At 33.9% G+C, this 144,179-nt stretch overlaps 1 protein-coding gene across 1 annotated transcript; it reads right to left on the minus strand.

Annotated features, from left to right (window-relative positions):
- Window positions 1-63,556: 63,556 nt before the first annotated feature.
- LOC139847998 (MADS-box transcription factor 23-like) lies at window positions 63,557-66,180 on the minus strand. Its single transcript, XM_071837736.1, has 7 exons — window positions 65,999-66,180; window positions 65,453-65,534; window positions 64,466-64,527; window positions 64,234-64,333; window positions 63,967-64,008; window positions 63,729-63,770; window positions 63,557-63,628 (listed from the first exon to the last, which is right to left on the minus strand). The coding sequence occupies exons 1-7, from the start codon at window positions 66,178-66,180 to the stop codon at window positions 63,611-63,613; spliced, it is 528 nt and encodes a 175-aa protein (XP_071693837.1). The 3' UTR covers window positions 63,557-63,610.
- Window positions 66,181-144,179: the final 77,999 nt, after the last annotated feature.

Consider the following 144,179-nt stretch of genomic DNA (forward strand, 5'->3'; position numbering starts at 1 on the left):
GTGATTAAGTAGTGCATGTGTGATTTGTTTTGGTGATTAAATAGTGTTTTGTTTTGGTGATCTTTAATAGTGAGTTTTATCTAAGGTGTTGGTTTATAATCCAGCAATTAAAATTGAGTTATAAGGATTACTTTGATCCGAGTAAACATTTTGCTAGGTGAAAAAAAATGTGTAGAAAACAAATTTTATCCAACATTTATATTGACACCTAAATATTAGGTTGATTTGATTAGTTCATTTTTGATTTTGTGAACGGCGACTTCATTATCAGGGAAAATGATATATTCACTATCTAAATTACTCTTTCTACCAAACATATCTATTATTGAATTGTACACTACAACATTTTAATACATAATTTGTGATGAAAAAAGTAATTTAGATGATGGATATATCAATTCCTCATTATTAGTTACATTGAATTTTGTATTTAATTTTAATAGTGTTGCTATATCAATTTTTGTTAGCTAGCAGCACTAACATGATCACAGGCAGAGACAGACCTTCATGGAAGGCGTGACAGGGTGCTAGCTCTTCCAATATTTTGCATTATTAATATAAGTTTGATATTATATAATATTAAAAAATAGAACTTAGCCATTCCAAAATTTATAATTAGCCCATCCAAAAGCTTATAGTTAGTCCAACCCAGCCCTCTCAAGCTTCATGTGAGGTTGAGTTATTAGCGTAGCCCCATCCCTTTTAAAAATTCCGGATTTTGTTGCATCTAGCTTGGTAGTTTACATTGAAAAATATATTGCAAAAATATGTGTGTCATAAGTGACTTTAAAGACCTAAAAGGTCGTCGAGCCGAGTTGTAAATTCTTTTTGCTTTAAAGTCTATGTTACTATGTCTTTGTTTTATTTCATGGTACATGTATGAACTCTTTATATGCATATTTATGTGTTTTAATTTATGTTGGAACATTTTCGCCCTCTCAATAGTAAAGTTTAATATCCGCCATTGATCACAGGCAGCGAAGACACGGAATGTTGGTGATGATTTACCACCCAACTCTTTAAATATTAAATATGCTTATTGTAGTGTATTAAAAATTGTAATTCAAAAGTCAATATCCTTTAATTATAAATTCTATCATCTCTTAAATAAGAATAATATAATATTAATAATCACCTTTTCAAAAAATGTTACCCTCATCCGTAAATTTTAACTTCGCTCTCTGAACATGATATATAAATTTTATTAAACAATTTATACACAAAAACGAACAAACCCATAATCATGATTGTCTTTGCATTTTATGTAGTTCATGACCCATGTATATAAGCCGGTATATACTTAGGCTCAGCTTGGCTCACGGAATCAAATGGGATTTCGGTGAAATTGGAATTGAACTTAGATACGCGTTGTGTCTAAGTTTAATTTCAATTTCACCGGAATCTCATTGGATTCCATGAGCCAAACGGGACATTACACTTCGTTGCAGAATTATGATCTAAGGAGATATAAAAAAGGAAAAGAAATAAAAAAATGTTGATGTTCCTTAGTCTTACTAAGGAGATAATAAAGGAAGAAATAAAAAGTAAAATTATGTGTAAATTTCTCTTTAATAGACTTGTCGAATCAAAAATAGTTGATTCTTCTCTTTATTTGTTCTCTCCTTAAAAAACACTTGTGAGGCGTTAGAAAAACCTTGATGCTCATATTCTGAGCTGGCACAAATTTGACGCCTTTAAAGCCATTTACGGGGCATTAAAAATGACAAAAATTGAGCGTCAGCTTTTTTCGTAATCCATCATTATCTAATTTTAAATTATATTCTACCACGTAATTCAAAACATTACCACTCAAATTTGACACTCAAATTTGACATCGACCATAACACAACTTTATAATTTGAGAGTATCACGTCACAGTCAAAATATTCTTTCTATAATCGGAAAAACTTGAAGGTAACTATTTTTATTGATTAATTTAAAGGGGCATATTTATTAAATGTCATTGTGTCTGGTTTTGTTGTTTTATTGGCTAGGATTGATTGTGGTTAGCGGGAGCTCATTTGTTAGGCTGTTTTATTGTTCCCGATCTTAGTTGTGGCAGTGTATTCTTGTTTGTCTCCTTCATCCTTCAATGACCTTCATCCTTCAATGACCTTCATCCTTCGATGAAGAGACATTAGGTATATATTTTTCGTTTTTTTTAAGTTAAAAGGATATTTCACAGCAAAAGGTATTTCAATTAGAGGAAGCGTACCATTTTATCTATCAGATGAAAATGGCTCTTTATTTATATTTTAAAAATGCTAATGACAACCCTAAAGGTTGTTATGACCACCTTAAAGGTTGTCATCAAGAAATTTTATGCTGGTAGGTACTGAATGTACATTCTAAATAGGGCAAAATGCCCAAATAGGTAATATAAAGACCAAATTTTCCCAATAAGGTTAATATCAATTTTTTCGTTGCCCAAATAGGTGTATGATTTGAATTTTATGCGTAAAAAGGATTACGATTTGAAAATTGTTGAAATTGAGGTATGTCTTGACAGCGTGGTGTTTTTTTAAATTTTTTTTACATTTTTATTTCTGTTATGTATATCCATGTCAACATTTCATTAATGACTAGGATTTATTTAGGCTTTATATATGAGACGTGCATCACAATTAGGGTTTACATCCCCACGCCGATTCAAGAGTTGCCCTAATTATAGGCAATCTAATTACAACTATTTTAGGTGGGTTGATCCTGAATTTCCGAATGAATGGTATAATAGAAAGCTTTTTGATTTAACTTCTGAGAAAAAACAATTACAAGCAGATCCTGTAAAACGCAAGTTCAAAGTTAATGTCTTGATGTGGAGCTTGATGCTGGTTATTCTGATTGCCGTACTTTGGTAAAATAAAACAACTTGGTGTGGACGTGCTGAACTGTTGCTAGTGTTGTTAGTTGAATGTAATCTTGTAATGCAGAAGGTAGGTTTAGTGTTATATGAATTTGGGAAAAACCCATTCATGGTTGTTATGTAGCTGTTAGGTTTGAACTACTTCTTTTGTTATTTGATCAAATGTATTCAGTTAAATTTTATGTTAGTAGATGATGAATGGATTGAACTACTTTTTTTGTTATTTGATCATCTGTATGTGGTTTATGTGATGACCCTGAAATTTCCAACCAAATTTAAACTTAATCTAAATTATTTCCGACATGATAAGAAAAGTCTGTAATGTTGAAGTCTCAAAAAACTTTGAACTGTGTTCATGTATACATTTGACCTTTGAATAATCCTGACGATTCACAAACAATTGTGTGTGTGTGTGTATATATATATATATATATATATATATATATATATATATATATATATATATATATATATATATATATATATATATAAATTGTATACATAAGTAATATTATATATATTGTAATATATATAAAATGTATAAATATTAAAAGTTGAATATATTATTATAAATATATATATATATTATATAATTATTAAATATTACGTAATTAATAACATGTTACAAGTTAAAATATAGTTGTTATAGTAATATTATTACTTTCATTATAACTATTAATATTAATATCAACATTAGTATTACTAAAAGTATTATAATTATTGTATTGTTATTATAATATAACTTATTATTGTCATGATTATTATTATTAGTTATTATTATTATTATTATTATTAATATTAATATTAATAGTATTATTATTATTTATATAATTATTATTATTTATTATTATTAATATTAAATATATAAAATCACAATCAACCTTTTCATTTTTTTTCTTCAAGATTTCCTGTTTGATCTATGATTAAATGTCGACACCCTTTCATTATAAAAATCGATCATATCATCAAAAGATATTCAATTATCCACTAACATCTAAACATATGTATGTATAAAGATATTAATATATGCATATGAATATATATCTCATTATATATGAGAATTGAGTGCAGACAACAAACAACCCATCACCCCACTTTTTACCACTATCTATTATCTATGTATATGTATACAACTCTATGTGTAATCAAGATGCAAATCAAACCCAACATTATTATTAGTATTTTTTTTTGTTCGAACCAAAATTTTCAACGAACAACCAAACCACCTTCACAGCTTCACCTCACTTGCTTCGACCGTCTATCAACCTTCACCACTACAACCTTCATCACCACCAAAACACGACACCACTTGCAACACCCATTCTTCTTCTAGAACGATCACTGTTGCTATGCTATTAACCTTTCAAACAAACCCATACATCTTCTTCATAATCCTGCAGTAAACGGGAACCATCATGAATAACCATCGAAACTGTTGCTATCTTCCTTTCTGTTTTTCTTTTTCTGTTTACTCTTCCTGTATTGAACGATATCACCAAAATCACATCAACTTGTCGTCCTGATTGTTGCAGCAACTTTTGTTGTTAAAATTCTTGTTGCAACCGAGACCCAAACCTCATCAAACGAACCACTGTAATTCGCTGCCGCTGTTGCTTTTTTTTTTTTTGTAACAGTAACGAGAGAGGATGAAGACAAGCATGAAGAGATTGATGATGATGTTATTATGATGATAAAGATAAACATGACAGGATGTAGCCACTTGCTTGTGTTTATTCCTTTTGATAAACCGAATTTCTTTTTAAATTACCATGAGACATTTGATTTTGGATCTGGCTTCTATTGTACCAACCATATATTAAATGGGCTATTTTATTGGGCTTTTGATGGACGTGTATTAATGAAGACCACCTTCTGTTTTTTTTTCTTTTTTTAAAAACGCGTACAATGATGATAGCATGTATGATGTTAGATGATAACATGAATGATGATGGAGATGAGATGAAAATATTGTATGATATATGATAAAAATGAGAGTGATTAATGATGATGTCGTAAGTATGATGATGATGGTGTTACGAATGTTGATGATGTTAAAATGACGATCGTAGTGATGATGAATGGTGATGGTAACAAGGATGAAGGATGATGACAGAAGGATGATTCTGTGATTAAGTTGAATGGCGAGATGATGATAATTATAGTGATGTTGATGAAGTGATTAACGATGATTCATTGATAATAAATTGTTGATGATGTTTCATATTGACGATAAAAATTATTTTTGTGCCAAACATCTTCGGTCTTCTTCTTTGGCTACCTGATTAAACCCAACCCAAAAGCACACGCATACACCTTGTTTACTAGGTTCGAAATACTGCAACCCTAATCTTGTTTTGCTGCTTATTGATTGGATTAAAAAGAAAAGGAAAAGCCGAAGGCTTGTTGATCGAATCCATCATTCTTGTTTCATATGTCGATTAACCCATTTAACAATTAGGCCCATCATCCAAGCCGAATGTCACTAATGGTATAATTTCTTTGTAATATTATTATAGTTATTATTATTATTAATATTATTAAGTATCATTATTATTAATATTAGTATTAGAATTATCATTTAACATTAATATTAGTGTTATTATCAAAATTATTATTTTCATTATCATTATTATTAATTATTAAGAACTACTATTATTATTATTAAAAGTGTCATTTTTATTAAAACTATCATTATCAAAATTAACATTTATTATTATTATTATTATTATTATTATTATTATTATTATTATTATTATTATTATTATTATTATTACTATTATTATTATCATTATTATTATCTTTAAGTTTGTATTATTACAATTATTAATTTTTACAAGCAGAAGATATTTATATATAAAAATATAGTTATGTATACTAATAAAACATAATATTATGATTTAACTAATATAATATTATTTTGATATAACGTTAATTAAATCATATATCAAATAAGCATGTTAATATATTATAAGTATTAATAAAATTTTATATAAATATTAATCTTAATACATAGCTAAATATATAAATTTGTTCGATTACAATTATGTGTGTTAATATATATATAACTTATATAGGTTCGTGAATCCGAGGCCAACCCTGCTTTGTTCAGTTTCATCGTATGAATATTTTTACTACAAAATATTGTAGAGTGAGTTCATTTGATTCCCTTTTACTCTTTACATTTTTGGGACTGAGAATACATGCGCTGTTTTTATAAATGTTTTATTAAATGCTTTTGAGATATATTTTGAACTGAGAATACATGAACTGTTTTTATAAATGATTGACAAAATAGACACAAGTATTCAAAACTACATTCTATGATAGAATTATTTGGATTCAGAGGTTCGATTTTTATAAGATTTATTATCGACCATCGGTGAGATGATTTTGCATTGCACTACGCACTAGCTACCGAAATGGTTCGATTTAGTAGTTAGTAACGGTGAGATGATTTTGCATTGCACTACGCACTAGCTACCGTTTTAGCTACCCTCGGTGAGATGATTTTGCATTGCACTACGCACTAGCTACCGTTGTAATATTATTTATGGTTCGATTTAGTAGTTAGTAACGGTGAGATGATTTTGCATTGCACTACGCACTAGCTACCATTTTAGCTACCCTCGGTGAGATGATTTTGCATTGCACTACGCATTAGCTACCGTTGTAAAATTATATTGTATTAGCTACCACAGTGAGATGATTTTGCATTGCACTACGCACTAGCTACCGTTGGTGAGTTGTTTTGAAAGGTTCCGGTGTTCTTCATATGAATGATTTTATAGCAGGAGTAGACCTGCACAGATTGTTTTCTAAATATGAGTATCTTGTGGTCTATTATATAATTGGAAATGATTGTTTATGATAAACTAATGAACTCACCAACCTTTTAGTTGACACTTTAAAGCATGTTTATTCTCAGGTATTAAAGAAATCTTCCGCTGTACATTTGCTCATTTTAAAGATAATACTTAGAGTCATTCATGGCATATTTCAAAAGACGTTGCATTCGAGTCGTTGAGTTCATCAAGATTGATAATAAGTCATTCATTGTTTTGATATATTATGAGATAGTATGCATGTCTGTCAACTTTCGTTGAAATGAAAGTTTATCTTTTAAAAACGAATGCAATGTTTGTAAAATGTATCATTTAGAGGTCCAATACCACGCGATGTAATCAACTATTGTGAATCGTTTATAATGTATATGAACGGGTCCTTTCAGTTGGTATCAGAGCGGTGGTCTTAGAAAACTAGGTCTTGGATTAGTGTGTCTAACTGATAGTTGTTTAGATGCATTAGTGAGTCTGGACTTCGACCGTGTCTGCATGTCAAAAGTTTTGCTTATCATTTCGTGTCGAAAATCATCCGCTTATCATCCTTAAGAAATTACTTGCTTATCATTCTTAGTCTCGACATATGTTACTGCATTAATTGCATGATTAGTGTATAGACAAAATTCATATCTTAGCGTATCTGCTAAATTCATATCTTAGCGTATCTGTTAGTGTAAACTTTGCCTGAAATATTTCGTAAATTCCTACTTAATCTACGAAATCTTTTGTTCTATATATATAGATATTCTATGTAATTAGAATATCATCCAATATCCGAAAATCATTTCATATCGAAAAACCCTTTAAGCAATGAAATGGAACTCGCCACTAGTTCAAGTTCCTCGGATTCCGACAGCTATTCCGATATGGATTTCCACTCGAGCTCCGAAAGCAGTGTAACCAGAATGGATCAACCAATCAGCCATCCGAATTGGAGATGGGTTCGTAGTCGACTTAACCGATGGAGACGAGAAGAAGGCGATCCTTTCCACCCACCAACCTGCACTCTTGACGAATAACCTGAAGCACTTACCGGCAAACCTGTTCGAAACACCATTTTCTCTCTCATTTCCAGAGTATCTCGCCACGACTATATCATAACTCAGATTCTAAACCTTATTCATTCGATCGTTCTGACCGACAATCATCCCGGTGTAATAGAAGAAGTCAACGAGCTTCGCGCACGGGTAGTGTCTTTGGAGAATATGGTGCAAAGATTACAAGTACCAGCGGCAACACCGGTAGCAACAGTACCACCATCAGCAGCACCAGCAGCATAACCAGTACCACCATCCACAACATCCACATCCCATGATTCCACATCACAATCTGTATCTCGAGCATCAACGTCATACGCACCATAGATACCAAGGAGTACCAACAACAACAACCGATGAAGTATTAATCTATAACATCATTGGAGAAACATTCAGTAGCGATTATGTAATCTCTAAAGTCTTAGAGATTATTTATTCTAGTTCCAGCTGAAAATCAAATGAGCTTAATATGATATAAACTTATTAAATCTGTATTAAATCTGAAGAAAATATATATATATATATATATATATATATATATATATATATATATATATATATATATATATATATATATATATGTTTTCATAAAGATTGTAATTAAGAATTCTTTTGTACAAACTATTAATGGTGAAAATATTTTAACGGGTAGGTAATACCCGAGGAATATTTAGATTTCACATTAATAAGTTACACTGTACATTCTTCGAATCTGATTCAACAGTCATTTACTATCCTGCTTACATCCACATAAATACGAATCCGTTCACCACATAATAACCATTTTCATTCAATTTCATATTTGGATTTTGACTTATCAGAATCCAACAAGTGGCATAATGAGGAAAACATTGGACAAAATAAAATTTTTTAGTAACAAACAAATTAACTATGAGAAATTTTGTTAAGAATCCACGCTAACTGTTCCTAGCTAACTGTTCCTAGCTAACTGATTACATTTTATTTATCGCAATTTATTTATCGCAATTTATATTTTCGCAATTTTATTTATCGTCATTTAATTTCTGTAATTTATTTTACGCACTTTATCGGGACACGTATACAATGTTTTGACATATCATATTGACGTCATCTATATATATTATTTGGAATAACCATAGACACTCTATATGCAGTAATGCTCGAGTTAGCTGTACATGGTTGAGGTTGATTCTAAATAATATATATACTTTGAGTTGTGATCGAGTCTGAGACATGTATATAATGGGTCACAACACATATTAATTAATTCGAATATTATATATTAAACTATATATGAATCGTTGAACTATTAATTGTGGACTACTAACCTTGGACAATTAAAATGAATTAAAATATTGATTATAACATATGAAACTAAACAATTCTTCAAGTTTGCCACTTGATTACATCTTAAACCTCATTGGTATCTTGACGATTACAATCTGCGTTCAAACCTTTTATGATTCTTGAAAACACCTCAATCGAGAGGATGAACCAACCGTAATTCATCTATGGAAGAAAAGATTGATGCATATAGTTATGCACCTGAAAACACTCAGAATCTGAGTAAACGTTTAACACGTATCTGTGCTAGCTCCTTTGGCGTTGTTATCAAAAATAACTTTACAATCTCTCTTTAAATTAGCCAATTTTGTCACAGCTCCAGGAAATCAACTTCGACTTTCATTTGGATCAGCCTTATTATAACTTTGATATAAGTTGCCTTTCGCCATTGTTACCGGGAAACCGTTTATGTTCCACCACATTAGCAATAAACTTACCAACAACTTCACTGATCTTTGACTTTCTGAAAAATCATTATAATTATCAAACCCCATCATTTACTCATCCGCATCTTGTAACAAGAATTTTCATGCCAATTACTGGGAATCAGCAATCAGTATTTTGAAAACTCGCAACATGTCTACGCCAACAATTATATGTGTACATATAACGTCTATCTCCTAGACTTACATACTTTGAATGTGAAGTTTCTGAAAAACACCCTAAACTGGGAACTAGTTCTCGAAATTTTGAAAAATGCTGATGAAGCAGTAAAAACTGTAAACGACCTTAACAGTAAAAAGTTTGATGATTAAATAGTGTGTTGGCAAAGCTCAAAAAAAGGGAAGGTTTAGAACTGGAAAACGGATTGAGCAAAGTATGAAGGAGGCTGTGGATAAATCACAAAGACTAAACCTGCCTTCAAAGAATCCAAATGATTCAGTATCTGCTGAAGTCATTAAAGAATACCTTGCTCCTGACTCTTCACCTTTACGGACAAAACTTCCTCAGCATTCTTGAAATTAGAAATTCTAAGATATCATCATATCTTTCATTATAAATATCTTCGATATTTCTGAAGATATCTTCATAACTATTGCTATTCGAAATCATTTATCCCTTAGCGCTATCTGTGTTACATCGTAAAGGAAACTGTTTAGTTTCTTAATTCTGAAATCTTCGAGTTTGAAGTATGAATGATTTAAAGTAGTGTTGGGAACTGAAGTATGAGTTAGTATAATATAATGACACTTGATCAACGTGATTATATTACAGTAAGTCATGCTGAGTTTCTAAGGAAACATGATGATTCACAGACTATAATGTCATCATGTGCCATGTTACATGACTCTTACATTCTATCAAATCTATAAACATATCAAGAACATATTTTCTTGATAGTCCTATCTTTCCCTTGAATTCTGGTAATTTGACAAGACAGATTGTGCTATTACCGTTTCTTTATTAGAACATTAACTATGTTCATTCCGAAATTCATATCTACGAATTCTGGACCATTATTCGCTTGACTTAAAATCGGGAAGAGAAAACAAAATTATGGAACTCCGAAATATAAGGGAAAATATAAAGCCCGATAACAACACATAAATTACAAACCGTGTATATCAATGTTTATCGCAACATAAAGACACGGGAGAATTAAAAACATTATAACCCCAAGGGTGAAGTAGAAGTAATCAGATTCCTCCGGTGGATGTTCTAAAAGGAGAATGATTGTTGCGATAGTCAGGATAAGGACAATGATCAGAACTGGATTAAGCATTTTCACAATCTTTTGAAATTGGGAATTGAGTATAGGAGTGGTAAAAGTAATGGAACGGAAGAAGTTAATTTATAAGTGAAATATCTGATAAAGAAATCAAGGCAGATTTTCGCATTTTATTAGAAAGATCCTAATCTCCTAAACTACAGAAGAATCAAATCTTATATAAATTTCGAAGATCATCTTTAAATCCCTTGAATTCTGGAATTCAAACATGACTAGTGAAAAGTTATGATGAAACTTGTCTATTTCATTTCACTATCTAGTGATAGCTTCATTCGTATGCTTCGAGTAATCAAATCGTTTTATCTATATTATTCAATAGTGATAAAACTCTATTTAACAACTCAGATTCGTCATGAAAACATACATATTGTCAGCCATGATGATCTCTATCAAATTTCTGGGACGAAATTCCTTTAACGGGTAGGTACTGTAACGACTCGGAAATTTCCAACCAAATTTAAACTTAATCTAAATTGTTTCCGACACGATAAGCAAAGTCTATAATGTGGAAGTCTCAAAAAACTTTGAACTATGTTCATGTATACATTTGACCTTTGAGTAATCCCGCCGATTTACGAATAATTGTGTGTAAATTCATATATATATATATATATATATATATATATATATATATATATATATATATATATATATATATATATATATATATATATATAGTTAATGACCCGCGAATTCGCGGGATTTTTGAAAGGTTAAATTACTGTGTTAATTATATTTCATGGTTTTGTGGCTTTTAAGTGTGGTATGACAAAACAACTTTTGAAACAATTCCTAGTGTTATTAATCTAAAAAGAAAGCATCATGCAAAAGATTCCCTTTTTCATATTTTTTTATTTTTGTTAATCTTAATGAATATAACAATGGTTAAACCTTCAAAAGTTATTTGTAAAACTTTTAATAATTACATACCTAATCATCAATTTAATTAGAAAGTAAATTCATAATCATAAACATTTCTGCAGATTATAATGTACTATTTGCAGAATCAAAAGTATTTTCATATGAAAACAAACTTCTACTCCGGGCGAGTTTCATCTAGGATAATGAGGAATCCGCGTTCGTTACGCACGAAATCAATCAAACACCTATCTTCCGGAACATAACCATTTTCAGTCAAGAACTTCACCCTTTAGTAACAATCTTTGTCTTTTGTCTTCCCTCACACCCCATATATGAGTTTTGTTGTTTAGATCCAAACACTCATAATTACAATTGATTTCCTGCTCTTGTAGTTTTTGAAGTTCCTCTGGCAGCCTCTAAATATATACATAAAATATTGTTTAATGATGTGAAGGTAAATAAAGGAAACTTATACATTTAAGATCTAAAATGGTTATAGTATAAGTGAAAGACTGGATAATGATTTTTCAATCTAATTTTGACCCTGATATATACTATAACTATGTTATTATCTCTGCAACTTCTTACTAAAAGAGTTTGTTTTAATTTTGATTTTAATTTTTATTTTGAGCTATCGCAAATGTAATTATTATTCTTAAGCTGTAATATTTTTGTTGTTAGACTATTTTCAACCCTAATGAAAAAAGACCCGCGATTTCGCGGGATTTTTGAAGGGTCAAATAATTTATTAATACGATATTATATTGTTTTTGTTTGTTTGCTATTAATTTGCCTATAAGTTTCATATTCTCCAAACAATCTAACAACATAAGATAAACTATCTGAAGTCTAGCTTGTCATACGACTACTATTTGTAACATATTTATATCGTCAATTTGTTTAGAATTACAGAAGAATATGATTATACAAACATAAGATCATATAGTTTTTTTCAACAAACTGATTTTAAATTCGTGGTCCACAAGTTTGTATTCATCTTTGTCCAGTATCACATCAAAGTTGGTAATTTCAACAAAACTACATTCTTTGAAGGTATGAGTAAAAAAAACCCATTATGTTTTCGTAAACTGTAGCTCTTATTTTATTTCCCTGTAAGATCAAAAAAGTACATTAGGAGATTTATATGTAAACTTAAATACAATTTGTTTAAATATACAGATTTAAAATAACACCATAAATAATTATAGTAAAATTACATCATAATATACATATTACATGTTTAATTAGTAAAATCAATGTACAGATTACACAGATCATATATGATAATATTAGGTAATCCTAATCTAGGCCCTAAACACTATAATCTAAACCATGAAATCTAAACCTTACACCCTAAAATCTAAACCCTACACCTTAAACCCTAAACTCTTCTAAACCCTTTGATTTAAAAACTGAATTTAAACCCTAACCCTAAACCCTAAGCCTTAAGATCGAAACCATAGAATCTAAACCCTAACCAAAATCCTAAAGCCTAAATCTAAACCCTAAACCTAAACTCTAAACCCTAAAATCTAAACCCTAAATCTAAACCCAATACCCTAAACCTAAACTCTAAACCCTAAGCCCTAAATATAAACTGTAAACCCCAAAAACTCTGAACCCTAAATCCTAAATCTAAAACTCAAAATATAAACCCTATAATGTAAACCAAAAACCCTAATCTAAACCCTAAATTATAAATCTAAACACTAACCCTTAACCTAAAATCTAAACCCTAGAATCTAAATCCTAAACCTTAACCTAAACTCTAAACCCTAAATCTAAACTCAAAACCTTAAACCTAAACTCTAAACCCTAAACCCTAAATCTAAACCCTAACCTAAACCCTAATCCCTAAATCTAAACCCAAAACCCTAAACCTAAACTCTAAACCCTAAACCCTTAACCTAAACTCTAAATCCTAAAAACTCTAAACCCTAACCGTAACCCTAAACCCTAAAATATAAACCCTACAATCTAAACCCTAAACCATAATCTAAACCCTAAGCCCTAAATCTAAACCCAAAACCTACACCTAAACTCTAAACCCTATAAACTCTGAATCCTAAACCCTAAATCTAAACCCTAAACTCTAAAATATAAACCCTAGAATCTAAACCCTAAACCCTAAAATATAAACCCGAAATGCAGACAATTATAAAATGCTGAGTATAGGCAGCTAAAGGAGCACCACCACAGAGCATGAAACAGATATCTCCTCCGAGTACAGAACCAATCTTCTTGAAAACAATGGCATCCCACAATAGCTTCTCTAACCCCCATGCACCGAACCAACTTCCATCTACTGCTAGCAAACGCCTTTTGTATGCTATAATGTAGCAAATACAAACAAAGAATAATTAAGAATAATGAGCATAGCATTACCATAATCACTTTTTACTTGCTTTTTGGGAAAACGTGAAAACTGCATAGAGCGTAAAAGGATTTAATCTTGACACAACAATATACAGTTCATGAAACACGTTATATAATCGATTTATAAATTATACCAATATGATCTGGTGGAAAAGTGTAGAGATTTACGTGCATAAAGTATTGAATCTCACTTGCAGATAGCTTTTCATTTCATCATTAGTAAGGCCTGCAACTTGCATAATTTCTCTAATCTGCTTAGGTGTTACAGCTGCAAAAGTGCAAACAAAACATACATGAATAATGATCATATAATTATCAAAACACTCACATATGAAATATAATATTACTTATAGTAATACCCTTCACTAGCATGTAGCTTATCAGTTGAATCACATATGAAATTACCGATTATCATAACGCTCCCATAACACTCACATATGCAATATTAGCAGCTGAATCATTACTTCTTTGTCGCTTTAAACTCTCACATATGAAACTGCCAATGATTTAATACTACCACACGTTCGTTTTGATCAGTTTCTCTCCAACATTTATACACCAACTGTAGTGACCCGAACTTTTCCATGTTTATATATATTAATTGAGATTGATATTTACATGACTAAATGTTTCCAACGTGTTAAGAAATCAAACTTGTTAAGACTTGATTAAATGAAATAAGTTTCATATAGACAATTGATCACCCAAGTTGACCGGCGATTCACGAACGTTACAAAATTGTGAAAACTACATGTTGTGGTATATATAGACATATATATATGGTTGACATGAGATTATGATGAGTAAGTATCTCACTAAGTATATTAACAATGTGTGATATACATAAGAAATGAGATTACTAAGTTAAGAAACTTAAAATGATATATATATATATATATATATATATATATATATATATATATATATATATATATATATATATATAACGATTATCGTTATGATAACGTCTACTAAATACATATGTATCATATTAAGATATTGATACACTATATTTAACATGATAAAATGATATTTAAATATATCATTAAGTGTGTTAACAATGAACTACATATGTAAAAACAAGACTACTAACTCAAGATTTACGAAACGAGACTTATATGTAACGATTATCGTTATAACGATATTTTAGTGTATATATCATATTAAGAGATATTCATACATCATAATATCATGATAATATAATAATTTAACATCTCATTTGATATAATAAACATTGGGTTAAAAACATTAATTGAGATCGTTAACTTAAAGGTTTCAAAACAACACTTACATGTAACGACTAACGAAGACTTAACGACTCCATTAGAATGTATATACATGTTGTGTTTTGATATGTATTCTTACACTTTTGAAAGACTTCAAGACACATATCAAAGTACTTCTACTTAACAAAAATGCTTACAATTACATCCTCGTTCAGTTTCATCAACAATTCTACTCGTATGCACCCGTATTCGTACTCGTACAATACACAACTTTTAGATGTATGTACTATTGGTATATACACTCCAATGATCAGCTCTTAGCAGCCCATGTGAGTCACCTAACACATGTGGGAACCATCATTTGGTAACTAGCATGAAATATCTCATAAAATTACAAAAATATTAGTAATCATTCATGACTTATTTACATGAAAACAAAATTACATATCCTTTATATCTAATCCATATACCAACGACCAAAAACATCTACAAACACTTTCATTCTTCAATTTTCTTCATCTAATTGATCTCTCTCAAGTTCCATCTTCAAGTTCTAAGTGTTCTTCATAAATTCCATAAGTATAGTTTCATAAAAATCAAGAATACTTCCAAGTTTGCAAGTCTACTTCCAAGCTTTCTAATCCATTCCAAGTAATCATCTAAGATCAAGGAACCTTTGTTATTTATAGTAGGTTTTCTTTCTAATTCAAGGTAATATTCATATTCAAACTTTGATTCAATTTCTACAACTATAACAATCTTATTTCGAGTGAAAATCTTACTTGATCTGTTTTCGTGTCATGATTCTGCTTCAAGAACTTTCAAGCCATCCAAGGATCCTTTGAAGCTAGATCCATTTTTCTCATTTCCAGTAGTTTTATCCAGAAAACTTGAGGTAGTAATGATGTTCATAACATCATTCGATTCATACATATAAAGCTATCTTATTCGAAGGTTTAAACTTGTAATCACTAGAATATAGTTTAGTTAATTCTAAACTTGTTCGCAAAAAAAAGTTAATCCTTCTAACTTGACTTTTAAAATCAACTAAACATATTTTCTATATCTATATGATATGCTAACTTAATGATTTAAAACCTGGAAACACGATGAACACCATAAAATCGGATATACGCCGTCGTAGTGAAACCAGAGGCTGTTTTGGTTTGGATAATTAAAAACTATGATAAACTTTGATTTAAAAGTTGTTCTTCTGGGAAAATGATTTTTCATATGAACATGAAACTATATCCAAAAATCTTGGTTAAACTAAAAGTGAAAGTATGTTTTTCAAAATGGTCATCAAGACGTCGTTCTTTCGACGGAAATGACTACCTCTTTAGTAATTGACATGTAACTTAAATTTCTAACTATAAACATATACTTTTTATGTTTGTATTCTTAAATTAGAGTTCAATATGAAACCATATCAATTTGATTCACTCAAAACAGATTTAAAATGAAGAAGTTATGGGTAAAACAAGATTGAATATTTTTGATCTTTTTAGCTACGGGAAATGTTTAACAAATCTATACAAATCATATCCTAGCTAACTTATATTGTATTATACATGTATTCTAATATATTATGTAATCTTGGGATACCATAGACACGTATGCAAATGTTTTGACATATCATATCGACCCATATATATATATATATATATATATATATATATATATATATATATATATATATATATATATATATATATATATATATATATATTATTTGGAACAACCATAGACACTCTATATGCAGTAATGTTGGAGTTAGCTATACAGGGTTGAGGTTGATTCCAAAAAATATATATACTTTGAGTTGTGATCTAGCCTGAGACGTGTATACATTGGGTCGTGGATTGATTCAAGATAATATATATCGATTTATTTCTGTACATCTAACTGTGGACAACTAGTTGTAGGTTATTAACGAGGACAGCTGACTTAATACACTAAAATCTTTAAAACATAATAAAAATGGTTGTAATTATATTTTGATCATACTTTGATATATATGTACATATTTGTATAGGTTCGTGAATCGATCCATGGCCAAGTCTTATTTCCGAGGAAGGAAATATCTGTGAAAGTGAGTTATAGTCCCACTTTTAAAATCTAATATTTTTGGGATGAGAATACATGCAGGTTTTATAAATGATTTACAAAATAGACACAAGTATGTGAAACTACATTCTATGGTTGAATTATCGAAATTGAATATGCCCCTTTTTATTAAGTCTGGTAATCTAAGAATTAGGGAACAGACACCCTAATTGACGCGAATCTTAAAGATAGATCTATTGGGCCTAACAAACCCCATCCAAAGTACCGGATGCTTTAGTACTTCGAAATTTATATCATATTCGAAGGGTGTCCCGGAATGATGGGGATATTCTTATATATGCATCTTGTTAATGTCGGTTACCAGGTGTTCACCATATGAATGATGTTTATCTCTATGTATGAGATGTGTATTGAAATATGAAATCTTGTGGTCTATTGTTACGATTTGATATATATAGGTTAAACCTATAACTCACCAACATTTTTGTTGACGTTTAAAGCATGTTTATTCTCAGGTGAATACTAAGAGCTTCCGCTGTTGCATACTAAAATAAGGACAAAATTTGGAGTCCATGTTTGTATGATATTGTGTAAAAACTGCATTCAAGAAACATATGTCGATGTAATATATTTCTATTGTAAACCATTATGTAATGGTCGTGTGTAAACAGTATATTTTAGATTATCATTATTTGATAATCTACGTAATGTTTTTAAAACCTTTATTGATAAAATAAAGGTTATGGTTGTTTTAAAAATGAATGTAGTCTTTGAAAAATGTCTCATATAGAGGTCAAAACCTCGCAACAAAATTAATTAATATGGAACGTTTGTAATCAATATGAACGGGACATTTCAGTAACAACGTTCATATCCTTCAAAATTTATAAAGCAACAAAATTAATAAACATCCCCAATATATATTGTCAGCAAAAAGATGCATTGAAATCAACATGGCTGCAACTAAATACATGTTTCATATTTCATCATCACGGTGTTTGTTTTATAAATGATATAAAATACATGTTTCATAATTCAACATCACAAATAATAAACAACATAAAAACGTAATAACTTACAGTGGTAACCCATTACCTGAAGTGGAATTTGGTTGGTAGGTGGCATGAAATGATCGATTGAAGTTTTTTGGGTTGAATCGATCTGCCCCTAAGTTTTGTCGAAATCTTCAATCGGTTCAAGTTTTACCACTTTTACGTTAAGCTCTAGATGAACCCAAAAAAATCATGAAAATCGCTGCAAGAGAATTATGAAGAGTTCGATTATAAAGATATATTCAACCAACACATTAGCCACCTTATGTAATTTAAAAGTCACTTGCTGTCAACGCATACATAAGGCTGGTGGCCGAGAACTTGCTAACATACAAAAAAGATAATAAAAAAAAAAACCTACACCACCTATTATTGTACTGGTCTGGTCAAGACCATCATGACTGTTCGGGCATGGCTGGTTATATCTGACGAAGAAGCTGACACATATATGCGTATCAGTGACAAATTCTTCGATGAAAGGCGTGCAATACATTTATACTCACATGTGTTCAAAAATAAGTTCTAGAGCGATATTATATTGAAATAAATATACAGAATTGGAGCAACACATTTAGATTATTAACTTTATGTCGTAAACAGTAACCCTCGAATTAGTATGCCAGGCACATTTAGTAAATATAAATAATTAGACTAATATAAGAAGAAAAAAAAACAAAACTAACTCTGGATTGTTGATGAGAAGATTATGAAATCTCTAACCTGGGATACAAAACCATTATCGGGCTTTGGTGAAGAACATGTATCCAGCTTCTTTAATGATACTTCTTCTCGGCTGCTCATCTTTCCAAATAAAACCCGATCATAGGAACCTTCACCAACCAACGCTTTTTGTCCGAAATTTCTTGTTATCCAATTAGCTCAATTAACGGTACTGCTGGTGTTTCAATTGACTATTTTTTGTACCACTTCTTGAAGTCCCGCACCCCATGGCTCGACTCTATCACTCCCTAAACACAAACTTTTAACATCATATTATTCTGTCCTTTACCCGAATAAAAACATTAAAGAATGTTGCACGCTTGGCTATAAGTCATAGACTTTTATTTGCAATTCCACCTAAAATGAATCCACGAACCATTCATAATTCAAAATTGATAAAAAGAAGTGTTTTTCTATATCCAACAGATGAAACCATATCATTGTTTAATGTAAATCACAGTATACATGATTTTGGAACCCATAGAGGCATTTAAGTAAATACATAACACCCACAACTAAGTAAAAAAAAAAAACACAAGGAAAATCTGATTCAAGTACAGATACCAAAAAATCTGCTTAAGTTGATTTTGATCAAGGATAACAAAAAGGTAATAAACAATAATATAGCTTTAATTGGAATCGGTTGATTAATGCGCCAATGTGGTCTTCCAAAATACATGTCGATAATAATCATAATCACAAGTGAAAGAAGAGAATACTGACTATATACTTTTTTCGCGGGTTTTATGAAATAGTGATATTTTAAGACAATTTTCAATCATGCTAACACAAATAAACAATATAACATTCTAACTGTTCAAATGTGTAAAAATATATATAAAAAATCTTGTTCAAAATAAAGTAAATCAAGAAAAATAGATTTATTGTACTATTTTTAACAAAATAAAATGTGACAAAACAACTATTGGAATAAAGCATAATAATATGTGATGAAAATATATTAGGGGACTAAAGTTAATAATATATTAAGCATAAATCTTTGACTTTTAAATTTTTCAATCAACTTATCTTCAAGCCTTCAACACAGTGCTACTTTTAAAACACATTCCAACTAATTCTTCAACACATTGCTACTCTTAAAACTCATTCCAACTAATTCTTAACTCCACCTGGTCATTAACCAAAGTTATATATAAGTTAAACTATTAATGTTAAGTATAACTACAATTCTAACAACAGTATGTATAATTTAACTGAACTTTCTATTAACCCACAATCAACCCACAAACCGTTGAAATAAGTATAAAAAATAATACAAAACCCCAACCCATAAGCAAATATTCCAACATAGCCAAATGGTGTTGTTCAAAATTATGTCAATTCAAACCAGTGAAAAGCAAGTTGACAAAATGTGAAGCAATTATTTCCGCTAATAAAAAGCAATCTGATAACTACAAAACTCTATATCTAAAAAAGTAAGACTACATACGGGTATTAACATGTACCTTATGTCTACGGGTATTGAAGTAAGTTGTAACCATAATCATCCCTATCTTATTTTCACTTCATTCTGCAGCAGAAAATGATCTCAGTTATGCAGTAGTGCACAATTTCGTAAGATGAGTGGTTGTCCGTTGTGATTGAATAGTTGGAAAAGTTTAGTAAGTAAAGATCCAACATTAAACACGTATACTCTTAAAGTATTTAAATTTTATAAAAGTTGTATAATTGTATAAGTTGTATACTAATGATTTCAAATGACTTGAAAATCGTTTATAAAATTAAAATTTTGCATCAAAACTTAAAATATCATATTGTATTAAAATTCTTTAATTAATATAATAGATTGTGACAAATATAAAGAGAAAGTGCAAATTACACGTAAAAGTGTGATAACTTGATTTAGTCGGGTTCTATTACATTCCTAACTCATTTAAAAATTAACATGCAAATGCCTCTATGAACATTTATAAAATAGCAACTGAGGCCCTTATATAATTATGAATTTATCACCAATAAAGCAATCAAATAATATCAATTTAAGGATGACTACTTAAACATGTTACACTACCCATAAAACCCACCCATTTCACAACACAAGTGGCCTAAAATAGTCGACCGAATAAAGTTGCTACCCTAAGCATATCTATCCGAGAACTGGTAAAGAAAAGGACCTGAATGACATGACCAAAAGTGGTAAATATTGTCACCATCAATTAGAATCTTTATTTCAAGCAAAATCGTCACAACCATACATGAACATCTATTCTATCTATATATCATAGAAAGATAAACATACCATATCCACCAAAAGGAGACATCTTTAAGTGACCAACTTATTTAAAATGATCAATACGTTAACCTAAACTCTAAACCCCAGAATCTAAACCCTAAACCTTAACCTAAACCCTAGATGTAGACCCAAAACCCTAAACCTAAACTCTAAACCCTAAAGGTTAAACCCTAAACCTTAAATCTAAATCTAAAACCCTAAACCTAAACTCTAAACCCTGAATCCTAACCTAACCCCTAAAAACTCTAAACCCTAACCCTAATCCCTAAGCCCTAAAATATAAACCCTAAACCCTAGAATCTAAACCTTAAACTTAGACCATAAACCATAAATCTAAACCCAAAACCCTACACCCTAGAATCTAAATCCTAAACCTTAAACTAAACCCTAAATCTAAACCCAAAACCCTAAACCCTAAACCTAAACTCTAAACCCTAAATCTAAACGCTAAACAAAACCCTAACCTAAACCATAAACGCTAAATCTAAACCCTAAACCTAAACTCTAAATGCTACACCATAAATCAGCCATCCGTTTTCACTAAAAGAGTGAAAACGGTGTTGCGAACAGGTTCGCCGGTAAGCGGATCGAGTACTCCGACGTTAGGCGGTAAATTCGGCTCGTGGTATGGAGTACCTTCTTCATTTCTCCATAGGGTAAGTATTTCACGAACCCATCCCCATTTTCTAAAGAAATCACGGTAGTTAATCGGTCAGTGCGCTCCCGTTACGCTGTCTTCAGAGCTGGAGGAACTTGGTCTATTCGAAGAGGCCATCTTACGTGATCACAGAAAGTTATGAAATGATTCTCGATATGAATTGAGGGTTGAATACTGGATGATATCTCCGTCTTCTCGCATACGTATATATAGTAAAAAGATTCCATAATTTACGAAGGGAAATTCGAAAAGCGCCAAATAAGATCCACTGTAGTAGATATGATAGGATATGATTTGTCTATACACCATGTATGTAATAAATTCAAAAACACGTGTCAAGACTTAAGTTTGATAAACAGGTAATTTCCAACAAGAAATGATAAGCAAAACTTTTGACATGCAGACACAGTCGAAGTCCAGACTTACTAATGCATCCTAACAATTATCAGTTAGACACACTCATGCAAGACCTGGTTCACTAGGACCAACGCTCTGATACCAACTGTGACGATCGCTCCAAATCCATATGGACAATACGTCATTCATCGATTTCATTGCGAGGTATTTGACCTATATATGATACGTTTTGTAAACATTGCATTCTTTTGAAAAGGCACACCATAAATGAATATTTAAATCAAAGGTTTTCGACATCTAATGATTTCTACATATAGACAATCATCGTAATATAATAGTTTACAATGATACTTCCGTTGACAATGCAGTCAAAATAAGATACATGGTGATGATTTTGTGAATGCAACGTTTCCTTGAAAAGTATGTCATGTAAGACTCCATGCACATAGCTTGTCTAACATAAAAGTAAACAGCGAAAGACTTCTAGGAAACCTGAGAATAAACATGCTAACAAGTGTCAACACAAAGGTTGGTGAGTTCATAGTTTTATTGTTTCGTATAATCTGTATATAAAAGTGGATCACAAGATTTCAGTTGTTTCATCCAGAAATGTTTATCAATAGATTATATAAAAGTGGATCACAAGATTTCAGTTGTTTCATCCAGAAACGTTTATCAATAGATTCTACGTAACAGAGCACCCTGGTAACTAAGCTTTAACGTTATAATGATAAATACCCCATTCGTTTTAATACACGCAAACCAACGTGTCCTAAACTCAAATAACACACGTCCGTTAAAAGGCTAGCGCTCTAGCTCAGACGGGGATGTCAAGCCCTATGGATCCATATACTGTTATTCGCGCCCACCAGTCCATATCCTATGTGCTGGCAGCTACTAGTTACCAAAGCTAAGGGATTTTTGGTTCAAACTCAGTGTAGAATTAAGTATGTACTTGTATTCATTGCGTTTAAAATAAATTGCATGTATTCTCAGCCCAAAAATATATATTGCAAAAGCAATTAAAAAGGGAGCAATGAAACTCACCTTAGCAGCACATAAAGTTGTTCATCGTAATGTGACAGAAACTCGGAATATCAAATAATCGTAGATCTCAACCTAGAGAACATATGTTGGTCAATAAATGTCTATCAAGCTAGGTCAGGTCATAGTGTATCACAATCCTAATGCTCGAGATCGACATACAAAAGTTATCCAAAGTCGTTTCAAAAAGTCAATTTTGACAATAGTTCAACAAACGAGACGTACCTTATATAAGGATTCATTTACTCGGTTGGTAATAGTTAAAAGTTCACTTTATCAATCTCATAAACAAGTTGTTTAAATCTTAATTGCATATTCAAAAGCAATTTCAATTAACGTCAATCATAATTCAGTTGATCATATCTTTTAATCCGTTCATCGAAACTATTCGATATCTAAATGAAAAGTTATTGATTTTTCGCCAGGTTTCCAAAAACATGTATATCATATACCTTTTACCAGTAGTATATGTATTTAATTAGTGATTCATTATAAACTGTTTAACGACAAAATTTAGTATACAAGCATGCATAAACATATATACTCGAGCACTAGACATGGATACACTATTAATTTATAAAAGATAAAATATAAATGCTTACATATCTATATTGTGATTCAATATTTCAGAAAAGTACGTAGACGCAATGAAGATGATAAACACTAGTTTGACTTACGAGCAATACCCTCGAACAATACCCATAACCTCCTTAGTAGTAACCCATAGTTTCCTTAGCTCTATCCGGCTTGAAAACCCATTTTGAAAGTGACACGCTCATGACCTCGTCGTAGTATTTTAAGTGATATAATTAATAATAATAATAATACTATTAATAATAATAATAATAATAATAATAATAATAATAATAATAATAATAATAATAATAATAATAATAATAATAATAATTTAAATAAATAAATAACTTATGGAGTAATATATGTGTAAATAAACTCGAGCAGAAACCTGGTATTTATAGGCATAATTCCTGATTCTGATGCCCATGCGAGTGCATGGGATTTTAGTGCAAATCTCATGCACTTGCATGAGCTCATGCACTCACATGGATTTTATGCCTATTTCCCATGCGATCGCATGGCCGTCAGATCCAGCTCACATATTTTTTGTTTTCTTGTTTGTCGACATAACTAAATATAATATATATATAATATATTTAATTTAAATAATTAATTATATATTATATTAAATTCATGTGCATAGTTGACTTGTAATTTTCATTCCGATGACTCGTACGTTGTCACTCGACTTATGTCCCGATTCCGGTTTCTCGAACGCATTTTCGTACGCTTAGATCTCGCAATTTACGTTTTGTGACTCGTACCTTTGTTAAAATATAGTCTTAAATTATCAATAAACTATATCATTCAAAGTGTATCTTAAACTTTCGAGTGTTTTGGTCATTTACTTCTATAAATCATTATCTCGCTATTTGTTGATATATAACAAATCGTTTTATGACCAAGTTAATATATATTTTCAACATTCATAAACACGTTTTAAATATTCGTCGCAAGTTATTCATACAATTAATATTCCGACTTATTATATATATTCAAATAAATATTTAAACCAATAAGTTTAATGTAAGGTATCAAACAATTAATACATTGTTACATTTTCAAATTATAGTATATATATATATATATGTATCTATATACATATAATTGTTCGCGAATCATCAAGAACAACCGAAAGGTATTTGAATATATGAAAGTAGTTCAAAAATTTTGAGATTCAGTTTTACAGACTTTGCTTATCGTGTAGAAAACGTTAAAGATTAAGTTTAAATTTGGTCAGAAATTTTCGGGTCATCACAATATATATATATATATATATATATATATATATATATATATATATATATATATATATATATATATATATATATATAACTGATATAGGTTCTTGAATCCGAGGCCAACCCTGCTTTGTTCAGTTTCGTCGTATGAATATTTTTACTACAAAATTTTGTAGAGTGAGTTCATTTGATTCCCTTTTACTCTTTACATTTTTGGGACTGAGAATACATGCGCTGTTTTAATAAATGTTTTATTAAATGCTTTTGAGATATATTTTGGACTGAGAATACATGAACTGTTTTTATAAATGATTGACGAAATAGACACAAGTATTTAAAACTACATTCTATGATAGAATTATTTGGATTCAGAGGTTCGATTTCTATATTTGTATTATCGACCATCGGTGAGATGATTTTGCATTGCACTACGCACTAGCTACCGAAATGGTTCGATTTAGTAGTTAGTAATGGTGAGATGATTTTGCATTGCACTACGCACTAGCTACCGTTGTAATATTGTTTATGTTTCGATTTAGTAGTTAGTAACGGTGAGATGATTTTGCATTGCACTACGCACTAGCTACCGTTTTTGCTACCCTCGGTGAGATGATTTTGCATTGCACTACGCATTAGCTACTGTTGTAAAATTATATTGTATTAACTACCACGGTGAGATGATTTTGCATTGCGCTCCGCACTAGCTACCATTGGTGAGTTGTTTTGAAAGGTTCCGGTGTTCTTCATATGAATGATTTTATAGCAGGAGTAGACCTGCACAGATTGTTTTCTAAATATGAGTATCTTGTGGTCTATTATATAATTGAAAATGATTGTTTATTATAAACTAATGAACTCACTAACCTTTTGGTTGACACTTTAAAGCATGATTATTCTCAGGTATTAAAGAAATCTTCTGTTGTACATTTGCTCATTTCAAAAGACGTTGCATTCGAGTCGTTGAGTTCATCAAGATTGATAATAAGTCATTCATACTTTGGATATATTATGAGATAGTATGCATGTCTGTCAACTTTCGTTGAAATGAAAGTTTATCTTTTAAAATCGAATGCAATGTTTGTAAAATGTATCATTTAGAGGTCAAATACCACGTGATGTAATCAACTATTGTGAATCGTTTATAATGTATATGAACCGGTCCTTTCAGTTTACAAGCATCAAGTATAACCAACACCAAAAGCAATAAACATAAACAAACAAATTACAAGATACAGTTGTAACAACCCAACCCGTATTAAAACCGGCCCATAAAATTTTTTCCTTTTAATACGCGTTAAATAATACTTTAGGTCCCATTACATAATTTCCAAAACATATTTGTCACCAAAGTAAGTTCAACGAACTTAAAACATACACTAATAGTTTAAACTCCCTAATGCAATGGTTCATTAATTAAGTCGTAAACCGGTTATAATCATTATGACCCGACTAGTTACGTTTACACAAAACCGAGCATGGTGGTTGGGGATACGCTACCCAATCCTAATTAATCCAAAAGCACATCTTTTAAAGCAAACTACGCAAGTCCACTGTTCCCACGCTTACCCGAGCCACCGCCTCCATGCCAATCTATAAAAATGTAAACAACGAGAGGGTAAGCTAACGCTTAGTGAGTGAGAATATGCTACATACATATATATGCATAAAATGGACACGCCACAATAATAATCAAATAGCGCATACCGAAGCATCCAAGTACAAGGCAAGCTAAACCTAGCATACCGTACGTTCACTAAGCACAAGCTAACAACGCCAACAATATAGTAAGCTCGCAAACAATGTTGTGAACAATGTCAATAAGCTACAACCAGAAGGTTAGCTACATCACATCAATACAACATTATACGTATACAATATATAACAACGCGTAAAACACCCAAGGTTAACCATAACGCTATGGTGCTACCGGCTCGTGGTTCACACCATACGCATTTGAGTCATACTCTTTTATAGTGCTACGTGGTTCACACTCGATGCTACCGGCACGTGGTTCACATCAATTATTTTATAGTGCTACCGGCACGTGGTTCACACTCGATGCTACCGGCACGTGGTTCACATCAATTATTTTATAGTGCTACCGGCTCGTGGTTCACACTCGATGCTACCGGCTCGTGGTTCACATCCTATCACACACACACACATTATGGCACTACCGGCTCGATGGTTCATACCATAACATTCACAAATAAATACGCCATATACACATACGTATAATTATTCCACTTACAATATTAACCCTTCGCCATTGGGGTTTATATTCCACATCACACGCCCATGTGATAACGTACACACAAAGTGTGCACCTCGCCAACGTGGTCAAGCAAAATGCACAACCGTGCCAATTGGACCTATACACAAGTCCAACAATTCCACCTATACGAGAAGTGAGCTCTATAACCGAGAACCCCTTCACTCGACCCGCACCCATCCTACACATACATATGCATATAGGATATTAACACTCACCTTGTCGCCTTGAAGAATGCTTCCAAGAATCCGCAACTCGTCAATGGAAAGTACCTATTCCATTATCACAAATTTAACAACACACTTAGATTGGATTTACAAACCAACCCAATTTGGCACTTAGTGCAAATTCGAACCAAATGCACTTCCAAGTACAAACCGCGCCCAAACTAACCAATAATCACTAACACAAGTGATAATGGCCCTAATATGCCAATTAAACCCGAACACAAGTGTTAAACACTTATCGTTCTCAAAATCGCCCATAAACCCTAATTTTGACCCATAAGGTCAAAATCTCACCATTTACAAGTTTTGACACCAAAACATGTTTAACTCGGTTTTATACTTCAACTTAATCCATTTTAAGTTTACAAACCTCATTGAATCGACATTCGGGTTATAATCCCCAACAAACCCTAATTTCGACTTTAGTCAAAATTAGTCAACCACAAGAACCCTAAAAGTCTCCAAAACATCAATAATCACTAATACTAGTGATTATACACCATCCTCAAGTCTTAAACATGGTTAAATCATTATTCAACCCAAAACCCGCCTCTAACACTTACAAACCCGAATCTTGGTGTTAATCTCCAATTAACAACTAAATGGGTTCCATCTATGAATCATACAATCAAAAGCCCCAAATTTGAATGATGAACACGAAAATGAAATTCGGAGTTAGAGCTTACCACTAGTATCACCGTGTAGCTAAGAACAAGGAGAACGAACTTGTCAACTACGCCAAAGATCACAACCCGCTTCTTCCTTTCCAAAATCCCACTTGAATCACTTGGGGTATTTGTGTTTCTTGGGAGAAAATGGAAGAAAAAGGAAAAGAAAATAAGAAATGAAATGAATGGATGAGGTTAAATCCTCAAATCTGGCTCAAACGCAAAAAGACCAAATTGCCCTTGAACTTCATTTGAAATTACAAGAATCTGGTGCCAATTCGTGCAGTATGCCGCGCCGCGGCATTAATGGTCGCGCCGCGACCTTTGCCTGAGTCTGGTGCCTTCTTTACCACACTTTCTGATCTGAATTCTAGTTGATTGCCGCGCCGCGACACACGGCGTGATCTGAGTCATTTTCTTGCATACAAGACCTCAACACCCGAACATGTCCCGAACCCTTCATACGCCTATCGTACATACACAATACACCTATAAGTCATGTACGGGGAAAACGGGGTGTTACAACTCTCCCCCACTTAGATTCGATCACGTCATAGTTATCCTAGTCACGAACCCAAATGGACCCACACTCAATGGTCATTGAACATGCATTTCAAACCGACTTCTACCACAAATTCGCTAACCCGATGGTTATTCCAATGACAAGTCACACACTTGCTCGCATCCCGAGACGTACAATACAAGCAACAACCGAAGTCTACAACGATCCCTTAGACAATTCTTCTCAAAGAGTTACCCTTAACAACTAAATCGTCACCCGCGATTTATCAAATTCCATAATTCCGAGCACTAGCACTAACTCAATCCCTCACATTGGGAAAACTCAACCAATCTCGTATCGAGATATAAATTCCTTAGCATACCCTTACCGAGTACGACGCTATAAACAACCAAGTCTCAACCTAAGGTCAACAACCCGAAACGATGAAGACCGAACCAAACGAATCCTGACGGATAATACCAATCACTAAACATCCCTTGTAGTGCGCAATACGACCAATACGCAACTATCGTAACATCATAAGCAACTGCTAAAACCAAAAGCGCCCAAAACGACTATGCCAACGCTAATCCTAAGGTGTACAAAATCGACTATTGTGACACCCGTAACAACATGTGTGCGAAACACGGCTATCACATCACTAATCATGCAACATGGTCCTCACGACCCCACCATCGGTGTATAAAACAACCGATAGATCACTCAACACCAGATGAAGTCAGCGGACCCCGTCAACGGTCATGTTTCACCGATATATCACTACTTCCATGATGAATTCAGCGGACCCCGAAGGTCATGCTTCACCAATCAACAATACCATGATGAAGTCAGCGGACCCCGAAGGTCATGCTTCACCAATCAACAATACCATGATGAAGTCAACGGACCCCGAAGGTCATGCTTCACCAATCAATGCCCTTTTGGCCTCGAACAACGAGTTGCGTAACATCGCGCTCTGCTACGCCATAGTGAATCCTAACGGATACCACTAACCATTCACACACTCGAGCAAGAACCACCTATATCAAACATAGGCACAAAACAATAATTCTCTAGAAGAGAATCCGACACACACCTCCCTTAACCGAAGGATTTCACCTTGCTCACCAAACACGTCCATTATCTCTCAACGAGATTTACCATATTACCACCTCGGTGATAATTCAAATCCAAACCATAAGTACAATTTATCCGAAATTGTAATCTACCACAAATCGACCAAAACCAGGTCTACAACATTTTCCGGATCTACCAAAAGCATCATCCGAAATCTCACACTAAAACTTCCTCGTGCGGGAGTGTAACTCCCCCACTTGGAACTACGTCCCATATCCACAACTCGTACAACCGTAAAATGCTACCAAAGGTAGACTTTACAAACGATTGGGCTCACACGACCCATCACCCTATCTTGCTCCAGCCTTGAGCACACGAAGGATTTCAATCAATCCTTAAACACTTCGAACAAAAAGTGTACCACGATTACACAAACCACACCCTCGCAATCATCCAATTGCTCTAGTTTGTCAATTTCCACCTAGTCACTCATGTACCTAAGGGTTTCACTCCGGCACCCTAAGTACAATGTAACCACAGCACAATCGGAGTCGAACACCACGCTAGTAGGTATGATAGAGGCACCTAATGTTGCGTCGTGCAGACTCTTTTAGCAACATACATCGAGATCAACACTCGATTTCTCGGGAATCATCCCACCCGTCGAACCTCATGGTTCATCAACTTCAACACAAAAGCGAACATGCACTTAACAACCGAACACCAAAACCCATTTCCATGGTTTGGTAGAAACATTTCCCAAATACTAAGGAATGCTTTGTTGCACCAAGTCTTACGCCCTTCGCCCGACAATCAAACGTCACCATATGGTACTTCCATTCAGAACGTCACCCATATCAATAACATGCACAAACAATGCATCTAATAAACTCAAACTCAACGGCGCATAATAAATAATCAAAGGACATATTTATTAAAATGAAACGTACCTTAACGTCTCCTTGCCGCACCCGTCCCTGCTAACTCGGGACATTCCGACTTACGACGTCCTTCTTCTTGGCAAATGAAGCACACCATGCCATCACCCTTTGGCACCGAACATTCCCAAGACTTGTGACCCCTCATGCCACAGTTGTAACATCTAGACGCGCTAGAATCCGATATACTCGTCCGCGTACCACCCGTGCTCACACTCGGACCCTTAGTCCTCTTACTTGGAGCACCATAAGAAACAACCCTTCTCTCACTTGAAGGTTCACTCATCTTCGATCATGAATACGACTTGAAACCTCTAGCCAAGTTGAATAATTCCGCAAACGATTTCGCTTGACCCCGGCTAATCTTATTCTTCAAGTCATCATTCAAAATTCGATAGAAATCTCGCATCAACAAATTATCATACCCCAAATACTCCGGGCAAAACGAGCCTTCGCCATAAAGGTTGTCTTGAGAGTATTCAAATCCATAGAACCCTGTTTCAAATTTCGCAACTCATTACGCATTTCTGACAAATCGGCTGAAGTCCGGAACTCCTCGAAGAATTCCTTCTTAAACCCGTCCCACGATAACGCCATAAACGGTTCACCACCGACAAGATCAATCCTACCATCCAACCAATCCTTGGCCCTACCCCGCAACAAACTAGTAGCGAGTCTCGTCTTCTTCTCAGGAGGGCATTCAATAGTACGAAAACACCCTTCGACATCCGAGATCCAATTTGTGCTTACCAAAGGATCCGGTTTCCCGTCATACATCGGGGGTTTAGCCCTCATGAAGCTCTTAAGACAACGCTCCATTTCACTACTACCCCGAAATTCGGAATACTTCCTATCCATTTCTTCTCGAAACGCACTCATTTGCTCCGCAACGGCGGCCGCAACTCTAGAGTTAAACTCCTCATCATTCGTCTCGATCTCGTTTCGCGTCGTCATTCTAAAGAATGCAAAACGATTAGTCCACGAACGTATAAGACAACACGCATAACACCGCCCCATCTTGCTCAACACTCGTCGTACATCACTTGTTAGACACGATTTGCACCCGTAATAAGGTTTGAAAGTCCTTATTACTCACACACGTCGTCTCAACTCATTAGTACAACGACCGCCTCGCTCGATGATATAACCAACACAACGACAATTCCACGCGACATAAACACACGCAAGGGAATAGCATCACAACACAAGCCAAAAATCCTAGTTAGTCCACCTACAAACAAGGCACTAACTATAACCCGTTCCGACCCGTTCACCTACAAGTCCCGCAACAAATAAGCACACACAAAAGTCTAAGTCTAGGAACCTATCTCAAGTCGCCTAAATCCTTTAGACCATGCTCTGATACCACTTGTAACAACCCAACCCGTATTAAAATCGGCCCATAAATTTTTTTCCTTTTAATACGCGTTAAATAATACTTTAGGTCCCATTACACAATTTCCAAAACATATTTGTCACCAAAGTAAGTTCAACGAACTTAAAACATACACTAATAGTTTAAACTCCCTAATGCAATGGTTCATTAATTAAGTCGTAAATCGGTTATAATCATTATGACCCGACTAGTTACGTTTACACAAAACCGAGCATGGTGGTTGGGGATATGCTACCCAATCCTAATAAATCCAAAAGCACATCTTTTAAAGCAAACTACGCAAGTCCACTAGTTCCCACGCTTACCCGAGCCACCGCCTCCATGCCAATCTATAAAAATGTAAACAACGAGAGGGTAAGCTAACGCTTAGTGAGTGAGAATATACTACATACATATATATATGCATAAAATGGACACGCCACAATAATAATCAAATAGCGCATACCGAAGCATCCAAGTATAAGGCAAGCTAAACCTAGCATACCGTACGTTCACTAAGCACAAGCTAACAACGCCAACAATATAGTAAGCTCGCAAACAACGTTGTGAACAATGTCAATAAGCTACAACCAGAAGGTTAGCTACATCACATCAATACAACATTATACGTATACAATATATAACAACGCGTAAAACACCCAAGGTTAACCATAACGCTATGGTGCTACCGGCTCGTGGTTCACACCATACGCATTTGAGTCATACTTTTTTATAGTGCTACCGGCTCATGGTTCACACTCGATGCTACCGGCACGTGGTTCACATCAATTATTTTATAGTGCTACCGGCACGTGGTTCACACTCGATGCTACCGGCACGTGGTTCACATCAATTATTTTATAGTGCTACCAGCTCGTGGTTCACACTCGATGCTACCGGCACATGGTTCACATCCTATCACACACAAACACATTATGGCACTACCAGCTCGATGGTTCATACCATAACATTCACAAATAAATACGCCATATACACATACGTATAATTATTCCACTCACAATATTAACCCTTCGCCATTGGGGTTTATATTCCACATCACACGCCCATGTGATAACGTACACACAAAGTGTGTACCTCGCCAACGTGGTCAACCAAAACGCACAACCGTGCCAATTGGACCTATACACAAGTCCAACAATTCCACCTATACGAGAAGTGAGCTCTATAACCGAGAACCCCTTCACCCGACCCGCACCCATCCTACACATTCATATACATATAGAATATTAACACTCACCTTGTCTCCTTGAAGAATGCTTCCACGAATCCGCAACTCGTCAATGGAAAGTACCTATTCCATTATCACAAATTCAACAACACACTTAGATTGGATTTACAAACCAACCCAATTTGACACTTAGTGCAAATTCGACCCAAATGCACTTCCAAGTACAAACCGCGCCCAAACTAACCAATAATCACTAACACAAGTGATAATGGCCCTAATATGCCAATTAAACTCGAACACAAGTGTTAAACACTTATCGTTCTCAAAATCGCCCATAAACCCTAATTTTGACCCATAAGGTCAAAATCTCACCATTTACAAGTTTTGACACCAAAACATACTCGGTTTTATACTTCAACTTAATCCATTTTAAGTTTACAAACCTCATTAAATCGACATTCGGGTTATAATCCTCAACAAACCCTAATTTCGACTCGAGTCAAAATTAGTCAACCACAAGAACCCTAAAAGTCTCCAAAACATCAATAATCACTAATACTAGTGATTATACACCATCCTCAAGTCTTAAACATGGTTAAATCATTAATCAACCCAAAACTCGTCTCTAAAACTTACAAACCCGAATCTTGGTGTTAATCTCCAATTAACAACTAAATGGGTTCCATCTATGAATCATACAATCAAAAGCCCCAAATTTGAATGATGAACACGAAAATGAAATTCGGAGTTAGAGCTTACCACTAGTATCACCGTGTAGCTAAGAACGAGGAGAACGAACTTGTCAACTACGCCAAAGATCACAACCCGCTTCTTCCTTTCCAAAATCCCACTTGAATCACTTGGGGTATTTGAGTTTCTTGGGAGAAAATGAAAGAAAAAGGAAAAGAAAATAAGAAATGAAATGAATGGATGAGGTTAAATCCTCAAATCTAGCTCAAACGTGAAAAGACCAAATTGCCCTTGAACTTCATTTGAAATTACAAGAATCTGGTGCCAGTTCGTGCAGTATGTCGCGCCGCGGCATTAATGATCGCGCCGCGACCTTTGCCTGAGTCTGGTACCTTCTTTACCACATTTTCTGATCTGAATTCTAGTTGATTGCCGCGCCGCGGCCTCATTTGTCGCGCCGCGACACACGGCGTGATCTGAGTCATTTTCTTGCATACAAGACCTCAACATCCGAACATGTCCCGAACCCTTCATACGCCTATCGTACATACACAATACACCTATAAGTCATGTACGGGGAAAATGGGGTGTTACAACAGTCTTACATTAACTTTACTGCATCTGATTCATTACAAAATATCATTATAAAAAAAGCCATCTACAAATGTTGTTTGCATCAGTTTCACAACATACATCTGATTCACAAAATAGCAATACAAACAGCCATACTAGTTGATGCTTATAATATCATTAAAAAGCCTTGGTTTTAGCTCTTGCATACTTATTTACACTCACCTTCAAAGAATATTTCATCATCATGATATCTTGCATTTGTCTAATTTAAATTTTTGGATTATCTCTAATATTATCTGCTAACTTACCAACAATCCAATGATTTATCACTAGTGATCACAAATCGTAATCTCTTGAGAAACTGTTTGAAATGTGTCTTCTTCTCCTTTCTTTGATGCCCATAATCTAAAACCACATTCAAACTGACTTTGTGTAATAGGAGTTTTCCTTTTATGAGGAAACCGTATACCACATTTCACTAAAAGATGGTACTTTTTACTTTCTTCAAAATATAACTTATAACCATTAGCTACTGCAAAGTTAATGATACAGGTTTTTAGTTCAAGACCATTTGCAAACCTCTCTCCTTTACGTGGCTGCATTGCCCTCCAGAAAAATTGGATCATGGATTGGTTGTTTCTTATTCATCTCCTCATCCCCCCTTGCAGCTTCCTCATCCAACTCAACATATTATATGTATCTTTGACATTTTTAAAGGAACGAGGATCGAAATTTATCAGGAAAGCACCAAAGTCGCCGGATACATCTTCATAAACCGACGGCTATATGAGGAAACATGGACTTCAAGTTGCTTGGTGATCAAGAAAAACGCGATTCTGATTATTATAGATTACTATAGCCGCCGACTATGTCTATTATAGCCGCCGGCTATGATGCGGACTCACATCAATTATAAACAGAGGCAAATTCTCCAGTTTTAAGAGGCAGTTTTAACTTACAGGTTTAGTTGGTAGATCACGAATTTAGTTTTCAATTTCATAGTTTGTGACAACCCGGAAATTTTTGACCAAATTTAAACTTAATCTTTGTATGATTAACATTTCTGACACGATAAGCAAAGTCTGTAAAACTGAATCTCAAAATTTTTGAACTACTTTTATATATTTAAATACCCTTCGGTTGTTTTCGACGATTCGCGAACAATTATATGTAAATAGATACATATATACTATAACTTGAAAATGTAACGATGTATTAATTGTTTGATACCGTACATTAAACTTATTGGTTTAAATATCTATTTGAATATATATGATAAGTTGAAATATTTATTATTAAAATTAATTATAAATAACTTCCAATGTGTATTTAAAAACTGATTTATGTATATTAAAAAGATATATACATATATATAATTTCAAGTTATTTAGTAAACGATAGTAACATTCATTTATTGATTCGATTGATATTTAGATAAGTTAACTAAAGCGTTTAAGATGAACCAGTAAAACACTAATTTGCTACAGTATTTTCAAATTGCTACAGTACCCAAAATGCTACATTGTCTTCGAAAATCACTATTTGCTACAGTGAAATTGACTTTGCTACAGTGAATTGCTACAGTAACTATGCTACAGTAAAACACTATTTCAAAATAAATAAATAAATAAATAAATATATATATATATATATATATATATATATATATATATATATATATATATATATATATATATATATATATATATATATATATATATATATATATATATATATATATATATATATATATATATATATGTATATGTATATACTACGAGACGATGATTTATAGAAGCAAATAACCAAAACACTTAATTGATTAAAGCTACACTTAGAGTGACATAGTTATCAATGATTAAGTTTATATTTTGACAAAGGTACGAGTCACGAAACGAAAAGTACTAGTTTTCTCAGCGTACGAAAGGGCGTTCGAAAAACAGAGCCGTGACATAAGTCGAGTGACAACGTACGACTTATCGGAACAAAAATTACAAGTCAACTATGCATGTGAATTTAATATAATATATAATTAATTATATAAATTAAATATATTATATTTATAATTAAAAAATATGTCGACAAACTAGAAGTTAAAAGATCATGATCTGGAAATCCATCCCATGCGATCGCATGGGAAATGGTCTTGGAGGCCATGCGATCACATGGCAGTCCTGGACAGGCCACACCTATAAAAGCTCGAGATATCTGCCTTTGTTTTGATTTAAAATTACTCCGTAAGTAATTATTTATTTATTATTATTATTATAATTATTATTATTGTTATTATTATTATTATTATTATTATTATTATTATTATTATTATTATTATTATTATTAAGATTAATATTATTATTAATCTTAATATTATTAGTAGTAATATTATTAATTAGTATTATACATAAAATACTACGACGAGGTCATGAGCGTATCACTTTCAAAATAGTTTTATGAGCGGGATAAAGCTAAGGAAATTATGGGTTATTGCCAAAGAGGTTATGGGTAATGTTCGGGGGTATATTTATGAATCAAATCTAGTGTTTATCATCTCCGTTACGTCTACGTACCTTCCTACAATATTAAATCACAATATTGATATGTAAGCATTTATATCTTATCTATTATATATTAATAGTGTATCCATGTCTAGTGCTCGAATATATATTTATACATACTTGTATACTAAATTTCGACGTTAAACAGTTTATAATGAATCACGAATTAAATACATATATTACTGGTAAAAGGTATATGATATACATGTTTTCGGAAAGCTGGCGAAAAATCAATAACTTTTCATTTAGATATCGAATAAATTCGATGAACGGATTAAAAGATATGATCAACTGAATTATGATTGACGTTAATTGAAATTGCTTTTGAATATGCAATTAAGATTTAAACAACTTGTTTAAAAGATTGATAAATTGGATTTTTGAATATTACCAACCGAGTAAATGAATCCTTATATAAGGTACATCTCGTTTTGTTAAACAACTGTCAAAATTGAGTTTTTGAAACAACTTTGGATAACTTTTGTATGTCGATCTCGAGCATTAGGATTGTGATACACTATGACCTGACCTAGCTTGATAGACATTTATTGACCAACATATGTTCTCTAGGTTGAGATCTACGATTATTTGGTAATCCGAGTTTCGATCACATTTTAGTGAACGACTTTATATGCTGCTAAGGTGAGTTTTATTGATCCCTTTTTAATTGCTTTTGTAATATATATATTTGGGCTGAGAATACATGCACTTTATTTTAAACACAATGGATACAAGTACATACTAAATTCTACACTGAGTTTGAACCGAAAATCCCTTAGCTTTGGTAACTAGTAACTGCCAGTTATAAGAACTGGTGGGTGCGAGTAGTAGTATATGGATCCATAGGGCTTGATATCCCCGTCCGAGCTAGAGCACTAGCCTTTTAACGAACGTATGCTATTTGAGAAGCGTACACGTTGGTTTGCGTGTATTATTAAGATGATTATACAAAGGGTATAAATTCTATATACGTTAAGTTTAGTTACCAGGGTGCTCAATTTCGTAGAATATTTTGATAAACGTTTCTGGATTGAACAACTGAAATCTTGTGATCCACCTTTATATACAGATTATGCGCAACATTAAAACTATGAACTCACCAATCTTTGTGTTGACACTTTTAAGCATGTTTATTCTCAGGTTTCTAGAAGTCTTCCGCTGTTTGCTTATATGTGATACAAGATATGTGCATGGAGTCATACATGCTTTATTCAAGAAAACTTTGCATTCACAAAATCATCACCGTGTATCTTATTTTGACTTCATTGTCAACGGATGTATTATGGTAAACTATTATTTATGGTGATTGTCTATATGTAGAATGAAGGTATTTCGTATGCCCGAGTAACATATTAAATTAATTCGGCTAATATGTTATGATCCAAGTCGGGTCATACCCAATAACAAGCTTACCGACACCTTATACGTATTTAATCTTAACGATTGGATCATTGAATAAATACGCGACACTTGGACTTTAGAAAATCGGTTTTCTAAAATATTATCACTTGAGATAAATTATCTGGATAATTTATATTTAATTATTTATAGGTTTAAATAATTATGTTGTGTTATACTTTATAAATTGGTTTATAAAGTACAAGTAACTTAAATAAAACTTAGGCTTTTATAAAAGTTTATATAAATTGCAACAAGTTTTATATAAATAACAACATTGTTATTTAAATGGAAGAGATGGGCAGATTTTGGGACTCCAAGAAGTCCCACCCATGCTTGCCTTTTGCTACTTCCTATATACACAACTCCTTATGTGCATGTCTACCCTTGAACCAATGTATTGACTCATTTCTCTCAAGTAAAAACTGCACATTCAAAGCTTGTAAAACTGCACAAAAACCTGGCTGCTGTTGCTGTTTGGGTCGTGGCCATTAAGGACTCAAAAGGGGGTTCTAAAGTTGTTTATGCAAGCTTATTTCAAGTGTCATTCAAAGCGTAACTATAGTGAAAGGTGTTGGGTTAATTGCTTGGGGTATAACACACTTGAGGCTTCAAGTTAGAAGCTCATTTTGCATCATCTTTATCAACATTTCTGCTGTCCAATTCAGCTCATTTCTCACTCTTTGAGGAGGTATAAACTTCTTCTTTTACTTGTTTTATATGTAAGCATGATTTCATGACTTGATATTAACATGGAATTTAACAAAATGGCCTTTCAAACCTACTTGTTCTATTAATGCTTCCGCTCGTATTAACTATCTTAAAAATTGGTTTTATGATTGTGTAATCTTCATGAATATATTGTTTTGAAACTTGTTAAATTCCATCAATGGTATCTAGAGCTGAAGTCTATGGATTATGCTTCTTATATAGTCTTTAAACCCACTATATTTGCATTCCATGTACATGCATGAATATGGAATGTAAAAATGTTCGGGTTTGGGTGGGTTTGTGAGTTTGGCTGAATTTGAAAGAGTTTCCAAGAGGGTTTGGAACTTGCAAATTGGTCATATTTGTTGTATGTAGTGTTCACAATCAATGCCTTGACCTTTCGATTGAATGCATGTGTGTTTGAATGATTTGTATTTATTCATTTGGTATGTAATAATTAATTCATTCATTTGGTTATAATATTCATTAATTTTGGTTGTGTAATTTATTTTATATTTCGTATGTAAAATAGATTAGGTTGTATTTTCATTTTTTAGAAAAATGTATTAGGATATATTTTTTGTAAAAATGAAGATGAAAAGATGGAGTCAAAGGAAGAACACAAGAAGAATCTACTTGGATGCAAGATTAAGTGAGAGTGGTAAAATCTCCTACTTTGTGTTATGACCCATTACCCGGTGGCATTTTGTTTTCGGCTAAACAAAATGCTTACCAAAAGGCTTGATTGTGAACATAATTGTTTTGCATGCTTGGTTGTGTTGTTTGATTATATTTTGTATGTTTGATTACTACAAGTTATCACACATGTTAACAACAAGCTAAACTACATTTAATTGGTTAAATTAAAAATAGTTAACAACATGCAAAACGACAAATTTAATTGGTTAAATTAAAAGTGGCCAAAGACCTTAATAAATGGTTATTAAGAAAATGATCACATATAAAAGGGTTTATATCAAAGTAGTGATATTGGCATTGTTACATGACATGAAAATGGATTTCAAATGAACCATACACTAAATGCATGTTGGTGTATGGTATAAAAGTTTTCTCAAACTAGAAATAATGAAAACTTAAAATCCCTTTAACAAACAAGGTAAACAAGTTAAACGCCATCATTTTGTGTGACACTTAGACATATTAGGAACTCATGATGGGATAAAGGTCACCTAACCATCATGAACAAACTAATATGATTAAGGTGAAATTCGCATGCTTGTGGGATAAAGGTCACCTAACCACTTGCAAGTTAAGTTTACACGTTTACATAAGTAGGACGACTTGATTTGGAAATCATGAACTTAGGGTCACCGAAGCATGATGAACAAATAGGCGTTGATGGGATAAATATGCCATGCAAAAGGATTGCATGATCCCATAACTTAGAAGTTGCAAAAGGATTGCAATTGTCATATAATGACTACCTAGCTAAATCAAATGACGGGATAAAGGTCACCTAATCGAAATTTGGTTTACCGTTGGATTCTAAAATTTAATAAATATCAATTGGATTTAAAAGGGTATTGATTGTTAAATTAAAATTGATACTTAAACAACTTTGTTAAATTTTGTAGATGGCCGCCAATAACAATAACATTCCAAACGCACCAATAAACTTTAACAACCTATCGTTGAGGTCAATCCTCGAAAAGGGAAAACTCAACCATACGAACTTCATGGATTGGTTCCGCAATCTAAGAATTGTCCTCAAATTAGAGGATAGGGCGTATGTGTTGGAAGACCCCATTCTCGATCAACCGGACGAGGATGATACGGAAGGCATGGCTTATTGGGAGAAATATTGCACTGATTCGGTGCAAGTTTCTTGCCTCATGCTTGGGACTATGATACCCGAACTCCAAAAGGATTTTGAGCATCATAGTACATATGACATGATCACACAGTTGAAGGAGATGTTCCTTCAACAAGCTCGTGTCGAGCGCTTCGAAACGGTTCGAGCGCTTCATGCATGTCGGATGGACGACTCCCAATCCGTTTCATCTTATGTCCTTAAGATGAAAACCCTAATTGATCGAGCGAACCGTCTAAACTGCAACGTGTCTAATGAATTAGCCACAGACCTTATCCTTAACTCCTTGTCAAAGAGGTTTGACACATTTGTAATGAATTACAATATGAATGGATGGGATAAGAGCATTGGCGAATTACACGCCATGCTTAAGACAGCCGAAGCGAGTATGGGTAAAAGGGCTTCACCCATGTTTATGATCAATGAAGGCGGGTCCAAAGGCAATAACACTTCTAAGCCAAAGGCGGCTAAGAGGAAGGGACCCGCCTACCAAGGCAAGGGCAAGGGAAAGGGGAAGATGGCTACCCCAACCAACAACAACAAAAAGCAAAAGGTTGCTGGAAAGGCTAACCCCAAGGAAGATCCGTGCTTCAGTTGCGATGAAATGGGTCACTGGAAATGAAACTGCTCGGTCTACCTTAAGGAGTTGAAGGAAAAGAGGGATGCAGGGCAAACCTCAGGTAATGTATATATGGTATACATTGAGCTTAGTATTACTTCTTCTAATACATGGGTATTAGACACATGATGTGGAACTCATATTTGCAATTCATTGCAGGGGTTCAAAAGAAGTGATCAAGAAGCGGGAACAACAAGTCTCTTCATGGGAAATGGAGCAAGGGTGCAAGTGAAAGCTCAAGGAGACTTTGTTTTAAAGCTACCAAGTGGTTTGGAGCTTATTTTGAAAAATGTTTTGTATGCACCCGATTTATCACGAAACATAATTTCTGTATCCCTTTTGAAACAATGTGGTTTTAATCTTAATTTCATTAATGATGATATCCATGTTTCTTTAAATAATGTGTTCTATTTTAAAGCTTCACCTTCGAATGGTATTTATGAATTGGTTCATGATGACACAGCATACAATAGCTCAATATACCATGCAAACACCAAGAAACTCAAAAAGGATTTGAGTGATTCCTACTTATGGCATTGTCGCCTTGGTCACATAAACAAGAACCGAATGCATACGCTTCAAAAGAATGGACTTTTGAAATCAAATGAACTAGACTCGTTTGATGTATGTGAGTCTTGTTTACAAGGCAAAATGACTAAAGCACCTTTCAAAGGGACCTATGAAAGGGCTAAGGACTTATTGGGATTAATACATTCGGATGTATGTGGACCCTTTAAGCCCATAACTAGGAATGGTGAAAGATACTTCGTTACTTTCATTAATGACTTCAGTCATTTCGGATATGTCTACTTGTTAAGACATAAGGACGAAACTTTTGAAGCATTCAAAGAGTATCAAAACGAAGTACAAAATCAACTCAATAGGACAATCAAGGTACTTCGTACCGATAGAGGAGGTGAATACCTAAGCGATGCTTTCCAAGATCATCTTAAAGGCTGTGGAATTATCTCGCAACTCACTCCTCCTGGAACACCCCAACTTAATGGAGTTTCCAAAAGGAGGAACCGAACCCTAATGGATATGGTTTGATCTATGATGGCTAGAAGCTCGTTACCTCTGTCATTTTGGGGTTATTGTCTATACTTCGCGGCTCGTATTCTAAATATGGCCCCAACCAAGAAAGTGGAACGAACACCTCATGAGATGTGGTTTGGAAAACCTCCATCTCTATCATACTTAAAGGTATGGGGATGTGAAGCTTACCCTAAGCGTTACGTCCCTAATAAGTTGAATGCTCGATCCACGAAGTGTATCTTCATAGGATATCCCAAGGATAATATGGGATATTATTTCTATGATCCTTCCGAGCAGAATGTATTTGTTGCTCGGAAGGCTGAATTCCTTGAAACTAAGTTCCTAATGAAGGTGATAGTGAAAGGAAGATAGATCTTGAGGAGGTTCGAGATCAAGTAGATGATACACAATTGGTTGATACTAGCACTCATCATGAAAATGTTGAAAGTGATCAAATGGATGATCAAAATACACAAGACGTTCGCAAATCTGGTAGGATTAGTAATCCTCCTGAGAGATATGGGTTTCTCATGGATGGTTGCTATGTGGTTGATTTGGATGAACCAACAAACTACCAAGATGCTTTATCAAGGATTGATAAAGATAAATGGCAGGAAGCCATGAACGCCGAGATGCAATCCATGTATGACAATCAAGTTTGGGAACTGGTTGTACAACCTACTGGCTCAAGGCTAGTTGATTGTAAGTGGCTTTTCAAAATGAAAACCGACATACATGGAAACTTGGATACATATAAAGCTAGACTTATAGCAAAAGGTTTCACTCAAACTCAAGGGGTTGACTATGATGAAACTTTTTCGCCTGTGGAAATGCTAAAGTCTATTAGGATATTATTTGCCATTGCTGCTCATTATGAAATATGGCAAATGGATGTCAAAACCGCTTTCCTAAATGGATATCTTGTGGAATATGTCTATATGGTTCAGCCTGAAGTTTTTGTTGATCCGAAATATCCTAAAAAGGTATGCAAGTTAAAGAAGTCAATCTACGGATTGAAACAAGCATCTAGAATGTGGAATCATCGTTTTAATGAGGAAGCCGAGAAATTTGGCTTCATTAAAAATGGTGATGAAGCTTGTGTATATAAGAAAGCTAGTGGGAGCACTATCATGTTCCTTGTACTATATGTGGATGATATATTGTTATTTGGAAATGATGTTTCGACAATGCAAGGAGTTAAAACTTGGCTAAGTAAATGCTTCTCCATTAAGGATCTTGGAGAAGCACAATACGTTTTGGGGATTGGGATCTACAGGAATAGATCCAAGAAACTGATAGGTTTGAATCAAAGTGCATACATTGAAAAAGTCTTGGAAAGGTTCAAGATGGAGAACTCTAAGAGTGGTTTGGTACCTATTCAAAGAGGAACGCCTCTCAGTTCATCTCAGTGCCCTACCACGAAAGATGAATAAGAGAGAATGAAGAGAGTCCCTTATGCATCTTCTATTGGGTCAATCATGTATGCAATGATATGCACTAGACCGGATGTGTCATGCGCTCTTATCCTGACAAGTAGATACCAGAATAACCCAGGCAATAGTCATTGGATTGCTGTCAAAAGTATATTGAAATACCTTAGGAGGACTAAGGATATGTTTCTAATATATGGGTCTGGTGAGGAGGAACTCGCTGTAAAAGGTTACGTGGACGCGAGTTTCTAAACTGATCGCGATGATTCTCGATCACAGTCCGGTTATGTTTTCATGTTAAATGGTGGTGCGGTCTCTTGGAAGAGTTCAAAACAGGATGTTGTTGCATTATCCACTACAGAGTCGGAGTACATCGCCGCATCATTGGCAGCTCAGGAAGCTGCATGAATGAAGAAATTCATCGACGACTTAGGAGTAGTCCCTTCCATTTAGGACCCTCTTGAGATCTTTTGTGACAACGAGGGTGCAATTGCTCAAATCAAGGAACCTCGTGCTCACCAAAAGACACGTCACATTGAGCAGAGATTCAACTACATAAGGGATGAAGTTGAAAAGGGAAAGATATGTATTCGCAAAGTTCACACAGATCTTAATATAGCGGATCCTCTCACGAAGCTCTTACATGGAGCAAAACATGCAGGACATGTTTATGCATTAAGGCTTCGATATTCTAGTGATTGGTCATGATCTGTTTTAAGTATTGTAACGGAACGAAATTGTCCAAACTCATTAATATAATTATGGTATTAATTTATTTTGAGTCATGTTCCTATTTTGAATATTTTATCTATGAATAAGTAATTATTCTAAATTCCGTAGTCGATTACATTTGTGGGAACGAGTGTGAGGTTTAGACTATTATGAACTTGGATTGGTATACATTCAGGTTGAATGTGGGGCAAGGTTGCTACCAAGGTTCATAGATATTTGTGGGATATAAATATCGGAAGACCCGCTCTCAAGACTTACTGAATGGAGCCTTTGTGGTTGATCACATGTAATCTTGAGTAAAGGCGAATATCATTGTATCCTCTGACCTGAGATACATATTGGGTTCAGATATTTACCAAGTATTGTGCCTTGATTCTTTCCTTCGCTATTCTGAAATATGGTAGTTCATAAGGAAGAGCTCAGGTACAATGCAAGGTACATATTTAGGACGTATGTAGTCAAGATGGAATTTGTCCCTCTTATTCGTTGAGAGTCAGATGTCTAAGGCCTGATAAAGTTAAATCTAAAAGAGAGTGATCACTCTGTGTCTCTTGGATTTAACATGACATCTAGGACGAAAGGAAATAATGAAAGATTCACCTATTCATATTCGAGATGGGAACTCGATAGGGATGATGTTATTGAATGGCACAAAGTCATAACATATTGGGGGTGATGGACGGTCGTTAGGTGGTATTCGTCACTTGCATTAATTTCTTATGTTCTCGTGCAAGTGGGAGATTGAAGGTATTTCGTATGCCCGAGTAACATATTAAATTAATGCAGCTAATATGTTATGATCCAAGTTGGGTCATACCCAATAACAAGCTTACCGACACCTTATACGTATTTAATCTTAACGATTGGATCATTGAATAAATACGCGACACTTGGACTTTAGAAAATCGGTTTTCTAAAATATTATCACTTGAGATAAATTATTTGGATAATTTATATTTAATTATTTATAGGTTTAAATAATTATGTTGTGTTATACTTTATAAATTGGTTTATAAAGTAGAAGTAACTTAAATAAAACTTAGGCTTTTATAAAAGTTTATATAAATTGCAACAAGTTTTATATAAATAACAACATTGTTATTTAAATGGAAGAGATGGGCAAATTTTGGGACTCCAAGAAGTCCCACCCATGCTTGCCTTTTGCTACTTCCTATATACACAACTCCTTATGTGCATGTCTACCCTTGAACCAATGTATTGACTCATTTCTCTCAAGTAAAAACTGCACATTCAAAGCTTGTAAAACTGCACAAAAACCTGGTTGCTGTTGCTGTTTGGGCCGTGGCCATTAGGGACTCAAAAGGGGATTCTAAAGTTGTTTATGCAAGCTTATTTCAAGTGTCATTCAAAGCCTAACTATAGTGAAAGGTGTTGGGTTAATTGCTTGGGGTATAACACACTTGAGGCTTCAAGTTAGAAGCTCATTTTGCATCATCTTTATCAACATTTATGCTGTCCAATTCAGCTCATTTCTCACTCTTTGAGGAGGTATAAACTTCTTCTTTTACTTGTTTTATATGTAAGCATGATTTCATGACTTGATATTAACATGGAATTTAACAAAATGGCCTTTCAAACCTACTTGTTCTATTAATGCTTCCGCTCGTATTAACTATCTTAAAAATTGGTTTTATGATTGTGTAATCTTCATGAATATGTTGTTTTGAAACTTGTTAAATTCCATCATAGAAATCATCAAACGTTGAAAACCTTAGAAATTGATATTTATTTATTGTGTACCTTTTGAAAAGAATGCAATGTTTACAAAACGTATCATATAGAGGTCAAATACCTCGCAATGAAATCAATGAATGACGTGTTCGTCCATATGGATTTGGAGCGATCGTCACAGTTGGTATCAGAGCGTTGGTCCTAGCGAACCAAGTCTTGCATGAGTGTGTCTAACTGATAGTTGTTAAGATGCATTAGTAAGTCTGGACTTCGACCGTGTCTGCATGTTAAAAGTTTTGCTTATCATTTCTTGTCGGAAATTACATGCTTATCATTCTTAAAGTCTAGACACGTTTTTCTGCATTTATTGCATAAATAGTGTATAGACAAAAATTCATATCTTAGCGTATCTGTTACTGTAAACTTTTCCTGACATCTTCCGAAAATTTCTCCGTAATTTACGGGATTTTGGTATTATATATACATATGTAAATTATGTATTGAAGAGTACTAATCTAAATTCTATAATCTATCTTATATCAAAAATCAATTCCCTGATTATATAAGATGAATCACGTATCTAGTTCAAATTCCTTAAACTCCGACAGCTATTCTGATATGGATATTCACCTGAACTCCGAAGGCAGTGTAACCGGAATGGATCAACCAATTAGCCATCACCTACTCTGGATGAATTGGGGATGGGTTCGTAGCCTACTTAATCATTGGAGAGAAGAAGAAGGCGATCCCTTCCATCCATCACATTGCCCTCTTGGCGAAGAACCTGAAGCACTTATCGGCGAACCTGTTCGTAATACCATTTTCTCTCTCATCTCCAGAATATCTCGTCATGATCATATACTCTCTCAAATTCTGGATCTTATTCATCCGCTCGTCCGAACCGCCAATCATCCCGGTGTAGTAGAAGAAGTCAACGAGCTTCGCGCTCGGGTAGTGGCTTTGGAGAATATGGTGCAAAGGTTACAAACACCAGCAGAATCACCGGCATCAACAGTACCACCGACAACAACACCAACAGTACCATTACCACCACCAACAACATCCGCACCGCAAGCCTCAACATCACAATATGTACCTTGAATATCAACGTCATACGCATCGTACTTACCAAGAAATACCAGCAACAATAACCGATGAAGTATTAACTCATTTCCCCTGAAGAAATTTTATGTATATTTAATATATATAAATTTTGAAATCAAAATAAATCTTTTCGTACTAAGCTATTACGTGTAAATATTAACTGGTAGGTACTACTTGGTTAGTTCATATTACTAATATGCTATGAGGTACATCCTTCGTTAATGACTTAACCATCGTTAACTACAATCTCTGTTTTCAACTCAATGAATTCCATTTCATAATAAACTAAGTATATTATTCAATTATATGGTTGATTTTATACTTTCATCTTTGATGTATTCGAAACTTTCTATAAAACATCATTCGTACCTTGCGAAGTTAGCAAGAGTTCCATGAGCACCAACATGATTCACTGAGAAAATATCAATAAAACTGAGTATTGATTACATTAGTGAAATACTCCGTTAAGATTATTAAATCTTTAATGTTTTAGAGATTATTCATTTCTAATTCAAGTCAAAAATCAAATGAGCTTAATATAATATTAACTCATCAAATCTGTATTACATCTGAAGAAAATATACATACATATATTTTCATAAAGACGGTAATAAAAATTCTTTTGTACAAAATATTACTTGTGAAATCTTTAACGGGCAGGTAATTCCCGAGAAATATATAAGTTCACAATTAATATGTTATACTGTACATTCTTCAACTTTGATTCAAAAATTATTAACTATGCTCACAACGATACACAATCGTTTTCATACAAATTTAATTACATATTCTAATATTGACGGATCAGAATCCAAGTCATAACTCTGAACCGGTGACATCATTCTTAGATCTCTACAACTTTCAAAGCTATACTTTAACTTTAAATCTGTGCAAGATCCTTTAACGTTGTTATTACCGAAAATAATCTTGCAATTCTTTTCAAGATATCAAATTTTCATCACACTTCCAACCAGTCAACTTCGACTTTTCAGATTAACCTTATTATAACCTTGACATATACGTTCTTGTTACTGGAGAACCTTTCATGTTCCACCACATTAGCAGTAAACTTACCAACAACTTCATTGATCTTTGACTTTCCAAAAAATCATTATATTTATCGAAACCCCATCATTTACTCATCTGCATCTTATAACAAGAATTGTTTTGCCAATTACTGGGAATCAGCAATTAGTATTTTGAAATCTCGCAGCATGTCTACTCCAACAGTTATATGTGTACATATAACATCTATCTCCTATACTTACGTACTTTGAATGTGAAGTTTCCGAAAAACACCTTAAACCGCGAACAAGTTATCGAAATTTTGAAAAGTACTGATGAAGCAGCAAAAACTGTAAATGACCTTAACGGTAAAAATTTTGATGATAAAGAATAGTGTGTTGGCAAAGCTCAGAAAAAGAGAAGGTTTGGAACTTGAAAACGGATTGAGTAAAGTATGAAAGAGGCTGTGAATAAATCACAAAGACTGAACTTGCCTTCAAAGAATCCAAATGATTCAGTAACTGCTGAAACCATTAGTAAGAACCTTACTTCTTATTCTAAACCTTCACAGACAGATTTTCCGCATCATCCTCTGATATTAGAAATTCTAAGATATCATCGTATCTCCCATTATAAATATCCTCCATATTTCTGAAGATATTTTTCGAAACCATTCTTATCTGAAATCATTACCTCTTCGCACTATCTGGTTACATCATAAAAGAAACTATTTTAGTTTCTAAAATCTGAAAAATTCAAAAAAATTTGATGTTTTGAAGTAATATTGGGAACTGAAGCATGAGTTAGTATAATATAATGACACTTGATCAACGTGATTATATTACAGTAAATCATGCTGAGTTTCTAACGGAACGTGATAAAGGTTCACAGATCTCACCCTCATCATGAACCATGTTACATAACTCTTTCATTCTATTTAATCTCTAAATATATCAAGAAAATACTTTTCTTGATGATTCGGTCTTTTCCAGGAATTCTGGTAATTTGACAAGTCAGATTGTGCCATTACCGTTTCTTTCTTAGAACATTAATTATGTTCATTTCGAAATTCATACCTACGAATTCTGGACCATTATTCGCTTGACTTGAAGTCGGGAAGGAAAAACAAAAGCATGGAGCTCCTAAATATAAGGGAAAATATAAAGCCTGACAACAACACATATATTACAAACCGTTTATATCAATGCGTATAGCAATATAAAGACACGGGAGAATGAAAAACACTATAACCCCAAGGTAATGGTAGAAGAAAGTAATTTCCTCTGGTGGTAGATGAAAAAAAAAGAATGACAGATATAAAAGTTAGGAGTATATCAAGAATCAGAACTGGATGAAGCATTTCACAATCTTTTGAAAGTATGAAATGAGGAAGAAGATATAGGAGTAGTGAAAATAATGAAACGAAAGAGGTCAATTTATAGCAAGATATCAGACGCAGCAATAGAGGCAGATTACGCATTTAATCAAAAAAAAAAATCCTAATTTCCGCAAATTCCAAAAAATCAAATCTTATTTAAATTATGAAGATTTTCTATTCCTTAAATTCCGGAAATCAATCGTTACTACATCAAGAGATAAGACGAATCTCTATTCTCCATTTCACTCTATTACGATAACTTCTCACATACGATTCGAGTAATCGGATTCTTTTATCCGTATTATTCAATGGTGATAAAATTCTATTTACCAACTCATATTCGTCATGAAAACATTTTTATTGTCAGCCATGACGACCTCACTCAAATTTCAGGACGAAATTTCTTTAACGGGAAGGTACTGTGACAACCCGGAAATTTTTGACCAAATTTAAACTTAATCTTTGTATGATTAACATTTTCGACACGATAAGCAAAGTCTGTAAAATTGAATCTCAAAATTTTTGAACTACTTTTATATATTTAAATACCCTTCGGTTGTTTTCGACGATTCGCGAACAATTATATGTAAATAGATACATATATACTATAACTTGAAAATGTAACGATGTATTAATTGTTTGATACCGTACATTAAACTTATTGGTTTAAATATCTATTTGAATATATATGATAAGTTGAAATATTTATTATTAAAATTAATTATAAATAACTTCCAATGTGTATTTAAAAACTGATTTATGTATATTAAAAAGATATATACATATATATAATTTCAAGTTATTTAGTATATGTATATGTATATACTACGAGACGATGATTTATAGAAGCAAATAACCAAAACACTTAATTGATTAAAGCTACACTTAAGTGACATAGTTATCAATGATTAAGTTTATATTTTGACAAAGGTACGAGTCACGAAACAAAAAGTACTAGTTTTCTCAGCGTACGAAAGGGCGTTCGAAAAACCAGAACCGGGACATAAGTCGAGTGACAATGTACGACTTATCGGAACAAAAATTACAAGTCAACTATGCATGTGAATTTAATATAATATATAATTAATTATATAAATTAAATATATTATATTTATAATTAAAAAATATGTCGACAAACTAGAAGTTAAAAGATCTTGAGCTGGAAATCCATCCCATGCGATCGCATGGGAAATGGTCTTGGAGGCCATGCGATCGCATGGCAGTCCTGGACAGGCCACACCTATAAAAGCTCGAGATATCTGCCTTTGTTTTGATTTAAAATTACTCCGTAAGTAATTATTTATTTATTTAATTATTATTATTATTATTATTATTATTATTATTATTATTATTATTATTATTATTATTATTATTATTATTATTATTATTATTATTAAGATTAATATTATTATTAATCTTAATATTATTAGTAGTAATATTATTAATTAGTATTATACATAAAATACTACGACGAGGTCATGAGCGTATCACTTTCAAAATAGTTTTATGAGTGGGATAAAGCTAAGAAAATTATGGGTTATTGCCAAAGAGGTTATGGGTAATGTTTGGGGGTATATTTATGAATCAAATCTAGTGTTTATCATCTCCGTTACGTCTACGTACCTTCCTACAATATTAAATCACAATATTGATATGTAAGCATTTATATCTTATCTATTATATATTAATAGTGTATCCATGTCTAGTGCTCGAATATATATTTATACATACTTGTATACTAAATTTTGACGTTAAACAGTTTATAATGAATCACGAATTAAATACATATATTACTGGTAAAAGGTATATGATATACATGTTTTCGGAAAGCTGGCGAAAAATCAATAACTTTTCATTTAGATATCGAATAAATTCGATGAACGGATTAAAAGATATGATCAACTGAATTATGATTGACGTTAATTGAAATTGCTTTTGAATCTGCAATTAAGATTTAAACAACTTGTTTAAAAGATTGATAAATTGGATTTTTGAATATTACCAACCGAGTAAATGAATCCTTATATAAGGTACATGTCGTTTTGTTAAACAACTGTCAAAATTGACTTTTTGAAACGACTTTGGATAACTTTTGTATGTCGATCTCGAGCATTAGGATTGTGATACACTATGACCTGACCTAGCTTGATAGACATTTATTGACCAACATATGTTCTCTAGGTTGAGATCTACGGTTATTTGGTAATCCGAGTTTCGATCACATTTTGGTGAACGAATTTATATGCTGCTAAGGTGAGTTTCATTGATCCCCTTTTAATTGCTTTTGCAATATATATTTTTGAGCTGAGAATACATGCACTTTATTTTAAACACAATGGATACAAGTACATACTAAATTCTACACTGAGTTTGAACCGAAAATCCCTTAGCTTTGGTAACTAGTAACTGCCAGTTATAAGAACTGGTGGGCGCGAGTAGTAGTATATGGATCCATAGGGCTTGATATCCCCGTCCGAGCTAGAGCACTAGCCTTTTAACGGACGTATGCTATTTGAGAAGCGTACACGTTGGTTTGCGTGTATTATTAAGATGATTATACAAAGGGTATAAATTATATATACGTTAAGTTTAGTTACCAGGGTGCTCAATTTCGTAGAATATTTTGATAAACGTTTCTGGATTGAACAACTGAAATCTTGTGATCCACCTTTATATACAGATTATGCGCAACATTAAAACTATGAACTCACCAACCTTTGTGTTGACACTTTTAAGCATGTTTATTCTCAGGTTTCTTGAAGTCTTCCGCTGTTTGCTTATATGTGATACAAGTTATGTGCATGGAGTCATACATGCTTTATTCAAGAAAACTTTGCATTCACAAAATCATCACCGTGTATCTTATTTTGACTTCATTGTCAACGGATGTATTATGGTAAACTATTATTTATGGTGATTGTCTATATGTAGAAATCATCAAACGTTGAAAACCTTAGAAATTGATATTCCTTTATTGTGTACCTTTTGAAAAGAATGCAATGTTTACAAAATGTATCATATAGAGGTCAAATACCTCGCAATGAAATCAATGAATGACGTGTTTGTCCATATGGATTTGGAGCGATCGTCACATAGTTAGAGTTAAATTTTCTGGTTTCTTTTGCTCTTGGGATTGACTCATTCATTCTACTTTGTTCTCAAGTTTATTCAATATTCATTGGTACCGTTCTTTACTTTTTGCTATTTAATTCTTAAAGGTATGATACTTTATTGCTTTCATTTATTTTACTTATTTTTAATAGCTTAATTATGGGCTAAAACCCTAAAACACATGCTTAAACAATATAATACCCTGATGATAATTACAAATAACTGTAAATTTAATAAACTGACTTTAATCAGATTAGGATTTGGTATTCATAGTCGTCGCTATGAAGACTAAAGTCGACGAATTTATCTTTAAATTACAATAATTTATTAATTATTAACTGATAATATGAATTTATACTGTAATTGGTGCTTTCTGTTTTTTACAGTTGCCGGTTGTGGTAAAAAGAGCCGTCAGCTGTTAAGAATAAAATCTGGAATTTGACAAAAGTTCTGAATCTGCACACTATTAAGGTCTTAAGCTTAATTATTTACCATTGTTTAATCAATTAGATTTATAATTGAATGTGTAATGAGAGTTTTGAATAGCACATCACTGCGAATACTAGGGATGAGATTGGTACATGAACCGTACCGTACCGATACCGAAAATCCTGATACCGAAAATAAGGAAAATCGAAAACCGAATACCGTACCGAATACCGAAATCTGTACCGGTATCGGTACCGGTATTTTCAATATTATACCCGTTTTTCCCGAATTTACATTTCTTTTTTATTTTTACAACTTTTCTTTTTCAATTCACACAACTAATTTTGTCACACAACTAATATTGATATACGTTTTTTGAATTATATTCACGAATATATCTTTTGATAAGCGTTTCATGGCATTTTGAGAAATTGAAGGTAGTGTGAAAGTTGTATGAAGTGATTTGCATGGGTACGAATACCGTATGGTACCAATACCATATCGGTAAGGATACCGAATGGTACCGTACCAAATGATACCGATACCGAAATCATCTAAAATCAAGAACCAATACAGATACCGAATACCATCGGTACTGTATTTCGGTACCGGTACGGTTTTCGTATTTTGAGATTTGTGCTCATCCCTAGCGAATACTCTTATTATTGAAACTAAATTATTGATTGTTCTTTTCTAAACTAGCCATGTTAAGAAGATTAATTGTGTTGGGGGAGAATGTTGGTTTATGCTTAACGATAATATTAATCTTAACCAACAATAATAAGTGTTTTAATAATGACACATGCACATAACCAAAAGTGGTGGTAGAAATCTAGACATAAATATACAAGTTCACTAATTCACACTTACTCTAGCAAAAGACCAAACCAAATGAAGCTTAGAATGAAAACTGATGCCACACGGTTTGGTCCACGGTCGACCACAGGTTAGACCGTGGGAATCGTGTACCTTGGTTTATAGAACCAGGTACATGATCGACTCCACAGCTGACCGTGGATCAACCGCAGAATGTTCTGTCTAAATCTCTTGATCAAATAAAGTTTGACCACTTCGGGGCATGTATAATTCATGAAACCTGTTTCAATATGCTTAGAATAGTTGCCCTCTTATATCCAAAAGAGTTTTGGTCACTAGAATGTTAATCTTGGTTAATCAAACCTAATGACACCTTAATGACGTTTTAGCCTTAATTAAGGATAACACATAAGTGTTACAGGATAACTTGTGCTCCTAAAATGTATATAGACATACTTAGGATGGTCATCAAGTCCCAACCAAGAGTTGCTCCTTCCTTGTACATATGTTGGAAATTAATGTACGCTTATATATTAATCTTACAAAGTGCCACATTGCAAGTAAACTTACATAGCCTTGGTATATTGCTATGTCATCACTATGTGTTTAATCCTAGATTAATTGCTAAGTGATCTCTTGCTAGTAATTACATAAGTATTACTTGACTACTTGCTATTATTACATGAGTATTATTTGGCTATGTGCTAAATGCCAACTTGCTAGTAGTTACTTAATATATATATGGGAACTTTGTCTTGATATAAGTCATAAGTTAGGGAATTACATATGTATGCTTAGCCTACCCAAATGCATTAAGTGTAACTTGGTTGATAACAATTGATATGTCATAATCAAATAGTCTTAAGTGCTTAAAGAATTTTTAACACACATATTGAGATATCAAAAGAGACATGTTTAAGTTTAGGAACATGTCTAAGAATGGTTTAGTCTTGATTAACATGATGTCTTACAACATGCTTAATTGAACTTATTTATTTCACTAGGTAAGACATCATCAACACACCTAATTAACGTATGTGCAAGCCTAAAAATGAATAAAAACATGCTTAGTGATTAATTGGGGTTTTTACCATCAATTATATGTTGACCAACCAATAGGATTTAAACAAGTGTGTTAGAAAAAAACAAAAGATTATGACAAATCTGAGATTAGTTCAATTGGTTTTCAAGACATGTATCCAAGAATATTAGACTTTCCTCTTTGGTTATAACAAGTCACTATCAAAAGAATACAACCAACGAGAATCTTGCATTTAATGCATATAGTACTTATAAAGGATGTTGGGTATCTTTTATAGGTATTAAATGAAGTAAAGAGGCCAAAAGAACCAGGTTTGAATGGATTCAAATAGCCATACAACGAATAGGTTAAAATGACCTAACAACGTGCGGTCGACCCACGGTCAACCGTGCGCTAAACCGCAGCAACGGCTAGTTTTTTACCTCTCTATATAAATAGCAAAACTTGGAGAGCTTTGAGGATTTGACCCTCTTGCATGCTTCAACTCTAATTTATTAGAGAAGTTATATGATCTCATAGATTTTAGAAGTGTTGTAAACTTACTATCAAATTACTATCTTTGTGAGTTTACTTAATGTTGTATTATCCTTTGAGTTGTCTTAGGATTTTCATCACTAGAAAGGTGACTCTTGTACTTTTTAACTAGAAGCATAAGCTAGCTAAGCTATCATCTTCCTTAACGGGAGCTAGGAAGTTCATCAATTCCATTGGGGATTTATACTTGTTCAAGGTGAAAACAAGTTGATCTAAGTTAGAGATATTCTTTCAAAAGAATAGAAAGATTAAGTTTGTTGTCTACAAGGAGTACAAGACTTGTAAATCGGATCTCCACTGGATTTGGAGAAAAGGCTTAGTGAAGCAAAACTCCCGATTAGTGAATCGGGGAGTGGAATAAGATAGATTAGTTAACATCCACCCGAACTACTATAAATCCTTGTGTTTATGTTCTTTACCCTACTTTCCGCATTACTTTAAACATAAACACTACACACATTGTGTTTGAGTTGATTAAGTTGATCAAGGATTATTCAAATCTTGTTAATCATCGAAAAGTTTTAAAAAAATCGTATTAAGTAACTATTCACCCCATCTAGTTACTTACAAATTGATACTAAAATTCAATTGAATTAACTTTTTAGCATTGATATTGCTCAAGTTATACACGTTTTACCTCGCAATATCTACCTCATTACACTCAGTTTTGAGGATCATTGAGCCCGAAAGTTATATATTTGCGCAAAAGTGTCGGTTCCAGGCTAAAAGATCATATTGGTGTAAAATTGACCAAAATCTAGCCCATTTAGTGAACCAATGTGCAGGGCAAGATCCAAAGTAAAAAGGATTGCAAAATGGGCAATTCCAAGTGAAATATGAAGATTTTGGAAGTGCAGTAGAGTGGTGCGGCGCACCAGATCTAAAAGGCGGCGCACCTTAACACTAAAAAAACAAATTTCAAATTCATAACTTGAAGAACAAAATCTCAGTTATAAGGTGCGACGCACTAGCCTTAGGGTGCGGTGCACCATGGTTCCACGTTATAAGGTGCGGCGCACCTCTTCAAGTTGTGATGCACCTCGCTGTTTTTGGGTGCAGAATTTTGTAAAGTATAAATGGCATGATATAGGGTTTCAAAAGAGAGAGCTGAAGTTTTTATGACATTTTTTCATCCTAGAACCCTAATTTCATCATCCAAGTGGAGATTAAGGCTAATTTTTATGATCAAGCAAAAGCTCAAGCAATCTTATCATTAGATCTATCCATTTTTATCATTTGGGTTGTAATCTCCACCTTATTTGTATTTCAATGCTTTTGATTAGTGTAATCTTAGCCATGCTTGGCTAATTTGATTGTGTTTGCTTATCTATGAATCTCTAGTATAAGGATTTTGCCCCAAATTCATTGAATAAATTTGATTGAATGAAATACATGAGCAAGTGTTATTGTGTTACCTATAGATCCATTGTTATGCATTTGTTTTAGGCTTTACTTTGATTACATAGATTGTGTAGATCTCTAAGTGATTTGAGTAATGAAACAATTTGTGCTTCAACACTTTAAGTGATCTAGAAAACTAAATTGAGAATTTCAAGTGATTGTGTTCTTAGTTTATGTTGGTTTTCAATTGGCCTTTAGTCAACATAGTGGTATTCGATTATCTTAAGTGATATTGATAGTTAAAGGGTTCTAAGTGATTTCAACCCAAGCATAATCTCAATGGCCGCTCATACTTAACTTGATCTTAGAATACAATGATTATGTGAGTTTGCAAAGTGTAATTTAATTAAGGTTTGGTAGTGATGCTAAACATTTAGTAGTTCAACAACTAATGCGATAGCAAATTGGGTAAAACGGGGCAATCCAAACATAGAGAGGATTAGGTAAGTGAACACTACTCAGTTAATTGATTTAGATCTCAGTATTTAGTTACTTGCTACTTGTTGCTAGTTATAATTGTTAGTTTAAGTTTTGCTTACTTGTGCAAGTATTAGTTGTTAGTCAGATCAAGCAAAACCTCCCCAATCAAACAAACCCTAGGATAATTAATAGTTTCAATTATTCGACTTACACCGCTCTCTAGGGACGAACTTGAAACGAATACTTACACAAAAGTGCTATAATAATTGTTAGAACCCCGAGAAGGAGTAAAACGTGTTTCCCTAGCCTTATGGAGGATCCTTTAGATAAGGGCTCTATAAAGGATCCAAGGCTCCCTAGAAACACTAAGTTTAACCACTGTTATGTAGAGATTTCAAGAGAGTCGTGGAAGTCAATCTTGACCGATTGACTTTCTCTCTCAATTTTAATGGTTAATCTTCACATTCATAAATATTCATGTGTCAAGTTTCCTATCAATTGGTATCAAGAGCTTTAGCCTTCATCATATAAAGGAGATCCTTATGAATATGATGAATGTTTTCCCTCCATCTTCAAACCTTCAAATACCAAATACACAAATCTTCTAACCTTCATCCTCAAATCTTCAAACCTTCAAACCTTCAAACCTTCAAACCTTCATTATCTTCATCATAAAGATATGAAGATCACCAAATTTTTTCAAAAAATTTTCAAAATTTTTTCGGACCGAACCTTTTATCACTTACCGAATCTCAAACTCGGACATCCAAATCACTTCTCAAATTACACCGAAACTGATTCTAAATCAAAACACAACCACTAATATTAAAACAACACAATAACACCTACTGATTACATCACCTTATATCTTCATCTAATTCAAAAAGAAATAACAATAAATATCAAGTTCTATATTATGCTACAGTAGCGTGTTCATCATAAGCTTCAATTCTCAAATCATTCAATGATGATTAAACATACAATTTTTTTTTTTGAAAAGCATTAAACATACAAATTAAACTGAGATTCGTGTTCTTCAGGAAAATCCTAACCTTTGTTCATCAATAAATTCAGTTTTATTACAACAAGATAGTCAGATTAATGATGAACACAATCGGTTTTATGCACTTGAAACACATCGATGTCTCTGATGCGATTCACACTTGTTCATATCAAATTGAGAATAGTTTTAGATTCCTTATAGCTCACTTCAGCTTCGTGAATCCTTGAATCAGCTGAAGAAACATCACAGATCTCGAATTTGGAAGTCAAACTTAATTTTAAAAAGTCAAACGAGGTGTTCATGATCGAATTAGAAATTTCTTTTATGATTTAGGTGATGAATCTGATTTGTGAGTGTTTGTAGGAGGATTTGGAAAGTTTTTCATGAAGAAATAAAAACCTAAAACGCTTTGAATCTCGATTTCAAATTTGGAGTTCATGAAGAACTTAAACCTACTTTTCATCGATTTAAGGAATTTGAAGATGTTTTGGACTTGATTCCTTCACAAATCAAATTATTCGCTGCACAGTACTCATGTTTCAATCGATTTCATATGTTCATTTGCTTGAATTTGAGGTTTGATAAAATTTGTTCTTGAATGACAGTCACTGAAGGAACAATATCATTCGGTTGCTGATGATGCTTATGATTCGGTATATGGAAGTTACAGGACTCGGTATGGAAATTGCATTCTTCATTCGGTATATCATTCGGTATATACAAGTGATGATGATAATGGTTTCTGATTCGGTATAGCCTTCGGTTTCAATGATTGAAAAGGATGATACAATGTGGTCTATGGTACCAAATCTGGCTTTCATACTTGGGCTAACCGAATTTGTTAATTGGGCCAACTGAAACTACATGCTAATTGGTAGCCCAACAACCTTAGTTCATGCGTAATTTTCAGTTCACATATGAGACTATGGTAGATATTTCCATTTTTAGTCCCTGACAAGTTTCATGTTTTTGCAAGGTCAGTCCTCAAACCGAATCTGGCTACAAATTTGACACTTTAAGCCCTTTACCGAATGTCAGATTTTCAGGGATGGTCCTTTACCGAATCTGGACCTCTAAAACATATTTTTTCAATAGTTTTGAGGCTCGGATTCACACGGCTTTTCTCATACATGTTCTTTACGATATTTTGGGGGATTGCCGGCTATATCAACCAATTAAAATAATGAAGCTTTTATTTCATGCAAGCATCATTGTGGGGGAGATATGTATATGGTTGATGTACATACGAGTTATTGTTTGATTTGATGAGAAGCAAAGAAGGATTCAAAGGAACACCCGCATGTTATGGGGAGTTAAAGATGAATATTGGTTTATTCTCCCCCTACAATCTATGAGCGTTGATGAACAGTTTCTAAAATTGAAACTTGTGCCCATACTCGTTATCAAGGGGAGTTTCTAGAATTCGATGGCGTTTCGAAATCAAAGTCAAATGGTGATTCGACTATGACTTCCAGACACTTAGTATGGGACTCGGGCTTAATATTATGACTTCCATACACCCAGTATGGGACTCGGGCTTAACATTGTGACTTCAATACGTGTACGGTATTGGACTCAGACTTCAAAGAAAGAATTGTTTGTTTGTGGGGGAACTAGAGACTCGAAGAAGATCCTACATCATATGGGGAGTATTCTTGTGGCCAATATCGAAAGTATTCTTTGGAATGAAGATTAGTTCAAGATACGTCTCAGTTTTGAAACCGATGGTATGGATGGATACCACACATGACATGATTATTGGGACTACCCGCGGGAGACAATATGATCGAACCTTTGATGTGAGCCCATGTACTTTGAGGGGGGAGCTTCCAAGGTTTCAAAATGACTTCTCAATGCAAGCAAATTCTAAAGACATATCACAACTAAGTCAAGGGAGGGATTGACGGTAACATATTTAGTTTGTGATGTGTTCTTCAATGCGCATTCCGCTGTGCACACTCAAAGACCGTTGAAAGAACAAAGATATCACAATGAAGTTGTAAAACGTGTTTCCAAAGCCTTATGGAGGATCCTTTAGATAAGGGCTATATAAAGGATCCAAGGCTCCCTAGAAACACTAAGTTTAGCCACTGTTATGTAGAGATTTCAAGAGAGCCGTGGAAGTCAATCTTGACCGATTGACTTTCTCTCTCAATCTTAATGGTTAATCTTCACATTCATTGATATTCATGTGTCAAGGTCCTATCAATAACCGAGTCTTAAGTGCTCGTTAGTTGTGTGTACTTATTTGTAGTGTTTGAATCTTGTATAAATTTGAGGGTAAGTGATGTATTGTGCAACACGCATCAAGCATCCTTGGTGGTACTGGTGGTGTGCTAGTGTCTACTAGAGAGTTCTTGCTTCCCATAGCTGTTGGTAGCATAATATTTTGTTCTATTGCAGGAGTTGTGCTTACCACTTGCTGCTCTGGCGCAAGTGATTTTGGTTGCTCGCTTACATGTTTCATTGTGTGGCCTTTTATGTGTTTATAGGTGTGGAGTTCTACGAATGGGGGATCTATCTTAAATAGCTAGTTCGTAGCAGATGGCGCCATTTGATCAAGCATCTTTCCATCAATCGTTAATAGTATGATATTCGTTAATAGTCTTGAGTACGATGATGGTATGGGGTGAGATATTTGACGATAAGTTGTTCGTTCTCTGGTCCTGATATCGTGAATAACCTAGTTGAAAATGAAGATCTCGAAAGGGTGGCGAACAAATAATCTGGATGTATTTGACTCAGGTATGGACCGAGTAACTGAGTTGATAAAGTTGTGAGAGAATACTTCTAGAGAGAGAAAATATTAAATCCCATTTATTGTGATGTCACTTATCATCTATGTTGTCTAGCGAATAACAATAATATATTTATAGGAAACCACCAGGGTTTGTGTTATCCATGGGCCTGACCATGCTGACGTGTCATTTCTTATTGGGCTTTGGACAACATTGGGAGTTGGACCCAAACCATTTAATATTGTTTGTGCCGGGCTTACGTGGCACACTAATGACACATGTGCGCACTACCATGTGTGGGGCCTATGTGTACCACTGACCTTTTTACTGGACTCACATGTGGACGCTGCCGGGTAATGGGATCACGTGTATACACTGCTGGGTAACGAGCTCACGTGTATTCAATGCCGGATGTCGGGCTTACGTGTGTATACTGCTGCTTGGCGGACTCACGTATACACACTATCGTGTGACGAATATGGTCTTACAAACGGTTTGGATGATGACGTTATATAAACGTCATCCGGCTCACGTATGAAATTAGCATCATACTTGAGTATATATAGTGATTTACGATTATCGAATAGGAGTATCCGTTATGCGTATCATTAAATAGCAATTATCTAAGCATATAACTATATTTATGTATTTATATATGTATTTTGGCTGTAGATGGATATATATTAAAGGATGAAACTTTTCATTCATGTCCATATCCATATCCATACCTATATCCATATCCATTTCGGTTCATCCATGTTCGTATCCATTTAGATTATCTATATTTATCACGAAGCGGATGGATCAAACAAATATTAACTGGATCTGATTACCATTGCCATCTCTAGTTGGAACTTTTCTATTTCCGACGAGGATAACAAAAATTTATGGTCCTGAAGAAGAAGGCCCATTAATAATGAGCCACATAATTTTTTTAACAAAATCAAAAGAACATAGACATTAATATTAAAATTATAATATATTTTATTTATTTTATACGTTTTTCTAATGATAATTTGTAAAGTGTTATATTAGAGATACAAATATACAAAAATCAATTGTATATTGAGAATTGTTTTTTTTTTTTTTTTTTGAACGGCATTTTTTTGGCATCAGTAGATCATTTCTTTCAACGACCTTCATCATTTACACGTAACACACACGTTCGGGAGGAAACCAGAACCCGATTGACGGTACCCGGGAACACATCCATTCGGGCAGTGGTTCCGGGTAGGGGTCCGTGAACGAATTCGGTAAAACCTCCCTATAGGGTCAATATATACCACAATTGGTTTAAAGAAAAACATGTCATCCCTAAGGATCGAACCCATGACCTCTCTCTATCCCATGACACAAAGTATATGGGGAGAACCGTTGGACTTTGCTTGTTAAGTTATTTTAATTGTAATATAATGGAACAAAATACTTTAAACAAAGAGAAAGTTATCATATGAGAAGGAGAAATTAAAGAGAAACTTGATTACATGGGAAGTTTTGCTAGTAACATGTGTGCCCTTAATTCAGTCTTCATATTTAATTATTAATACATACAAATACAATCACCCAAATATTTAAAACATCTAAAGCCAGAAATTCAGAAACCTCCTTTATAAAACACCATATGGATCCCCAAAACTGATTATTTGCCTGCATTTATTTCACCTGCAACATACTACACGGAGTATTATGTAACGATAAATCATACACGTATCATAAATTAATTTCTTATCTTGAACAATTTATGCTTGTTTCCAAACGCACAAGAGAGTTCATATATAAGTAATCAAATAAATCGATAAATTAATACTTGCCTTGATCATATATGTTGCTTGTAACGGTACATCAAAAGTTTTTTGAAGCTTAGTTGTTATAGTTGCAGCTGGGCCGGGTTACGAGCTTGGATGACACTTGAGTTACATGCACCAAACCCGTTAATTAATTAATATCATTATATATATAGAGAGTAGTTAATCAAAGACTACTATTAATTAGATCATGATTGATTACCTTCTTGTAAAGTTGGATGTTTTCTTGATGTATCAGGCATCCCTATACAACAAGTCGGATTATTGTTTAGTCTATAGCTAAATAAAAAAGCCAAAAAAACAGATAAACTTTCCGAGTTGGACACTAGAATATTTGAATAATTTTTATTTTATTTAGCAAGATTTGATTTATATCTATCATCTGGCTCTTTTTATATATATTGAAAATTTGAGGGGAAAAATGAACAGAAAAAAAAAACCTTCCTGGTGAGCTCTTGTATCTCATTGGTTAAAATCTCTTCCTGCAAATCATACAAAATGACATTTTTTCAGGTCAATTGGTAAAAACATATCTAAAAACAAAAATTCAATATGCATGCCTAATTTTATTTTTTTTTAAGACAAAACGAAGACTAATATTACCAGCGTGCTTGATAATATTAGTCTTCATTTTTTCGCCACGAAAAAAAAAGAAAAAAACAAAAGGTTTAAACCTGAAACCTCTAGTGATTCATTCATCTCATTACCTTTTTGTTGCGAATACCTTGAAGGCTTATTTCCAATTGGTTCTCTAGTGTCTGCAGGTCTTCAACTCCCAAACCATAGAGTTCTTCTCCCATCAATTGCCTAATTTCAAGCAAACAGCCAACCAAACATCAATTTTTTTTATGAGTGTAGAAGATTGTTGTTTTCTTTAGTTTAATCACCCTATTTAATTTATGTAATATAGGGAACAAACAAAATTTAGTTACATCTTACCGATGAGCTTGGTGCAAGTTCTGCAATTGTTGCTTCAATATTGAAACCTCCATTTGCCAGAGCTGGCAATTATCGTGCGTTTGATAAAATGGTGATCGATCATATGTGGAATATAAAAAAGATGAGCATACTTGAATAAATACTCAACATATGAAATGCAGAGAACTTTTTAAGATCAATGATTAGGTAAACATATGTTTTATCATATTTTCTTGTTTAACATACTTTTGGTACATATTATTTAATTTCTTATTTATCATGAAGTGATTAGCGTTCAGATATTTACATGATTGCTAACGAAACAAGACAAACGAACTACCATTCAATGGAACTATATGTCTAGATAATGTGAAATTTTACAGTCAGATCATCTGCAATTTACATGTATCCTTTACAAGTTTATGATCATACTTTATAGAAGATACTTAATACTTATGACTGAAAGAGTGATTAGTGGCTTAAACATATATGCTCTTTAATGTCGTAGATGAACAAGTTGTATATTTGTTATCGTCATATATCACACACCTAATACGATTGAATATTGTTGTTGTTGTTATTGTTGTTGTTATTGTTGTTGTTAAGTGTCGTGTTGTTATTTTTCTAGCTACTTGCTAGTTTGTCTTTATTTTATAAAATTATTGCCTTTCGAAAAAAAAAAATATTATATGTAGTGTTAAGTAGTTAGTCCAAGAAAATTAAAAGAGTTTGTAAATGGTAAATGGTGTTGCAAGATTAGAGACCAAATATACACATAACTTGATGATCATATAATTCCATTGAAAAATAGTTCGTTTCTCTTATATCGAAAGGATATCATGAATATCTCATAATAATTTAGTATGTGCATTTTATATGTTTTAATTACTTATAAATATGTATCACAATTAGATTTATGTTTAAATTTGTTATAGATAAACATCATTTTCCCCTTTGTTGATTCAAAAATATACAGTTCAATAAGTATTCAGAAGTCATTCCACGTACCTTGACATCTGACATTGATGAATTAACCAGCTGACTGTTTTCTGCTTTCGTTCTATTGTAGCGTTGAATTGCTAATTTCATGCTGCATTATGAACAAATGAAAAAACATTTAATCATATACGGAGTATCAATTAGAATGTACTTAAAAACTATGAATTCTACCTGTTGAAATTTCTAGTACTGTAGAATAAACTTTAAAGCGCGTTAATCTAATTTGTTTCTTCGCTCTAGCTTCTCGCTAGTGACTTAATACGCAGTAACAAAGACCCACTAAAAATAATGATCTATAATACTCCATAACATCTTAACCAGAATTAAACATCGAACCGTAGTGGTAATTAGGTTAGTGATTACATGATCCCGATTAAGTTTTTTCAGTTGGATCAAATCAATTTAAAAGAAATTAATTACCAGTTATGAACTACTTTATATATATTTGCAAATTAAATTGGTTTACTTGCAGCTGAGGATAGAAATAAATAAAAGGCTTAAATAAGATAATCATAGCTTCAAGGTAATCATCAAATTAAATTAGTGAATTACTACCTTGTGCTAGAGAATTCATAGAGCTTGTTGGTGCTAGAAAATATTATGACTCCAACTTCAGCATCACATAAAATGGCTAACTCTTTCGCTTTCTTCAATAAGCCATTTCTTCTCTTTGAGAAAGTCACTTGCCTACTGGTTAAGTTGTCTATTCTCTTGATTGCAATCTTACCTCTTCCCATTTGAGTTTCTAACTTTTTCTATATTTTTATTTTCTTGTTAGGGTTTCTTAATTTTAATGTGTTTATGTGAGAGAGAGAGAGAGAAAGAGATTTAGATCTTAATGACTGGTTAAGCAAAGGTCTAAAAGCTACTTAAAGGCAAAAACAAGTAATAAAATGAGATGGGAAGGAAGATTAATTAGTTGGTGGAGTTTTATTCATAATATCAAAGTATTTATTTCAACACTAATATAGATTCTTCTTTTTTGGTTATAACTATTAAGCTATGTTATCTAAATTTATTTATGCAAACTCTAGATGTGACACAACCTTAAAATATATGTGATAAAGTATATCTATTTATTGATGACTAATATTGCATAAAATGGATTTAATAACTTTTAGTTAGCTAGTGATATTAAAATTATACGTAGCCTACTTTAAAGAAATTATTTTCATAATTAGGATGCATTTGATTGTCTACTAAATGAATGGTTTAACATAAATTAATGAACTGATAACGGTGATAAACTATTCATTATTGAAATACTTTATTGAGCATTCAACATCTTCATTTCATTTTATAAACTTTTTTCGTCTCAAAATAATTGTCTTATTTTTATTTTTCAAAGTCTTACTTTTTTAAATTTGGACCTTAAATATCTCTATTTGTGTTATATAATAATTGATGAGAGTTATACCAATAAAATATACATTTAAAACTCAATATATTCATACAATTTTCATCAAATATTATATCACTCAAATAAGATATGTAAAGTTAAAGTTTGATAGAAAAAGACTTTGAAAAGTCAAAACATGACAATTGATTTAGGACGGATAGAGTACTTTTCTGAACACTTATCAAATGATTAAATTCTTCAATTTATTGATTAAATAGTTTAATATATTAATTTTACATTGTTTATATAGTATATTTAAAATAATTATCAATAATGTTATTGTCATTAAGAACTAAGTTGAATTAAAACTTTTAAATAATTCAGATTATAAATTATAAAAGATATAGCACTTAATCATTTTATTTTAACAAACGCCCATTACTTGTTTGATTTTCATATACCAAATATTACTCCCTCCCACTTATATTTATTGTCTCCCGACAAAAATCACACAATTGAAGAAAAATTTACTGCCACATATATTTTTTTGTTAACTTTCTTGTTTCTTCATTACTTTTTACCTACTTTTTATTTTATATGCATAAAAGCAAGGGCATAAAAGAATTGCACCTTATTATTTTCATCTATTTATGAAATTAATAAATTATTTTAAGATATCCCAAAAATAAACAGTGAACATATATACAGGGAGTAAAAGATGGTGATAGTGATATTGATATCTGAGATTAACTTTGATTTTTAAATTTATTTCCGCGATAAAGAACTGTCCGAATTTTTCTTTTGATACATCCTACGTTCATATTGACTGTCATTTAATAGAAATGAATGCAGTTATTGTTAACAAAGCATTATTAAATATGGTTATTGTTGAGAGACATACATATGTCGTTTGACTATGTTAAACCACCCAAAAAATCATAGTTGGTCATGTATGTGTCGATGTGTTGAGAGATGATAACTCCTAAATTATATAGTTTTTAATAATATTTTAAGGAGTTATCTTAGTATTTTAAAGATATTTTAATCCTAAAACACACTAAAATGGGTAAAATGAAAAAAAAATATAATTCTAATCATTTTATCAAAGTTATGTATCAAACAGGATTAAAAACAAGGAAAACTGCAGAAACGGCTATGAAGCCGCCGGCTTTGGTGTGAATATACCAGAATGTTCTAGAATTGCTCGCAGAATTGGATGAACTTGTTGACCAAGCAAAATACAGTTAAAGCCGTCGGCTTCACACTGAAGCTGCCGGCCTTAGTAACACGGTTTCTCGACTTGTCGACCAAGTTCAAGTAAAAATGGAAACAAAATCAAAAAGATTGCTAGATCACTGAAGCCGCCAGCCTGCTATCAAAGCCGCCGGCTTAATTATGACGGTTACGCGTTTTGTGCTTGCGGATCAAGGTTAACTTGCAAAAGGAGTCACCGACCCAAGGAAGCCGCCGGCTTCACCCTGAAGCCGCCGGCTTGGCCACCGTTTCTAAACAGTATAAAAAGAGGCCTCCTGTTACAGTTTTCAATGTACAATTCAATACAACACATTTTAGTTCCGTTTTTCTTTTAGGGTTTTCTCTAAAACCCTTAGATTAGATTTCCTTTCAATTGTAATCAAAGAATATCCAAGTTATTTATTCAAGTTCTTTTCATCTACCTTTTGAGGTATGATTCTATCTTTATCTTATTGTTTAATCTGTTTTATTTACTTTAATCGTTTATGTTCGTCTTCCACTATGAACTAAACGTTCATAGTGGTTACTGAAATGTCCCGTTCTTATTGATTAAAAACGTTCCATATTAATTGATTTCGTTGCGAGGTTTTGACCTCTATATGAGACGTTTTTCAAAGACTGCATTCATTTTTAAAACAAACCATAACCTTTATTTCATAAATAAAGGTTTAAAAAGATTTACGTAGATTATCAAATAATGATAATCTAAAATATCCTGTTTACACACGACCATTATATAATGGTTTACAATACAAATATGTTACATCGAAATCAGTTTCTTGAATGCAGTTTTTACACAATATCATACAAACATGGACTCCAAATCTTGTCCTTATTTTAGTATGCAACAGCGGAAGCTCTTAGTATTCACCTGAGAATAAACATGCTTTAAACGTCAACAAAAATGTTGGTGAGTTATAGGTTTAACCTATATATATCAAATCGTAACAATAGACCACAAGATTTCATATTTCAATACACATCCTATACATAGAGATAAAAATCATTCATATGGTGAACACCTGGTAACCGACATTAACAAGATGCATATATATAAGAATATCCCCATCATTTCGGGACACCCTTCGGATATGATATAAATTTCGAAGTACTAAAGCATCCGGTACTTTGGATGGAGTTTGTTAGGCCCAATAGATCTATCTTTAGGATTCGTGTCAATTAGGGTGTCTGTTCCCTAATTCTTAGATTACCAGACTTAATAAAAAGGGGCATATTCGATTTCGATAATTCAACCATAGAATGTAGTTTCACGTACTTGTGTCTATTTTGTAAATCATTTATAAAACCTGCATGTATTCTCATCCCAAAAATATTAGATTTTAAAAGTGGGACTATAACTCACTTTCACAGATTTTTACTTCGTCGGGAAGTAAGACTTGGCCACTGGTTGATTCACGAACCTATAACAATATATACATATATATCAAAGTATGTTCAAAATATATTTACAACACTTTTAATATATTTTGATGTTTTAAGTTTATTAAGTCAGCTGTCCTCGTTAGTAACGTACAACTAGTTGTCCACAGTTAGATGTACAGAAATAAATCGATAAATATTATCTTGAATCAATTCACGACCCAGTGTATACGTATCTCAGTATTGATCACAACTCAAACTATATATATTTTGGAATCAACCTCAACCCTGTATAGCTAACTCCAACATTCACATATAGAGTGTCTATGGTTGTTCCGAAATATATATAGATGTGTCGAAATGATAGGTCGAAACATTGTATACGTGTCTATGGTATCTCAAGATTACATAATATACAATACAAGTTGATTAAGTTATGGTTGGAATAGATTTGTTACCAATTTTCATGTAGCTAAAATGAGAAAAATTATCCAATCTTGTTTTACCCATAACTTCTTCATTTTAAATCCGTTTTGAGTGAATCAAATTGCTATGGTTTCATATTGAACTCTATTTTATGAATCTAAATAGAAAAAGTATAGGTTTATAGTCAGAAAAATAAGTTACAAGTCGTTTTTGTAAAGGTAGTCATTTCAGTCGAAAGAACGACGTCTAGATGACCATTTTAGAAAACATACTTCCACTTTGAGTTTAACCATAATTTTTGGATATAGTTTCATGTTCATAATAAAAATCATTTTCCCAGAATAACAACTTTTAAATCAAAGTTTATCATAGTTTTTAATTAACTAACCCAAAACAGCCCGCGGTGTTACTACGACGGCGTAAATCCGGTTTTACGGTGTTTTTCGTGTTTCCAGGTTTTAAATCATTAAGTTAGCATATTATATAGATATAGAACATGTGTTTAGTTGATTTTAAAAGTCAAGTTAGAAGGATTAACTTTTATTTGCGAACAAGTTTAGAATTAACTAAACTATGTTCTAGTGATTACAAGTTTAAACCTTCGAATAAGATAGCTTTATATGTATGAATCGAATGATGTTATGAACATCATTACTACCTCAAGTTCCTTGGATAAACCTACTGGAAATGAGAAAAATAGATCTATCTTCAAAGGATCCTTGGATGGCTTGAAAGTTCTTGAAGCAGAATCATGACACGAAAACAATTTCAAGTAAGATTTCCACTCGAAATAAGATTGTTATAGTTATAGAAGTTGAATTAAAGTTTGAATATGATTATTACCTTGTATTAGAAAGATAACCTACTGTAAGTAACAAAGGTTTCTTGATCTTGGATGATTACTTGGAATGGATTTAGAAAACTTGGAAGTAAACTTGCAATCTTGGAAGTATTCTTGATTTTATGAAACTAGAACTTTTGGAATTTATGAAGAACACTTAGAACTTGAAGATAGAACTTAAGAGAGATCAATTAGATGAAGAAAATTGAAGAATGAAAGTGTTTGTAGGTGTTTTTGGTCGTTGGTCTATGGATTAGATATAAAGGATATGTAATTTTGTTTTCATGTAAATAAGTCATGAATGATTACTCATATTTTTGTAATTTTATGAGATATTTCATGCTAGTTGCCAAATGATGGTTCCCACATGTGTTAGGTGACTCACATGGGCTACTAAGAGCTGATCATTGGAGTGTATATACCAATAGTACATACATCTAAAAGCTGTGTATTGTACGAGTACGAATACGGGTGCATACGAGTAGAATTGTTGATGAAACTGAACGAGGATGTAATTGTAAGCAATTTTGTTAAGTAGAAGTATTTTGATAAGTGTCTTGAAGTCTTTCAAAAGTGTATGAATACATATTAAAACACTACATGTATATACATTTTAACTGAGTCGTTAAGTCATCGTTAGTCGTTACATGTAAATGTTGTTTTGAAACCTTTAGGTTAACGATCTTGTTGAATGTTGTTAACTCATTATTTATTATAACAAATGAGATGTTAAATTGTTATATTATCATGATATTATGATATATAATGTATCTTAGTATGATATATATACAGTTAAATGTCGTTACAACGATAATCGTTACATATATGTCTCGTTTCGAAATCATTAAGTTAGTAGTCTTATTTTTACATATGTATTTCATTGTTAATACACTTAATAATATATTTACTTATCATTTAACATAATTAACCAAGTGTATAAATATCTTAATATGATTCATATGTACCTAGTATGACGTTGTTATAACGATAATCGTTATATATATCGTATTCGAGTTTCTTAAATTAATAGTCTCATTTTTATGTATATAACTCATTGTTAAAATACCTAATGAGATACATACTTATAATAAAATCATGTTAACTATATATATAACCATATATATGTCATCGTATAGTTTTTACAAGTTTTAACGTTCGTGAATCACCGATCAACTTGGGTGGTCAATTGTCTATATGAAACCTATTTCAATTAATCAAGTATTAACAAGTTTGATTGCTTAACATGTTGGAAACACTTAATCATGTAAATAAAAATTTCTTTAATATATATATAAACTTAGAAAAGTTCGGGTCACTACAGTACCTACCCGTTAAATAAATTTCGTCCCGAAATTTTAAGCAGTTGGAGGTGTTGACGTATCTTCTGGAAATAAATGCGGGTATTTCTTCTTCATCTGATCTTCACGCTCCCAGGTGAACTCGGGTCCTCTACGAGCATTCCATCGAACCTTAACAATCGGTATCTTGTTTTGTTTAAGTCTCTTAACCTCACGATCCATTATTTCGACGGGTTCTTCAATGAATTGAAGTTTTTCATTGATTTGGATTTCGTCCAACGGAATAGTGAGATCTTCTTTAGCAAAACATTTCTTCAAATTTGAGACGTGGAAAGTGTTATGTACAGCCGCAAGTTGTTGAGGTAGCTCCAGTTGGTAAGCTACTGGTCCGACACGATCTATAATCTTGAATGGTCCAATGTACCTTGGATTTAGTTTCCCCCGTTTACCAAATCGAACAACGCCTTTCCAAGGTGAAACCTTAAGCATGACCATTTCTCCAATTTCAAACTCTATATCTTTCTTTTACTGTCCGCGTAGCTCTTTTGTCGACTCTGGGCGGTTTTCAATCTTTGTTGAATTTGGATGATTTTCTCGGTAGTTTCTTGTATTATCTCCGGACTCGTAATCTGTCTATCCCCCACTTCACTCCAACAAATCGGAGACCTGCACTTTCTACCATAAAGTGCTTCAAACGGCGCCATCTCAATGCTTGAATGGTAGCTGTTGTTGTAGGAAAATTCTGCTAACGGTAGATGTCGATCCCAACTGTTTCCGAAATCAATAACACATGCTCGTAGCATGTCTTCAAGCGTTTGTATAGTCCTTTCACTCTGTCCATCAGTTTGTGGATAATAGGCAGTACTCATGTCTAGACGAGTTCCTAATGCTTGCTGTAATGTCTGCCAGAATCTTGAAATAAATCTGCCATCCCTATCAGAGATAATAGAGATTGGTATTCTATGTATGGAGACGACTTCCTTCAAATACAGTCGTGCTAACTTCTCCATCTTGTCATCTTCTCTTATTGGCAGGAAGTGTGCTGATTTGGTGAGACGATCAACTATTACCCAAATAGTATCAAAACCACTTGCAGTCCTTGGCAATTTAGTGATGAAATCCATGGTAATATTTTTCCATTTCCATTCCGAGATTTCGGGTTGTTGAAGTAGACCTGATGGATTCTGATGCTCAGCTTTGACCTTAGAACACGTCAAACATTCTCCTACGTATTTAGCAACATCGGCTTTCATACCCGGCCACCAAAAATGTTTCTTGAGATCCTTGTACATCTTCCCCGTTCCAGGATGTATTATCTGGTTTTATGAGCTTCTCTAAGTACCATTTCTCTCATATCTCCAAATTTTGGTACCCAAATTCTTTCAGCCCTATACCGGGTTCCGTCTTCCCGAATATTAAGATGCTTCTCCGATCCTTTGGGTATTTCATCCTTTAAATTTCCCTCTTTTAAAACTCCTTGTTGCGCCTCCTTTATTTGAGTAGTAAGGTTAGTGTGAATCATTATATTCATAGATTTTACTCGAATGGGTTCTCTGTCCTTTCTGCTCAAGGCATCGGCTACCACATTTGCCTTCCCCGGGTGGTAACGAATCTCAAAGTCGTAATCATTCAACAATTCAATCCACCTACGCTGCCTCATATTCAGTTGTTTCTGATTAAATATGTGTTGAAGACTTTTGTGGTCGGTATATATAATACTTTTGACCCCATATAAGTAGTGCCTCCAAGTCTTTAATGCAAAAATAACCGTGCCTAATTCCAAATCATGCGTCGTATAATTTTGCTCGTGAATCTTCAATTGTCTAGACGCATAAGCAATCACCTTCATCCATTGCATTAATACTCAACCGAGACCTTGCTTTGATGCGTCACAATAAATCACAAAATCATCATTCCCTTCAGGCAATGACAATATAGGTGCCGTAGTTAGCTTTTTCTTCAATAATTGAAACGCCTTTTCTTGTTCATCCTTCCATTCAAATTTCTTCCCTTTATGCGTTAATGCAGTCAAGGGTTTTGCTATTTTGGAGAAATCTTGGATGAATCTTCTGTAGTAACCAGCCAATCCTAAAAATTGACGTATATGCTTCGGAGTTTTTGGGGTTTCCCACTTTTCAACGGTTTCGATCTTTGTCGGGTCCACCTGGATACCTTCTTTGTTCACTATGTGACCGAGGAATTGAACTTCTTTTATTTGGATTTGTTTAATTAATGATTGCATGAGAACTTAGTAGTAATTGACTTTCAGCTAGTAACTTGAGTTGATTTACTTGGTGTTTAATAGCTTATATAATTTGTCAGTCTATTTGCATGTTGATCCTCATCACAAGATTAATATGTATCATGTAATTGAATTAAATATGAAGAATTGAGATGTTAGTCATGCACATTACGTGTCTAGCATATGCTTTAAGTCCTACCTATTGAATGATATGCAACACTTAGCTTAGCCTATTAAGAGATAATAGTTGGTCTATGACTATTATTATGCTTTGTGTTAATATAAGTTATGAAACTTGCCTAATATAATTCCCGTATGAGTTATTCGTTCATGTAACCGCTTTCATCTATAATTATTTATTTTGAATCTTCAATTCCTTGTTTTGTTTTATTATTTTGTTTATCTTTAAAGCATCTCTTTCCTAAGAGATAAGAATCTATCACATAAAAGATATAAAAATCTATCTTTAATTCTTTAATAAGAATTAAACTATTTTATAAAACAACTCTTATACGCATCTACGCTCTCTTGGGACGATAACATAAAATACTACATCTGATTGGGTTTTGTTGCTCATTAGGGTATTAAAGTGTATTAATAAAGGTTCTATAGATTTTAAAGTTGAAAGATAAGTTAAGCATTAATGCACACACTTTTTGACACATCAAGAGAGCATTATTAAAGATGGCTTGTTCTGGTAATCCTAGTGGTCATGTATGTGTCGATATGGATAATCATGCAACTAAGGGTTCCGAGAATGGTAATGAGGATCATGATACAAGTAATATTAACTATCTGAAGGTGCTTGGTGGGCCTTCAAAAAATCGTAAGGTTAGCTTTAGCTTGTATGACACAAATGATGTTATGGATGATGGTATTGATGTGAAAATCATGATAGCGTATGTTCACGAGGCATCAATTCGATATAGCAATAGTTTTTACGGGTATTTCCTCGGTAAGTAGATTGATTTTTCAGTGGTAAAAGTTAATGTGATGAAATGGTCGGAAAAGTTAAGTAGTGAAAAGGTGATGATGAACAATAAGAGATTTTCTTTTTCAAGTTCGATTCAAAAAGAGGTATGGGAGATGTCTTAGAGAATGGGCCTTGGATGAATAGAACCATCCCGATTATTTTAAGCAAATGGTCTCTGAATAATTCTGTTAATAAATCGAATGTCACGAAAGTGCCAACATGGGTTAAGTTTCATGATATTCCTCTTGCGGATTTACCAAAGTTGAGTTAAGTGCTATACATTGAAAGTGGGATGCCCGATGATGTTGGATTCCTTTACGAAAATGATGTGTTTGGAATCATGATGTCGTCCAAATTTGCGTGTGCCATGATAGAGGTTTCTGCTGATAAAGAATTGAAATAGTCTCTTCATGTTTCTACTCTGAACTTGTTTAGTAAGGAAAAAGTGTTAGATTTGGGTAGAATACGAATGGAAACCTCTTAGATGCTCGGATTGTAATGTGTTGGGACATGTTGACTTACAATGCCCTCGTAGGTTTCCAGTCACGGGGGAGAATGCAAAGTTAGATGATGATGGTTTTACTTTTGTGAACAAGAAGAATGTGAAGGTTAATGGTCTGAAATAGAAGGAAAGCTTTGCGTTCAGGAAAACAATCAAAAGTTCGTTTATCGGCATGTTCAAAAGGCTCTTATCGAGAGCAAGGTGGCTTTTCTTGATGATGAGGCAAAAACAAGCACAAAAACAGAAAGAAGTGAAGGTTCGTGATTCGTTCCAAGCTCTTAAAAACTAGTACTTTTAACCTAGTTGATGAACCGAATGATCTTGAACCTAATGAAGAGAAAACAACTGCGTTTATGGTAGAAAAAATGTTACTAAGGAAACAGGCCTGTTTGGCATGAAATTGACATCGTTGTAGTTGGAAGTCCTTGTTGTTTCATATCATGGTATAGGTGTGTCGTAGGTGTTCTTGGTTTTTGCTAAACCTGTTTTTGGTGTGTAGGTTACAGTTAGGCGTGCGGTTGTTTGAAAGGCTACAAGGTGGGCATGTGGTCGTATTTTTTTATATTTTTATATTTTTTATTAATAATATTTACGGATTAATATATTTAAAAAATTATTAGTATATTACACATATATTTTGTAAAAATTAAGGTTTTAGTTTGTTGATTAAGTTAATGTGATCATATTTGAAGATTTCCAGCCTACAATCTAGAAGTCCACCTTCTAGATATTCAAAGTAGGCAACCTTGACAACTCATATGGAAGTAGCAAAGTTGATGACGATGACGGCCGCCAACCTTCTCCGTTCACACCATTCCACCGCCATAGAATTTTTACTATAAATAGAGGTTAAAACTTCAATTGTAAATCATCCAAAATCACTCAAAGAAGTGTAATCACAACCTAGATAGTGTGTGTGAGTTTTGAGAGTTTTTTTTAAGAGTTTTGTAATACTCTGTAAATCTATTCTTGTGAGTAATAGAGTTATTTTTCTCTCAAATTTGTATCTCCCAACGTCCAGACGATCCCCTCTTCCTAACAAGTGGTATCAGAGCTTGGTTAGAGAAGTTGGTTGAGTTTTTGGGTCTTATGAAGTTTTCTCAAAATTCAATTTTTAGTGTACCATTGGATTCGTCTCGTCGAACCGAGTCCAATGCAAAAAACGGCGACTTAAACGGAGTTATAACAAGCCCAGAAAACGCGGTCAAAGTTTGGTCAACTCGCCGGAGAAGACGACCGGTGCCGGAATTTTCGCCGGAGAAGACGATCACTGTAGCAATTCACTGTAGCAGCTGGCGACACTGTAGCAAGTCACTGTAGCGGTACTGTAGCGCTACTGTAGCAATTCTGAAATTTTACAATTTGGTCCCTGAAATTTTCAGAATTTCATTTTTGGTCCCTGAAGTTTATAAAAATTATAATTTTGCCCCGTAAGTGGAATTTAAGCCGCGAAGTGTCTATTCCACCATTTTCAATCGTTCCGGACGTAACGGTGATCTCTGTTTTCTACAATTCAACCCCGTTTGTGTTGAAAAATTATTTGTAAGGTGATAATGTCCATAGAAGAGTCAACATCATCTTCCGGAGCTATGATTATGCTCACAGCCACAAACTACACGCTGTGGAAACCTCGGATGGAAGATCTCCTCAGCTGTAAGGATTTGTTCGATCCTATTGAATTGAAGGGTATAAACCCTGATTCTGCCAAAGAGAAAGAGTGGAAGAAATCAAACCGAAAAACTATTGGTCAGATCCGTCAATGGATTGATCATAGTGTCTTCCACCATGTTGCACAAGAGACAGATGCATATGTCCTCTGGAAAAAGTTGGAGGACATGTATCAGGCCAAGTCTACTCGGAATAAAGCCCTGCTGATGAGGCGTTTAGTCAACATGAAGCTCAAAAGTGGAACTTCAGTTGCCGAGCATACCAGTGAGTTCCAGAGCTTGGTCAACCAGTTATCTTCTGTAGAGATGCCGCTTGGCGATGAAGTTCAGGCGCTACTGCTACTTAGTTCCCTTCCTGATAGTTGGGAAACGCTGGTAGTAACACTCAGCAACTCAGCCCCGAATGGCAAACTTACCATGTCAATGGTCAAGGATGCCCTATTCAGTGAAGAGGCAAGGAGAAAGGACATGGGCACAAATCACACCCATGCCTTTGTCACAGAGAATCGGGGGAGACAGTGAATGAGTAGCAAAAATAAATGTAGAGGCAGAAGCAAGAGCAGGGGCAGGTCAGCTGATGGCAGAAAACCAACATATAAATGCCATCATTGTGGATTAGAGGGACATATGAAGAAGAACTGCTATAGATTGAAAGAGGAACAAGGTCAAAGCAGTTCACAGCCGAAGAATAAGGGTGGAGAAACATTAGTGACTATCTCTGGTGATGTAGCTTATTGTTCAACCCATGATGAGACATGCCTTCACGTCTCACGAGAAGAAACAGAATGGGTGGTAGATACTGCAGCTTCCTACCACATGACTCCATACAAGGAATACTTCACAACATACAAAGCTGGTGACTTTGGAGTTGTGAAGATGGGAAATTCCAGTTCCACTGAGATTGTCGGAATTGGTGATGTCAAGATAAAGACAAGTTCCGGGAGCACAATCACTCTGAAGGATGTCCGCCATGTGCCAGATCTTCGGCTGAATTTACTTTCCGGAGTAGCTCTCGACAAACAGGGCTATGATAGTCATTTCAGTAAAGGCACATGGAAATTGTCAAGAGGCGCTATGATAGTCGCTCGAGGACACATTTGTGACATACTGTACAAGACTCATGTGAAGATCTGCACAGACAGTATTAATGTTGCAGAAAAGGAGACTTCACAAAATTTATGGCACCAGAGACTCGGTCACATGAGTGAGAAAGGGTTGTCTACCCTAATAAAGAAGGAGCTTATCAATGTAGACAAGGATGTTGCACTAGATCCTTGCAATCATTGTCTGTTTGGTAAGCAGCATAGAGTCTCGTTTAATTCCTCTTCAACGAAAAAATCAGAGTTACTCAGTCTGGTACACTCTGATGTTTGTGGTCCCTTGGAGGTTGAATCAATTGGCGGCAATCGATACTTTCTGACGTTTATCGATGATACTTCTCGAAAGGTGTGGGTATATTTCTTACGGACGAAGGACCAGGTTTTCAATTACTTCAAACAGTTCCATGTCATGGTAGAATGTGAAACGGGAAAGAAGTTAAAGTGTCTTCGATCCGACAACGGCGGTGAATACTCTTCCAGGCAGTTCGATGCCTATTGCAGATCATATGGCATCCGACATGAGAAGACAGTTCCACTTACCCCTCAACACAATGGCATAGCAGAAAGAATGAACCGAACAATCATGGAACGTGTTCGGAGCATGCTCAGTATGGCTAAGCTGCCAAAGCCATTCTGGGGAGAAGCAGTCAGAGCCGCATGTTACTTGATCAACCGATCTCCATCAGTACCACTGAATTTTGAAGTTCCGGAGAAACTTTGGTCTGGAAAGGATCCATCATACTCTCACTTAAGAGTATTTGGATGTTTGGCGTACGCACATGTATCCAAGGAGCTCAGGCAGAAGCTGGATGCAAGGACCACTCCATGCATATTCATAGGCTATGGAGATGAAGAATTTGGATACAGATTATGAGATCCAAAGGAGAAAAAGGTGATCAGAAGTAGGGATGTAGTGTTCCATGAAAGCCAGACAATAGAAGATATTGAAAAGCCCACAATATCTCAGAAGTCAAATGTTGCTGCTCAGGTGCCAGAGGCAACAACGGAATCATTCATGAGAAATGAACTTTCAGTGCAAGATGAAATACCGGAAGTAGAAGATAATGAGGAAAATGACGGTGCTGAGCAGGGGGAGCCACAACCCCATCTGCCAGACGTTCCAGAACCATCACAAGGCGAAGATGATGGTGGATCTCCTCAGTATATTCCAGAAGTTCGTAGATCTGAACGATGTCGGATTCCATCGAGTAGATATCTAGAATCCGAGTACCTTCTACTTACTGAAGATGGAGAACCAGAGAGTTTTCATGAAGCAGTATCTCATAAGGATAAAGAAAAATGGTTGCTAGCAATGCAGGATGAGATGGATTCTCTGCAGAAAAATCAAACTTATGAGATTGTAGAACTTCCACGCGGGAAGAAGGCACTGAAAAACAAATGGGTGTTCGAGTTGAAAAAGGATGGTAGTGGGAAAGTGGTGAAATACAAAGCACGACTTGTAGTCAAAGGATTCCAACAAAAGAAAGGGATTGATTTTGACGAGATATTTTCACCAGTAGTCAAGATGACTTCAATTAGAGTCATACTTGGATTGGTCGCAAGTATGAACTTGGAGCTTGAACAGATGGATGTAAAGACAGCATTTCTTCATGGAGATTTACATGAAGAAATTTACATGGAGCAGCCAGAAGGTTTTGAGGTTTCAGGAGATAACCTCGTATGCAAGCTGAAGAAAAGTTTGTACGGTTTAAAGCAGGCACCTAGGCAGTGGTACAAGAAGTTTGACTCGTGCATGGTGAGTCACGGGTACAAGAAAACTGCAGCAGATGAGTGTGTCTACATTCAGAAGTTTTCTGAAGGAGATTTCGTTGCTCTTCTACTTTATGTAGACGATATTTTGATCGTAGGGAAAGACGCAACGAAGGTCAACCAGCTGAAGAAGGAACTCTCTAAGTCTATTGACATGAAAGACTTAGGACAGGCTCAACAGATTTTGGGAATGCAGATAACCCGAGACAGGAAGAATAAAAGGTTATGGCTATCTCAGGAGAAGTATATTGAAGGAGTGCTTTCACGTTTCAATATGAACAATGCCAAACCTGTTAGCATTCCATTAGCTAACCATTTCAAGTTAAGCAAGAGTTCTTGTCCCTCATCCAAGGAAGAGATCGGGGAGATGTCGTCAGTACCATATTCTTCAGCAGTTGAAAGTTTGATGTATGCGATGGTGTGTACAAGGCCCGATATTGCTCATGCAGTGGGAACGGTGAGTCGTTTTCTCTCGAACCCCGGGAAAGAGCATTGGACTGCGGTAAAATGGATTCTCATATATCTTAAGGGTACAACGAATCTATGTCTTTGTTACGGGGGAGCTGATCCAATCTTGGAAGGCTATACAGATGCGGATATGGCCGGAGATCCTGATAGTAGGAAATCTACTTCAGGATTCATTTACACTTTTGCAGGAGGAGCTGTTTCATGGCAGTCAAGACTACAAAAGTGTGTTGCATTATCCACAACTGAAGCAGAGTATATTGCAGCCACAGAAGCTGGAAAAGAAATGTTGTGGTTAAAGCGTTATCTTCAAGAATTTGTAATCAAGCAAAAGGAGTACAAGGTATATTGTGACAGTCAGAGTGCTCTAGATTTGAGCAAGAACTCCATGTACCATTCCCGTACAAAACATATTGATATTCGCTATCATTGGATACGCGAGGTAATTGATCGACAACTGTTGAGACTAGTGAAGATCCATACAAAGGAGAATCCTGCGGATATGTTAACAAAGGTGGTGACTCGAGAGAAGTTGGAGTTATGCAGAGACATAACTGGAATGTTTGTGGATTCGGCTGGAGGGGAAGAATTGAAGATTTCCAGCCTACAATCTAGAAGCCCACCTTCTAGATATTCAAAGTAGGCAACCTTGACAACTCATATGGAAGTAGCAAAGTTGATGACGATGACGGCCGCCAACCTTCTCCGTTCACACCATTCCACCGCCATAGAATTTTTACTATAAATAGAGGTTAAAACTTCAATTGTAAATCATCCAAAATCACTCAGAGAAGTGTAATCACAACCTAGATAGTGTGTGTGAGTTTTGAGAGTTTTTTTTTAAGAGTTTTGTAATACTCTGTAAATCTATTCTTGTGAGTAATAGAGTTGTTTTTCTCTCAAATTTGTATCTCCCAACGTCCAGACGATCCCCTCTTCCTAACAATATTGTTGGTCGATACGTCGGAATTAGGATGCGAGTCTTGGACCTACTGGTCCTCAAATAAAGGAAAAGTAATAATCCACCGATCAAACCTGAAAAATAGCATGGAGTATTTTATGGTATGAATTGGAGAATACAACCTAGCTTGTATTAAAGCATAAACTCAACCAATATTATAATATGTTAAAAGTTAAGTAGATGTATACAAAATTTTAATTATCATTATCATATATATAACATTATAAGCATATATCGTTTTTGATATTTCCATTATTTCAAAACTCTTGTATGTAACTAATCGACATGCCTTTAAAACGTATAAATGTCACAAATTTTTTAACAAATGAAAGTGTCAAAAATAAAAATAGTTAATAATATTTAAAACTGTCAAAAAGATAATTGTACATAAAAGTGTAAACTTAAAGTAAAAGGGTTTTTACGACGTACTTAATCATTATAGACGTGAAAAAGTAAATGTTTTTTTTACACTAATAATCGTGAGTATATATTACGGAGTAAATGTTTTTGACTTTTTTCACACTCAAAATTAAATGTCATTTAAAAAGTGTTACAAACTATATACTTAGTTTTTGGTCCAATTTCCTTACTATATTGCTCGCTCTTTTCCTCCGTTGTTCAGGGTTAATTTGCTTTTTAATCATCATATCTCAAATCGATTAAGTTTGAGTGTGTTATTGGTTCACGATTGTTCCTTCATAACCGATAAACTTGTCGCTTACCTTACCCGATGTGGTGTTCTCGTTAACGAGGTTTATCGTTGGGGTGTTTTTGGCTTTATTGTGGCTTATTCTGACATGGTTCATATGGATAAGCTTCTAATCGAACACCCTTATTTGGATACTTTGCGTGTTATTGAACCTTTCTTTCCTCGTTCTAACTCTTTTTTCCGACATACATGGTTGACCATATTCGGTATTTCAAACAATTATTTCAACTTGCATATTGTAAAGCAAATTTGAGGGGTGCGGGTTTAGATTCGACGCTTAATGTGAACACCGGTGGTCCTTACGTTAATCACTTTGATTTTGGTAAGGCTAAATTGCAAGTTGTGATGCATTCTATCCCTTCGGTCACTGTCAAAGCAATGATTGCTTCATCTCGTTTGAATGTCAATTCTAACACTGTAGTTTTGGAGTTGATGTTGGCCCTTTGCGAATGTGGCTTGAGTTGTATAGGTGTTTGGGATGGAATTGGTGTTAATGGGTGTTTGCCCGAGCCCGGTCCTTTTGTGACTGTTGGAAGCTTCGACGAGCACAACACACCCACTATAAAGGATCTAGACTATACTAGACTCACTACACCAACACTTTGACGTTGGTTAGCCTTTAATTTTATGAATTCTTAGTGCACAATGTACTTAGGCGACAGTGTCGACCATATATCTTTAGGCGGTATGACCGACCATGTATTACTTAGGCGGCAGAGCCGACCATATAATAAGAACAACAAAAGTGCACTAAGAACTTGAACACAAACTAAGGCTTGATCGGGAAACTTAACAAAAACACTTATATTAAATTACAATTACAATATTACTTACAAGCTTTCTCTTCTCTACTTTCGCTAACTCACACTCTTCTTCTCTTCTTCACAACTCACTTCTTATTTCACTCTCACAACTTACAAATGAACTCCTCACCCCTATTTATACTACTCCATGGAAACTTCTACACACAAGATATTTCCATGGATAAATATCTAGATATTTCTTTCACTTATAAATATCTAAATTATCTAGAATTTTCTTTTATATTATAATATCAAGATATTTTCTTATACATATTAATATCTAGATATTTTACATATATACATCTATTAATTCCATATTATTTTATAATATCAAATTTGCATTGCATTTTAACACTCCCCCTCAATGCAAATTTTCTTCCAACGATGTCTTGCAGACCATTCCAAGTGCTTCTCTGAATTTTGTAAACTTCGGTTTACTTAGGCTCTTGGTGAATATATCTGCAACCTGTTCATCTGTCTTTGTTGGCACCATCTTGATCTCCCCTACTAGAACTTTTTCGCGGACATAGTGATAGTGCACTTCTATATGTTTTGTTCTCACATGAAAGACTGAATTTTCTGCTAGACGTATAGCTGATAGGTTATCGCAGAAAAGCTTTACTTGATAATCTGCTGATTGATGTAGATCTTCCATTAGTTGCTTCAACCAAGTAATTTCTTGCGTTGCTGATGCTGCCGACCGATATTCTGCTTCAGTGCTTGATAAGGATACTGTTGGTTGTCTCTTGCTACACCATGATATTACTCCTGATCCAAAACTAAACATGTATCCTGTTGTTGACCGTCGTGTGTCATAGTCTCCAGCATAATCAGCGTCACAATATCCAGTCACCCGACATTCTTTTGTTCTCTTATATAAAATACCAAAGTTAATAGTGCCTTTAACATTCCTTAAGATGCGTCGTACAACATCAAGGTGAGGCTTCTTCGGATTGCTCATGTATCGACTAACCACTCCAACTGCATAAGATATTTCTGGCCGGCTTAGTGTGAGATAAATAAGACTTCCGACCATCTTTCGATACATGGTAACATCTTGAAGACTTTTTCCTTCATCTGCTCGTAGTTTTGTATTCGGATCCATCGGAGTTGAGATAGGTTTGCAATTAAGCATTCCGTACTTTTGTAAAAGATCTCGCGCATATTTCTGTTGTCTCAGAAATAATCCTTCTCTTTTCTGCTCTATTTCGAGTCCAAGAAAATGTTTGAGTTCTCCAAGCTCCTTCATATGAAATCTGATAGACAGATTCTCTCTTGTCCTTTGGATCTCCTCATAGTGATCTCCCGTGATGATTAAGTCATCCACATATACTAGCACTATGGCTAGTTTTCCTTGATCTTGTTTCACAAATAAACTAGAATCTAAAGGAGCAACTGTGAAACCACTTTGTACCAAGAACTCACCAATTTTTCCGTACCAAGCTCTTGGAGCCTGCTTCAAGCCATATAGTGCCTTCTTTAATTTGCAGACATGCTCGGAATGGATTTTGTTCTCAAAGCCTCTTGGTTGATCCATATAAATGTCTTTGTCAAGTTCTCCATGTAAGAAAGCGTTCTTGACATCCTTCTGCCACAGCTTCCAAGATTTGCTAGCGGCTAAAGCTAGTAGAGCTCGAATTGTTGTGATTTTCGCCACTGGACTAAACGTTTCTTCATAATCCAACCCATATTGTTGAAAAAAACTTCTAGCAACAAGTCGAGCTTTATACCTTTCAATGGATCCATCTGATCGAGTCTTCACCTTGTAAACCCATTTACAAGATATTGGTTTTACATCTTTTGGCTTTGGAACTAAACTCCATGTCTGGTTTTCTTTTAGTGCATTAATTTCTTCTTCCATTGCTTTCTGCCACTCTCGACTTTGTGCTGCTTCTTCATAAGTAGAAGGCTCAATAGGTATTGATTCATCTACATGAGCAGCATTGGCATACCTTGGATTAGGTTGCCTCGGTCTTGTTGATCTCCGTAATTCTTGTACATGCTCCTCGACATCCATTTGGCTTGGACGAACCTCCTCGGATACAGATTGATGCACACCAGTTTTCCATGGACTCTTTTCCTTAGAGTACGACCCTTCTCCTTCTTTTATTGGATCCAATATCTGCTCTTTAGGTTCTTCTTTTTCTTCTGGACCTTCTTCTAATCCATGAGATTCTAGAAGCCCTATCTTTTGAGGTGACCACCATGAAGACACTTCATCAAATACCACATTTCTTAAAGTATGGCACTTTCCAGTATTTGGATCACAACATCTCCATTCTTTTCTAGATTCATCATAACTGACAAAAATGCACCGAATTGCCTTCTTATCAAATTTGCTCCGGAGATGATCTGGCACGAAGACGTAGCATACACATCCAAAAACCTTGAGATGGTTGACGGTTGGCTTGATCTTCCATAATCTTTCATATGGTGAAATATATCCCAACTTTGTTTGTGGGAGTCTGTTAATCACGTATGAAGCCGTTCTCATACATTCAGCCCAAATTCTTCCTGGCACATTCTTACTATGAAGCATACTTCTACAAGTTTCGGCAAGGTGACGATTCTTGCGTTCAGCGACTCCATTATGTTGTGGAGTATTGGGACAAGTTAATTTTCTTCTAAACTTGTGCTTCTCAAGATAGATATTGAACTCAATCGATAAATATTCTCCTCCATTATCTGTGTGTAAGCACCGAATCTTATTATTGAGCTCACTTTCTATCTTCTCCTTGAACTCTTTAAACTTCTGAAAAGTCTCCAACTTTTCCTTCATGAAGTAAACCCACACATACCTTGAGAAGTCATCAATGAATGTCACCATATAATTCATACCTCCAAGTGATGTTTGTTTCACTAGCCAAATACATCTGAGTGTATGAGCTCTAGTGGTGTCTTGGACTGATGCGCTGACTCCTTGAATGGCAATTGGTGAGCTTTGCCAAATTGACATCCAGCACATATTGTATCTGTTCGGATATTAATTTGAGGAAGCCCATTTACTATGTGTTTTACCATCATCTCCTTTAACTTGTTGTAGCCCACATGCCCAAGACGTTCATGCCAAAGATCAGCCGTCTCATTTTTTTGAGTCTTATCCACATATGCTGTTTCAGCAGATAGTACATAGACCGACTCTATTCTTCTTCCTTGCATAATTGGATTGCCAAACACCTTCACTCTCTTGAATACGGACACATCTTCTGGTCCAAAGAGCACATAATTCCCTTCTGCTGTCAATTGTGGTACTGATAGTAAATTCTTCTTTAGGCCAGGGACAAGATACACCTTCTCGAGTTGGAGCTTATGAGAGTCGCCTTCACTTGGAATTATTGTCTTTCCAATGTGAGAAATAGACAACCTTGAATTGTTGGCTGTCAACACGACTCTCTTTCCTTTGTAATCCTCCATTTCTTGCAGTTTCGTCCCATCGTTGGTCATATGATTTGAGCACCCAGAATCGATGATCCAATCATCTTTGTAGTTTATTGTTGACTTTAAGGTTGCTGCAAGAGCTTGATCATCCATGTCAGCTTCAACGGAGAGTCCTACTTCTGCATCCCATGTTTCCTCATTAATGGTTGCTTCGAATGTGACCTCTTTCTTCTCATCTCTTGCGGCGGCCACATTTCCTTTGAAAGTTCGCCTTCTGAGGAATCTACATTCTCGAGCAACATGACCCTTCTTGCCACAATTTAAGCTTTCACCATTCTTTCTTTTATCATTTTCCCCGTATTGTTGGCGATGATCCCTTCTTCCTTGTTGAGCTCCCCCTGAAGCGTTGCCTTTTGATTTTGGGTGACCCTTCCACCCATATGTCTTACTTTCTTTCATCGCCTCTTGTCTTCGAGATGTTGCTTTCTTCTTATTGGTGAAGAGTGCATCTTCTCCGTCTTTTATGGTTACTTCATTCATCTGCTTGGCTAATGCCTCTTGATTAGCCAATAAATTCTCCAGCTCTATTAATGATGGTTGAGTAGGCCATCCTCTCACAGCGGCTATAAATCCATTATACTCGGATCTTAAGCCATGGATGATAATTCTCTTCATCCTTGCATCACTCACTTTCTCTTCAGGAGCAAGTTGAGATATCTCACGGCAAATAGATTTCACCTTGGTGAAATACTGAGAAATAGACAGACTTCCTTGTGAGATACCCGCGAGCTCATTTTCCAAGAGCTGGAGGCGTGCTTCATTCTTCTTTGAAAATAATTTTTCAAAAGTTTCCCAAGCGGCCTTTGGTGTTTTCTCGTCACGGATATGCTCCAATAGATCCTCCTCGATTGTAGTCTTCAATATAAATAAAGCCTTCCCGACCTTGATGTTCCATTTTCTCAAGGCTTCGACATTTTCGTTCGGTGGAGGCGTTGTGTCACTGCCAGCAACTATTTCCCATAAATCATGTCCTTGTAGGTAGGATTCTATACAGGTCCACCAATAACCATAGTTGTGGTTATTGAGACTCTTGATTCCACTGCTCGTACTTGCAAGATCTGCCATCATGCCGTCCAACGTCCAATAAGCTTGGTCCCAGACTGATGAGCTTTCACAGTCCCTAACTGTGCTCCGACAGAATCTCCCTTAGAGCTTCAGTGAAGTAAACGTCCAACGTTTACCGATGTTTTCCTCCACTAGAAATGGTCCCGAACGACCTCGCTCTGATACCAATTGTTGGAAGCTTCGACGAGCCCAACACACCCACTATAGAGGATCTAGACTATACTAGACTCACTACACCAACACTTTGGCGTTGGTTAGCCTTTAATTTTATGAATTCTTAGTGCACAATGTACTTAGGCAACAGTGTCGACCATATATCTGTAGGCGGTATGACCGACCATGTATTACTTAGGCGGCAGAGCCGACCATATAATAAGAACAACAAAAGTGCACTAAGAACTTAAACACAAACTATGGCTTGATCGGGAAACTTAACAAAAACACTTATATTAAATTACAATTACAATATTACTTACAAGCTTTCTCTTCTCTACTTTCGCTAACTCACACTCTTCTTCTCTTCTTCACAACTCACTTCTTATTTCACTCTCACAACTTACAAATGAACTCCTCACCCCTATTTATACTACTCCATGGAAACTTCTACACACTAGATATTTCCATGGATAAATATCTAGATATTTCTTTCACTTATAAATATCTAAATTATCTAGAATTTTCTTTTATATTATAATATCTAGATATTTTCTTATACATATTAATATCTAGATATTTTACATATATACATCTATTAATTCCATATTATTTTATAATATCAAATTTGCATTGCATTTTAATAGTGACCTCCGTTTCTCCTTTGGTTCAATTGAATCCAAGGCCCTTTCATAAGGGCATTTTGGTTGGCAATGTGTCTTTTACCTTGCCGGTTTTTGACTTGGTATATGTTCTTAAAGAAGTGAATGATGAGGATGATTCAGCTTCTAAATCGGCTTCCAAATTTATTTTTTGGTTTGTGTTCGAGGCTAGATGTTGTGACTGCTTGAAGCACAACATCTAGTGTAAATTTTATTTGGGGTGGCAGGGGTGGGCAGTGGCCCCTCAAAAAATTTGTTCTCTTAGTGTAAATTTTATTTTTTGGGATTGAAAATATAAATATTTTATATAATAGCCCCTCCAAGATTTTAGAATTTTTCTTATATAAATTTTTGAAATGATTTTGGCCCTCCACTAAAGTCGTTCAAGATCCGTCTATGTTGTTGCAACTGTTTCTGATCAGGACCCTAAAGTGGTTTCTTGCTATGCGGTGTTTCCATCTTTTAAAGATGGGTCTAAAGTGGTTTCGGCTCAAGGGGCAAGGAATCCAGTTTTTCTAATCTTGGTTCGAAAGTGTGTATTGAGAATCGGCCCAATTCATTCGCAATCGTCGCTTCTAAGTTTGATAAACCATTTGGGAAGAAGCATGTGGTCGAGGGATCGTGTTAAGTCAATAATAGAGTGATGTACATTTGACTATTTGAGGAGTTCATTTGACCCGATTTAAGCTTTATAAAAGTGATAATATAGGTGTATAAATGCCATTATCTCATTTAAATTGTCAAGCATTTTTCATAATTCTCATACCTCTATGGTGTGAGCGAGAACTTTCTCTCTAACAAACTTGTAACCGATTAAAGAGATTATCAGATTCATTCCAATGTTCATCTTCATCTTCCTTTTTCATCTTCATCATTTGCAACATAATTTTCCTACTGTGATCGATATATAAACTAGCAAACACGAATTCAATCTTAATTCAGTGTTTAACTCTTGGTATCAAAGCAAAAGGATCAATTCCTATCGATCTAAGCTTCAATATTCGTGTTGAAATTCATAAATTCCTTATCTATGTTCTTCATTGACTGACACAGTAACCTGAAATCATCAAAATTCAATTTCTATAATTAAACTTAAAACTGATTAGTGAAAAACCTTCTATGACATCAATCAAACCTTCAAAAATCATCTAACATCATAGACAGTTCCTGTAGTGATCGGAAACTGAAATTTTTAGCCAAAAGTTGAAAACGAAGTCTGCTGAAGTGTTCGAATTAATGAGTTGAATCTGCACAAAGAATACCAAAGCCTCACTCATTGACTCGGTGCTCCAATTTCTAGGTCAAAGGTTTTGAGTCAAACGTATAATTCTTCAATTCATATCATTTTGTTGTTTTCATTGATTAAAACCGAGTACAAATTTTAAACCCAAATTGATTAAGCCTATATAGTGTAAAATCCAATAACCCATTTTCATTTTACACAAAAACATAACTTTTGTTAACCATGTTTAACTACTCCGTTATGTTTTAAACGAAGAACTATCAAAAGTTCAATATTCCTTTAAAATTTAACGAAGAACTTAGCACGCAAAATTTTCAAAGTTTTAATCGAAAAGCCTTTTATTTGAGAATTCTTCATACAAATATTTTTTAACCGAAAACGTTTTGGAATATTCACGTATATTTATCAAGTTTAAAGATTTTTCAGAAGTTTTTAGATTTTCAAGTTTTATCTCTTTTCTCAAGAAAACTTGACACGCTTATCAAATTGACTCCAGTAGTCAATTCTTTATAGAAATTTGTTCATATTGGTATTTTACAAGTTTTTTAGATTTCGCAATGTTTGACAATTTGTCAATGGATCATGCATAACCGACTTTCGAGCAAGAAAAAGAACATAAACATAATAGGTCTACATGTTTCTTTACTTCATGAGAACGTCTCTGTACTCAGATATACCTTCTGTGTCATGTCAAGATATATCAAACTTATCATAAGTCAGAACCATACGAACCCACATGGGATAAACTACACAAAGGAGGTGTTTGTTCCTGTTATCCTACAAACCTTGTTCGTACAAAGACTACTCCTTGTGCTGTCATTCTTTACAAAATATTCATCGACGCGCAACTTTCACAAAATTCATCAGAGGTCAATTTTTCAGCATCGGTTGATCTATCTCAAGATGACGAAAGAAAAGAGGCGAAAGAGGAATGAAAAAACCGATAGATTCTTCAAAGATCAATATGAAATCCACCTCAAATTCATCTATTGTTGAACCAGTCTCAATTCACGTATATTCCTTTCAAGATTTTGTGACACCGCCCTTTTTTTAAAACACATAGCGGAAGTAAAAAATTTACATAATTAATATGTTATTATAGTACCAGGTGTCACTTAAAAACCAATTTACAAAATACGTTAATTTAATAAAAGACACATCAGAGTTCTTCATGTCCAAACATAAAACGGACACGTCCGTCTTCTCCCCGGAAGCAACATAGATAAGCTAACAACCTACAGAGAGGAGAGTGAGGGGTTAGCTCGAAGGTAAGTGAAATAAACTAACTACCGTCTATACGGTCTAACACATAACAACCACTAGTGCAATCTAAAGAGACTCTGGAGGCCTGGCCGATCTTGCAACCACCAGTTGATCGGACTGGGGTTTAGCTGAAGTTCTTTCCACATACCGCATAGTATAATTAAGCACAAGCAACGAATGTGTTATTCAAACTTATACTAAACAGGTTGCCACATGAGGAACCCAACCCCCAAATGGTTGATCTCTCCTACCTGTTTCAAGGACATCTCACGGTAGGGACACATTAGGGTTTCAACACAGAAGACAACACACAAGAAGCACATACATCATGCAATCGGTGTCTAACATTAGTAGCATGTTAATCCTAACTAACATGGGATTCTTAGTATAACGTCTACTCTATACCACAAGTCCATAGTCAGTCTCACTCACCGATTACCAGCAATTGAGAAGGCGCTCAATTATCTTAACTCACTCAGCCTTCTCTTTCTCCTTTTCACCTGAGAAAGATATACACACAAGTCAGTCATAACGTCTTAATCAAAATTATATAAACGGACAACATTACATCTAGGAAACGACACTTAAACCATTTAAAACTGATCCACACACTCTGATGCCCTATCCGTATGGATACAACTCCATCCGTACAGATTAGAAATCAGCCTTAAAGATCTAGGTTCCATCCGTACGGATCCTGAACAGCCGCATCTATGCGAGTACACTCCAATCCGTAAGGATATGATGCTCATCCGTATGGATGCAAGCTACATCTGTACGGGTGCTATTCCTCTGATACAGGAGCAGTTTTAAACAGGTTTCAAGCCCAAAATCTACTAATTCTTGTTCCAGGACCTATTTTCTACCTTAAAACCGACCATAAATTAACCACAACATTTTTATGACTTAAACCCACTAGTTTTACACCACAACAACATCAAATTACAAGATTTTGACACTAAATTTCACTTTTACAAATCTAACCAAAAATCCCATTTTGACACAGATTTAGGTTATGAAAATTGGTAATTCTTACCTAGTTTGATTCACTGAAAAACAAGAATTAGGTTTTTGACACCAAACAAATGCAGGAACAAGATTTAATGGTCTAGGGTTTGAGATTGGGTGAAGGTTAGGTACAGTGAGTGTGTGTGTATGTGTATGTGTGTGTGTGTTTGGGATTGTTCTAGAGAATGGAAGAAGTGACATGTTAATCAAGTAATAAGAGTTTAAAACTCATACCCCTACAACCTTTTTTTTTACGTCAAAGACCAGAAGCTACGCGAAAATTTTCATTGGATCTCCGTTGTTCTTAACAGCGACAGGACCTAATCTCTTAATATAATAGGCTTTCCATATAGATGTAGCGCTTGCAAGGCAATTCAGACCACCGGACTTTTGACGGGCCAGCCCTTTTTTATGCGTCGTTTTCCCCATTGATCCAGATGAAGCAACGGCTGAAGAAAGACATGTTTAGAGGGATTACTAAAAAGTTTCCAATTCCGAGAAGACTAATGTACCCTCGTGTATACAGTTGCCCAATTCAATGGTTGTAGAATAATAGTGAAAATTCCGGGTAGCTGGATCGCCCCGGCGGGGTTGTTCTGAACACACATGTATCTAACAATTATATGAACTCCTACGTACTTCGTTAGATGGCCCTAACGAAGTCTAAATTAAATAAACAAACATGTACTGTGACCCTTGTTACAAACTGGTCTTAACTTAACAATCGAATAATAACAAACTTGGAGAGAAAGTAGGCAAATTGAATCAGTTCATTCGATTAACCTCTGACCTAAATATGGGTATATAAAGAAAAGATTACATGCAATTTACAAAATAAACCATGTACAATTATAAAGTACAAAATACATACAAAAGTAAAAATATATATAACTCTACACCCCCCTCAAGATGGAGGATGAGAAGAAGACATCCCCAGCTTGGACAGTAGTTGTTGAAACTGATGAGAAGGAAGAATCTTGGTAAGAACATCAGCAATTTGATTTTGTGTAGGAAGATAAGTGTAGTGACCCGAACTTTTTCATGTTCATATATATTAAATGAAAGTGTTATTTACATTATTAAGTGTTTCTAACATGTTAAGCAATCAAACTTGTTAAGACTTGATTAATTGAAATAGGTTTCATATAGACAATTGACCACCCAAGTTGACCGGTGATTCACGAACGTTAAATCTTGTAAAAACTATATGATGACATATATATGATTATATATATAGTTAACATGATATTATGATAAGTAAGTATCTCATTAGGTATTTTAACAATGAGTTATATACAGAAAATTGTGTTTATTGAATTAAGAAACTCGAAACGATATATATAACGTTTATCGTTATAACAACGTCTTACTAATTACCTATGAATCATATTAATATATTGTTACACTATGTTTAATCATGATAAATGATAAGTGAACATGTCATTATGTATATTAACAATGAACTACATATGTAAAAACAAGACTACTAACTTAAGGATTTCGAAACGAGACATATAATTGTAATGACATTTAAATGTATATATATCATATTAAGATATATTAATATATCATAATATCATGATAATATAATAATTTAACATTTCATTAGATATAATAAACATTGGGTTAACAACATTTAACAAGATCGTTAACTTAAAGGTTTCAAATCAACATTTACATGTAACGACTAACGATGACTTAACGACTCAGTTAAAATGTATATACATGTAGTGTTTTAATATGTATTCATACACTTTTGAAAGACTTCAAGACACTTATCAAAATACTTCTACTTAACAAAAATGCTTACAATTACATCCTCGTTCAGTTTCATCAACAATTATACTCGTATGCACCCGTATTCGTACTCATACAATACATAGCTTTTAGATGTATGTATTATTGGTATATACACTCCAATGATCAGCTCTTAGCAGCCCATGTGAGTCATCTAACACATTAGTAATCATTCATGACTTATTTACATGAAAACAAAATTTCATATCCTTTATATCTAATCCATATACCAACGACCAAAAACACCTACAAACACTTTCATTCTTCAATTTTCTTCATCTAATTGATCTCTCTCAAGTTTCATCTTCAAGTTCTAAGTGTTCTTCATAAATTCTTCAAGTTCTTGTTTCATAAAATCAAGAATACTTCCAAGTTTACTAGCTCACTTCCAATCTTGTAAAGTGATCATCCAATCTCAAGAAATCCTTTTTGTTTACAATAAGATATCATTCTAAATCAAGGTAATACTCATATAAAAACTTTGATTCAATTCCTATAACTATAACTATCTTAATTCGAGTGATAATCTTACTTGAACTTGTTTTCGTGTCATGATTCTACTTCAAGAACTTTCAAGCCATCCAAGATCCTTTGAAGCTAGATCATTTCTTGTCACTTCCAGTAGGTTTACCTACTAAACTTGAGGTATTAATGATGTTCATAACATCATTCGATTCATACATATAAAACTATCTTATTCGAAGATTTGAACATGTAATCGCTAGAATATAGTTTAGTTAATTCTAAACTTGTTCACAAACAAAAGTTAATCCTTCTGACTTGACTTTTAAAATCAACTAAACACATGTTCTATATCTATATTATATTCTAACTTAATGATTTAAAACCGGAAAATACGAAAAACATCGTAAAACCGGATATACGCCGTCTTAGTAACACCGCGGGCTGTTTTGGGTTAGTTAATTAAAAACTATGATAAACTTTGATTTAAAAGTTGTTCTTATGGGAAAATGATTTTTTTTATGAATATGAAACTATATCCAAAAATCATGGTTAAACTCAAAGTGGAAGTATGTTTTCCAAAATGGTCATCTAGACGTCGTTCTTTCGACTGAAATGACTACCTTTACAAAAATAACTTGTAACTTATATTTCTGACTATAAACTTATACTTTTTCTGTATAGATTCATAAACTTAAGTTCAATATGAAACCATAGCAATTGGATTCACTCAAAATGGATTTAAAACGAAGAAGTAATGGGTAAAACAAGATTGGTTATTTTTGCTTGTTGTAGCTACGTGAAAATTGTTAACAAATCTATATTAATCTTATCCTAGCTAACTCATATTGTATTATACATGTATTCTAATATATTATGTAATCTTGAGATACCATAGACACGTATGCAAATGTTTTGACATATCATATCGACCCATGTATATATGTTATTTGGAACAACCATAGACACTCTATATGTAGTAATGTAGGAGTTAGCTATACAGGGTTGAGGTTGATTCCAAAAAATATATATATACTTTGAGTTGTGATCTAGCCTGAGACGTATATACACTGGGTCGTGGATTGATTCAAGATAATATATATCGATTTATTTCTGTACATCTAACTGTGGACAACTAGTTGTTGGTTACTAACGAGGACAGCTGACTTAATAAACTTAAAACAGTAAAACGTATTAAAAATATTTTAAATATATTTTGAACATACTTTGATATATATGTACATATTTGTTATAGGTTCGTGAATCGACCAGTGGCCAAGTCTTACTTTCCGACGAAGTAAAAATCTGTGAAAGTGAGTTATAGTCCCACTTTTAAAATCTAATATTTTGGGATGAGAATACATGCAGTTTTATAAATGTTTTACGAAATAGACACAAGTAAATGAAACTACATTATATGGGTGAATGATCGAAGCCGAATATGCCCCTTTTGCTTGGTAGCCTAAGAATTAGTAAACCGATCTACTAATTGACGCGAATCCTAAAGATAGATCTATTGGGCCTAACGAACCCCATCCAAAGTACCGGATGCTTTAGTACTTTCAATTCGTTTATATCATGTCCGAAGGATTTCCCGTAATGATAGGGGATATTCTTATATGCATCTTGTTAATGTCGGTTACCAGGTGTTCACCATATGAATGAATTTTATATCTATGTATGGGATGTATATTGAAATATGAAATCTTGTGGTCTATTATTATGATTTGATAATATATAGGTTAAACCTATAACTCACCAACATTTTTGTTGACGTTTTAAGCATGTTTATTCTCAGGTGATTATTAAGAGCTTTCGCTGTTGCATACTAAAATAAGGACAAGATTTGGAGTCCATGCTTGTATGATATTATGTAAAAACTGCATTCAAGAAACTTATTTTTGATGTAATATATTCTTATTGTAAACCATTATGTAATGGTCGTGTGTAAACGGTATATTTTAGATTATCATTATTTGATAATCTACGTAATGCTTTTTAAACCTTTATCGATAAAAATAAAGGTTATGGTTATTTTAAAAATGAATGCAGTCTTCGAAAAACGTCTCATATAGAGGTCAAAACCTCGCGACGAAATAAATTAATATGGAACGTTTATAATCAATATGAATGGGACATTAGTGTTCTTACCGAGTTTGTTAGGATGCATTAGTGAGTCTGGACTTCGACCGTGTTTTTCTTCAAAAACGATTGCTTAACATTTTTTTTGTTGGAAACTATATATTATTAACATGTAAATATTATGTGATATATTAATCTCTTAACGTGTTTGATATTGTGTGATAGATGTCTACCTCTAGTACAAATCCCATTGATTTACCTAATAATAATGAAGAGTCGAATATATTTTGGGAAGATTCACAAATTCCCGAAGAGGAACCGGAAGAAGAGGAACTAGAAGAAGAGGAACCAGAAGTGGAGGAATCGAAAGAGGAGGAACCAGAAGAAGAAGAGGTTTCGGAGGAAGAAATATTGATACCTATAGTAAATCGATTAAATAAAAGAAAATCCCCAACCAATGGACCAAAGTTAATAATGGTCAATGGTGTTTCAACCGAGGAAGCAAAATATTGGGAAGATTACCAATTTTCCGATGAATCGGATCCCGATGAGGATTCCGATGATGTTATAGAAATTACCTCAACCCAATTTAATAAAGCGAAAGAAAATAATAAGGGAAAAGGTATAAAAATAGAGAAACCCGATTCCAACCCCGATGAACTTTATATGTATCGGCAACACCCGTATTTCCTAAAATGTAACAATGACCCGGGAACCTCTAAACCACCAGGTTTTTCTAAACCATTATGGAAAACGACGGCTCGTATTAGAGGAACACCATATATTCCTAGAAAATTAGGAAAACGAACCAAGTTCGAAGAAGAAGAAACCAGTGATTCAGATTAGAGGGTTGTAATCATGTTGTGTATTATATGTATTGTAGTGTGCTTGTACTTTTATGTTCTATGTAAAAATTGCTTGTATTGTTTGTTATTACGAATCTAATCCTTGTCTATTTTACAGTATAAAAACAAAATGGACGTTACGGGTAGACAACCGAATATTTTAGAAGACCTACCAGAGGATATGATTGAGGAAATCTTGTCTAGAGTCGATCAGAATTCATCAGCACATTTAGTTATGCCACAATTAACTTGTCAAACATTTGAAAGACTTTTCAGAAATGCCTTAGTTTATAAAAGGCTTTCCTTTGATAGGTAGGGTATATCACATTGGGGAAACCGTAAGTTGCGCCGTGTTTTCTTTAAAGCGTTAAATGCGGGGAACCCAAATGCAATGTTACGCTACGGGTTAAGAACCTATTTTGACTCAACATATCCCAACATAGGATTTCGTGAATTAGAAAGAGCTTCTAACATGCAACATAAAGAAGCATGTTATGCTTACAGGTTAGTGATGTTCGCTTCTTACCAAAGTGAGAAAAAGAACACTGGATTGTAATTTTTAAATAAAACCTTCCCACAAGTGACGGATTCAGTAGTTGGGGTGAGAAACAAGGTTTTTAGATTATTACGGGGCTGTTGGACATTACGAAACCCTCGTCCTTTTGACGACATTACAATATGCTGCCTAGCCAATGGTCATAACGGTTATTTTCCACAATACCAAGGATGGGAAGTCGTCTTAGTAAAACCAGAATGCATGACTTGTTTCTGGACTTATGAATTACGTGTCTTTATTTCCTTTGCTGAACAACTTGCGTATTAACTAGATTTATCTTCAAAACTGTCCTTTATCATAGTGTACTATATTTCATGTTATATGTAATTTAACGAAGTTGTAAGTTTGAAGAATATTTGTATGTGATATATTATTATAATCAGTTTTTCATATGGAATTGTAGTAGTTGAATTGTATATTAGCTACTAAGTATGAACTTAACGGGTAGGTAGTACCCGAATTTAAACTTATAAAATGCTAATATGAAGAAAAAGCTTTTATAAATGAGTTCATATTATGCTACGAAATACTATTGACTACTCTTAATATTCTGTATGATTAACTCAGTTCAGTTGGCTATTTTGAAGGAAATGGCACCGACTACTCGACACACCACGAATATGAGCGAAGCGGAATTTCGTACCTTTCTTGCTGCAAACATAGCCACAGTACAGGCTGCGCTACATACCAAAAATAACTCTAAATCTAGCAATACAGCTAACGGCGCAAGAAATCGTGTAGGATGCTCCTACAAAGAATTCACTGCCTACAAACCTTTGGAATTTGATGGAACTGAAGGACCAATTGGATTGAAACGGTGGATCGAGAAAGTCGAATCGGTGTTTGCCATAAGTAAGTGTACTGAAGAGGATAAAGTTAAGTACGCTACGCATACCTTCACAGGTACTGCGTTACCGTGGTGGAACACCTATCTTGAACAGGTAGGACAAAATGCTGCTTACGCACTACCGTGGTCGGCATTCAAGCAATTGATGAATGAGCAGTACCGTCCTAGAAACGAAGTCAATAAACTCAATGCAGAACTTAGAGAGTTATGAACACAAGGGTTCGACGTTACCACATATGAACGATGATTCACAGAGTTGTGCCTATTGTGTCCGAGAGCATTCGAAGATGAAGAAGAGAAGATCGACGCGTTTGTAAAAGGGTTACCAGTAAGGATTCAAGAAGATGTGAGTTCACACGAGCCCACTTCTATACAGAAGGCAAGTCGAATGGCTCATAAACTCATAAATCAGATTGAGGGAAGAATTAAAGAGCAGGCGGCCGAAGAAGCCAACACGAAACAACTCAAGAGGAAGTGGGAGGAAAACGGTGACAAGAGTCACCAGTACAACAACAACAACAATTACAACCACAATCGCAACAACTATCCCAACAACCTCAACAACAATTGCAACAATAACCGCAATCCTAACAATAACTACAACAAATATCCCAACAACAAAAACAACTACAACAACTGTTTCAACAACAATAACAACCCCAACAACAACCTCAATAACAACAACGGCAACAAAAACCAAAAACAGCCATGTCATAGGTGTGAAGAAAATCATCAGGGGTTTTGCACGACATTTTGCAACAAGTGTAAAAGAAATGGTCATAGCGCGACAAAGTGTGAGGTTTACGGACCAAAGTTTAACAGAACTAAAGGAATAAATAATGTCGGAACAAGTAATGCCGAAACGAATAGTGTCGGAGCAAGTAATACCCACGCTGTTTGTTATAAATGTGGAAAACTGGGCCACATTATTAGAAATTGCCCGAATCAGGGGAATACTAATGGGCAGGGCCGCGGAAGAGTTTTCAATATTAATGCGACAGAAGCACAGGAAGACCCGGAGCTTGTTACGGGTACGTTTCTTATTGACGATAAATCTGCTTATGTGTTATTTGATTCGGGTGCGGATAGAAGCTATATGAGTAGAGAATTTTGTGCTAAATTAAGTTACCCATTGACGCCTTTGGATAGTAAATTTTTACTCGAATTAGCAAACGGTAAATTAATTTCAGCAGATAATATATGTCGGGAGAGAGAAATTAAACTGGGGGATGAAACGTTTAAAATTGATTTAATACCAGTCGAGTTAGGGAGTTTTGACGTAATAATTGGCATGGACTGGTTGAAAAAGGTGAGAGCAGAGGTCGTTTGTTACAAAAATGCGATTCACATTATGCGTGAAAAAGGAAAACCTTTAATGGTGTACGGAGAAAAGAACAACTCGAAATTAAATCTTATTAGTAGTTTGAAGGCACAAAAACTAATAAGAAAAGGTTGTTACGTCATTCTAGCACACATCGAGGAAGTTAAACCTGAAGAAAAGAACATCAGTGATGTTCCAGTCGCAAAAGAATTTCCCGATGTATTTCTGAAAGAATTACCGGGATTACCCCCACATCGATCTGTTGAATTTCAAATAGACCTTGTACCAGGAGCTGCACCAATAGCTCGTGCTCCATACAGACTTGCACCCAGCAAAATGAAAGAATTACAAAGTCAGTTACAGGAACTTTTAGAGCGTGGTTTCATTCGACCAAGCACATCACCATGGGGAGCTCCTGTTTTGTTTGTCAAGAAGAAAGATGGTACATTTAGGTTGTGTATCAACTACTGAGAGTTGAACAAACTTACCATCAAGAACCGCTACCCACTACCGAGAATCGACGACATATTTGATCAACTACAAGGCTCGTCTGTTTATTCGAAGATCGATTTACGTTCTAGATATCATCAAATGCGGGTGAAGGAGGATGATATTCCAAAGATTGCTTTTAGGACGCGTTACGGTCATTACGAGTTTATGGTTATGCCGTTTGGATTGACTAACGCACCAGCTGTATTCATGGACCTCAAGAACCGAGTGTGTGGGCCATATCTTGACAAGTTTATCATTGTTTTCATCGATGACATACTTATTTACTCGAAGAATTATCAAGAGCACGAAGAACATTTGAGAAAAGTGCTAGAGTTGCTGAGAAAAGAAAAACTGTACGCCAAGTTTTCAAAGTGTGCATTTTGGTTGGAAGAAGTTCAATTCCTCGGTCACATAGTGAACAAAGAAGGTATTCAGGTCGATCCAGCAAAGATTGAAACCGTTGAAAAGGGAGAAACCCCGAAAACTCCAAAACACATACGCCAATTTTCAGGACTAGCTGGTTACTACAGAAGGTTCATCCAAGACTTTTCTAGAATAGCAAAACCCTTGACTGCATTAACGCATAAAGGGAAGAAATTTGAATGGAAAGATGAACAAGAGAAAGCGTTTCAATTGTTAAAGAAAAAGTTAACTACGGCACCTATATTGTCATTACCTGAAGGGAATGATGATTTTGTGATATATTGTGACGCCTCAAAGCAAGGTCTCGGTTGTGTATTAATGTAATGAACGAAAGTAATTGCTTATGCGTATAGACAATTGAAGATTCACGAGCAAAATTATACGACGCATGATTTGGAATTTGGCGCGGTTGTTTTTGCATTAAAGACTTGGAGGCACTACTTATATGGGGTTAAAAGTATTATATATACCGACCACAAAAGTCTTCAACACATATTTAATCAGAAACAACTGAACATGAGGCAGCGCAGATGGATTGAATTGTTGAATGATTACGACTTTGAGATTCGTTACCACCCGGGGAAGGCAAATGTGGTAGCCGACGCCTTGAGCAGAAAGGACAAAGAACCCATTCGTGTAAAATCTATGAATATAATGATTCACACTAACCTTACTACTCAAATAAAGGAGGCGCAACAAGGAGTTTTAAAAGAGGGAAACTTAAAGGATGAAATACCCAAAGAATCGGAGAAGCATCTTAATATTCAGGAAGACGGAACCCAGTATAGGGCTGAAAGGATTTGGGTACCAAAATTTGGAGATATGAGAGAAATGGTACTTAGAGAAGCTCATAAAACCAGATACTCAATACATCCTGGAACGGGGAAGATGTACAAGGATCTCAAGAAACATTTTTGGTGGCCAGGTATGAAAGCCGATGTTGCTAAATACGTAGGGGAATGTTTGACATGTTCTAAGGTCAAAGTGGAGAATCAGAAACCATCAGGTCTACTTCAACAACCCGAAATCCCGGAATGGAAATGGGAAAACATTACCATGGATTTCATCACTAAATTGCCAAGGACTGCAAGTGGTTTTGATACTATTTGGGTAATAGTTGATCGTCTCACCAAATCAGCACACTTCCTGCCAATAAGAGAAGATGACAAGATGGAGAAGTTAGCATGACTGTATTTGAAGGAAGTCGTCTCCAGACATGAAATACCAATCTCTATTATCTCTGATAGGGATGGCAGATTTATTTCAATATTCTGGCAGACATTGCAGCAAGCATTAGGAACTCGTCTAGACATAAGTACTGCCTATCATCTAAAAACTGATGGGCAGAGCAAAAGGACGATACAAACGCTTGAAGACATGCTACGAGCATGTGTTATTAATTTCAGAAACAGTTGGGATCGACATCTATCGTTAGCAGAATTTTCCTACAACAACAGCTACCAATCAAGCATTGAGATGGTGCCGTTTGAAGCACTTTATGGTAGAAAGTGCAGGTCTCCTATTTGTTGGAGTGAAGTGAGGGACAGACAGATTACAGGTCCTGAGATAATACAAGAAACTACCGAGAAGATCATCCAAATTCAACAACGGTTGAAAACCGCCCAAAGTCGACAAAAGAGCTACGCTGACATTAAAAGAAAAGATATAGAATTTGAAATTAGAGAGATGGTCATGCTTAAAGTTTCACCTTGGAAAGGCGTTGTTCAATTTGGTAAACGAGGAAAATTAAATCCAAGGTATATTGGACCATTCAAGATTATTGATCGTGTCGGACCAGTAGCTTACCGACTTGAGTTACCTCAATAACTCGCGGCTGTACATAACACTTTCCACGTCTCAAATATGAAGAAATGTTTTGCTAAAGAAGATCTCACTATTCCGTTAGACGAAATCCAAATCAACGAAAAACTTCAATTCATCGAAGAACCCGTCGAAATAATGGATCGTGAGGTTAAAAGACTTAAGCAAAACAAGATACCAATTGTTAAGGTTCGATGGAATGCTCGTAGAGGACTTGAGTTCACCTGGGAACGAGAATATCAGATGAAGAAGAAATACCCGCACTTATTTCCAGAAGATACATCAACACCTCCAACTGCTTAAAATTTCAGGACGAAATTTATTTAACGGGTAGGTACTGTAGTGACCAGAACTTTTCCATGTTTATATATATTAAATGAAATTGTTATTTACATTATTAAGTGTTTCCAACATGTTAAGCAATCAAACTTGTTAAGACTTGATTAATTGAAATAGGTTTCATATAGACAATTGACCACCCAAGTTGACCGGTGATTCACGAACGTTAAATCTTGTAAAAACTATATGATGACATATATATGATTATATATATAGTTAACATGATATTATGATAAGTAAGTATCTCATTAGGTATTTTAACAATGAGTTATATACATAAAATTGTGTTTATTGAATTAAGAAACTCGAAACGATATATATAACGATTATCGTTATAACAACGTCTTACTAATTACCTATGAATCATATTAAGATATTGTTACACTATGTTTAATCATGATAAATGATAAGTAAACATGTCATTATGTATATTAACAATGAACTACATATGTAAAAACAAGACTACTAACTTAAGGATTTCGAAACGAGACATATATGTAACGATTATCGTTGTAATGACATTTAAATGTATATATATCATATTAACATATATTAATATATCATAATATCATGATAATATAATAATTTAACATCTCATTAGATATAATAAACATTGGGTTAACAACATTTAACAAGATCGTTAACTTAAAGGTTTCAAATCAACATTTACATGTAACGACTAACGATGACTTAACGACTCAGTTAAAATGTATATACATGTAGTATTTTAATATGTATTCATACACTTTTGAAAGACTTCAAGACACTTATCAAAATACTTCTACTGAAAAAAAATGCTTACAATTACATCCTCGTTCAGTTTCATCAACAATTCTACTCGTATGCACCCGTATTCATACTCGTACAATACACTGCTTTTAGATGTTTGTACTATTGGTATATACACTCCAATGATTAGCTCTTAGTAGCCCATGTGAGTCACCTAACACATGTGGGAACCATCATTTGGAAACTAGCATGAAATATCTCATAAAATTACAAAAATATTAGTAATCATTCATGACTTATTTACATGAAAACAAAATTTCATATCCTTTATATCTAATCCATATACCAACGACCAAAAATACCTACAAACACTTTAATTCTTCAATTTTCTTCATTTAATTGATCTCTCTCAAGTTCCATCTTCAAGTTATAAGTGTTCTTCATAAATTCTACAAGTTCTAGTTTCATAAAATTAAGAATACTTCCAAGTTTACTAGCTCACTTCCAATCTTGTAAAGTGATCATCCAACCTCAAGAAATCCTTTTTGTTTACAGTAAGATATCATTCTAAATCAAGGTAATACTCATATACAAACTTTAATTCAATTCCTATAACTATAACTATCTTAATTCGAGTGATAATCTTACTTGAACTTGTTTTCGTGTCATGATTCTACTTCAAGAACTTTCAAGCCATCCAAGATCCTTTGAAGCTAGATCATTTCTTGTCACTTCCAGTAGGTTTACCTACTAAACTTGAGGTAGTAATGATATTCATAACATCATTCTATTCATACATATAAAACTACCTTATTCAAAGATTTGAACATGTAATCACTAGAACATAGTTTAGTTAATTCTAAACTTGTTCGCAAATAAAAGTTAATCCTTCTAACTTGACTCTTTAAAATCAACTAAACACATGTTCTATATCTATATGATATGCTAACTTAATGATTTAAAACCGGAAAACACGAAAAACACCGTAAAACCGGATATACGCCGTCGTAGTAACACCGCGGGCTGTTTTGGGTTAGTTAATTAAAAACTATGATAAACTTTGATTTAAAAGTTGTTCTTCTGGGAAAATGATTTTTCTTATGAACATGAAACTATATCCAAAAATCATGGTTAAACTCAAAGTGGAAGTATGTTTTCCAAAATGGTCATCTAGACGTCGTTCTTTCGACTGAAATGACTGCCTTTACAAAAATGAATTGTAACTTATATTTCTGACTATAAACTTATACTTTTTCTGTATATATTCATAAACTTAAGTTCAATATGAAACCATAGCAATTGGATTCACTCAAAACGGATTTAAAACGAAGAAGTAATGGGTAAAACAAAATTGGTTATTTTTGCTTGTTGTAGCTACGTGAAAATTGGTAACAAATCTATATTAATATTATCCTAGCTAACTCATATTGTATTATACATGTATTCTAATATATTATGTAATCTTGAGATACCATAGACACGTATGCGTATGCAAATGTTTTGACATATCATATCGACCCATGTATATATGTTATTTGGAACAACCATAGACACTCTATATGCAGTCATATAGGAGTTAGCTATACAGGATTGAGGTTGATTCCAAAAAATATATATATACTTTGAGTTGTGATCTAGCTTGAGACATGTATACACTGGGTCGTGGATTGATTCAAGATAATATATATCGATTTATTTCTGTACATCTAACTGTGGACAACTAGTTGTAGGTTACTAACGAGGACAGCTGACTTAATAAACTTAAAACAGTAAAACGTGTTAAAAATATTTTAAATATATTTTGAACATACTTTGATATATATGTACATATTTGTTATAGGTTCGTGAATCGACCAGTGGCCAAGTCTTACTTCCCGACGAAGTAAAAATCTGTGAAAGTGAGTTATAGTCCCACTTTTAAAATCTAATATTTTGGGATGAGAATACATGCAGTTTTATAAATGTTTTACGAAATAGACACAAGTAAATGAAACTACATTATATGGGTGAATGATCGAAGCCGAATATGCCCCTTTTGCTTGGTAGCCTAAGAATTAGTAAACCGATCTACTAATTGACGCGAATCCTAAAGATAGATCTATTTGGCCTAACGAACCCCATCCAAAGTACCGGATGCTTTAGTACTTCGAATTCGTTTATATCATGTCCGAAGGATTTCCCGGAATGATAGGGGATATTTTTATATGCATCTTGTTAATGTCGGTTACCAGGTGTTCACCATATGAATGAATTTTATCTCTATGTATGGGATGTATATTGAAATATGAAATCTTGTGGTCTATTATTATGATTTGATAATATATAGGTTAAACCTATAACTCACCAACATTTTTGTTGACGTTTTAAGCATGTTTATTCTCAGGTGATTATTAAGAGCTTCCGCTGTTGCATACTAAAATAAGGACAAGATTTGGAGTCCATGCTTGTATGATATTATGTAAAAACTGCATTTAAGAAACTTATTTTTGATGTAATATATTCTTATTATAAACCATTATGTAATGGTCGTGTGTAAACGGTATATTTTAGATTATCATTATTTGATCATCTACGTTATGCTTTTTAAACCTTTATCGATAAAAATAAAGTTTATGGTTGTTTTAAAAATGAATGCAGTCTTTGAAAAACGTCTCATATAGAGGTCAAAATCTTGCGACGAAATCAATTAATATGGAACGTTTATAATCAATATTAACGGGACATTTCAATAAGAAAGTTCAATCAAACCTTCCATGACTTTTTCTCGTGTGAAATGACAATCAAGCTCAATGTGCTTCGTACGCTCATGGAAAACAGGATTCTTCTCAATGTGTAGAGCCGATTGATTGTCACAATGAAGTGTAACAGGTTTTAAATTCGAAACACCTAACTCCTCAAAAAGTCGAACCAACCACGTGAGTTCAGCTGCAGCATTAGCCATAGCACGGTATTTAGCCTTAGAAGAAGAACGGGAAATAGTAGACTGTTTCTTTGATTTCCAGCTGATCGGAGAACCACCAAATAAAATGACATAACCTGTAACCGATCGACGAGAAATAGGACAAGAAGCCCAATCAGAATCTGAATAAGCACGGAGGGTAATCTGATCCGAACCATTTAGAAGAATACCCTGACCACTTGTGCCCTTTAAATATCGAAGTAAATGATGAACACCATCCAAATGGATTTCTTGAGGGTTCTGCATGAATTGGCTCAATGTCTGAACCGCAAAAGCTAAGTCTGGACGTGTATGCGTCAAGAAATTCAGCTTACCAATAAGAGAACGATAACGAGACTTATCTTAGAGATAAGGACTGAAAGGATCAGAGAACTTCGTGTTCTGAGGAAGAGGAGTCAACGTTGGTTTGGCATCCAAAAAACCAACATCAGTGAGTAAATCCTGAGTGAATTTCCGTTGAGTTAAAACGATGCCATTCTCAATGTAATTGACTTCTATCCCCAAAAAGTAATGAAGTAACCCCAAATCTTTGATGGTAAATTCGCCATGAAGAAAATTTTTGAGACTAGAAACAGTAGTAGGATCACTACCTGTCACCAAAATATCATCCACGTAAACGGCAACAATAGTTAAATGATCATTAACGGTTTTAAGGAAGAGACTATAATCATTCTTCGATTGCTTAAAACCTTGATCCAGAAGAGCCTGGGAAAGCTTGTGAAACCATTGTCGACTAGCTTGTTTAAGACCATAGAGGGATTTTCGAAGACGGCAAACTTTGTTCTCGGGATTGGAAATGCCGAGAGGCATTCGCATGTAAACCTCTTCGGTAAGATCACAGTGAAGAAATGCATTATTGACGTCCAATTAGTGTATATCCCAATGTTTAGAAGCAGCAAGAGCAAGTATGCTACGAACAGTTGCCATTTTAACAACCGGAGAAAAAGTATCAAAATAATCTATGCCTGCACGTTGATGATTTCCTTGAACAACCAATCTGCCTTTCAAACGCTCCAAAGAGCCATCAGATTTAAGTTTGACCTTGTAAACCCAATGATTACCTAATGCTTTCTTGCCCGGAGGAAGATCACAAACCTCCCATGTACCATTTGCTTGAAGTGCTTCTATTTCATTGCGCATAGTTTGAACCCAAAATTGAATCAATTCATTCGATTAACCTCTGACTCAAATATGGGTATATAAAGAAAAGATTACATGCAATTTACAAAATAAACCATGTACAATTATAAAGTACAAAATACATACAAAAGTATAAATATATATAACGCTACAAATAATAATAAACATTTATTCAAAAATAAAACATACAAATCACAGTTGATCAAATCCTAAGGGCAAAATAGTTATCTTATAGCTAGGTACGATTCAAAGGTGTTAGAGATTTACTTGATCATATTGACATACTGAATTATCACGTTCACAAACTTATCAATGACATATACTGAACAAGTCCAACGTGACATATATATTTTTAATAAATAATTTATTTATTTCTACTTAATTGAAATCAAAATATTTTAAAATCAATAATTAAAGTAACGTTTTTCTTATTAATACATTTTGATAATTATATTACATTTGTGGGTTATTATCCATGTATAAATATATCTTAATTATATTACATTTGTGTTCGACCGCCCTTTTATTTTTGTTCGAATTTCGCCATTTATGTTCGTATTTCACCTTTTTTGTTCGCCCGCCCTTTATTTTCGCTCTAATTTGAATTTCTCTAGGTTCTCAGGGTTAAAAAGTTCTCATTTGATCCCTAGACTATATATATATATATATATATATATATATATATATATATATATATATATATATATATATATATATATATATATATATATATATATATATATATAACACAGGAAACATTTTATCAAACTGATACAACTAAATGGAAAAGAATAAACAAACAGGAGACACTTTATGTCGATACAAACCTTAAATACCAAACCACAAAGAAGCGTCAAATATCTTTCACAAAAGACAAAAATTTCTTTAATTCGGCACCTTGAACACGCTTTTTTCCTTTTAGTATTTTTAGGCTTATACAACAGATTTGAGCTAATAAACTTAGCTGTAACCATATCGAATTCAAAAATTCTTCAACTGAAAGATATATAGTTCGTAAAACTTTTAGAAATTTATCAACATATGTCTACCGCATTTCACATTTTAATAATTAATTATGTTTGAGTGTGTTTGGATGACAAACTTGTAAGACCTTATGCTTATTTTTTCTTAAGCTCATGCTAAAAATATTGTTTGGCTAACAAAATTCCTAAAGCTATTGACAAAATACGCTTAATAAGAAAAACTTGTTAAACTAGATTAAAAAATTAGCTACTAGCTTATGATGAGAAATTATATTATTACCCTTAATATAATTATTACTCATATTCATATTATCGATTTTGCCTCTTTTTGTCAATTTAAGATTATAGACTTCAACTCTAGCTTCTTTACCAAATGATCAAATTGACCGATAAGATAAGATAAAAGTCAGTATTTTTCAATAAAGGAAAAATTGATTTTTTACTTTGCCCATAAAGGACTTTAATTCAATTTGTTATTCGAAAAGGTCTCTAATTTGGAAATTGTTACTGATATGTGAAATCGTTCCCTAAAATAACTAGTCAAAAACTTAACAATTATAACACAATATCGGGCAACTAAAACCCGATCATGCAGTGACTAGTAAGTAAATTGACCAGTTCGTCCACAGAGAGCAGTGTTCAAGATTTAAATAACTATTAATTATCCTAAGAATTGGGGGGGGGGGGGGGGGGGGGTGATTTGATTTTTAAGTAAATTAAAACATTAGCAAAGTAATTAAACGAATTAACCAGATAAAGAGAAGTAGTGTCCACTGTAAAAACTTTAATAAATCACAAGATAGAACAATCCATAATCATCAGTCTTACATCAAGTGGACACAATTATAATTTAGTCTAGCATGATAGAAGAAAGAACAAAATAACAATTGGAACGACTAGTATTCATCATAAAATCACTAATATAAGGAAGAACTACGGTACCAATGATTATTAGATGCTCCAATCTTCAACCTTGATGTTTAGATCTTCAAAATTGATGAAGAATGGCTTTAAAATCGTTAAAAATGACCCTCCTGGCCCCAGAATTCGTATAACAATCGATACCCTAAAGTTGGGGTTTAATTTAGGTATTTATAGGGTAAAATCTTGAAATCTGGCTGACCCCGCGTCGCGACCACAATCCTTACGTCGCGACCGCGACCATTGTTGAAATTGGCACATCGCGCTCGCGATATATTTTGTCGCGATCGCGACCATTGGCTGCTTCGAAAACTGCTGATTTCTGTTGATGTATCGCGGTTGCAAACACCCCCACCCCCCCCCCCCCCAAATCGCGACCGCGATGGGGCCCTGATCAGCATCATCTTCTATTTCTTTTGTCTTTTCACTTTATCTCGCTCGTTTAACGCTTAGTCTTGCTAAAATCATCTTCAAAACAAACCATAAGACTTCTCGAGCTCACTTTATCATTTCGTTTAAAATCATGAGCTAAAGTCTTCAATCTTCACAAATTTGTAACCAAAAGATCCCGATATCGCGAGTGAAATAATCTATAAATGAGCCGATATCAAATTCCCCCACACTTGAACCTTGCTTTCCTCAAGTAAGCTTATCTTTCAAAATAATAAAACTCAATACAAGATTAAAGTACCCGAAGCGTCTTCAACAATAATAATATCAAGATACACCGTTATTATTATCATAAGCACATAAACCCAAAACGTGTGATCTTCAAAAAGCAATCGCAATGTTTAAGCCTTCAACAAACATCTCAATATAGCGGAATCACCAAAAAGTTTGGCCTTAGTTAAAACAAGACCTTTGAAAACCTTTTTTTGCATTTTAAGGACGTGAAAACAAGTAAGTTTTTACATAAAACAAGTTTTCCGGATATTTTAGGTTTTAAAGGCTAGATGCTTTTAAAGCCATCCCGGTTTTAAGATAACCGCACGGGCAATTGCCAACTCAGTATATCATCTAGGATGAACTATCTCCCGGTTCGAAGGCGATGGGAAGACAATTACCTTAGGCGAGTGTTTAAGTGCCATCCACATTCGATTTGGTAGTAATCAACGACACAAGGGATTGGTCACAAGGGATTGGATTTGCCCTACTAATCCTATTTTTGGGTTGAAAGTTCATGATTTTCTCTCCCCTCGATACCATCGCATCATGAAAGGATGATTAGTATGAAATGGGATGGATTAGGGAGATCCCAATGCCGGCATGGATTAGGGAGATCCCAATGACGAGTAGAACGCAAATTAGAAGACTTGACTTCCTTAAATGGGTGGACTCGATCACCATACATTGTTAACATTTTAAAACTTTAAGACAAAATTGCCAAATCCGTCCCTGTGTTCATTTAATTTAGCCCAAATAGTCCCTCCCATTTATTTACTGCAATAATAGTCCTTATTTGCATTTTGTAGTCCTAAATTAGTCCCAGAAGCCAACAATTTTAAACGTTCATTAACTTGGATTGGCATGCTTAGAGCACGTGATTAATACATGTACCTATATGAGAATATTCTCACTCATTTTTTCACTCAATTTTGTTCACTCACTGGTGGTAGATGAGTTGGCCTTCCATGTAGAAGAATAATTGTCCCTTGTTTTTGAGTATTCAGTAATCGCAACAATAATCCACGAATAGTAATCGGAACCAGATCCGGATCGGATCCAGTTCAAGTCCTGGATACCTAATTTCGAAACCGGATCTGTTTCAAGAAAAATTAGTGTATTACTGTTATTACTAGATGATTTGACACGTGGATCAAGGAGAAAAATCCGGCCATGACGGTCACCAGTAGAACGGAGTAAGTGAGAATGTGCAGATGTAGGATCGTGTAAGAGCAGGTCCTTGCGAAGTGGCGTAGGTCACCATCGAACGGCGGTTACGAACGGATATAGGTTTTCGGTAACAAATGAAGGAGGTGGAGGCAGAAGTGGAAGAACGGAAACGAGTTGCATTATGTGTGTGTCAACAATAGCGACAGAGCTTCTGGTGGTGTAAGCAAGGAGGTCGGAGGAACGGAGGTTGGTGGAACCTCTGTTGTTGCGAGATGGTGGACTGGGAAACATGTAGTCGTATGATGTTGTTGGCGGTGGACGTTGTTCTGTTGACATGGTGGTTGATGGTTTTGATTTTTCGGTGAGGGGGTTTTACTTTGACCATTAGTGGACAGTTACATATCCGTTTTTCTAACGGTTGTCAAAATGTAATGGATTCGCACAACAGGTTTTGCTGTGGAGTGGTGGTACTCTTAATTTACACATTTCGTTCACGTGATGTAAGCATGAAAATCCAAGTTAACAGACGTTTAAAACTTTTAGTTTCATGGACTAATTTAGGACTACAAAATGAAAATAAGGACTATTATTGCAGTAGATAAATGGGAGGGACAATTTAGGTAAATTAAAAGAACACATGGACGAATTTGGCCATTTTTTCAAACTTTAAACACCTAGTTTATTTAGGTACCATGGCTTTTGTGTAACGACCCAAACCAATAACCAACCGAACATGCGAAAGAAATTTTTTTTTATTTCAGAATAGTGCGCCACGCGCACCACCACAGGGTGCGTGGCGCGCATAGTCCATTTTCAGTTCTGTCCGGTTTTGTCCATTTTCAAATAAAGATCTCCCACTTCCCGACATATTTAGACGAAATGCTTTTTACCACGTGTTCATATATGTAAAACTAACACGAATGAATCATAAAAAAATTTTTACAAAACGGGACCCACATCGGCCGTTTTATGAGTTTCATACAAAAGTTTGAGTTTCGACCACACTAGTTTAAATTCCAAACGACACTATGAGCATGATGTTTGGGGTTAAACTACCCAAATCTCGGTCGAACTCCAAAAACTATCACATCCAAAAGCGTCCCCTAACAAACAAGCGGGATCTCTAATCCGCACGAATGCCCTTACCCTTGTCTCCACCAGAGCCTATAAAAATATAAACAACAAGAGGGTAAGCAAAGCTTAGTGAATGCAATAATTATACCCATATATATATAATATACCTACTTGCAATCATTTACATATATACCGCATAAACGCTAGCAATACAATTAGCATACCATCTCAAGTACAAGGCTAATAATCTCCAACAAACCGCTACTAGCGTAATCAATAACATATAATCGACATAATATAATATGCTACAAAACAATACACAACCATGGTTAACCATTCTCGCGTCATGGTGCTACCGGCTCTTTGGTTCACACCATACGCATCAGTTATGATGCTACCGGCTCTTTGGTTCACATCACAACCCGAGTCATACTCGCGTTAAAGTGCTACCGGCTCTTTGGTTCACACTCTAAAAACTCGTGCCGTAGTGCTCCCAGATCTTTGGTTCACACTACAACACACGCACTATGACGCTACCGGCTCTTTGGTTCACATCATAGCACGCTCGCACATACTATGGCACTACCGGCTCTTTGGTTCATAACATATCATACAAATAAATACATTACATACATATGCATATAATCATTCCACTCACCTTAACGCCTTCGGTGAATGTTTTATACTTCCTCAAGCTTCAAGGTAAAGTACCTAATATAATAAGTACTCGATCAACAAACAAACTTGTTGGACTAAATACCAACACTTCACTCATGTGCATTTAAGGACTTAAATGCATTAAATGCCCCATTTTCCCCAAAACCGCCCCTTAAGGGTCAAGACCATCATTAATCACTTAAAAGCTAGTGATTAAGGTCCAACAACACTAACTATTACACAATTAGGGTATTTCATACCCATATTTCCCAACTAGGTCAATCATTAGATCTTTGACTAATTTAAAGTCAACACACCCATTTCGGGTCATCCACTAACCCATCTAACACCCATTTACTAATTTACTAGGTGTGCTAGTGATTAACTAACCAACTAGGACCCATAAACATCAATTAACACTTTGAAAACCTAGATTAGTTACCATTGAGTCTTCATGACTCCATCTTACCCAAGAACACCCAAAATCATCAAATATGGGTTTTATGTTCTTCATTTACCCAAACCCTAACCCATACATAAATCAAAGTAAGGAAATCCAAGTTAGAACATACCACTACAACCAAAACGTAGCTAGAGAGGACATGGACAACTTTAGAACTCGAGCTAAGACCCAAAACTAGCTCCTCCTTCCTTGGCTTGAGCTTTCTCACACAAGAATCACACTCTCTCTCTAAAATTGAAGTGGAAAAGGATAAGGTTGTTGGAAATGGAGTAAATGACACCTCAAGATCTGACCTACTGGCCTCAAACTCGTCCATAAGTGAAATTACCAAAAAGTCCATCAAAATATCTGATTAAAATAAGCAGAACCCGGCTACAGTAATAGTGCACTGCGCGCACCCTTAGGTGTGCGCTGAGCGTACCTTGCCCAGTTCAGCTTCTGACCTCCGTTTAAATACACAACGTTACCCACACTCCATGTACTCTATATACACCACTGTACAATTATTACTCGGGTCTTACAACTCTCCCCCACTTGAATCGGAGCGCGTCCTCGCGATTCAAGCCGCATGACAAGAGGGAAGATAAACCAATACGAATTCTTCGAGCTCCCAAGTAAACTCGGAACCTTTACTCCGACGCCATTGAACTTTAAAAGTTCTCACTTCTTTATTTCTCAACCTTTTGACCTTCTCATCAAGTATAGCAATCGGCTCCTCAATATACTCTAACTTATTGTTTAGCTCAATCTCATCTAAAGGTACCCAAGAAAAATCATCCGCAAGACACTTACGGAGATGGGAAACATGAAATGTATTATGGATCCCCTCAAGCTCTTCGATAATTCCAAACGATACGCAACTTCACCAACACGAGCTAAAATTTTAAAAGGACCAATAAACCGAGGAGCTAACTTTCCCCGTTTTTGAAACCAAATAAAACCTTTCCATGGCGAAACTTTAAGCATCACCATGTCACCTTCTTGAAATTCGATCACTCGTCTACGCTTGTCGGCATACGACTTTTGTCTATCCTGCGCCTTTTTCAAATGATCCCGAATCATATCAATCTTGCTATTCGTCTCTAAAACCAAATCGGTACTCCCGATTTCTCTTTGACTAACTTCACCCCAACAAATCGGGGTTCGACATCTACGTCCATAGAGCATCTCGTAAGGTGGCATCCCGATACTAGTATTGTGATGACCCGGGAATTTCCGACCAAATTTAAACATAATCTTATATGATTCGACTCGATAAGCAAAGTCTATTAAACCGAGTCTCATTATGTTTGAACTATTTCATGATAACATTTGACCTTTAACTATTTCCGACGATTCACGAACCTTTAATTGCAACTAAGAATGTAAATATAAATAATTATATATAAAACTAATTATATTAGTATTAATGAACTATTAAGTAATTTTGTTATTATAAAAAGATAACATTTAATAACTAAATATTTTCATTTTGAATATATATAGTATATTGTATATAAATGATTCAAACATATTTTACCAACGTTATCAAAATATTAAATGTACAATGTTATACTTTGTAGTTAATTGTTTAATATACATAATTAATCATCTACTCAACATTTAAAACATGATTTTATATATATGGTAGTATACATATATACATAAATATAACTATATATATATATATATATATGATTTTATACATAATTATTATATTATGTATATGTAGAAATTTATAATATATCTATGATGAAATAATGTACTATTTTAATAAATATATATAATACTTACATATATAAAACATTTATATTTTTCATAATTACATACATAAGTATAATATAATTAGTATGTAAATAAATATTATAATATATTTATATTAAAATGCATAAATATATAATATTCAGTATATGTTACAATACATATTACATAATTATTAAATATTACATAATAATAGATGATATTAATAAATTAAATTTAAATACAAATATAGTTGTTGTAGTAATGTTATTTGTATCGTCAAATATCAATATTTGTATTCATAATATCACTTTATATCATATAAAGATGAAATTGGATGTATAAATTAGATTATTATTACTAATATTATTATTATCGATAAAATATTAATATTATCATAATTAGTATGGTATTATTATTATTATTATTATTATTATTATTATTATCATTTTTACAATTATTATTATCATTAATATTATATTTATCATTATTATTAATTTTATTAATATTATTAGATATTAATAGTATTGTTATTATATATTATTATTATTAATTAAAAAAAAGCAGTAGGGATCTATATTATACGCTTGACCTCTGTATCCTTTATCTCTATTATTATTATTTTTTTTGTTTCTTTCCTGCTCCCAACTCGTGAACCTGTGTTGACATTTTCTCCATTTTTTATCAACCGATCTCTATTATTACAACATGATTATGTATAATTGCAAATCAAATAAAAAGGAAATCCAATGGGATTAAAGAGCACAGCGATATTTTTGTTTTCTTCTTCTCTGCACGCTCCAATTTTTTTTTCTCTTAATTCAATTTCGAATAAAGTTTCAAAATCTAAAAATGCAGAAAGGTTAGAAATCTTTCTTTGAATCTATCTGCAAAATCTCAACTCTCAAATCTTTATATCGATCTTGAATTTTGAAGTCAAAGTTTAGTTTAAAAAAAGTCAACAATTGTTCTTGAGACAAATTCGCGTTCGTGTATATGTTTCTGATCAAATTGACGATTCCAGTAGTTTTTATACATGTTTAGAAAACTATTTCGTGTTATAAACATTATCTATAATGTTATCTATTACGAAATCAATTTTTTTTGTTTTGTTCCAAGAACCGACGCTGCAGTAGGCCTTAGTGTTTTTTTTTTTATTTTAGAACCCAAATTATTTTTTTTTCTGTAATGTTTTGAAGCTTTAAAGGGAACCCCGATTTTTTTTTTTTTTTTTTTTTGGTTATTGATGTTTTGTTGAATCCATGAGACTTGTGGAGAAGAAGAGGAATAGAAGAAAAGCAGTTTATATATAAAATTTAAATTCGATATTAGTACAGAGAATCAGAATTGGTGGGATGGTCGAGAGTGTTTGCGTGTGAGCATGTGGTCACGAGATCGAGTCCAGAGGACGGTAGTTTCTTTTTTTTTTTTGAAACTCTTTTCATGTGAGGTAGTTTTCTTTTCTAATTTTTTTATTGTTATTATATATTAATTATTATTAGTATTATTATTATTATTGTGATTGTTTTGATTGTTATTGTTATTGTTATTATTAGTATCATACTTGTTATCATATTTGAAAGTATTATAGACATTACTATTATTATTATGATAGGTATTAATAATATTATTATTAGTAATAAACTTATCATTTTAGTATTTTATCATCATTAGGATTATGATTATGATTATCATTATTATTATTATGAAGGAAATAAAAATATATTATTATCATCAATATTAGAATTTGTACCGGTTTATAAATAATAGTATCATCAGTACATTTACAATTAATAATATCATATTTATCAGTATCATCATTAATATTTACTAGTATTATTATGATTATCATTTATCATTTTATAAATATTAGAACCCTTATTATTAACATAAGTATGGTATTAGTATTAATATTATTTTAGAGTTATTATTATTAGTATCATTAACAGTTATCATTTTCATTTTTTTTGCTATTAGTATTATCATTATTAATAAAATTATTATTATTATTAGTAAATCATTATTATCTAAATTATTATTTTAACAAATAAATCTTTTGTACACTATATATATACTTATGGTATATACTAGGATTGTATTAATAATTCACATAACAAACTAATAAAATTTCATAAATACAATACTAACCACAAATATATGTATATAAATATATTAATGTCACTATTTATATAAACGTAAATCATTATAGATATATACATAAAATCGATATATATATAAAATATAACTTAAAATATAATATAAGTATACGTTTTAAAATAAAGGTTAGAATAAATTCTACAAAACTATAATATATAAATAATACATATTAATAAATGAAATTTTGTAACTTACATTATACGTATTAATATATACACAATTGATATAGGTTCGTGAATCCGAGGCCAACCCTGCATTGTTCAATGACGTCATATGTATTTTTACTACAAAATACAGTATCGTGAGTTTCATTTGCCTTTTTACCCTTTATATTTTTGGGCTGAGAATACATGCGCAACTTTTATAACTGTTTTACGAAATTGACACAAGTACGTGAAACTACATTCTATGGTTGGATTATCGAAGTCGAATATGCCCCTTTTTATTAAGTCTGGTAATCTAAGAATTAGGGAACAGACACCCTAATTGACGCGAATCCTAAAGATAGATCTATCGGGCCCAACAAGCCCCATCCAAAGTACCGGATGTTTTAGTACTTCGAAATTTATATCATGTCCGAAGGAGGATCCCGGAATGATGGGGATATTCTTATATATGCATATTGTTAATGTCGGTTACCAGGTGTTCAATCCATATGAATGATATTTTTGTCTCTATGCATGGGACGTATGTTTATGAGAAATGGAAATCTGAAATCTTGTGGTCTATTAAAATGATGGAAACGATTGTTTAAGTTAAACTAATGAACTCACCAACCTTTTGGTTGACACTTTAAAGCATGTTTATTCTCAGGTACAAAAGAAATCTTCCGCTGTGTATTTGCTCATTTTATAGATATTACTTGGAGTCATTCATGGCATATTTCAAAAGACGTTGCATTCGAGTCGTCGAGTTCATCAAGATTATTATCAAGTCAATTATAGTTGGATATATTATGAAATGGTATGCATGCCTGTCAACTTTCGATGTAATGAAAGTTTGTCTTTTCAAAAACGAATGCAATGTTTGTAAAATGTATCATATAGAGGTCAAGTACCTCGCGATGTAATCAACTGTTGTGAATCGTTTATAATCGATATGGACTTCGTCCGGATGGATTAGGACGGGGCTTCACAGTTGGTATCAGAGCGGTGGTCTTAGCGAACCAGGTCTTGCATTAGTGAGTCTAACTGATAGTCGTTAGAATGCATTAATGAGTCTGGACTTCGACCGTGTTTGCATGTCAAAAGTTTTGCTTATCATTTAGTGTCGAAAAATTATTTGCTTATCATCCTTAAAGTCTAAGACACGTCTTACTGCCTTTATTGCATAGACAGTGTATAGTTAAATTCATATCTTAGCGTATCTGTTATTGTTACCTTTGCCTGACAGCTTCCGTAGATTCCTCCATAGCTTATGGGATTTTAGTATTATATATGCATATGTAAATTATGTATTGCAGGGTACTAATCTACATCCTATAATCTATTTCTTATCGAAAATCCTTCATCTGATCGTACGAGATGAATCCCTCAACCAGTTCGAGTCCATCAGATTTCGATAGCTATTTCGATAGTTATTCCGACAGCTATTTCGATATGGATTTCCACTCGAGCTCCGAAAGCAGAGTAACCGGAATGAATCGATCAATTAGCCATCATCTATTCTGAATGAATTGGAGATGGGTTCGTAGTCGACTTAATCAATGGAAACGCGAAGAAGGCGATCATTTCCACTAACCAAATTCACCTCTTGACAATGAACCTAAAACGTTTACCGGCGAACCTGTTCGAGACACCATTTTCTCTCTCATTTCCAAAGTATCTCATCACGATCATATACTATCTCAGATTCTAAACCTCATTCATCCGCTCGTCCGAACCGACAATCATCCCGGTGTAATAGAAGAAGTTAACGAACTTCGCGCATAAGTTGTAGTCTTGGAAAATATGGTGCAAAACGTACCAGCTTCATCCAAATCACCGGCACCAACAGTACCACCAACAACCCAAATTTCAATATCACATGCCTCAACATCTCAATCTATACCTCGAGTATAATCATCATTCTACATGACATTCTACATCAGTTATCTTCGTTCGACATGGTGATTATGTAATCTCTAATGTTTTAGAGATTATTTATTCTAGTTCCAACTGAAAACTAAATGAGTTTAATATCATGTTAACTCATTAAATTCATGATTACATCTGAAGAAAATATATATGTATATATGTTTTCATAAAGATTGTAATTAAAAATTCTTTTGTACAAACTGTTAATAATAAAAATATTTTAACGGGTAGGTAATACCCGAGGAATATTTAAATTTCACATTAATAAGTTACACTGTATATTCTTCGAATCTGATTCAACAGTTATTCACTATCCTATTTACAACCACCGGGATACTTATCCGTTCACCAAAGAATAACTATTTTTATTCAAATTCAATTTCATATTTGAATTTTGACCTATCAGAATCCAACAAGTGGCATAATGAAGAAATAATGGACACAATAAAAATTGATTAGAAACAGACTAATTAACAATATTAAATTTTATTAAGAAACCACGCTAACAAAATCCTAGCTAACTGTTCCTAGCTAACTGTTAATTCCGTATTACATTTTATTTATCGCAATTTATTTATCGCAATTTATTTATCGCAATTTATTTTATCGCAATTTATATTCTCGCAATTTTATTTATTGTCATTTAATTTCTGTTATTTACTTTACGCACTTTATTTATCGTCATTTAATTTCTGTTATTTATTTTACGCACTTTAAATATCGGGACACGTATACAAGGTTTTGACATATCATATCGACACATCTATATATATTATTTGGAATCACCATAGACACTCTATATGCAGTAATGATCGAGTTCTCTATACAGGGTTGAGGTTGATTCTATAATAATATATATACTTTGAGTTGTGATCGAGTCTGAGACATGTACACGGGTCACGATACGTATTAATTAATTCAAATATTATATATTAAACTATATATGAATGATTGCACTGTCAACTGTGGACTATCGACTGTGGACTAATAACATTGGACAATTAAAATGAATTAAAATATTGAATATAACATATGAAACTAAACAATTCTTCAAGTTTGCCACTTGATTTCGTCTTAAACCTCATTTGTATCTTCACGATTACATTCTGCGTTCAAACCTTTCATGATTCTTGAAAACACCTCAATCGATAGGATGAATCAACCGCACTTTATCTACGGAAGGAAAGATTTATGCATATAGTTATGCACCTGAGAAACTCTCGGCAATTGTGTAAAAGTTCAACACGTAGCCGCGTCAGATCCTTTGGCATTTATTAACAAAAACAACTTTGCGATCCCTTTTCAAAATTAGCCAATTTTGTCACAGCTCCAACAAGTCAACTTCGACTTTTCGTACGAAACAACCTTATTATAACGTTTATATATACGCGTGCTCTTTTATTGTTACCAGGTAACCTTTCATATTCCATCATATTACCATCAGCGTTTAATCATCTAAAAACACAATTCTCCTGAAACCACCTCGGATTAATAACCGATAATTCAGATATCATAGCATTAAATGCAGAGGAAACAGAAAAATGGTAGATGGTCTAAACGGACAAAAGTTTGATGATAAAGAAAGGAGTGTTAGGAACGCTCGATAGAAAATTGGGTATTGAAAAACAGATTGAGTTACCCATGAAGGAGACCAAGGACAAATACAAGGACCAAATCCTATATTCAAAGGATTCAGGTAATTCTGGATCCGTTGAAATCTTTAGAGAATATCTTGCTCCGAAGTCATGTTAAAATCTTGCGGAAAATCTTTCTCCATCAACCGTCGAACTTAGAAATTCCAAAATATCATCATCAATATCTTTGATATTTCTGAGGATATTTTCATAAATATTCTCGTCCGAAATTATATACCTCTTCGTGCTTCCTGTGTATCAATATATTGGAAACATTCAATAGAAAATATAGTACCGAAAAGCAGATTATGCGAAACTATGAAGAAAGCCGTGGATAAATCACAAAGAATAAGTTTGACTTCAAAGAATCCAAATAATTCAATGTCTGCTAAAGTCTATAGTGAATAACTTGCTCCTTACTCTAAACCCTTGCAGACAATAGTTTCTATCATCCTATGATCTTAGATATTCTGAGATATTATCGTACCTTTCATTATAAATATCCTCCATATTTCTGGAGATATTTTTATAACTATTCTTATCTGAAATCATTAATCTTTTCGTGCTATCAGTATTACATCATATAGAAATTGTTAGTTTCTATATTCTGTAAATTTTCAAGCTTAAAATATGAATGTTATTGTAGTAATGATGGGAACTAATGCATGAGTTAGTATAATATAATGACACTTGATCAACGTGATTATATTACAGTAAGTCATGCTGAGTTTCTAAATGAAACGTGATGATTCACAGATCATAACGTCATCATGTGCCATGTTACATAACTCTTTCATCCTACTTAACTCCGTAACAAATCAAGAAAATGTATTCTTGATGGTTCTATCTTCCGTGATGTTGATAAATTTGAAAATCAAATCGTGCTATCACGTTCCTTCATGCTTAGAACATTATAATCATTCGAAACTCTATATCTATAAATTCTGGACCATTATTCGCTTGACTTGAAGTCGGGAAGAGAAAACAAAAGCATAGAGCTTTGAAATATAAGGGAGAATATAAAGTCCGATAACAACACATAAATTACAAACCGTGTATATCAATGTTTATCGCAACATAAAGACACGGGAGAATTAAAAACATTATAATCCCGAGGGCGAAGTAGAAGAAAGCAGATTCCTCTGGTGGAAGTTGGAAAAGGAGAATGATTGTTGCGATAGTAAGGATGAGGACAAGGATCAGAACTGGATTAATCATTTTCAGAATCTTTTGGATGTATGAACTAAGAAAGAAAGTATAAGAATGGTGAGAATAATGGAAAGGAAGAGCTTAATTTATACTGGAAATATCAGACGTAGTAATCGGGGCAGATCACCGTATTTAATTAAAGAGATCTTAATTTCCATAAATCCCGAAGAATCAGATTTTATAGATCTTCAAGATTTTCTTTAAATCCCTTAAATTCCGGAATTCAACCAAGGCAATGTCAAAAGTTAAGACGCGCCTTATTTTCTAAATTCAAACCTGACTACGTCAAAAGTTAAAAACAAATCTTTGTTTCTCATTTCATCCTTTTGTGAATAGCTTCATTCGCACTCTTCGAATAATCGAATTATTTTTATCCATATTACTCAATGATGATAAAACTCAAGTTATCAACTCATATTCGTCAGGAAAACATATTTATTGTTAGCTATGACGACCTCACTCAAATTTCGGGACGAAATTTCTTTAACGGGTAGGTACTGTGATGACCCGGGAATTTCCGACCAAATTTAAACATAATCTTATATGATTCGACTCGATAAGCAAAGTCTATTAAACCGAGTCTCATTATGTTTGAACTATTTCATGATAACATTTGACCTTTAACTATTTCCGACGATTCACGAACCTTTAATTGCAACTAAGAATGTAAATATAAATAATTATATATAAAACTAATTATATTAGTATTAATGAACTATTAAGTAATTTTGTTATTATAAAAGATAACATTTAATAACTAAATATTTTCATTTTGAATATATATAGTATATTGTATATAAATGATTCAAACATATTTTACCAACGTTATCAAAATATTAAATGTACAATGTTATACTTTGTAGTTAATTGTTTAATATACATAATTAATCATCTACTCAACATTTAAAACATGATTTTATATATATGGTAGTATACATATATACATAAATATAACTATATATATATATATATATATGATTTTATACATAATTATTATATTATGTATATGTAGAAATTTATAATATATCTATGATGAAATAATGTACTATTTTAATAAATATATATAATACTTACATATATAAAACATTTATATTTTTCATAATTACATACATAAGTATAATATAATTAGTATGTAAATAAATATTATAATATATTTATATTAAAATGCATAAATATATAATATTCAGTATATGTTACAATACATATTACATAATTATTAAATATTACATAATAATAGATGATATTAATAAATTAAATTTAAATACAAATATAGTTGTTGTAGTAATGTTATTTGTATCGTCAAATATCAATATTTGTATTCATAATATCACTTTATATCATATAAAGATGAAATTGGATGTATAAATTAGATTATTATTACTAATATTATTATTATCGATAAAATATTAATATTATCATAATTAGTATGGTATTATTATTATTATTATTATTATTATTATTATTATCATTTTTACAATTATTATTATCATTAATATTATATTTATCATTATTATTAATTTTATTAATATTATTAGATATTAATAGTATTGTTATTATATATTATTATTATTAATTAAAAAAAAGCAGTAGGGATCTATATTATACGCTTGACCTCTGTATCCTTTATCTCTATTATTATTATTTTTTTTGTTTCTTTCCTGCTCCCAACTCGTGAACCTGTGTTGACATTTTCTCCATTTTTTATCAACCGATCTCTATTATTACAACATGATTATGTATAATTGCAAATCAAATAAAAAGGAAATCCAATGGGATTAAAGAGCACAGCGATATTTTTGTTTTCTTCTTCTCTGCACGCTCCAATTTTTTTTTCTCTTAATTCAATTTCGAATAAAGTTTCAAAATCTAAAAATGCAGAAAGGTTAGAAATCTTTCTTTGAATCTATCTGCAAAATCTCAACTCTCAAATCTTTATATCGATCTTGAATTTTGAAGTCAAAGTTTAGTTTAAAAAAAGTCAACAATTGTTCTTGAGACAAATTCGCGTTCGTGTATATGTTTCTGATCAAATTGACGATTCCAGTAGTTTTTATACATGTTTAGAAAACTATTTCGTGTTATAAACATTATCTATAATGTTATCTATTACGAAATCAATTTTTTTTGTTTTGTTCCAAGAACCGACGCTGCAGTAGGCCTTAGTGTTTTTTTTTTTATTTTAGAACCCAAATTATTTTTTTTTCTGTAATGTTTTGAAGCTTTAAAGGGAACCCCGATTTTTTTTTTTTTTTTTTTTTGGTTATTGATGTTTTGTTGAATCCATGAGACTTGTGGAGAAGAAGAGGAATAGAAGAAAAGCAGTTTATATATAAAATTTAAATTCGATATTAGTACAGAGAATCAGAATTGGTGGGATGGTCGAGAGTGTTTGCGTGTGAGCATGTGGTCACGAGATCGAGTCCAGAGGACGGTAGTTTCTTTTTTTTTTTTGAAACTCTTTTCATGTGAGGTAGTTTTCTTTTCTAATTTTTTTATTGTTATTATATATTAATTATTATTAGTATTATTATTATTATTGTGATTGTTTTGATTGTTATTGTTATTGTTATTATTAGTATCATACTTGTTATCATATTTGAAAGTATTATAGACATTACTATTATTATTATGATAGGTATTAATAATATTATTATTAGTAATAAACTTATCATTTTAGTATTTTATCATCATTAGGATTATGATTATGATTATCATTATTATTATTATGAAGGAAATAAAAATATATTATTATCATCAATATTAGAATTTGTACCGGTTTATAAATAATAGTATCATCAGTACATTTACAATTAATAATATCATATTTATCAGTATCATCATTAATATTTACTAGTATTATTATGATTATCATTTATCATTTTATAAATATTAGAACCCTTATTATTAACATAAGTATGGTATTAGTATTAATATTATTTTAGAGTTATTATTATTAGTATCATTAACAGTTATCATTTTCATTTTTTTTGCTATTAGTATTATCATTATTAATAAAATTATTATTATTATTAGTAAATCATTATTATCTAAATTATTATTTTAACAAATAAATCTTTTGTACACTATATATATACTTATGGTATATACTAGGATTGTATTAATAATTCACATAACAAACTAATAAAATTTCATAAATACAATACTAACCACAAATATATGTATATAAATATATTAATGTCACTATTTATATAAACGTAAATCATTATAGATATATACATAAAATCGATATATATATAAAATATAACTTAAAATATAATATAAGTATACGTTTTAAAATAAAGGTTAGAATAAATTCTACAAAACTATAATATATAAATAATACATATTAATAAATGAAATTTTGTAACTTACATTATACGTATTAATATATACACAATTGATATAGGTTCGTGAATCCGAGGCCAACCCTGCATTGTTCAATGACGTCATATGTATTTTTACTACAAAATACAGTATCGTGAGTTTCATTTGCCTTTTTACCCTTTATATTTTTGGGCTGAGAATACATGCGCAACTTTTATAACTGTTTTACGAAATTGACACAAGTACGTGAAACTACATTCTATGGTTGGATTATCGAAGTCGAATATGCCCCTTTTTATTAAGTCTGGTAATCTAAGAATTAGGGAACAGACACCCTAATTGACGCGAATCCTAAAGATAGATCTATCGGGCCCAACAAGCCCCATCCAAAGTACCGGATGTTTTAGTACTTCGAAATTTATATCATGTCCGAAGGAGGATCCCGGAATGATGGGGATATTCTTATATATGCATATTGTTAATGTCGGTTACCAGGTGTTCAATCCATATGAATGATATTTTTGTCTCTATGCATGGGACGTATGTTTATGAGAAATGGAAATCTGAAATCTTGTGGTCTATTAAAATGATGGAAACGATTGTTTAAGTTAAACTAATGAACTCACCAACCTTTTGGTTGACACTTTAAAGCATGTTTATTCTCAGGTACGAAAGAAATCTTCCGCTGTGTATTTGCTCATTTTATAGATATTACTTGGAGTCATTCATGGCATATTTCAAAAGACGTTGCATTCGAGTCGTCGAGTTCATCAAGATTATTATCAAGTCAATTATAGTTGGATATATTATGAAATGGTATGCATGCCTGTCAACTTTCGATGTAATGAAAGTTTGTCTTTTCAAAAACGAATGCAATGTTTGTAAAATGTATCATATAGAGGTCAAGTACCTCGCGATGTAATCAACTGTTGTGAATCGTTTATAATCGATATGGACTTCGTCCGGATGGATTAGGACGGGTCTTCACAAGTATGATGACTATTATTGTACGAGAATTCCACCAAAGGTAAGTGCTCATCCCAACTACCACCGAAATCAATAATACACGCCCGTAACATATCCTCCAAAGTTTGATTCGTACGTTTGGTTTGACCGTCCGTTTGAGGATGATACGCCGTGCTCAATTTCAATTGTGTACCCATATCTTCATGAAACTTTTCCCACAACCGAGATGTAAAACGGGTATCTCGATCCGAAATAATAGATATAGGAACCCCGTGTCTCGATATCACTTCCTTGATGAACAACTTTGCAAAGGTCTCCGACGATATCGCTTCCCGAATGGGAAGAAACAAGGCACTTTTCGTCAATCGATCAACTATCACCCAAATCGAGTCAAATTGGGTTCTCGCCGTCTTTAGTAACTTTGTGATGAAATTCATGGTAATGTGCTCCCATTTCCATTTCAGGATTTCTAACGGTTGTAACTTACCATACGGCTTTTGGTGCTCGGCCTTAACTTGTAAACATGTAACACATTGTTCAACATATTTTACAACATCCCGTTTCATGCCCGGCCACCAATAATCCTTCCTCAAATCAAGATACATCTTCGTTGTGCCCGGATGAATGGAATACTTTGACTTATGTGCTTTATAAAGTAGCACTCGTTGATGATCACCCATTTTAGGCACCCACACTCTTCCTTGAAAAGATAACAAACCATGCAGACCTAAGGTAATAAACTCCGTTTGTCCCACGATTCGTTCCTCATGCTTATTGTTAACAAAAGCTTCAATTTGAGTCTCGCCAAGATTTACAAGAAAATCGTTAGTAATAATCATGCATAACGACCCTACTCGTATCGCCGGATGTTGAATCTTTTGACTTAACGCATCCACGACCACATTCGCCTTACCCGGATGATAAAGTATCTCACAATCATAGTGTTTCACCACATCCATCCATATACGTTGACGATAATTCAAATCTCTTTGATCAAAAAGATGTTTCAAACTCTTGTGATCCGAATAAATCGTACACTTGACACCATACAAGTAATGGCGCCAAATTTTCAACACATGCACAACCGCCGCCAACTCAAGATCATGAGTCAGATATCTCGTTTCGTGTTCCTTTAATTGCCGAGAGGAATAAGCGATGACTTTACCCCTTTGCATTAGAAAACAACCGAGCCCATTTAAAGAAGCATCACAATAAACCGTCATGTCTTCTACCTTTTCCGGCAACACTAACACCGGAGCTTGACATAACTTCTCTTTTAACAATTGAAAGGCAATTTCTTGCTCGTTCTACCAATTAAATCTTGCGTTCTTTCTCGTCAATTTCGTAAATGGAGAAGAAATCTTGGAAAAGTTTTGGATAAACCGACGATAATAGCCGGCAAATCCGAGAAAACTTCGGATTTCTGTAGGCGTAGTCGGTCGTCCCCAACTCTTCACCGTTTCTATCTTCCCTGGGTCTACTTGAATACCGTCTTTGTTCACAATATGACCAAGGAATTGAACTTCCCTTAGCCAAAATTCACATTTGGAGAATTTAGCATACAACTTCTCCTTCCGCAATGTCTTTAACACACTCCGCAAATGATGTTCATGTTCCTTCATACTCTTAGAATAAACAAGTATGTTGTCAATGAACACAATTACCGACTTGTCCAACATAGGTTGGCACACTCAGTTCATAAGATCCATGAATGCCGCCGGTGCATTCGTAAGACCAAAAGGCATAACTACGAATTCAAAATGCCCATAACGCGTTCAAAAATCCGTTTTCTCGATATCTTCCTCACGGACCCGCATTTGGTGATAGCCGGATCGTAGGTCGATTTTAGAGAAATACGTTGCACCTTGGAGTTGGTCAAACAAATTGTCAATCCAAGATAATGGATAATGATTCTTGATCGTCACTTTGTTCAACTCCCGATAATCGATGCACATCCGCATACTACCATCCTTCTTCTTCACAAATAAAACCGGAGCGCCCCATGGCGAAGCACTCGGTCAAATGAAACCCTTCTCAAGCAACTCTTGGGTTTGATTTAACAACTCTTGCATTAACGTTGGTGCTAAACGATAAGGAGTTTTAGTAATGGGGGTAGCCCCAGAACCAACTCAATGCGAAATTCTACTTGTCTTTCCGCCAGAACACCCGGTAACTCATCCGGAAAAACGTCTTCAAATTCATTAACCACCGGAATTTCACGAATGGGTGGTGGCTCATCACGAGTATCAACAACATGGGCAAGAAAAGCCATGACACCAACAACAAGAAAACGACGTGCCCGTGCAAAAGTGCATATCGGCACAAGTCTTCTCCGCTTATCGCCATGAATAATTAACTCTCCCCCACTAGGGGTCTTCACTCGAATAGATTTTTCATGGCATGCAATATCGGCTCTATTATGATCGAGCCAATCCATACCAACAACGATATCAAAATCACCCAAAGTCATCGGGATGAGATCGATTTTAAAGTTTTCAGCACCAAACACAACATTACAATTTTTACACACATCAACCACTAGCACCGTCTTGTCATCCGCTATTTCAACTTCTATCGGACGACTTAACTTAGCTAACAGTTTATTAAGTTTAGGCAAAAATTTTTGTGACACAAACGACAAGTTTGTACCACTATCAAAGAGTATCCTTGCCGGATTAGAATTAACCATGAAAGTACCTAAGACAACTTCGTTAGATTGCTTGGCTTCCTCATTGGTCATCAAATAATTGCGACCCCTAGCTGTACCCGCCGCCTTCTCTAGCCGCTTAACATTATCGTTGCGCAGTTCGGGACACTCCGGCCTTTTGTGCCCTTCTTTGTTACAATTAAAACAAACGATTTTGTTGGAAGATGAGTTCGTACAATCACGGGCCAAGTGCCCTTGTCGACCACAATTGTAGCATGTGGGTCCAAAACTCTTAGAAGCCCCCTTTTTCACACTACCGACGCTCTCGGTCACACTCTTGCTCTTCTTGTTCGAGTGGCTAGTAGCTTCAAATTTTCATTTGCCAAAGGTGAAGTCACTCTTTCTTGGAGCAAGCGACTCAAAACCCTTAGCGATATCAAATAGCTCATCAAAAGTCTTCGCCGAATTCCTACTAATCCTATCTTGATAGTTATCATTCAAGGTTCGGTAGAAATCTTCTTTCAACATATGATTGTTCCCGTCATACTCCAGGTAAAATTGGGTCTTTGATAAAAAGGTGGACTTGAGAGTGTTCAAATCCATTGACCCTTGCCTTAAAGTACGTAACTCGTCCTTAAGCTTTGAAAGATCGGCCGAAGTTCGGTACTCCTTGAAAAATTCTTCTTTAAACTCGTCCCATGTCAAACTCATACTTTTTTCTTCGCCATAAAGTCGGATTTTCGCGTCCCACCACAACTTGGCATCACCCCTCATCATGCTACTACCAAACCTCGTCTTTTTATCGAGAGGGCACTCACTAGTACAAAAATCCCCCTCCATATCAGAGATCCATCGAGCATTCTTGAGTGGGTCTCGCTCACCTTCAAAGGTGGGAGGTTGAGCATCTTTGAAGTTTTTATAGTGGAAGTCTCATCTTCCTGCGTTATCCTCTTTAAGAACAATCTTAACTTGTTCCTTGACAAGATTGACTACTTGTTCGTCAATCGAATCCAAGAACATCTTCTTAACATCCTCTAGGAAGGCCGCATGAAGCCTTTGCATAATGGCCTCAACCTTGGCCGTAAACTCGACATCCTCGCTCGTACCCCCTTCATTGTTCTCGGGTCCGTTTCTCGTCTTCATACTATAAAACGGGAAAGATTAAGCAATGAAACGAAAGGACTTCCCATCTTGCTCAACAATCGTCGTACATCGCTTGTTTGACACGATTTGAACCCGTAATAATGGTAGCTAATCATTGTTACGTGAGCACGTCGCATTAACTTACTAGTACAACGTTTATCTCGCTTGATGATTGCTAACACAACACAAAACAATTAGCGCAAGGTTAGTTCACATAAACCTAAGCACTAGTCAACTCCAGGTCCGACCCGTCTCCTACAAGTCCCGCATAAAGCGCATACACAAATAAGTCTAAGTCTACCTATCTCAAGTCGCCTAAATCCCTTAGACCATGCTCTGATACCACTTGTAACGACCCAACCCAATAACCAACCGAACATGCGAAAGATTTATTTTTTTTTATTTTAGAATAGTGCGCCACAAGCACCACCACAGTTCTGTCCGGTTTTGTCCATTTTCAAATAAAGATCTCCCACTTCCCGACATATTTAGACGAAACTCTTTTTACCACATGTTCATATATGTAAAACTAACACGAATCAATCATAAAACAAGTTTTATAAAATGGGGCCCACATCGGCCGTTTTACGAGTTTCATACAAAAGTTTGAGTTTCGACCACACTAGTTTAAATTTCAAACGACACTATGAGCATGGTGTTTGGGGTTAAACTACCCAAATGTCGGTCGAACTCCAAAATCTATCACATCCAAAAGTGTCCCCTAACAAACAAGCAGGATCTCTAATCCGCACGAATGCCCTTACCCTTGTCTCCACCGGAACCTATAAAAATATAAACAACGAGAGGGTAAACAAAGCTTAGTGAATGCAATAATTATACCCATATATATATATAATATACCTACTTGCAATCACTTACACATATACCGCATACACGCTAGCAATACAATTAGCATACCATCTCAAGTACAAGGCTAATAATCTCCAACAAACCGCTACTAGCGTAATCAATAACGTATAATCGACATAATATAATATGCTACAAAAAAATACACAACCATGATTAACCATTCTCGCGTCATGGTGCTACCGGCACTTTGGTTCACACCATACGCATCGGTTATGATGCTACCGGCTCTTTGGTTCACATCACAACCCGAGTCATACTCGCGTTAAAGTACTACCGGCTCTTTGGTTCACACTCTAATAACTCGTGCCGTAGTGCTACCAGCTCTTTGGTTCACACTACAACACACGCACTATGACGCTACCGGCTCTTTGGTTCACATCATAGCACGCTCGCACATACTATGGCACTACCGGCTCTTTGGTTCATACCATAGCATACAAATAAATACATTACATACATATGCATATAATCATTCCACTCACCTTAACGCCTTCGGTGAATGTTTTATACTTTTGCAAGCTTTAAGGCAAAGTACCTAATATAATAAGTACTCGATCAACAAACAAACTTGTTGGACTAAATACCAACACTTCACTCATGTGCATTTAATGACTTAAATGCATTAAATGCCCCATTTTCCCCAAAACCGCCCCTTAAGGGTCAAGACCATCATTAATCACTTAAAAGCTAGTGATTAAGGTCCAACAACACTAACTATTACACAATTAGGGTATTTCATACCCATATTTCCCAACTAGGTCAATCATTAGCCCTTTGACTAATTTAAAGTCAACACACCCATTTCGGGTCATCCACTAACCCATCTAACACCCATTTACTAATTTACTAGGTGTGCTAGTGATTAACTAACCAATTAGGACCCATAAACATCAATTAACACTTTGAAACCCTAGGTTAGTTACCAATGAGTCTTCATGACTCCATCTCACCCAAGAACACCCAAAATCACCAAATATGGGTTTTATGTTCTTCATTTACCCAAACCCTAACCCATACATAAATCAAAGTAAGGAAATCCAAGTTAGCACATACCATTACAACCAAAACGTAGCTAGAGAGGAGATGGACAACTTTAGATCTCGAGCTAAGACCTAAAACTAGCTCCTCCTTCCTTGGCTTGAGCTTTCTCACACAAGAATCACACTCTCTCTCTAAAATTGAAGTGGAAAAGGATAAGGTTGTTGGAAATGGAGTGAATGACACCCCAAGATCTGACCTACTGGCTTCAAACTTGTCCACAAGTGAAATTACCAAAAATCCCATCAAAATATCTAATTAAAATAAGTAGAACCCGGCTACAGTAATAGTGCGCTGCGCGCACCCTTAGGTGTGCGCTGAGCGCACCTTGCCCAGTTCAGCTTCTGACCTCCGTTTAAATATACAACGTCACCCACACTCCATGTACTATATATACACCACTGTACAATTATTACTCGGGTCTTACATTTTGACCATGGCGTGCGTTGTCTAAGAAAACGCTAGCACGAAGCCATTGTTCTTCCTAAAGAAGACAACACATTGGGAAGCTCAAGGCTCCTCTTCCTACTGTACCATACATCTTAAAATGATGTGAGTATGAAATGATGTAGATTAGGAAGTCTCCTACACCAAGTAAAACAAAATTCGAAAGACTTTACTTCCTTAATAGGATGTAATTGATTCATCCTTTAAACGCACACACGCACTCACGCAAAACACTAGAAAATACTACACAAACCATCCAGGTATCTGCAAAATTCACTTGTGATAACAACTGCACAATAACAACAATTACATCTTGGCTTTAAAATGAGTCAAAAATTTTAAAAATCCTCAAGTTTTTCATAAATAAGACCCAAAACCAAGAGTAATACACCCACGAGAATTTATATCCATTCCCCCACACTTAAGATCATGTAATGCCCTCATTACATGAAATCAGATAAAATAATACATATTCGATAGGACAATAGAGTGTAGGAAATATAAAACCCGGATGTAGAGCATAAGATCGGGAAAACAGAGTGACAGACGCCTGCACTGACGGTCCTTCCTCGATTGTCATCATTAAACATTCACCTCAAATGGTATCTGAAATCATTAAAGGAAAATACAAAACACAAAAAATGCAAAATCTTTATGGGTTTTTTTATATTTATTGGGTTTTTGATTTAAAACACACTCAATATACAATGTTACATGTGAAAGTTTATTAACGAGTCTTACACTAGACTCCAACTCCTTCTCAATTGATTCATGGATGGTGGGTTCCCTCAACCTTCAAACCATAGGAACCACCACTTAAATTACCATCACCAATCATACTCAACAACCAATCATAAGCAGCTCTTGACTCCTTAGTCAATTCTCTCAACTTCTCTTTCTCTTTTTCTGATAAATTAGACACTAATCGGATTCTTATATTCTAATCTTTTTCATTCATAACCTTCTTAACCCGCACGAATAACCTTCTCATAGATCTATTAATAACCTCATCCTCAGGTTTGCCTATGGGTTTTTCTTTAGTAACCATACCCCCACACTCAGACTTTTTACTAGTCTCAGTTTTATCATTATCAGTTCCAACACTATAAGCACATTCACAGATCTACAGGTTTAGGTGGTGACTTAACACTAATCTTTGTCTGAAAACTCATGGTTTTACCGCTATTTCCTAAAACAAATTTCCCAGTCCTCCAGTTAGTTAGTGCCCCTGCAGTTGCTAAAAATAGTCTACCTAAAACAATGGGTACAACTTTATCCACAATCATATCAACAAACATAAAATCTGCAGAAATTCTAGTTCACTAACTTTAATCACCAAGTTTTCAATAATACCTACAGCTTTACTAACTGACTGGTATATCAATCTAACACCCGTAGTAGTTGGTATAAGGTCACCTAAAATCAACTGCAAATAAATAGAATAACGCATAAGATTTATACTCGCACATGAATCAGTCAAACATTTAAAAACCTCAGAACCATCAATCCTACAAGGCACTACGAATGGCCCAGAATCACCCAACTTTGATGGCATTCCATTCTTCTTCACAATAACAGCACATTCCACTTCAAGAAACGCGGACGATGCCTGCTCATGCTCACCATTCTTTGCTATCAATTCCTTCAAAAATTTCTCATAATTAGGCATACCTGCAAGAACATCAACCAAAGGTACTTTCACACAAATATTATCAATATTATTCAATGACTTACAAACAGCTTCCTTTGGTTGCGCGAATTTAATAGCTCTCGGATATGGAGCAGGTGGCTTGTAAACTTTTAACTTAGATGAATGTTTCACCTTATCTTCCACCTCAACCTTCTCAGCTTTGTTCACACTAAACCGGGAGACTCGGTAGTGTCCACACTCTTCACTTCCGACTCTTGTATATTCGAAACTCGACGAATTCCCCATCATCAAACTTATCAAATAATTACCATAAGCAGGAGTTATATCAGTAACTCAAATCCAACCATCTTCATCACCGAAAGTATAAGCCGGAACAAACTCATCAGAACCATAACCCTCAAAGTTGGATATGGCATTGACCTGCGACTAATTAGACACCTGAGGATCTTTGTTCTTCACATCACTTCTATTTGCATTAGTTAAAATTGTTCGAGGTGGCCCATTGTTGTTTGAGTTCACTTGGGTAGTTGATGGGAGAGCACTCGATGGTCTCTCTGTCAATACTTGTGATATTCGACCCACTTCCCATTCCAAATTCTGAATTGAAGCTTGTTGATTCCTCAGTTATTGCTTTGTCAAATCACTCTCATCATATCTAATCATGAAACCTTTAAGAAATTCTTCCAACAAAGGAAACTTCTCCACAAAAGACTGATTCTGATTTCGATTGATGAACCTCGGTGGTCCATTCCTTTGATAACCGAAACTACCTCCTTGATACAAATTATTATACTGATTACCCAAGTAGTTCACCACTCTTCCATAGTCATTTTACCACAATCTTTCGTAAGATGCAGCCCTTGACACACTTCACAACCAACCCGCATAACATGGATTCTTTCGTGCGTTTGTCCATTTGTGTTCCAAAAGTCGACAATTGAGCTTTAACCGATGCAAGTTCATCACTAGCCTCGACACTAGCAACTTTAGATGTTTTAGAAATATTCATCTCTTGGTGCCAATCATAAGATTGTGTAGCAGTTTCGGATATGATATTATGAGCTTCATCCGGTGTCTTCTTCATTAGAGAACCACCTGCAGCAATAGCATTCTCCTTCCACTTAGGAACATTAACACCCTTATAGAAAATTTGGAACTTTTGAAAATTGTTAAACCTGTGCTGAGGACAATTCCTTAACATTTTTCCGAATCATGTCCAAGCTTCACAAAGTGTTTCACTAGGCTTTTGAACAAAATGATTAGTGTCGCTTTGTAACCTTGCAGCCTTTGACGTATGAAAGAACCGCTGTAAAAACCTGTCTTCCATAACATCCCAACTTGCAATTTCACTCTCGAGTAATGACTCTAACCAATCTTGTGCATCATCCTTCAAGGACTTCGGGAATACCCTCAAATATATCACCGTATCCAAAACATCCTTGATCTTGAACAAGTTGCAAATTCCTTTGAAATTTTGGAGATGCTCATTAGCATTTTCCTTTGGTGTACCGCAGAATTAGCACGGATGTGTAATCATGTGGAGAATCTTCCCCTTAACCTCAAAATCAACCGCGATTGGTGGTTGTGTAATAGCATGACCATTCCCAACCCTCGTGCATTTCATCATTGCCTCCATCGTCTGAGCTTTGTCACCTATCTTTTCTTCCTTTTTATATTCAAAGTCCGAAATATAAAAAGTTAAAGCTGCAAAACCTTTTAACATTAACTGCTCTTCTTTAATTTTATAGTGCGTATTATAAACTCTATACGGTTCCAGAGTGCTATTTCACCTAACCTACGATCACACCACAACCAACACAAAAGCGTAAATCCAAAAAAAAAGTAACTTCCGTGGAAAGTTCCCACAAAAGGATCGAATAACCAAAAGCTATTAAAATCCTAAAACACACCGCTCCCCGGCAGCGGTGCCAAAAATTTGATATGTGTAATTGTACCCTAAAAGAACTAGCTAAAAACTTAACAACTATCATACAATATCAGGCAACTAAAATCTAATGCAGTGACTAGTAAGCAAATTTACCAGTTCGTCCACAGAGAGTAGTGTTCAAGATTTAAATAACTATTAATCAACCAAAAAGTTGGGGGGGGGGGGTGTTCTGATTTGAATTTAATTAACTTAAAACGGTAGCAAATTAATTAAACGAATTAACCAGATAAGTAGAAGAAATGTCCACTTTAATGCTCAACAAATGACTAGGATTATTCTTTTATTAAAACTGTTTATTAAAGGTCTAGGTAATTAGTTCATATCGGTCTCACGAAATTAATGAACCAAAGGCATAATGAATTCAATTTACTCACATAAATTATCATTCAGAGGTCCAAATTACCATGTAAAGTAAATCTAGATTGTCTCTTGGTTAAACTCACATAAAACCTAGGTTAATGGGATCACTCGGAATAGCCTACACGATTGTATTATATAAATATCAATTTAATCACCAATTGCACTCATATATAATTGTCTAAATCTAAAAGATGAAGTATAAGCTATGAATATTGATAAACTCACATAAACCAAATCCAATAACCTGTATAATTAAATCAACGAAATATAGATGAACACAATAATGGATCATTCAAGAAAGCACAATTAATTAAACAAAAAAACCTTAATAAATCACAAGATAGAACAATCAATAATCATAAGTCTTACATCAAGTGGACACAATTATATATTTAGACTAGAATGATAGAAGAAAGAACAAAATAACAATTGGAACGAATAGTATTCATCATAAAATCACTAATATAATGAAGAACTAGGGTACCAATAATTATTAGATGCTCCAATCTTCAACCTTGATGTTTAGATCTTCAAAATTGATGAAGAATGGCTTTAAAACCCTTAAAACGACCCTCCTAGCCCCAGGATTCATAAAACAATCGATACCCTACAGTTGGGGTTTAATTTGTGTATTTATAGGGTAAGAATTCTGAATTCTGACCGACCCAGCGTCGCGACCACAACCCTTACGTCGCGACCGAGACCATTGTTGAAACTAGCACATCGTGCCCGCGATATACACTGTCACGATCACGACCATTGGCTGCTTCGAAAATATTGCTGATTTCTGTTGATGTATCGCAATTGCAAACCCCCCCCACATCGGGACCGCGATGAGGTCCTAATCAGCATCATCTTCTATTTCTTTTGTCTTTTCACTTTATTCTGCTCGTTTAACGCTAAATCTGTAGTGACCCGAACTTTTCCATGTTTATATATATATTAAATGAATTTGTTATTTAGATGATTAAGTATTTCCAACATGTTAAGCAATCAAACTTGTTAAGACTTGATTAATTGAAATAGGTTTCATATAGACAATTGACCACCCAAGTTGACCGGTGATTCACGAACGTTAAAACTTGTAAAAACTATACGATGACATATATATGGTTATATATATAGTTAACATGATTTTATTATAAGTATGTATCTCATTAGGTATTTTAACAATGAGTTATATACATAAAAATGAGACTATTAATTTAAGAAACTCGAAAACGATATATATAACGATTATCGTTATAACAACGTCTTACTAGGTACATATGAATCATATTAAGATATTGATACACTTGGTTAATTATGTTAAATGATAAGTAAATATATTATTAAGTGTATTAACAATGAAATACATATGTAAAAATAAGACTACTAACTTAATGATTTTGAAACGAGACATATATGTAACGATTATCGTTGTAACGACATTTAACTGTATATACATCATACTAAGATATATTATATATCATAATATCATGATAATATAACAATTTAATATCTCATTTATTATAATAAACAATGGGTTAACAACATTCAACAAGATCGTTAACCTAAAGGTTTCAAAACAACATTTACATGTAACGACTAACGATGACTTAACGACTCAGTTAAAATGTATATACATGTAGTGTTTTAATATGTATTCATAAACTTTTGAAAGACTTCAAGACACTTATCAAAATACTTCTACTTAACAAAAATGCTTACAATTACATCCTCGTTCCGTTTCATCAACAATTCTTCTCGTATGCACCCGTATTCGTACTCGTACAATACACAGCTTTTAGATGTATGTACTATTGGTATATACACTCCAATAATCAGCTCTTAGCAGCCCATGTGAGTCACCTAACACATGTGGGAACCATCATTTGGCAACTAGCATGAAATATCTCATAAAATTACAAAAATATGAGTAATCATTCATGACTTATTTACATGAAAACAAAATTACATATCCTTTATATCTAATCCATACACCAACGACCAAAAACACCTACAAACACTTTCATTCTTCAATTTTCTTCATCTAATTGATCTCTCTCAAGTTCTATCTTCAAGTTCTAAGTGTTCTTCATAAATTCTACAAGTTCTAGTTTCATAAAATCAAGAATACTTCCAAGTTTGCTATCTTACTTCCAATCTTATAGAGTGATCACCCAACCTCAATAAATCTTTCTTATTTACAGTAAGATATCTTTTTAATACAAGGTAATACTCATATTCAAACTTTAATTCAATTTCTATAACTATAACAATCTTATTTCGAGTGGAAATCTTACTTGAAATTGTTTTCGTGTCATGATTCTGCTTCAAGAACTTTCAAGCCATCCAAGGATCCTTTGAAGCTAGATCTATTTTTCTCATTTCCAGTAGGTTTATCCAAGGAACTTGAGGTAGTAATGATGTTCATAACATCATTCGATTCATACATATAAAGCTATCTTATTCGAAGGTTTAAACTTGTAATCACTAGAACATAGTTTAGTTAATTCTAAACTTGTTCGCAAATAAAAGTTAATCCTTCTAACTTGACTTTTAAAATCAACTAAACACATGTTCTATATCTATATGATATGCTAACTTAATGATTTCAAACCTGGAAATACGAAAAACACCGTAAAACCGGATTTACGCCGTCGTAGTAACACCGCGGGCTGTTTTGGGTTAGTTAATTAAAAACTATGATAAACTTTGATTTAAAAGTTTTTATTCTGAGAAAATGATTTTTATTATGAACATGAAACTATATCCAAAAATTATGGTTAAACTCAAAGTGGAAGTATGTTTTCTAAAATGGTCATCTAGACGTCGTTCTTTCGACTGAAATGACTACCTTTACAAAAATGACTTGTAACTTATTTTTCTGACTATAAACCTATACTTTTTCTGTTTAGATTCATAAAATAGAGTTCAATATAAAATCATAGCAATTTGATTCACTCAAAACGGATTTAAAATGAAGAAGTTATGGGTAAAACAAGATTGGATAATTTTTCTCATTTTAGCTACGTGAAAATTGGTAACAAATCTATTCCAACCATAACTTAATCAACTTGTATTGTATATTATGTAATCTTGAGATACCATAGACACGTATACAATGTTTCGACCTATCATGTTGACACATCTATATATATTTCGAAACAACCATAGACACTCTATATGTGAACGTTGGAGTTAGCTATACAGGGTTGAGGTTGATTCCAAAATATATATAGTTTGAGTTGTGATCAATATTGAGATATGTATACACTGGGTCGTGGATTGATTCAAGATAATATATATCGATTTATTTCTGTACATTTAACTGTGGACAACTAGTTGTAGGTTACTAACGAGGACAGCTGACTTAATGAACTTAAAACATCAAAATGTATTAAAAGTGTTGTAAATATATTTTGAACATACTTTGATATATATGTACATATTTGTTATAGGTTCGTGAATTGACCAGTGGCCAAGTCTTACTTCCCGACGAAGAAAAAATCTGTGAAAGTGAGTTATAGTCCCACTTTTAAAATCTAATATTTTTGGGATGAGAATACATGCAGGTTTTATAAATGATTTACAAAATAGACACAAGTACGTGAAACTACATTCTATGGTTGAATTATCGAAATCGAATATGCCCCTTTTTATTAAGTCTGGTAATCTAAGAATTAGGGAACAGACACCCTAATTGACGTGAATCCTAAAGATAGATCTATTGGGCCTTCCAAACCCCATCCAAAGTACCGGATGCTTTAGTACTTCGAAATTTATATCATATCCGAAGGGTGTCCCGGAATGATGGGGATATTCTTATATATGCATCTTGTTAATGTCGGTTACCAGGTGTTCACCATATGAATGATTTTTATCTCTATGTATGGGATGTGTATTGAAATATGAAATCTTGTGGTCTATTGTTACGATTTGATATATATAGGTTAAACCTATAACTCACCAACATTTTTGTTGACGTTTAAAGCATGTTTATTCTCAGGTGAATACTAAGAGCTTCCGCTGTTGCATACTAAAATAAGGACAAGATTTGGAGTCCATGTTTGTATGATATTGTGTAAAAACTGCATTCAAGAAACTGATTTCGATGTAACATATTTGTATTGTAAACCATTATGTAATGGTCATGTGTAAACAGGATATTTTAGATTATCATTATTTGATAATCTACGTAAAGATTTTTAAACCTTTATTTATGAAATAAAGGTTATGGTTTGTTTTAAAAATGAATGCAGTCTTTGAAAAACGTCTCATATAGAGGTCAAAACCTCGCAACGAAATCAATTAATATGGAACGTTTTCAATCAATAAGAACGGGACATTTCAAAATCTTGCTGAAATCATCTTCAAAACAAACAATAAGACTTCTCGAGCTCACTTTATCATTTTCTTTAAAATCATGAACTAAAGTCTTCAATCTTCACAAATTTATAACCAAAAGAACCCGATATCGAGAGTGAAATCAACCAAGAGGAATATTCATTTGAATCTTAAATTTAAGTTGAGATCTAAGAGACAAATCCAAGCTCTGGGATTATGCCAATATCATCATCATCATCATCATCGTTAACTGCCTTCATCTTCATCAAGCACTTAATATTCACCAAATTAAATTTGATTGAATTAAATTCCAACTTCCATCGATCTGATATCCTTTTGCAACGACTAACAAAGTTTGATACGAACTTCAATCCAAAACAGCAACATAATACAAATTATAATGAAGAATAGATGCGTGAACCTTCATGAACCTTAAAGAATGATTTATAGATTCAGTCACTTTCACTTTCAGGACTATATATTTTTATGTAATATATTCGAAATCAACTCCATAACACTCTCCAATCATCAGTTCAACTAGAAACATCATGAATCGTTCTAATCAAATTGTTGACCGAACGCTCATAAAGTTTGACTTGACAAATTTCAGCTTGATTCTTTGAGATTGGACCTGAGATTTTGCAGAGAGCATTATGAGAATATTTTCAACACTTCTACAAATTTACATTTCGCCATAGCATTCTAGATCGATACGAAGTGATCGATTTTGATGTTTTCCGATTAAAAACAAACTCGAATCAAATCTCTTTAAATCTGTTGTTGTTGATTTGTTATGATGATGAATGAACGTTAGGATTTGAATAAGAATCATGTTTCTATGATCACTTTGTGTTGAAGATCAATAATCATGAACTTGAATATTTCATAATGATGATGAACATGAAACGTGAGTTGTAGCAACATAATTTGATAAAGTCAATCATATGTGATTCTGCATGTCAATCACATGTGATTGTAAACCCAATCACATATGATTCTGTATGTGAAATTCGATCGCATGTGATTATAAAATCCAATCACATGTGATGAAAATCTGATTCAAGGGCCGAGATTTGTCCTTTAGATCTCAACTTAAATTATGGATATAAATGAATAGAACTCAGAATGACAAGTAAAATTTCAATTTAACAAGTATTCGAGTCGGCCCGCTTCGCTGGGCTCAAGATCGCTAGCCTGAAAGAAAAAAAAAGGCAACTTCAAGGTTCGAACCTGCGTCCCTTTAGATTTCAACAAACATGCTGACCAACTGATCTACATATTCATTATGATAAATTTATAGTTTGTTTAATATATATCTCTTAAAATTAGAGGGTTGGTCAAAATTAAAAAGGTAGTCAAAAGGGGGTGAAATTTAACATAATGTAAAAATCGGGGGGTAAGGTGACAAAATTGCAAAAAACTTTCAGATGAATAGTGCCATTTTTTTGTCCTTTAGTATTTTCCAAATGAAAATATGTATAATTTATTTGCTTAGTTAACTTCTTTGTCATATTCAATTAGGCTTTTAACCTTTGTAATTAGGGAAATCATCTTGCGATCTGTTATCTTTGCAGCTTTTTTATCCTAATTTTTAGTCTTTATTCTATTTGATCAAATAGATAGTCGCGTTGTTTTCTCTACATATTTTGTAACCATTAAATTACCACTTTAAAAAATTTTCATGTCAATTTATACCTCAATTACAATCATTTTAAATCAACAACTATTTTAAGTACAAAATTGAAATAAAAGTCTTTTATGGAAAAAGAAAAAAAAAACGATCATACAAAATTGTAAAATTGTGTTTTTTGTTATAATATAATATAAATATACATAAAGTCATAAATGGATGTTGAAATGTCAAATATGGATGACCAATTTTTAGTATAAATACTACATTAATGTAAGCTTGTAAGTTGCACCAGAATTTCATAATCAAAATTCTCTACTTATTCTCATGCTTTGTTCATGCATATTAGTAAATAAGTCTTGCTTGCAAAAGTATATGCCATAATAATTATTAATAATAATTAAAATTACAACACATTATCAGCACGAAGTGCTCCGTATAGTCAAGGTTTATCTAAGCAAGCACAAGTCACTAATCAAGGTAAGAAATTCTTTAACGATATCTTATATTATTTATTAGTAAGGTAATATTATTATCATCATAAATAAAATTATATTTATGTAATCTAACTTTTATTAATTTCACTAACATTTATATTTATGTTATTTAAGTCATATATGGTCGGTTATACCGCCTGAATTATATTTATGTAATCTAACTTTTGTTAACTTCACTAATATTTATATTTATGTTATTTAAGTTATATATGGTCGGTTATACCGCCTGAATTATATTTATGTAATCTAACTTTTATTAACTTCACTAACATTTATATTTATGTTATTTAAGTTATATATGGTCGGTTATACAGCCTGAATTATATTTCTGTAATCTAACTCTTAACTTCACTAACATTTATATTTATGTTATCTGACATTTATGATTACTTATGCAATTAAACATTATTTATTTCATACATACTAATGTTTATTCTTAAAATTTATTATTTATGCATAATATGTTTATTCTCTTAATCTTCGTATTTATACTAAACGTATTTATACTAAATGTATTTATAGTAATCGTATTTGTACTAATAAAATTCTTTTATTAAAATTATTATTAATAAAACGAGTACATAACAGTCGTTAACGTCAACTAACGACGTTACAACGGTCATATATACATAACGGTTGTTAACGTCAACTGACGACTATATTTTTCAAATATAAAATAAACATCTCCGTTTTCACATTTTCACAAATCAATCTTCTTTTTCTCAGATTACCACTCTCAAAAAGTTTTTTGTAAAGATGATTCACACAAGGATGATTTTTTCTATT

The sequence above is a fragment of the Rutidosis leptorrhynchoides genome, chromosome 5 (genome assembly GCF_046630445.1).
Source record: "Rutidosis leptorrhynchoides isolate AG116_Rl617_1_P2 chromosome 5, CSIRO_AGI_Rlap_v1, whole genome shotgun sequence".
In the NCBI taxonomy this organism is placed as follows: Eukaryota; Viridiplantae; Streptophyta; class Magnoliopsida; order Asterales; family Asteraceae; genus Rutidosis; species Rutidosis leptorrhynchoides.

Coding starts and splice junctions, on each gene's coding strand:
- LOC139847998 (XM_071837736.1), bottom strand. CDS start 66,180: ATGGGAAGAGGTAAGATTGCAATCAAGAGAATAGACAACTTAACCAGT. Junction 65,535..65,998: donor TATGAATTCTCTAGCACAAG/GTAGTAATTCAC, acceptor TTCATAATGCAG/CATGAAATTAGCAATTCAAC. Junction 64,009..64,233: donor AAGGTATTCGCAACAAAAAG/GTAATGAGATGA, acceptor TATGATTTGCAG/GAAGAGATTTTAACCAATGA.